Source organism: Canis lupus, chromosome 13 (assembly GCF_048164855.1).
Source record: "Canis lupus baileyi chromosome 13, mCanLup2.hap1, whole genome shotgun sequence".
NCBI lineage: Eukaryota > Metazoa > Chordata > Mammalia > Carnivora > Canidae > Canis > Canis lupus.
Window position 1 is genome coordinate 17,969,840 of NC_132850.1, and position 135,522 is coordinate 18,105,361.

General features: G+C 52.3%; 7 protein-coding genes and 1 long non-coding RNA gene across 29 annotated transcripts in view; 3 read left to right on the forward strand and 5 right to left on the reverse strand.

The window, feature by feature from the left end:
- Positions 1-4,032: 4,032 nt before the first annotated feature.
- SZT2 (SZT2 subunit of KICSTOR complex) lies at positions 4,033-59,950 on the reverse strand. Of its 7 annotated transcripts, XR_012005591.1 has the most exons (73): positions 59,850-59,950; positions 49,052-49,177; positions 48,568-48,741; positions 48,093-48,263; positions 43,689-43,820; positions 42,790-42,931; positions 42,268-42,374; positions 39,026-39,236; positions 38,659-38,829; positions 38,008-38,242; positions 37,688-37,817; positions 36,786-36,928; positions 36,412-36,564; positions 36,151-36,265; positions 35,718-35,935; positions 35,417-35,632; positions 34,956-35,034; positions 34,618-34,712; positions 34,203-34,371; positions 33,888-34,002; positions 33,676-33,786; positions 33,299-33,469; positions 33,033-33,127; positions 32,672-32,795; positions 32,404-32,568; positions 32,109-32,313; positions 31,705-31,820; positions 31,339-31,585; positions 30,309-30,450; positions 30,066-30,158; positions 29,820-29,898; positions 29,414-29,707; positions 29,093-29,234; positions 28,808-28,915; positions 28,657-28,720; positions 28,248-28,433; positions 27,720-27,887; positions 27,553-27,631; positions 27,347-27,418; positions 26,961-27,162; positions 25,860-25,959; positions 24,828-24,957; positions 23,458-23,610; positions 23,274-23,376; positions 23,075-23,180; positions 22,870-22,981; positions 22,127-22,245; positions 21,853-22,017; positions 21,490-21,574; positions 21,180-21,344; positions 20,920-21,087; positions 20,391-20,536; positions 19,839-20,005; positions 19,618-19,715; positions 19,401-19,533; positions 19,166-19,296; positions 18,962-19,062; positions 18,713-18,889; positions 18,271-18,538; positions 18,100-18,179; positions 17,888-18,013; positions 17,568-17,767; positions 15,583-15,673; positions 15,341-15,421; positions 15,185-15,259; positions 12,563-12,776; positions 12,005-12,158; positions 11,729-11,851; positions 11,214-11,619; positions 10,971-11,087; positions 9,574-9,642; positions 8,779-9,440; positions 4,033-4,513 (listed from the first exon to the last, which is right to left on the reverse strand). XR_012005591.1 is itself a non-coding variant. In XM_072772595.1 (72 exons), exons 1-72 carry the CDS (start codon positions 59,874-59,876, stop codon positions 9,297-9,299), a joined length of 10,284 nt encoding a protein of 3,427 aa, XP_072628696.1. In that variant the 5' UTR covers positions 59,877-59,950; the 3' UTR covers positions 8,602-9,296. The 7 variants fall into 7 exon arrangements, 3 of the variants coding, with proteins under 3 accessions (XP_072628696.1, XP_072628695.1, XP_072628697.1); XM_072772595.1 differs by lacking the exon at positions 4,033-4,513 and having other exon boundaries at positions 8,602-9,440; positions 18,728-18,889; XM_072772594.1 differs by lacking the exon at positions 4,033-4,513 and having other exon boundaries at positions 8,602-9,440.
- On the forward strand, positions 5,996-8,609 carry HYI (hydroxypyruvate isomerase (putative)). Of its 4 annotated transcripts, none has more exons than XM_072772610.1 (8): positions 5,998-6,242; positions 6,322-6,433; positions 7,369-7,549; positions 7,703-7,781; positions 7,873-7,922; positions 8,018-8,087; positions 8,210-8,344; positions 8,456-8,609. In XM_072772610.1, exons 1-8 carry the CDS (start codon positions 6,044-6,046, stop codon positions 8,527-8,529), a joined length of 900 nt encoding a protein of 299 aa, XP_072628711.1. In that variant the 5' UTR covers positions 5,998-6,043; the 3' UTR covers positions 8,530-8,609. The 4 variants fall into 4 exon arrangements, with proteins under 4 accessions (XP_072628710.1, XP_072628711.1, XP_072628708.1 ...); XM_072772607.1 differs by having other exon boundaries at positions 7,435-7,549; positions 8,036-8,087; XM_072772606.1 differs by having other exon boundaries at positions 6,002-6,242; positions 7,435-7,549.
- Positions 59,951-60,040: 90 nt separating the features above from the next.
- MED8 (mediator complex subunit 8) lies at positions 60,041-65,560 on the forward strand. 6 transcript variants are annotated; one of them, XM_072772613.1, is made up of 8 exons: positions 60,052-60,146; positions 60,667-60,782; positions 61,660-61,778; positions 62,702-62,846; positions 63,369-63,509; positions 63,706-63,787; positions 64,150-64,398; positions 65,235-65,560. In XM_072772613.1, the coding sequence occupies exons 4-8, from the start codon at positions 62,844-62,846 to the stop codon at positions 65,297-65,299; spliced, it is 540 nt and encodes a 179-aa protein (XP_072628714.1). In that variant the 5' UTR covers positions 60,052-60,146; positions 60,667-60,782; positions 61,660-61,778; positions 62,702-62,843; the 3' UTR covers positions 65,300-65,560. The 6 variants fall into 6 exon arrangements, with proteins under 6 accessions (XP_072628717.1, XP_072628714.1, XP_072628716.1 ...); XM_072772616.1 differs by lacking the exon at positions 60,667-60,782 and having other exon boundaries at positions 60,041-60,146; XM_072772615.1 differs by lacking the exon at positions 60,667-60,782 and having other exon boundaries at positions 60,074-60,146; positions 61,944-62,846.
- An 8,200-nt stretch (positions 65,561-73,760) lies between these two features.
- Positions 73,761-77,682, reverse strand: LOC140602693 (uncharacterized). Its single transcript, XR_012005596.1, has 2 exons — positions 77,168-77,682; positions 73,761-75,078 (listed from the first exon to the last, which is right to left on the reverse strand). It is a non-coding gene; the product is annotated as an uncharacterized lncRNA (long non-coding RNA).
- Positions 77,683-77,710: 28 nt separating this feature from the next.
- On the forward strand, positions 77,711-82,532 carry ELOVL1 (ELOVL fatty acid elongase 1). 5 transcript variants are annotated; one of them, XM_072772601.1, is made up of 8 exons: positions 77,711-77,915; positions 80,343-80,403; positions 80,575-80,765; positions 80,945-81,025; positions 81,188-81,244; positions 81,329-81,434; positions 81,525-81,661; positions 81,790-82,532. In XM_072772601.1, exons 2-8 carry the CDS (start codon positions 80,358-80,360, stop codon positions 82,006-82,008), a joined length of 837 nt encoding a protein of 278 aa, XP_072628702.1. In that variant the 5' UTR covers positions 77,711-77,915; positions 80,343-80,357; the 3' UTR covers positions 82,009-82,532. The 5 variants fall into 5 exon arrangements, with proteins under 5 accessions (XP_072628702.1, XP_072628706.1, XP_072628704.1 ...); XM_072772603.1 differs by lacking the exon at positions 77,711-77,915 and adding an exon at positions 78,079-78,473; XM_072772602.1 differs by lacking the exon at positions 77,711-77,915 and adding an exon at positions 79,705-79,884.
- A 135-nt stretch (positions 82,533-82,667) lies between these two features.
- On the reverse strand, positions 82,668-86,379 carry CDC20 (cell division cycle 20). Its single transcript, XM_072772600.1, has 11 exons — positions 86,252-86,379; positions 85,963-86,164; positions 85,716-85,864; positions 85,532-85,628; positions 85,237-85,365; positions 84,927-85,123; positions 84,688-84,782; positions 84,315-84,543; positions 84,042-84,167; positions 83,297-83,414; positions 82,668-82,919 (listed from the first exon to the last, which is right to left on the reverse strand). The coding sequence occupies exons 2-11, from the start codon at positions 86,141-86,143 to the stop codon at positions 82,741-82,743; spliced, it is 1,500 nt and encodes a 499-aa protein (XP_072628701.1). The 5' UTR covers positions 86,144-86,164; positions 86,252-86,379; the 3' UTR covers positions 82,668-82,740.
- A 568-nt stretch (positions 86,380-86,947) lies between these two features.
- MPL (MPL proto-oncogene, thrombopoietin receptor) lies at positions 86,948-105,775 on the reverse strand. Of its 2 annotated transcripts, none has more exons than XM_072772598.1 (12): positions 105,663-105,775; positions 105,382-105,514; positions 104,909-105,087; positions 104,107-104,405; positions 103,552-103,714; positions 103,179-103,305; positions 96,967-97,145; positions 96,670-96,812; positions 94,422-94,581; positions 94,119-94,215; positions 92,006-92,093; positions 86,948-91,295 (listed from the first exon to the last, which is right to left on the reverse strand). In XM_072772598.1, exons 1-12 carry the CDS (start codon positions 105,739-105,741, stop codon positions 91,200-91,202), a joined length of 1,743 nt encoding a protein of 580 aa, XP_072628699.1. In that variant the 5' UTR covers positions 105,742-105,775; the 3' UTR covers positions 86,948-91,199. The 2 variants fall into 2 exon arrangements, with proteins under 2 accessions (XP_072628699.1, XP_072628698.1); XM_072772597.1 differs by having other exon boundaries at positions 86,948-91,798.
- Positions 105,776-118,730: 12,955 nt separating this feature from the next.
- Positions 118,731-135,522, reverse strand: part of TIE1 (tyrosine kinase with immunoglobulin like and EGF like domains 1) — a 19,229-nt gene continuing 2,437 nt past the window's right edge. Inside the window, exons 2-23 of one of the 3 annotated variants that reach the window (XR_012005597.1) lie at positions 135,037-135,351; positions 134,818-134,928; positions 133,312-133,467; positions 133,034-133,165; positions 132,732-132,872; positions 132,417-132,545; positions 131,589-131,734; positions 131,259-131,403; positions 128,888-129,046; positions 128,611-128,748; positions 128,118-128,414; positions 127,283-127,573; positions 126,802-126,992; positions 124,571-124,781; positions 124,298-124,408; positions 123,963-124,153; positions 122,909-123,011; positions 122,737-122,807; positions 121,651-121,691; positions 121,468-121,564; positions 121,285-121,384; positions 118,731-119,203 (exon numbers count right to left, since the gene is read on the reverse strand). Coding sequence is in view for 2 of the 3 variants with exons in the window: in XM_072772618.1 (XP_072628719.1) it covers positions 119,132-119,203; positions 121,285-121,384; positions 121,468-121,564; positions 121,651-121,691; positions 122,737-122,807; positions 122,909-123,022; positions 123,963-124,153; positions 124,298-124,408; positions 124,571-124,781; positions 126,802-126,992; positions 127,283-127,573; positions 128,118-128,414; positions 128,611-128,748; positions 128,888-129,046; positions 131,259-131,403; positions 131,589-131,734; positions 132,417-132,545; positions 132,732-132,872; positions 133,034-133,165; positions 133,312-133,467; positions 134,818-134,928; positions 135,037-135,351 (3,359 nt within the window). In the remaining variant the exon portion in view is untranslated. Of the gene's footprint in view, positions 119,204-121,284; positions 121,385-121,467; positions 121,565-121,650; positions 121,692-122,736; positions 122,808-122,908; positions 123,023-123,962; positions 124,154-124,297; positions 124,409-124,570; positions 124,782-126,801; positions 126,993-127,282; positions 127,574-128,117; positions 128,415-128,610; positions 128,749-128,887; positions 129,047-131,258; positions 131,404-131,588; positions 131,735-132,416; positions 132,546-132,731; positions 132,873-133,033; positions 133,166-133,311; positions 133,468-134,817; positions 134,929-135,036; positions 135,352-135,522 lie in introns of all 3 variants that reach the window. The other 2 variants (XM_072772618.1, XM_072772619.1) reach the window with 2 other exon arrangements.

The following is a 135,522-nucleotide window of genomic DNA, read 5'->3' on the forward strand; positions in this document are numbered from 1 at the left end:
CCACCAGTAATAGAATAAAAACGGAAGGGCCAGTTATAGGAATCTCCTTTGCAAGACAAGGGCGTATAACATGAAACAGCAAATATGATAATACTCTTCTAAGAATATTATATGATCATTCATGCAAACAAATTTCATAAAATGATTCCATGCTGTTTGGTATAATGATGTTATTCAATATACTGTGTGTGCAAGATGATTCTGTTTAAATTTCTGCTGAAATTTTAGTGGGAGAGTCCTAATGTAGATGCACCATGGATATTTCTCTAGGACGTGCTTGGATACAAGAGAAGACTATGAAAGAAAACTTTACTGAAGACTTAGCTTCCTTTCTGATACAGTTCAAAATGAATCCATGTGATATGGACTATTGCTGGCATACTGAGTAAAGCAGGGAAGATCACTTCTGAAGTCTTAGCAATGCAGCTTCAATGGCTCAAAAAAAAAAAATAGAGTAACACTTGAATGTTGATATTCTTACATCCAGGCACCTGTAATTGAACACATGGCTGGATGTCAAAATATAGAACATGATATATCGAATCCGATTTGAGCACTGCTGTAGAGAAGTGGTATAAAGACCAGTGGTTGAAAAAAGAAAGTTAGGTAGAAAAGATGATACTCTTCTATTAGAACAAGGGTAGGAGAGTTTAATGAAGTTTGGGTGAAATGGAAAACATCAGTATAAACTCATGACTTGGAAAGATAAAGACTCTGCTACGGGCTATATGAAATTATATAAATTCAGAAAATGACATCAATACATAGCCCCAGTGCCCAGGATTCAGGTCTTTAAATGGAAGCATTTACATTTTACCAAGAAAACCAAGTGTTTCCCGAAAGGCGCACCATGCTGGATCTCGGGATGACAAAAGCAAGTTAGTTCTAGGACATCTGGTTTTTAAGGAGCAAAGATGAAGTAAGAGGGCCAGTGCTTTATTCTCTCTGGCTGACTGTCCCCATGAGCTATGGTTCTGTTAGGAAGGAAAAGAGAGGGAACAGATGTTGGGTAGGTGACCTACAATGTCTGTAACAGGTTATATGGTTGGTCCAGCTTGGGTCAGGTGCCCACTCATTGACCAATCACTGGGACTTGGACGAGAGAATCATATGAGAAAATGGCAGCACCCATTTACACCTTAAGGTGAAGGAGTGGTAGAAGTGACATTGCTTCCTCAAACCAGGGAGCTTATCCCAGAAGAAGAAAGAGATCCTTTATTAGTAACCTACTGCTGCCAAAAAATTACCTCAAAACTTTGTGGCTTAAAACAACAAACATTTACTATCAAAGAGTTTCTGTAGGTCAGGAATTCAGGGGTGGCTTAGCTGGTATCTCTGATTCTAACCTGATAAGGCTGCAATTAAGATGTTCGAGGTACAGTCTTGAGGCTTAATGGCAGCAGATCTGCTTCTAAGCTCACTCACGTGACTGTTGGCAGGCCTCAGGTCCTTGCTGGCTGTTAGCCAGAGATATCAGTCCCTTGACGTGTGTCTTTCCATAAGGCAGCTCACAATATGGCAGTTGGTTTTCCTCAGAGCAAGTGAGTAAAAGAGTGAGAGAGGGGCACCTAAGACAGAAGCCACAGCCTTTTTGTTACCTAATTTCTGAGGTTCTATTCTATTTGTTAGAAGGAAGTTGCCAGATCCAGCCTGCATTTGAGGGGAGAGGGTGTGAAGACCAGGAGGTGGACATCACTGGGGGACCAGTCGACAGGCTGCCTACCATAGCTTCTAGGCAGGCAATATAAGAAAAGACCCCTACACGGCACAGCGACACCCTAAATCCAAAACGTGGTGATTATGAGTCTGTTACAAATAGGCTGTCTGTAGAGAAATCCTTTTTTTTTTTCTGTAGAGAAATCCTTGCAGTTATGATGACACTACTAGAAGGACGTTAATGCAAAGTGGGCTAACAGGTGCCGATAATGCTTACAAGGTTTTAAAGACTCATTTTTATTAAATACGAAAGATATAAAATGGTATTTCTAAAATATATGCAAGATATAAAGGGTAGTGATAAAATGGAGGTGCACACATACATGAGCATCTCAGCCAGTGTAAGAGAAAGGGGATGGCCACTACTTTTGAAGCCTCCGACGCCCCTCTTTTCCCTCCCCATCTGGAGCTCACCACCATTCTGAATTTTGCCATCATTATTCACTTGCTCTTCACAGTCCTACTACAGATGCTCCCATCCTTACACAAGATATTGTCTGGTTTTCCCTGCTTTGGACTTTATATAAATGGGGCCACACTCTATGTGTTTCTCTGTGATTTGCTTCTTTCACTCAAGATTATGTTTCTGAGATTTATCCAGTTGATGTGTTCACACTAATGTTTCCAATTTGACCCAAACTTCACTAAGCTCTTCATGTATCACTTGAATACAAGAGCAAACTCAATTCTATTATTTGAGCCACCAGCTTTCTCTTCACTTTTCTATACAACACTGGATGACTAGCCTGCCACTCATCTCCATACGTAGTAGTTGGGGTTAGATTCCTATTTTTGCTACATAAACAGTGCTGCTATGAACATCCCTGGACTCCTGGTACACCTGTGCAGACTTTCTGAAGGGATATACCTGGGAAAGGAACTGCAGGATCAAACGTATATGGGTGTTCAGCCTTAAGAGATACTGCAAGATTGTTTTCCAAAGTGATTGTAGGGATTCACACACTTCTCCTGGCAGTGAATAAATGTTCTAGCTGTTTCAAATCCAATCCACTATTAGATAATGTCTGACTTAAAATTTTTTGCCAGTCTGGAAGGTATAAAATGAATTTCATTGAGGTTTTGATTTGCATTTCACATGAGATGTGCGTGTGTGTGCATGTGTGTGTGTATATATATATATATATATATATTTTTTTTTTATCACACTGGCAAGTGCAATCCAGTGATCAAATAAGACTCTAAACTCTGCAGTCAAGTCTTAGCCATCATCCATGTAACTATTTATAAGTTATTGTTATCTTAACTCATTGTTATGTCAAATTCTTTGGTTAAAAGTTAAATGCAAAGAATCAAGATTTGCAATAATAATTTAGTATAAGGACTATGTTGCAAAGTAGTATATGGTAGGAAGTCAAACAGTGAATAATAAAGAAAATAATTTTCGGGGCACCTGGCTGGCTCCGTTGGCGGAGCATGTGACTCTTGATCTTGGGGTGGTGAGTCTGAGCCCCACAGTGGGTAAAGAGTTCACTTAAAATCTTGAAAAAAAAAAAGAAATAATTTTCGTGGGCATTGTATTCCTTTGGGATTTATTTTGATATATTATGTGAAGGTGTTGAAGAGAATTAGGGGGGGATGAGTCATGCACCTCTAATTTATGTGTACACATCATCTCTGCTGTCCTAAAGGGTATACACACAAAGGGGTGGGCCCTAGCACGTAGTGGTGCTTTTAAAGTCTTAAGTAGAATTTACACTCTCAGAGATTTACAGTGAGGTGATAAAGAGGAATTACTTTCCTTAGGTGTTATTCTGCATGGTCAACATTGGACTATAAACATGCTGAAGTTGGGATCGATTAAAATGTTAAACTTACTGAGGTCAGGTCCTGACTGGACTGTACCCAAGTAACACGTTTCAGGACAAGTCAAAGTTCCAAGTATAACACGAGCTACAAATGGGCGAGAAGTCAGGTGATCGGTAATAGCTGGTGGCAGTCTGTTCTTAGAGCTGAAGAAATGGAATGTGCTAACCACTCCGATGAACAATGGTGCGGGGCGGGGGGAGGGGGGGACCCCAGGGGTCTGAGGGAGCCTGCCTTGGGGGAGAGGGCCAAGCAGTTACAGAACAGACAATGGAGATTGGGTGCTCCTAACGTTGCACTTGGAGCTTCCTTCTGTCAAAGCTAGCGCAGAAAACAGACCAACGTGACTTCCACTCACGTGTTGGTGGATTTTTGAAAAGCAATTTTGCAGAGCATCAAGACCTTAAATGTGTTCCTATTTGTTATGTAATTTCGGCCTTAGGAACCGGCCCAGTCATTCGGGTTACCGAGGATGAAATACACTCACTCCAATTCTCTCAAGAAACATTATTAAGAGGCTACAGACACAGAAATCCAGGAAGGTCTAGACATCCCAGCCTGGGAAGTGCAGACCCAGGCAGCTGTGGGTTTCACAGAGGTTTCTCCACGTGCCACCCTTACCCCTAGTACCTGGTTACCCCCGGGTCTGCGCCAGCCTTCCTCTACCATCCGACTCCGGCTTACTTCGCTCCCACAGCCACAGCCATCCGGCAAGACCACCTCTTAGTTGACTTTCTCAGCACTTCCTTGGTTGAACTGTGAGAACGAGAATCTGATTGGCCAGATCATCTTTCCAAACGAGGCAAAGTAATGGGTGGGCTGCCCTAGGATCAGATGTCCTCCTGCGGCCCAATCAGCTGGGGGAAGAGGGAACAGCCCGCTCCTAGCCGCTGGGCGCAGAGAGGGATGGGGGGCAGTTTTCCGCATAAAGGACTTGGGCTGGCAAATGCCGTACTGGACATCTCCAAGGAACCTAGGGAAAAAATTCAGAGGTGAAGCCAAGAGGTGCATTAAAGTGTTTTCACAGCGCGCACACACGAATTTTGAAAAGCCCTAGAGACCACCAACGGTGAGCAGTAGGATAAATCCTAGGCTGCCTGGGTATGGGACTTTGAAGGGTACTGAAGAACACGGGGAAATGCCCACAAGAGAGCATCACATGAAAGAGCAAACCATACAGCTGCATGTACAGTGTGATAAGAATTCTAAGAAAACAGACCTGCTTATGTTTATTTTTTAATCTGTAAGGGAAAGCTAACGGTTAGTGGTGCGATGACTGTAGTGAGTTAAATGTTCTTGATTTCGTCTCTTAGCTTTCAAACGTCGCAACACGAACTGATACTATTTTTACAGTGAGGGGGAAATACTAAGTGTTAAAGCTCACGTTCCTCAACTGGGTCTCTAGGGGCTGGTCAGCTGGCGCGGGCCCTTCCCTCCCGGCTCTCCGCCCAGGGGGCCCGGGGCCACGTCTGCCCTCCCGCGGTCGGAGCGGGCGGGGGCGGCGCCTCTCCCCGCGTTTCCCCTGCTTCAGCCTCGAAGAATGTCACTTTTCTGGACCAGCCGCAGTCTTCACCCCACACTTTTCTAACCAAAAAAGTCTGGCTTTTGGCGCCCTACCTCGGGTCGGGCTCCCCAGATGCACTTTTCCCCGGGATCCGCGCAACCCTGTCCAGCCTGCCTCCGCCCGGGATCCGCGCTCCCCGCCCGGTCCGCAGCGCCCTCTCCGGGATCCGCGCTCCCCGCCCGCCCCGCTGCACCCTCCCCTCCCGGGATCCGCGCTCCCCGCCCGCCCCGCTGCACCCTCCCCTCCGGGGATCGGCGCTCCCCGCCCGCCCCGCTGCACCCTCCCCTCCCGGGATCCGCGCTCCCCGCCCCCGCCCGGTCCGCAGCGCCCTCTCTCGGGCGGCTCCGCGCTCCCCGCCCGCCCCGCTGCACCCTCCCCTCCCGGGATCCGCGCTCCCCGCCCGCCCCGCTGCACCCTCCCCTCCGGGGATCCGCGCTCCCCGCCCGCCCCGCTGCACCCTCCCCTCCCGGGATCCGCGCTCCCCGCCCGCCCCGCTGCACCCTCCCCTCCCGGGATCCGCGCTCCCCGCCCGCCCCGCTGCACCCTCCCCTCCCGGGATCTGCGCTCCCCGCCCGCCCCGCTGCACCCTCCCCTCCGGGGATCCGCGCTCCCCGCCCGCCCCGCTGCACCCTCCCCTCCCGGGATCCGCGCTCCCCGCCCGCCCCGCTGCACCCTCCCCTCCGGGGATCGGCGCTCCCCGCCCGCCCCGCTGCACCCTCCCCTCCCGGGATCCGCGCTCCCCGCCCGCCCCGCTGCACCCTCCCCTCCGGGGATCGGCGCTCCCCGCCCGCCCCGCTGCACCCTCCCCTCCCGGGATCTGCGCTCCCCGCCCGCCCCGCTGCACCCTCCCCTCCGGGGATCCGCGCTCCCCGCCCGCCCCGCCTACTTCCGCTCCCCGAGCGGCCCGGACTCTGCCCTGCTGCAGGGCCCCCGCCGGCCATGGCTCCGCTCCGTTTCTCGGCCAACGTGTCGTGGCTGTTCCCCGAGCTCCCCGGGCTCCCCGCGCGGCTGCGGGCGGCCGGCAGCTCGGGCTTCGAGGCGGCCGAGGTGGCCTGGCCGTACGCGGAGCCGCCCGAGGCAGTGGCTCGCGCCGCGCGGGAAGCGGGGCTGCGGCTGGTGCTCATCAACACGCCCCCCGGTGCGCCGCGGGGCTGGGGCGGGGGCGGTGGTGAGGCCGGGGCGGCGGGCCGGGGCTGAGGCCCGTTCTCTCTCCGCAGGGGACCGAGAGAAAGGGGAGATGGGGCTGGGGGCCGTCCCGGGGAGGCAGGCGGCCTTCCGCGAGGGGCTGGAGCAGGCAGTGCTGTACGCCCGGGCCCTGGGCTGCCCCAGGTACCCTCCCGTCCTCCCTCCTCCTCCCCCTCTCGCCCGGCCTCCTCCAACACCCTGCCCCGCGGTTGGGGTCTGGGAGAGAGCACCCAGGTTGCAGAGGGTCCGGAGTCAGTGCCCGGGCCCTTCACTCCTCTAGCCCCGAGCCTTTGTAAATCGCCTTTTGTGTCTTATTGGCCCGTGTCCTCAATTTGCTCCTCTTTCACGCTGGGACCCCATGCCCGGAGCTGGCCTGCCAGGGAGAGAGCAAAGCCAACCACCGAGTGGTCCACTTGAGTAAGGGTCAGTTTATGGTAGCTGTGGGAGCCAGCAGACACCTGTCGGGGAGCAGAGCCGGATACAGGTAGTGATGTTAAACTGGGTCTCAAAGGAATGAACAGGTGAGGGGCACTGGGGCAAGGATGCAGTGGCCAGAGACCGGCGCGCGTGCTCAGCAGAGTTCCCGAGGCTCAGACATTGCCTTTGGACTTGGGTGTGGCCAGGAGGGAGGAGGTGATGGCAGGAGGAGGCGCGGGGCTGATCAAATAAATGTCAAATCCCGCTGAAATGGGCTGAGCTGGAACTGGCAACGGGGGTCCTCACTGGTGAGTGGTGGGGGCAGAAAGCAGATGGGAAGGACGGAAGGAACAGATGCCGGAGGTGGAGACAGGCAGCTCGGAATATTTAAGGGAACGGGTCAAAGTACTTGTTAGCAAGTGAGGCCGACACACGTTTATAGCCCAAGGAGAGGGCGACTGGGAAGGAGAGGTGGAGAGGACAGTGAGGGGTCTCTGACGCAGGAGGATGGTGTGACCCTCAAAGGTGTCTGGAAAAGGGTTTGGCCTCAGGCTGACACAGGAGGATCAGTCAGGCCACTGAGCATGGCGGCCAGGTGACCAGCTATTGGGGTGCGGGCGGGTAGAGGTGGGAGCACAGCTGGAAGGGGCGCACCCAGGGAGCCAAGGAGCAAGGGCCCTGTTTTCAGGATGGACTCCCCAGCCCCCTCCAGTGCCATCTTCCCCCAGGATTCACCTGATGGCTGGCCGAGTACCCCAGGGGGCTGACCGAGCAGCAGTCAGGAGTGAAATGGAGACCGTGTTTCTGGAGAACCTGAGGCACGCTGCTGGGGTTTTGGCTCAGGTGAGGCCAAGGCCATAGAGCCACACACATATGCATGTGAACGCCTGTGTGTGCAGAGGGAGGGGGGCGCTGGCCCAGCTCAGAGGGAATGGTGAGGCGCTTCAGTGGCTGGCTGACAGCGGAGCTCTGCTCACTGGTCCACCGTGGTGCTAGGAGAACCTCGTGGGACTGCTGGAGCCCATCAACACCCGCATCACAGACCCCCAGTACTTCCTGGACATGCCCCAGCAGGGTAGGACTTGCAGCCCCGTGCCCCCTCCAGGCCCCTTTGATTCTTGGGTTCCCCCTGGGGCTCACGGCCCCCTCCCCGGGCTCTCTCCCAGCGGCAGCCATCTTACAGAAGGTCGGAAGACCCAACCTCCAGCTGCAGATGGTAAGTGGAACAAAGGGAGTGCTGCTCAGGAGGCCCGTGTGCTCCATGTCTGGGGAGGACGGGCCGCAGGGTGTGATCCAGTATTCTCTACCCAGGACTTGTTCCACTGGCAGATCATGGATGGGAACCTGACAGGAAACATCCGGGAGTTCCTGCCCCTCGTGGGTGAGAGGGGTCTCTGATCTCCTTCTGGTCTGCTGTGCTACTCCTGTCCTCCCCCCAAAATGTGTCCATCGGGCCTCAGCTGGAGCCTGGGTCCCACACCTGCCACATCTGTCTGTCTCCAGGGCACGTGCAGGTGGCACAGGTCCCGGGCCGAGGGGAGCCTGACAGCCCTGGAGAGCTGAACTTCCCCTATCTATTCCAACTGCTGGAGGACGAAGGCTACAAGGGCTTTGTGGGCTGCGAGTACCGGCCTCTAGGTGAGGGGGTGCTGGGGCTCCGGGCCTGGCCCTGGGGAGGGAGCTCTGGAGGGACAGCTGCTCTACTGCTCTTCTCCTGGGGTGAATGCCACCGCCTCCCCCTCTCCTCAGGAGACACCGCAGAGGGCTTGAACTGGCTTCGTTCCTACTGGGAGAGGCGGGGCCGCCCACAGGCTGGCCAGTGAGGTCCTGCCCCACGCGCACTTGTAGGACAGTGCACCCAGCATCCTCAATCTCTAGAATTAAAGAGCTGCTGCTGAACGTCTCTCCACGCGTGTGTTATTGGGTGGGCGGGGGCGCAGTGTCTAACCCTGCAGGCTCCGGCTCAGGTACCCCAGTCTCTGGCACCAGTGCTGCAGTGCACGTGGGGGGGTTTGAGCCCACCTCCTCATTTACACACCAGAAACCAGAGGTCCGAGAGCAAAGGGACTTGCCTGTGGTCACAGGGGCTTCAGAGGCAGCGCTGGGGTTGGAACCAAGGTGTCGTATCGCAACAGCAGCATCCCGCAATGATGTTCCAGTGGGAAATGAAGACCAGGGGGCTCACAATGGGGGCGGAGGGGCTGACAGCAATCCAAGACTTGGAGGCAGCATTCAGGCAGAGGGGCTCTCAGGGGTGAGTGCTCGCCACCTGGTGTGAACTCCTGGGACTTCACCAGGTGAGCAGGAAGGTGGAGTCCCTTTCTGGAAGGGTCCAGGGGCCTGAGGGGAGATGGGTACCTCAGGGAGCTGACCTGACCCTCTGGAGCCCCAGGCCGGCCAGCAGTGGCAAGTGCTCAGGAGGGCAGCTCCCACTGAGGGGCTGGGGCTGCAGACCCCGGAGATCTAGTCACAAAGCTTTGGCTGTCTGTCCTTTAGTGTCCGGGCCTGGAAGGGCTGGTCAGTCCTGCTTCAAGTGGGCCATCTTACAGACCCCCATGGCTTGAGGAACGGACATTCACTGGTCTGGCCCTCAGAGGAGGCGGGTCCAGAGGGTGAAGCAAGCTGTGTTGATGACGGACTCGAGGTGGTGGTAGGTGGAGACCAGCTGGGCCGGAGGGCTCTCGCTGTCCTGGGGCTGTACCGGGAAGGGCTCTCGGAAAACCACTGTCAGAGACTGTGGGGAACATGGCAAGGGTGCGGTGGTGAGAGGAGGGAGGGTAGGCACAGGGAGCAGGGCTCCCAGCCTCAGCAGGTTCTGGAGGAGCCTCCCACGAGGCAGACAGAAAGCCCTTCCCTGCTGTCCTCACCGTCTTTCCCAAGTGGGAATCCAGAAACACCAGCACGAAACAGTCCGTGAACTTCTGATTCAATACAACCTGCAGTGAAACACAAAGTGACATGGGGAGTGAGGTCACCTGAGGCAGCCTCCACCTTCCTTCCTTGAGGCCATGCTGGAAGCGCGACCAGTGTGAGGAAGGCCTGCTTCCATAGCCACACCTGAGCCCGTCTGCAAGCCACTGGCCTGGGCCCCTGCCTCTAAACTGAACCTCAGTCCACATCCTGGCTGGCTCCCCGTCAGCCCGACCAGCCTCAGCAGAGGGAGGGGGAGGCGCCTGACTGGAAGGCTTCACAGCTGGTCCACCGAGAGGCCCTGCACAAAGCTGGCACGCCAAAGCCCATCAGTGACAGAGAGCTCTCTACCCTTGGCACAACCCCTTGCCTCCTGTCGGGGGTCTTGTCTCTGACCCCCTGCGACTGTCCCTTTGCTTGGCTCTGTGATCTCTTCCAGGTGATTCTTTCTGCTCCCAGGCTTCAGTGACCACCTGTTCTTGTAGATGCTACCCAGGTCTCTCTCTCCTGGGCCCAGGTCCCCAGCGTGCATATACCTTCTAGAATGTGGTCCCAGGAGGGCCCCATGGGCCTCCGATTCAACTTGTCACCCTTCTCTCAAAGCCGCCCCTGCTTCAGCACGCCCACCACCCACAGGAGCACCCCATCTGCTCCCACTGCCCTGCACAGCCGCAGCCTCACCAGCTCACCTCAGCGTCCCAGGATGCCCCTTTGCACCCTGAAACTAGCCTACTCACGAGCAGGTGTCGCGGGACCCCACCCCACGGACCAGCTCCTACTTTTTTTGAAGTCGTCTTCCGAACATCTCCCCACAACCACTGTTCTCATCAGGTCCACCTCTTCGAGTCTCTTAATCCCCAGGCCCTGGCCACTGGAGCCCCTCCCTCTCCACCTGGCTCAGGCAGTGATCTCAGCCTCTCATGTGCACCTGGGGAATGGGCTAGAAGGCACGTGCTGAGGCAGCAGATTGGGGCTGGGGCCTGAGAATCTGCATCTTGGCAAGCTCCCAAGTGCTTGCCGTTGCTGCTGGTATAAACACCACACCTGGGGTAACAAAGCTCTAAAGCCCCAAAGCCTAGGGGCTTCTGGGCCCTAAGACCAACCACTGATGAGCTTCCCAGAGCTTGGCCCTCAGGATCTCTAGCCAAAGGCTTGTGTCTGAGTTTTTAAGGTCAGAGGTCTAGGTCGTTCTCACAGATCTTGTGTCGAGGGTCAGTGCTCAGTGCGTGAAGAGGAGTACCTGGATCCTGTTCTATTTAGGCCTCCCGCCAAAGCAGTCCTTGTTTAGAGGGGCTGGGGTTCCTTTTGGGGGACACCTGTTGTCTACCCTTTGAGAGGTGGCTCAGAGACTTACCAGGTATTGAGTTCCCAAGTCTGGGCTCTGGAAATGGCGACAGCTCTGAGGAAAGCGGCTTAGGAGAACCTTGATCAGGCTCTGGTACCAGGAGACCGTCATAGACAGGAAGCAGTCCTAGGGGAAGTCAGGGGCTGGATCTGCTGTCCCAGAGCCACCTGAGACCTCCACACCCTCTACCCCGGCTGCTGCTAGGATCCCTAGAATCCAAACCAGCCCCTTCTAGAACCCACAGCTGCTTACCAGCTGGGGGTCAATGTCCCCAATGGATTTGGCATGGACTGCCTCCAGGAGCTCCTCCAGCTCAGCCAGGGCCAGGCGCCCCCCTAGCCGTAGCCGGTCAGGCCCCGGAGGCTCCAGCAAGAAGAGGCGCTTCCAGAGGGTGTCCCGCCGGCAGTGCCCACCGGCCAGCCGGACCAGCTGGGCCAGCCGTGCCCGTGCCACGCCCACCTCTGCAGCCAGTGGGGGGAACAGCGGAGCCGGTCCAGAGGGCAGGCCAAGCCCGGAGGCCTCCCCAGGACTAGCAGCTGAGCTCCCAGGAGCTTCTGGCTCAGGGGGCAGTGTGGGTGGCTTCCGGAACCGTCGCACGTCAGCCGTGAGTCTGGGGAAGAGTTCCCGTTGGCTGGTGAGCACCACGAAGAACTGCAGCCTGGGGCAGGGAGAGGGTGGGAATGTGCTGACCAGGGCAGGGGACACACAGAACAAGGGCACAGGGGACGCTGGGCAACGAGCGCATTGAAGGTGGGGGATCTGCTGACCGCAGGACATGCCGCTCGGCTTCTCCTTGCTCTTCAAAGGGCACGGCACAATGACACACCAGCAGAGACACATCAAAGTCATCCTGGTGACGAAGTCCCTCAGAGTCCAGGTAGGAGCCAGAGCTGCACAGTGGGGATGGGGAGATGCCAACCCTGAGGTTCTAGTGAGGGCAACCCCAGCCCTCTGGCTCCCGAAAATGCCAGTCTCCCTACTGCCCGGACAGCCTTGACCTGGGCTCCACCCGAGCAGGTGCTGATGCTCCCCTGCCGCTTCACCTGTGCCACGCTGATACCAGGGCATATTCATTATGTTCTGGGCCTCCTGGCCGGGCCATCCGCAATGGCTTCATGTGGTAGGAGCTGGCATGGTCAGCTACGTAGTTGTACAGCTGGTGGGCAGCAATGAGTGGTGTGGAAAGCTCCAGTGTTCCTGAGGGGCAAGTTGTCGGAAATGCTGAGGCTAGGACAGACAGACTAATAATTGCTGGGATGGGGGACAGAAGCCCCTAAGGCTCCAACAGGTGGATTGGCTCTACTTTTCTGGGGGCTCCTAGGTCCTGGAGGACATCAGGATGGGCCCAATGTGGCTCAGGACAGATAGAGGACAGGGTACACATGGCAAATGATCTAAACTTTGATATGAAACAGTATGAAGAACGTAAGCGGAAGACAACCCAGAGACAAGGGGACACGGTTCAAGTGACATGAGGTGAGTAACAGTATGGGACAGGAGGGGCAGGGTCTGGCCTAGGAAGTGGTCCCATTGGCCCTGGTTTGGAGATCCCTTGGGGTCTGTCCCATTTCTGGTTCACCAGCTTGCCCTTGGGCACCAACCTTGATAAATGTGATTGCGGCCAAAGTGGGGCCCGTCGGGGTGGTGGGCCAGGAAGTGCCGCAGGAAGGTGGTCAGGTGGTAGCCGTGCCGCAGCACCAGGTGGGCGCCCAGCACGTGCTGGTGCACGAGGCGCAGGTGGAAGTCATAGCTGAACGAGTGCACGTGCATCAGGTCGCGCACCTTGTCGCATTCCTCAGTGAACAGCATGGACAGCTGGGGAGTGGGCAGCAGGGGACCGGGTCAGGAGGTGGCAGGCTGCCCAGCACACTCCCCCCACTCTCCCTTCCATGGGAAGCGAAATTCAAGATTGCCTCTGTTGCTGTGGGCCCAGGGGAGCCCCTCTGCTGGGATGACTTCTACAGGAAGCCCTCCTCGGTATATTCCCTTCTTCACCCAGTACTATGATTTGGTTTACGTTGCAACGATGACTATTTTGATAGAAGGGCCTTTTCACTGGATCCCAGATTCCGCTGCAGTCTGGCCCAGATTCACTGATGCAAAAAATACTCATTTAGTGCCCACCAGGTACTGTTCGAGGCGCTGGGGATACACTGGGAAGTGAGCAAACCCTGCCCTTGAGAGCTTACATCCTAGCGGTGGGCAGTAAGACAACCAATGCCAGGCCGCAGAGATGAGTACGTAGCATGTTAGAAGACGGTGGTATGGGAAACCTAGTGAGGCACTGTGGTTTTACAAAGGTGGCCAGGCAGGTGATGTACTAGTAGGAAGTCTTTCCTGGCTCCTCTCATCTCTCCAGCCTGACCTTCCCACCGAACTACCTGCTCTTCCCAGTACATCGTCTGTTCTCTTCACATTTTTGTACCTGCTTGTTCTCTCTGCCTGGAATGTTGCTCTCTGTTCCCCAAATCTAGCTCCTACGTGGTTGTAAAGCGTCTTCTGGGACGTCCTGCCAAGGCGAGGCCAGGGTGGGCCTCCTCTAACTGATCTGTGAATGAATGCATGAACCACAGACGGAGGAAGAAAGGAAGACAGAGATGGAGCTGGTGCTTCTCCTGGTGGACGTCACCGTCACTGAGAACGTGTTAGCAGCTGGATCTGTGCTGCTGGGCTAGCAGAATCTACACGCCTGTGCCCTCGGAAGCATGGTGCACATGAGTTCCGAGGAAAGGACAGAGCTGGCTCTGGGAGATGGGACAGCCCAGGGGTCAGGGTAGCTGTGTGGTCCTGGCTGAGTCACATCTCGGCTTCACCTCCCTCAACCACACACAGATAAAGCAGAGGTCTTCATAAACTAGAGAACACGGGATAAGCTGAACTGCCCACGGATTATGATTATTAGAAGTGCTAGAGCGGTGCCTGGGCAAGGGGCTCGGGATGCTCACGGAGGAGGGGAAGAGGAAGAGAGGAAGACCGGGGCCAGTGGGGGGTTGGGGGGAGGGCTAATTCAGGCTCAGAGACATGGCTGACTTCACTGTCAGGGAAGATGCATGAAGACGTGTCACCTGAGGGTTCCTGGCCCACAGCCCCAGTCCCGCCACCGACGGGCATGTGCCCAGAGCACGCACTTTACCTCTGTGCACGTTGGTCTCCTTATGTGTACAGCAGGAGGAAAACTCTCCTCTCCGCTGAGTATACACACTCTGTGCTTAATAACAATAGCAATGGTACCGAATTTAGAAATCCAAGTAGGGTCAGAGAGAGCCAAGCTGGATGGAAATCAGGGGCAGGAAACCACAAGGACTTCAAGAGGCTCGAGAGTCTCACAGTGGGTCCTTCCCGCCAGCACAAGAGTAAAGTGTGAAAGCATACCTGCCCGTCCAGAGCTCCCTTCGGAGCACTCTGGCCCAGGTAGGTTCCTGCACGTAGAGTCACCATGCCTTTCTGGGTCACCTTATCCCGTGAGGACTGGACTAGGTATCCATACTCAAGTCAAAGACAACCATCCACGGGTTGGATGTGAGCTCTCCAGATATGAGGAGGCCCAGGCAGACCAGGCCCAGTCAGACCCTCATTTCAAGAGCTAAGTGAGAGGCAAAAAGAAGGCACAGGCCCCCACATGACCTGCCTGGTGACTGATGGAGCTGAAGGAACTCAAGTACCAAGGGCTTTACGTTCCTGACCTCACTCAGTCCTGACTCATTCTGAGCACTCCTGGGTGCTGGGCTCTTGTGAGTACAGAGGCCCTGCCCTGAGGCCGACAGACAGGGACGTAAATAACCACTAAGTGTCAGGGGTGCGCTGGGTGGCTGGCGACTCTGGTCCTCATTCTAAGTGTTTGTGGCGATGCTGACAAAGCCTGGCTGTCTTCAGCTCTAAGACCAGGACTTCCTGCAGCACAGATTACCTACCATGTTCAAAAGTCCTCACTGACCAGCTATGGGTATGGATTGATCACGCTACCGGGCTCCTGTCAGTGCCATAATGACCAAAGGACCAGACCAGCCTCCAGTGCTGAGGTTGAATACAGCTCTGGCCCACTGAGAGAGTGAGGCTGATGGGTAGATGACTAGTCATGGCACCAGAATGACCACTGACCTATCCAGCCCATAGCAACAAATCACCCCAGCCCAGACCACCCGTGCTTTCCTCTTTCTGGCCACAGCACACTGGGGAAGCCCTATGCCTGAGATCCCCTTATTTTCTCTGTCCCCACCACATACCTGAGAGTTGACAGCTTGTCCCATGGGGATTCGGGAACATTCTAGGGCAAACTGTTTGACACAGAAGTAACAGCCCTGGAGAGAGGTGAAGATGAGGTCAGGAGGGCAACAGACCGGTGGACCTACCTCTCCCCACTCACTGTTCCTCATGCTCACCTGAAAAGCCAGCTCCATGAGGATGATGCCCCCGGGTAGTGCCCGCTGCAGGTGGTAGGTGGTGACCGGAGAGCCAGTGCTCTAAAGAAAGGATAAAGATAAGGGTTCAGGGGCAAAGTTTGGGGGTTCACCAGCCTCGAACCAGTAGGGGAGTCCTTGGGTCGATGATTCTGGCTCAGAGACACTTGGGTCTGGGGCATCATTGATTGCACTATCAGGGAAGGTACGCAATGATACACTACCTTGGGGCTCCCATCACTCTTGGTTTTAGGACAGGAAAAGGAGCCACGACCCTCCGTTCCAAGGATAGCCATGGCTCTCAGCCGGCTGGTGCTGCAGAAAAAGAAGAGGGAAGAGGATGAAGCAGCCCAGCGGGCGAGGCGGTACAGCCAGCAGACCCACAATTGATTTCATTGGCAAGGCGTCTTGCAGAAGTGGAAATGGGGCCAGAGAAGGGAAGGACCTGCTTGGGGTACTGTGTTAGGTAAGTGGCTGGGACTAGAGTCTAGGTATAGAGTCTAGGCAGCGGGGCTCTCTCCTGAGTGCTCCGTGGAGAGGTGGAAAGCAGGCCCTTCTCCCTGCAGGTTAGGGCATAAGAGGCTGCTGAGACTACGGGGAGACATGGTGATGGGATGGAGATGTCCCCATACTGGGGGCTGTGGGATGGGAGAAAGAAGAGGCTGATGCATGTCTAAGATTTCAGAAGAAAAAATTCAAGGACATGCTCAATGCCCTTGTTACCTACTTTTCTCTGAGCAGGAAAAGAGGTTCTCTTTTGACTGAGGAATGGCAGTGTCAGGGTCCCATGGGCCTACTCAACTCAGGCAGATGGAGAAGAGAAGCAGGGAAGGAACCATGAGCAAGGAAAACAGCAAGGGCCAATAGGAGGTGCTCATTACCCCAGAGCTCTAAACCGCCAGAGCTCTCGCTGGCAGGCTGGGGTGGGGTGTGTCAAAGCCTCAGGGGAAAAGAAATGTTAAGTCCTCAAAGAAATTGGAACAAGACTTAAGCAATGACTGGTGATGCTTCACGAATGGTGAGAAAGGAAGGCTTGACTAAAAATTTGGTTCTAGAAATATGTTTTTCATCCCAGTGTTTTTTTTGTAAAATTGCTTTATTTTACTTTTTAAAGTAGGCTCCGCAACCAGCATGGAGCCCCACGTGGGGCTTGAACTCATGAGATCAAGACCTGAGCTGAGATCAAGAGTTGGACACCGAACAAACTGAGCCACCCAGGTGCCCCCAGAATCTTTGGTTTTAAAAAGGAACCCAGAGTTTTGGGAAGAGCTTCAAACTGAATGGAAAGTATGGAAACTAAAGTCTCTCAGAGATGCTGCTTTAGGGAGACCTGTCAAGGCAGCAAGCAGAACTCCTGCTCAGGTCCTGTTGCCCAGAATGAGAGGGGTGGGGTCCCAGAGGAGCAGGCCTGGGAGCTGGAGAGCTGGTTTCAGAAAACATTAAGGAGTTGGAATTGACTTTCTGGGCCAAATGGTGTCCTGAGTAAGGAAGTACAACTTACACACAAAGGTTAACTGTGTGCAACATGAACAGGTACGTTCCCACAGCCACTGGGAAGGGGCTGAGAACAGAATCTGGAGGCCCAGAGGTTGTGAGGAGCACAAAGCAGGGGCCACAGAAACGGGTGAGATTTGACACAGGACAGGAAAGGTGGTTGTGGATGTGTCACTGTGCTCCAGGAACCTGAAAAGTGGTGACAGAGAAGCTACTTACTTCCCTAGACTCAGACCTGTCACTACTGCCCAAGAACGGGCGGGAGGATGGTGATACAGGTAGGCCACAGGGGTCGCTGGTGAGAGAGACAACTCAGTGAGGACAGGGCTTTCTGGGCCACGAGCCATGTGAAATACCCAGAGAGGCCCGTGCGGCGACTGGGCCAGGCATCACTAAGCCCCAGATCCAGAGGCCTGGCAGTTTCTAGTGCATGAATGCACGCCAGCACGTCGGCATACAAGACATCCATGGGCCTGAGCCTGTGAGGATGTAACGGCTGTGCGTACAAATGTGTAGGTCATCCTCTGAGATTCAGAGGGTGTGCCTGAACCCACAAGAAGGTTCTCCAGACCCTCGTGTATGCGTTCGGCCTGGTGAGATGGACAGGCACGAGGTCCACGTTGTTTAAATGTGGCCCAAGGCAAAGGAAAGAGGGTGTGTGGGGCCTCATCTGCAGTGAAGGACCGGGGGTTGGGGGGGGATGGAGGGGGCTCACCTGCGGGCAGGTGAGGGAGGCCGCAGTGGCACCAGCACAAAGCCCATGCTCTGCAGATACTGCACGTACTGCTGCAGGAAAGCCAGGCTCAGCTCCTTCAGCCAAGGTTCCTCACGGGCACCTGGTGGAGGCGCATCTGAGGATTCGCAGCTTGCGGGGGCCTCCCGGCTCCCAGCCCCTGCCTCGGGGCGATGGCGCCGCTGTGGGGGTGGAGATCAGGAAGGCTCCAGCCGCTGGCACCCACATCACAGGGTGGAGAAATGGAAGGCACGAGGTAAAGGGAGGTCCCACGGGAGAAACCCAGGAATCTGGAGCCTCACCTGGCCGTCCAGGGGTCCGGAGGTCTCTGGGGGCCCATGCAGCCAGGCAGCTGGGTCGAAGAGCAGGGCCGTTGCGCAGTAATGCACCAGGCGGGATGACTGCTTTAGGGTCTCCAGCTCCGTGGCCTGGGGAGATGAGGCGGTGAGGACTGGGAGGGTAGCCAGGAAAGGGTCACGGGTGCTCACGCAGGACACGGGCTTGGGCCACTCACACTGATAGGCATGCTGGCTGGGGCGGAACGCTGCTGCCAGGTCACAAACAGGTTCTCCATCTTCATCTGGCGCTCCAGCTCTGGGGGTTGCAGGCATTAGTCATGGCCCCCAGGAACTGTCCCCCTCCCTCTCACACTCCATAGATGCCCCTGCCCGGCCCAGGACCTCACCCCTGCGCTCTGCCATCTTGATCTCCAGGAACTGCTGGCCGTGGTAGGTGACAGGATCAGGGGGTCTGGGCACAGGACCGAGTGAGGAGCTGGGGCGGGCAGCTGTGATATCCCTCAAGGCCTCATCGAAGGGGAACGTGTCCAGGGGAAGGGGGCCCCCACCCCGAGAGGACGCACTCAGCCGGCCCTGCTCGCGGCTCAGCGGTGGGCTTGCACTCCGGATGAGGGTCTCCGCTTCCATGGTTGGCAGGAGGAATGGGTTTGGCTCCTGAGCAGACAGAGTGCCACGATGGGTTCATGGCCGTTGCCTCCAGAGCCTCTCTCACCTCCCCCGACTCCTCTGCCTGCAGCCCGTCCCCTCTCCCCTACTGCCATACTGGCACTTCCCGGAACTGATCCCTGCAGAACCAGAACTAGAGGGGGGTGCCCGAGGCACGGGCACCTTTTCATCCCGCACCGGGAAGTCCAACTGGCCGTAATGATGGAAGAGCCCGAGCTTCTGGCTGAGGAGGCAGAAGGTGAGGTGGGCGCGCGAGTTCTGCCACTGTACGAGGCGGACGAGCGCTCGGCCTAGGGCTGCTCCCAGGTCCGGAGCCCAGTTGTAGGTCAGCAGCTGCAGCTGGGAGTCGGGGTCGGGGTCAGCGAGGTCACTGAACCACCTCGCCTGCCCAGCCCCTGGCCCCATGTCTACCTTCTTGTCCACGACCTCCAGCAGCAAGAACCTCTGCCGGGGAGCGCTTCGTCCGGAGCTCCCGTCACCCCCTGGCTCAAAGCGCTGCACGGCTTTGGCAGCTACAGGGGAGAGCAGCTCGATAGGGGTCTGGAGGCAGAGCCCCTTGAGCCCACCCTGCCTCTGCAGGACTCGAAACTCACCCCCTCTAGGCCATGCCCTCACCCTGCTGGGTCGGTCTCCTCCACTGCAAGAAGTTCCTGCCCAGAAGGAGCAGATGCCGCTCGGCTGCTGGGCGTGGAGTCGGGCCCAGTTGTCCAAGGGAGCAAGGACTGAAGATCTCTGGTTCTGAACTCCTAGAAAGCAGACCATCTATGTGTGGCCCCATTCCCTGGCCACCACTGCCCAGGCCTAGCCCCTGCCTGTCCTAGCTCAGGCTCCACGAGACCCCCAAACTCACAAATGCTGCTCAAAGATGCGGACGCTGGTGTCTCCGGCCATTGAGGTGACCAGAGTAGTAAATTCAGAGAGGACAGATGGGAGGAGGAATCGGGACACCATGTGGGTGGAGCTCCTTGACACTGAGGCACAACCTGGAGCCAGGGCAGAGAAGTCAGGCTGGGGCCATAGCACGGGGACCAGGCCACGAGGGTGAGTGCGTGGGAGGGGGCCCTCACCAATCTGAACCATGAACTCCATCCAGCGCTGAGTCACACGAGCAAACACCGGCTGCAAGGTCCCCACCTCACCCTCTTCTAGCTGTGTGGTCCGGCGTCTGAAGACACAGCAGGTGTAAGACCCTCGCCTCCACATGTGACACGTGTGTGTTCACACAAACCCCAAACCCAGCTGTGACTTCACATCCTCCTCCACCCTGACGCACCACCACACAACACACCTTTGTCTCTGGGCTCCAGAATCTGGGCCTGGTGCCCGCTCAGTTCCACCTGGAGTCCGAACACTTTCTGTTTTGTGACGCCTCCGGCCCCGGGTGTCTTCTGGCCGGTCCAGGACAATGTCATCAGTTGTTTTGGGAGAACCCAAGTCCCCACATTCTGTTTTACTCTAGGGGCAAGGCAGTGAATGAGGAAGTGCTGTTGGGAAGGGTGATGGCGTGGAGGATGGGGGCATTGTGGAATGGTAAGGAGAGCCTAGGGGCTCAGAGGTGCCGGCCGCAGCCTTGGGCAGGCCACTTGGCTTTTCCGAGCCCCAGCACCTGCACTGGTAAGAGCCCTACTTCTCCTGTGGGTGGCTGTGAGGGCCCCACGAGAGAAAGGGAAGTGAAGGCTTTTGCTAAGCTGGGCTCTCTTCATCCGAGAGAACCTGCCACACTCGGCAACCCCCCAAGGGACAGGCCATCTGGGGCAGTCTGCAGGGGAATGGAGGGGAGCTAGGAGGCAGGCAAGAAGGTAGACACCAAGTCCACCACCTCTTCCCATCCCCTTGTTACCAGCATATCCCAGAAGCTACGCCGGCCAGCTTTGCTGGGGGGAGTCACAGGCTCGCCAGGGCCAGGGCTAGGGCCAGGCCCAGGAGGAAAGGTGCTAGCTCGGCCCGCAGGGCTCTTGGTTTCCAACGACCCGCTCCTGAGACTTCCTGTGGACATCAGACATTACAGACTCCCGTCACTAACCATCAGTCCGTGTGTCAGACAGCCTAGCCCCGAGACAGGTGAGAGTGACTTGCCACTTTGCTCCTTATCCCGCCTATCAGTGAATGGCAGCGTACACAACTGACAGCTACCATGTACGTATGAAGGAGCTTCCTGAGGAGGAATCTCTCTCTTGAAGTGGGTGACCAGCTGCATGTATGTACTTCTGCTGGCATGTGGCCTTGCTGACGTGGAGAATAAAAGGATAACTGTGAGTGTGTACTTTGGAGAGAGCCTTTGCAATGCCTTCCCGAACCCCCATCCTTGGCAACCTCACCAGAGACGCTGTCTTGCCCTGGGCCTGGGATGTTCTCCGGATCCCATGTACCTGGAGATGTGTCCTCTGTGCACAGTGAGGCTGGCAGCAGCCGCAGCTCCATGATGGCATCAGCCAGGGCTTGGCGGGCTGCTCCTCGGAGCTTCTCCTCCAGCTGCACAATACTGATGTTGCCCTTCTCCCACACATCCAGTCGGAGCCATGGGGCCCCATTCTGAGCTGGAACAAAGAATGGGTGTAACATGAGGGTGCCTCTGGTTCCCACCCAGAGTGTTAACTGAATACCCCCTCCATTGACCAAGCTGCCCCACCTGAAGAACTGTCCGACACGAATGGGCAGCGAGTGACCTGGGTCAGTTGCTCAAATTCCTCCTCCTGCAGTGGGTCATGGGGCCCCGGAGAGGAAGGGGGCCATGATGCCAGTGAGATGGGGCTGCCCCCTTCATCCACGAAGGCTAGAGTGATGCAGGCGACCCCTGGGTAGAAATCCACAGGAAGACCCAGGTCTGAGACTTCTAGATGGCCCTGAGCTGCAAGGCTGGGAAAGGCCCTGTTGGCCATAAGGCAGGAAAAGGCTCTCCCACAGTCGGCAGGGGCCCAGGCTGGCGCCCTGCAGCGTACCTTTGCCACCGGTGCCCTGCCCACCAGGCTTGTTATACAAGTAGATGTCCAAGTCAGGGAGGCCACCTTGCGGTGGGAGCGGGTGCTGGGGAGAGAAGCACCACAGAGCACTAAGCCCCAGTGGGTAGACAGAAACCATCAGGGGATGGTGTCCACTGTGGGGCACGGCAGACAGGTATTCCTAGGAGCACAGGAAGATGCAGGCAGGCAATAAAGGTGTAGGAGGTGGGGGGAGGCATGGGTGTGTGTATACAGGTCCTTAGGCAGGGGGACACCACCTGTGGCACCCGCAGAGAACGGTCACACAGTGAGGGGGGTGTGGGGGCATCGGGGCACGCAGTGTGAGAGGGATTGAAACCTCACCTGGAAGTGGTTCCGGCTGTTGCTGTCCGTGTACTTGGGAGAGTGCAGGAAGATGAGCAGGTTCTGGCGCAGGTACCAGGCCAGGGCAGGAAGCCAGGGCCTGCAGGCGACAGGGAGGGCCAGGTGCAGCACTTCTGAGGGGAGGCTTCCGGGGGGCTGGATGAACTGTAGGGAGTGTGAAGGAAGGGGGGTCAGAGCTATATGGAGAGGGTGAAGCAGACACTGTCCCCGCACCCGAGCCTTGGAGGGAGGCTGAGGTTGGGAGAGAGCTGACCTCCACATCAGCGGGTGTCAGCTTGCAGTTCCGAACAAGCATGACAGTGATGACGTCCAGTGTAGCCTCGTCCAGGCGCCGACGCAGGACCCGTACTAGCTCATCTGTAATCTCAGGACCTTGACGCAGCCACAGAGTCACTGGCAGAGGATCCAGCAACCCCCAGACCAGCCCTTGACCCCCACACCTGAACAGTCCCCCACACACTGCAGGCGGCTGGCACCATGTTCTAGCTCTGCCAAGTTCTAGTTCACTATGTAACTGTGGACAGTGGAGTGTCACCTGTCAAAGCCTCAGTGTCCTCATCCATATGATGGGAATAATACCAACGTCTACCTCATACGTAATGGTCTGAGCCCAAGGCCAAGTACACATTAAGTCAGCCATAAGTATGAGTTGCAACATCCAGTTGCCGACTGGGTCCCTCGTGCTCACCATCTCCCAATCTGAACCCAGCACCTTCACCCCAAACCTGCCCTCGGTTTCCACCCACTGGAGCCACCATCCTCCCAGTCAGCCAGGCTAGACAGCTAGTGTTGGCTTTAATGGGTCCTCTCTCCAAGCTGCATTTCAATGAGCTGCAGTGCCTACCCTCTAAACATCACGGGGGTCTATTCTGCCTGGTTCCTGCTTGAGGGAAACCGGGAGCACAGCATGAGCTAGAGCGGGCAGGTGCCAGAAGTCTCAGGAGGATTCTGGAACCTCCTCTGGTTACTCCCCTGCCCCCTCCTCGTGGCGCTTACCTGCCTGTCCTACGCCGTGCACCAGCAGCTGGATATGCCTGTCCACTTGGCCCACAGGACGAGCAGCATCTGAACTGCGGCTAGAAGCCATGTCCAGGGGAGAACGAGGACCCTGCAGAGAAACATGGGTCAGGGCCCGGCTCCAGGGGGCCAAGTATGAGGGGAGCACAGAGGCCTTGGGGGGTGGGGAGGGGGTGATACGTGCCGATGTTTCCTCAGAGTAGATGGGCTCCTGGCTTCGTGACAGAGCCAGGGAGGGGGGCAGCGCGTCACCCTCCCATGATCGCTCGCTGCATGACGTCTCCAGGAGCCTGGGAGAGAGTGGCACAGTCTTTGGACATACGTCCTCTGCCCCTATCCTTGACCCCTGCTTTACCCCCTCTTCCCAGGGCCCACCCACATACCGCAGGTAGTACACAGCCTTCGTAGCTCGTTCCTGATAGACAAACATGTTCTTCCGGTTCACCACAGAGAAGGCATTGAGCACGGAGCGCAGGGCCTGGATGGCTGTGGAGGGACACGGGCTCAGGACGCCCCTTTCTCCAGATTCCCTCCCACTCTACCTGCCCTCTCTTGCCCGTCACACACCCCGAGAGACTCCCATGCTGGGACCCATTTTCAGGCGTGAATGGACGCGAATCACGGTTCCCCACACAACGTCACAGGAGAAATGGCCAGGGACAAACTGCATTGTGGCTGCTAGGTACCCTCGGGGTGCACAGCTCTCATCAGCAGCGTAATCTGGGGAGAAGGGAGACAGGGGGTCAGAAGCGGGACACAGCCTTCTGCTCTCGCTACTTCTCACTTATGAAACTGGTCTACTTGTCCTCACTCCTCAGGACTCCTTGGCCCTGTCTGTTACTCTGCAGGGGAGGAATGGCCATTCTGGGTAAGGCGGCAGGACCGTGCTCTTAGGAAGCCAGGTCACAGTACGAAGGCTCTCAGGGAGATGTGGAGAAGGAGCTAAGAAGAAGTGGCAGGTAAGACATGAGAAAATCCTTAAGATAACGTCGAGACGTTGCCTGTGTCATAATACATAACATAAACCCCCAGCTGTGTACTCACAGGGAGTAGCAATAGGATAGGAGAATAGGAGTTAGAACTGATAGGAGTGCTGATACACACCCGCAGAGTCAGGGAAAACACTGTGCACCGGAGGACAGCTACCCCAAAGAACCTACAGGGCAGTAGGGCAGAAAGCAAGAGCTCAGGGACACAGTCCAGCACCCTGTCTGACCCTTTCCAGGTTGCCAGGTTGCCAGGTTGATGAGCCTCCTGATGGCAGAGGGGGCCACCTGGTTTCCCAGAGAAGCCACTGCTGGATGTGAGCAGTGTTTAGAGCACACAGGGGGCTGCAGTTTGGAACAGAATGCTGGTTGTCCAGCAAAAACACGTGGACAGACTCTAATGAGGAAGGGCTGTCTCAGGGCTTCGACCAGTCTCCCATCGCATGCTGTCAGAAGGCATTTGAAGCAAAGGTGTGTGGCTGTCCTAGCACATGCTCCATGTGCGGAAGACACCATCAAAACCCTGGGAAGCCTGCTAATTAGGGGAATGGTGCTTTGATATAGAGCACATCTCAGGATGTGCTGAGAGACGCAGTGTCCGGAACTGTTAGGAACATTCACCTACAGACTTGGTGAGAATATTAAATATAGAAGTAGTCTGATTTTACTTTTAAACCGGATGGGAGAATTGCAAAGGAATGACATCATCATTTGGCTTTCCCCCCTGAGCTGGGGTGAGGGGTCATCAGGAGTAACAGAAGAGACAGGAGTGTCAAGACTTCATTAGCATCTCGAGTAGATTGTTAGGCTTCCTAACCATGACCAGAAGTCTCAGGAAGCCCAAAGGGGTCCTGTGCCTGCCCGTCAGGAGGGACAGCAGATTGGAAGGCAAATCCTCCTACTGGAAGGGCAGCAGCAGCCCATGAGGGAGGCTTCTGGGTGGGGTCTCACCATCGGTAGGCAGCGGTGCCCGCTGACGGGAGTGGAAGGGGGTCTCGCTGCGCCACAGATCTTCTTCGCTCTCGGCCACCAGAAGAGAGTTACACACGTGACTGTCATGGAGGTCCTGCAGAAGCAGCCGCTGGAAGGAGGAGCTGAGTATCAGGGAACTGAAACATTCCTCAATTCCTCATACATTGGTGGCAGTGGTCAGGGGTGATCAGAGGCCAGAGAGGATGCCCATTATCTTGGGGAGGGGGCGGGGTCAGCGATCAAGAAAGTATCAGTAATCACTGGGGAATCAGAGATGTGTCCCACAGTCACTGGGCTCAGGGCTCTGAACCCCAGGTTATGAACACTCGTCCCTCCTCTTTGCCAGAATCTGTTACCCAGCCTTCAGACCTCAGTTTAAAAATTCAATTTTCCCCGACACTGCAGAAGATCAGACCCCGTCATTTGCTCTTGTAGCAAGCAGTCTCTACTCTTCCTTTGTATGATTCTTCACAATTGTAATGGAAATAATTTGTGTAATTTAGTTGTTCAATGTCTATCTCCCCCATGCGACATAAGCTCCCAGAGTCAGGGTTTCCCTGTCTTGTTCACCATTATATCCTTAATGCTAGCACGGAGCCACAAGATGGAACAGCTAGCTCTAGTCAGGGTCTGGGAGAGTAACCTGCCTTACTGGGCGAGGGGAGGGAGCATTCCCCAGCTTGTAGAGCCCAGGGAGTAACAGTATCTCAGTAGGAAATGTCCAAGGCAGATTAAGAGCCTCTGAAGGTCAAGTCCTGGAAACTCCTGCCTCATCTGAGCAGTGTCCCATGCCAGAAAGCCCTGTCCCCAGGGACACCTGGGTGGCTCAGTGGTTGAGCATCTGCCTTTGGCTCTTGTCGTGATCCCGGGGTCCTGGGATCAAGTCCCACACTGGGCTCCCTGCAAGGAGCCTGCTTCTCCCTCTGCCTGTGTCTCTGCCTTTTTCTCTGTGTCTCTCATGAATAAATAAAATCTTTAAAAAAGAAAGCTCTGTCCCTAGCTATCCCTTACCTGGTTGACCTCCCTGCAGATCTCCCCAACTTGTCTCACCAGGAGCTGCTGCAGGTGACGGCACTCGGTGCCTGGACCCCCATCCTCCCGAATCAGGCTCCTATAGGGGAGGGATGGATCAGACACAATTGTTGTTGTTGTTGGGGTCTTGAGAGCCGGGGCCAAGAGAAACCATGAAAAGGGAGTAGGATTGGCCAAAGGGAAGCAAACATGGTGGGAAATGGGAAAAGCAGAACTCTTCGTAGCAATTATAGAAACACAGATCCCATGCTTGCTTTATCAGCTTCCTCGTGGGCAGCACGCTGAAGCTTCCTTCACGTAGCTCATCTGCTCTCCATTCTCAGATCTTGTGCAGAATGGTGGTCTTCCCTTCTCAAACCCACCCCATCCCAAGATGGGAGTCATATTTAAAGAGGCTCTGCTGGGCAGCCTGGGTGGCTCAGTGGTTTAGTGCCAACTTCGACCCAGGGTGTGATCCTGGAGACCCAGGATCGAGGCCCATGTGGGGCTCCCTGCATGGAGCCTGCTTCTCCCTCTGCCTGTGTCTCTGCCTCTCTGTGTCTCTTATGAATAAATAAATAAATAAAACATTTGAAAAATAAAATAAAATAAAGAGGCTCTGCTGGGAATCCTGGCTCTGCCCTTTCCTCTGCTCTGACCTTGGGCAAGTACTGAACTTACCTGTGCTTGAGTATCCTCCCCCTGCCATAAGGAGAGTAATACTGTCTAGCACTGCTGCATAGATGAAAGGAGCTGATCCAGGTGGAGCACTCAGAACAGTGTCTGCCACACAGTAAGCGCTTGTTAAGTATCACCTGTTATTCCCATGTCAACCTCTGAAGCTGCTCTGAACTGCGGCAGCTCTTAATGCCTGGCCAGGAGCCAAAATCCTACCAGCTTTTAACTCCATTAGGAAAGCAGAGAGTGACCTGCTTTGCTCCAGGCTGCAGGAAGTAGTCAGGACCACCCAGCCCCAGAATGCAGTCAGATCCCTGCCCAAAGCCTAGTCCCAAGTCTTACTTTTGAACAACCCCGGAGAGGAGTATTGTGGGACCAGGGAAAAGCAGCAGACATCAGAGTCAGGTGCAGGGCGCTACTTACCGTGCATGAGCATATACTTCTACGCGGTCCTGCAGTACCCGAACGATGAGCCAGAAGTCAGGCAGGCAGGGCCCAGGGAGGCCTGAGAGTGAAGGCTGGGGAGGTGCTGGCCCAGGTGGGGTCCGCAACGTGAAGGGAGCCTTCTCCCCCAGGGTCTCATTGGGACCCTCACTGTCTGAACCACTGCTGCCACCATCGTAACCTGTGTCAAACGTGCTTAAGTTCAGTCCCATCCTTTGGCTCATCTGATCCTGTGAGCATCATCAGGTTTGCTGGGCCTGGCCCCTTCACGTCAGTCCATTCTGAGGCCCCCTGCCTGGTCCTGCCGCACAGCCCTGAGTCTGCCTCCCATCAGCCTAGAGGCCTCCCCCATTGTCCCAGCTTACCTAGGTGGTCAGAGTCCACACTGCCCTGACTGGACATAAGGCTCAGCCCCCGGCTGGGCCCAGGCTGGCTCCCTGGGAAGAGAAGGGAAAGGCCTGGAACCTCTATTGATCTGGCTGAGGACCGCCCTCTGAAAATGGAAGCTGGGCCAGGGACCTACAAGTCCCTGGTCCTAGCCCCCAGACTTTTTACCCGAGTCCTCTCTTACCTCCCTGTGGCAGGCTGAGGAGGGGGGTGCCCTCAGAACCCTCTGGGGAGCCAGGGGCTTGGGGGCTGGCTGTCAGGGCCTGAGGGGAAGAAAGTTAGAAGTGAATATAGGCTCCACACACCTACCTCTACCCCCTCCATTCCCAAGGCATCCCGGGAAAGGCTCACCTCCCCTTCGATGCCTTCAGCCCTGTCCTCGTGGCTGTGCCAAGACCAGGCAGTCGAAGGGGGCTCCCTTTGGGACCCACCTGGCTGTTGGCCAACTGCTACAAAGAAGAAGCCACTTTCGGAATCCTCAAGAAGAACATGGCCAGGGAGGTGAAGGCGGCGGAACTCCTGGGGAGCAGGAGCCAAGGTCACAGTTTAGGCAAGAGCAGCCTTCCCTGTATGTGGCACCCCACACTTCCTCATCAGATCCTCAAAACTACCTGGTGAAGCAGACTCTGGCACCCCCATTACTGAGGTGTGCAAAGGTTCAGTGGCTTGCCTAAAGTTTAACAGGCATAGTGGCAAGGAGGGGAGCAGGGTCTCTTCCCACTGAGTTGGGCTGCCAGGCACGGGGTGAGGGACAATGTGGTGAGGCGGCCGTCCAGAGGGTAATGCTATGGAATCAAACCAGGACTTCTACTTCTGTATCTGAAGTCCAGGGAAGAATGGGCTCCAGGATGACCAGGGGGGTTTCTGAGGGCAGCATACCTCCTTGAATTGTGTAAGGGAACGTTCTGGTCCAAACACAAAACTCAGTGGTAGGGTTTGGCGAAGGCAGGTAGAGCGTCCAGGAGAGCTATGGATGTGGGCAGCTGCACGGTGCAGAGTAGGGCCCTGGGGGATGCCCCCTCTTCGGAGGGCTCCCACCATCTCATCCTCCAGCAACCAGCGGATCTACAGTCAGAGAACAATCCGGCAAGTAGTGAAGGGTACCTTCCTTGCCAGTTGGGGCATCCCCTCACTTGCAGACCAGAAGACACTTGGCCTCACAGATTGAGGGCGGCCTTACTTTGATCTTAGAATAAAGGAGCCCTTTAACCTTACTCACACGATGGAAAGGGTATCAGTTACAGTGTTGAGGGGTCGCCACTTAGGTTGGAGGAGGGAAGGCCCTCACCTCACTCATGGTGGTCTCAATAGCCAATCTGTGGGGTGTGGCCAAATTGGACAGTCCAGGGTGCCTAGGTGGAAGAAAAGTTTAGATGTTGGTTTCCAAAAAACAAAACTGACAGGGAGCAAGGAACCCTGAGAGACAGAAAGGGAAGTACCTGTCTTCTTCTGGGGGTGGCAGTGGGGGTCCTAGGCCATCATCCGACCTTAAAGATGATGGCTGCCCTGGAGATCGTGGGAATGAAGCACTGCTTTCAGAGGTGGATCTGAATAGGGTGGGAGCAAAGGTCAAAGAGCAGCAGCTACTCTCTTCCTTGGGCCTCTTCAGAACTCCTTTCTTGGAATCCTCAAGGGGTCCTGAGTCCCCAAGTGTCTCTAGATTCTTTAATGGGCCCCTACCCCCATCAAGGCCCTAGATCCACCCACCAAACTTGCTGCCACACCTGTGGTGCTGAGGGTCCGAGGTTGGGGGAAGCTCCACTTCCAGAGGCAAGGTTAACACGAAGACGTCCAGGGTAACACTGAGGTCCCTCAGGGGCACTCGGCCTCCAAGGGGGGGGCCCTCCAGACTGGAAAGCACCTGGCCTGGGAGAGGGGAAAAGTCAAGAGGGCTGCCGGAGCCCAGGGACAAGCACAGACTTCAAGTCCTCAGCGCTCATGAGTTACAGCCATGGGCTCTCCCCCTGCCAGGTGTGCTCTCCAGCCTGCCAGGCAGGCAGGCTGTCCTGGCACCTGGGGCCCTCCCTCGGGTACCCTGGACTCACCCAGGCAGGTGGGCAGGCTGCACACGGGTACTGAGCTGTGCTGCCCATGCAGCCGCACAGAGCACGTGAGGTGCAGGAAGAGAGGCGGCAGGTCACGCACCAGGCTCTCAGGCCCCGTCGGTGAGTCGCCCCCCAGTATACTGAAGGAGTCTTCATCAGGGTTCACGGTGTCTGCATCTGACAGCGAGGCGGAGTCAAGCCCCACGGGCCCCAGGTCTGCCTCACGGCTCTCTCGGTATTCTACTTCCAGCTCTGGGTCACTCTCAGTGACCACGCAGCAGGCTGACGTGTCTCCTAGACAAGGAGCATGTCATGTGGTGGCTGGGAGAGGCTGGCGGTGGAGGGCCCCGAAGCAGCTTCCGTGGCCTGAAGCAGCCTTCCCACCTCTACCCACTTGCCCACACACCTTCTTCTCCTAGGAGTTCAGCCTCTGAAAACTCCAGATCACTGACTTTTCTGTCTACTATGTCCCGGGGGCCCTCATCCTGAGCAAAAGAAAGAGAGAGCTTTATCTGAGGCAGGACAAGAGTCACATCCAGGCCTCAGGGAGCCAAGAGTCAAGAGGATCTAGACTCAGGGGGCTCAGTGAGGCTATGGCTCAGGGGGTACCAGGGAGGAAGGGAGGAAGGGAGGAAGGGAAGAAGCCACTCGCCTCTCGCCGGCTGGATGGAGGGCAATAGAAGAAGTAGTGCGGATTGGAGGGCACCGTGCGGAAGTGGAGACCACTGATCTCCAGGAACTTCTCCTGTTTGGGAGTTATTATGTCAGCCGGCCCTTGGCAGGACACTGCCCCCTACCCTAGAGTAGATGCCTACACAGCCCCCCCACCCCCACCCCTAAGAGAGGACAGCACAGGCAGGCCTCCACCCTCCTCTGCCCTCAGCACGCGTCCCACCTGGATGAGGCTATGAAGGGCATCATGGGCCTCTCCTCTGAGCTGGCAAATGTCTGTCAGAGAGATCTCCAGGCTAGGGTCTGGGTTGCCAGGGACACGGCTGCTCTGAGACTCAGGCTCGCTGAGGTCCTCGGTCTCTATGCTGAGAAGGCAGGATGGGGGTGAGGGGTGTCGAGGCACTAAGGACCGCCAAGTCCTGGAGGAGCCTGCTTCCCTACTGGGAGTGGCACACACCCATCTTCGGCTCTAGCAAGGGTGCCTGGCACAATGGCACGGGTGGTGCGAGGGGCAAGGGGAACCGACCCACCCATTTTGGCTCGAACCCCCACGTTTCTTAACGACCGGACATTTCTGTGACATGAAGCAATGAGTAAGGAGGACTCCCAGTTTTCTGACTTGGGCTGCAGGGTGGAGGGTGATCTCATTCACCCATGGGAGAACGCAGATAGAGAAGTTAGTTTTGGTGAGAAGAAAATGCATGGATTTCAGGGCATGAAAGGTGGGGGGTGCGTCTAGAGCTCTAGATGGGGAAAAGGGCTGGAGTTCGGGGCCTGGGCATCGTCAGCACACTCCTCCCTCCGCTTCTTCTGCTTCCTCGAGGCTAATACACTGTGGGAGGCAGACACACAGATGTCTGCTCACTTGCCTTTCTCCCTCCCTCCATCAGGGTCCTGCTGGACCTCTTAGGTGAGCCGGGGACTCAGCAGTGAGGGACATGCTCTTGGGAAATGCACAAGTGGTTCCAGAGGTTACTACTATTGCACAAATGTCCTCAGAACAAGCTTCCTACTTTCACTGATGGCAGCTGGCAACTCTACATACCTCTCACCCAGCTCAACACTCCAGGCCAGAACAGAAGACAGAGACTATAGGTGGGAGAAAGAAGCCTGGGAAGCAGCAAGAAGCTGGCGACAAAGCAACTGCCTCCGTGGTGTGTGGGCACCACCTTGCACAGCCCTCACCCTGGCTCAGAAGCTCTCTTTCCAGGGACTTTGTGCAGCCTCACACACCACTCAGGGCCAATCCTAACCTGGACTCGGAAGCCAGAATGGCTCGTTCTCGAGGCTCAGGGGCCTCCTCGATGCTGCTGCTGAAGGGCCCAGGGCTGAGAGGCCCAGGGCTTGGGGGTGCCTGGGGCAGACTCCGAGTGTGGCCACACAGTGCAAGAAGGAAAGGGGTGATGTCTACTTCTTGCAGCAGCTCCTCACAGGCATCGACTGCTATCAGCAAGTCCTGTGAGCTGACACTCTGTGCTTGCTGCAAACTCCGGAACAGCCCTGGAAAGTGGAAGGGGCCATGACAGTTGAGCTCTGGCATGGCCTCTCCAGTGCCCATGCCCATAATCCCGAGAAGCCTCGCTCCTCCCTGATGCTCTCTCGCATGGCCTCCTGCTCACCACGGACATAGCATCGCTGAGCATGCTCCTGCAGCAAGGCACAATGGTTGGCTGCCTCCTTGTACCTGGGCTCCATCCAGACTGAGGATGGGGAGGGCTGGTCGAGGAACGGAGTCCTAGCAATAGGAGGGAGGCGCAAGCTTGGCCAACTCTCCTAAAGGACATCTCAGACTCCCCATCCACCCACGCTCCCACGGACTGTCCATATGTCTCTACTGAACGTATTCATGGCCCAGCAAGTTCAACTGATTTGCTGAAGGAAGCTAAACCAGGAGTAGGCAGGACATGGACTGAGTCCTTGCCTTGATCATCAGCCTGTCTGTCCGTACCCATGAGTGTGTTCATGAGCCCTGGCTGGGGGCCGTGGCTGGGGGAGGACCGAGGTCAACACTGAGGGTACTCACCGAAAGATGAGGTCTCGGGGTGCCTGAGGGGGCTGCAGGCCAACCATTTGCTCCCTCAGCGCTTCCAGGGCACAGCTATAGATGTAAACAGGACACCGGGTCCGGGGGCCATCGGCACCCTCTGTCTGTGGAGCCTGACGCCCAGCATAAGCCTGTAAGTCCCGACGGAAAGGTGGGCTTAGGTCCCCTGGGTCCTGGGCAGTGTCTGTGGGAAGAGATGTCACATGGTCTCCAAGCTTTCTCTTTGCTCCCATTCCTGCTCCTGCTTAACTGACCAAAGAGGGAGCAGCCTTACCGCCGGCTGGCGTAACACTGAGCATGGGGACTTGGGCCTTTGGAGCCCTCATTCCAGGTCCTCCCAGATCTTTCGGGCTGGCGGCCCCACTCCAATCCCCGAACTTTGGCTTTGTCTCCTCTTGAGAGGGTCCCTCCAGGCCACAGGCAGCCAGATGTTGGACGTCTGAAGGAGAGAAGAGAGATAGAAGTCAGAGCTGCCTGGTGGGCCAGTGAGGGTGCCCAGGGGTTTGTATCTGGGGCTGGTGATGAAGGTAAGCAGGTGGTACCTGGGAAGGTAGCTGGGAGGAAAGTCAGAAACACATGCTGGGGAGTCACAAGCCTTGCATAGCAGCGCCACTGTGGGGGCTGGGCACAGATGAGAGGCTTGAGAGTCTCAGGAGGGCCTCCAGCCTGTAAGAGAGAAACAGAGTGATCTGCAAGGGACCACCCAACCCCTGCTCCCTTCCTCTACCCTGGAGTGCTGCCCTCGGTACAGCTTGTGAGATCCAGGACAAAGGGGAGTGATAGTATCCTGTCGCTGGCAGGAGGCGCTTAGTATCCTCGGCGATACAAAATCGGGGCATGAATACGTGCTAACAGAAGGAGGTCAGTGGGAAAACCGGCTCAAGGAGACAAATCAGTGCTGACCAGGGGAGGAAGTGCTGAGTCTCCAGTGGCTTGGGTGCTGCTGACTGCTTGATCCTTTAGGATCCCGTGGCCCCCTGCCGGTGGCTCCTCTGGACCTACAATAGGGGTAGAGGTGGGTGGACGAGGGCAGGGCTAGCAGAGGCAGGGCACTGAGGTGAAGAGACAGGGAGGCCCAAACCCAAAGACAGAACTCCCCCACCCCTCATGGGGTGGGGCAAAGGGGGCTGGGCCAGAGTGTGCTCTTTAGGAAAGAGGTGAGAGCTCACCTGGACTGTGGCAGGTCCGTCGTAGCACCTCACTCAAGAAGGTGGCTTGCTCAGCCGTGGTCAGCGGGATCTCCCGGTCACTCAGCTCCTGCCCCAGGCAGCTGTGCAGCAGGCACAGCACCATGTCGTTGGCGGGACAGGGCCCCTCGGCGAGAGGGACGCCCTCTGGCTCTGCCCGACACACACTCCACTCAGCACCAAGAGCCTCCTGTGGCCTAGCACCCTGGCTCAGCCCTGACCACGGCAGCCCTCGGGTGGCCTCCAAGCCTCCTCTTGCCCCAGCACTCATCTGCTTGTTTGCAGACTCATCTGCTCTCTATCATTCCCATGCCCGCTGGCCCTCTAGGTGTGGGTCAGTAAGTATGAAGTTCACCCACCTCTGGAAAGCAGAAGGAAGAACATCTGGAGCTGTTGACACTGAGACAACAGTCCCATTAAGTCAAAATGGAAAGGGATCTCGTGGACACAGGTATCTCCCTGTTCCAATCCTAAGGAAGATAAGACCCATAGTGAGACCCAGATGCCCCAACTAGGGCTGCCGCCCACCCCCTACACCACGGTCCACCCCAGGGGTCCCTTCTCCACTGACCATCAGAGACCCTTGGCTCTGGGGGCAGAGGACTCCATTCCTTGCTCTGGCACAGCTGTATCAGGTATTCGAAGCTCAGCATGGAGCCTATGCAGGCTGCATCCCGAGGGTGGAGCTGGGGCACAAACAGCAGAGGTCAGGGGTCAGCCTGTCCCTAGGCCACAGTATTCTGGGGTCCAGCTCTCAAGGAAGCCCACACGGTCACAGACAGGCAGACCACAGAGACAGAGGGGCCAGGAAGGCCGCGGGCTGTGGTACTCTAGAGGGGACGGCACCTCACCCGCTAAGGCGTGGGGGTACTTCGAGGCCACTCACAGCTCGAGGGATCTCAGAGTAAGTCAGGTCCTGGAGGTGCTTCCAGCTCTCGGGGCCGGGTCCCACCCGCCCATACTGAGGCTCCACCCACACCTCGGTGACCAGGTTGAGCTCTGAGTCTCCTTCCAGGGCCTCCACCTCCACATCATTGTCATCATCTGTTGAGAAGCTAAAGGAGGAGGAGGAGGCCTGAGCCTGGCAGGGAGGAGAGTCTGATCCACAACCAATGGCAGGGGATCAGCCCATGGAGGGGGCACAGGACAAACATAATTCCCATGTGACTTTCCGGACAGGCATCTGCCTGACGAAGCACCCCTACCCCGACTCTCTAACAGCCCAGAGACAGAACTCCAGGGGCAGTAGGAGAAGTGGGAATATGGAGATAGGCAGCTCCCAGAGAGAGCCTGGGTCTCACCTGTCCTTGGTGGACGTAGAGTGTGGGGGGAAGAGGATGTACTGCACAACGCACGTGTGCCTCTCTTCACCTGCAGCCTGCCCCAGGGGCTCGCTCTAGGGGCAAAACGGGAGATGGTGGGCAAACCTCGGCCAAGTCAGAGATCCAGCCTGGCCCAGCTCTAGCCCTCAGAACCCTAGGCCCTGTCACATTGTCCTGGGATGGGCCTCAGTCTTCAGGTCCTCTGGTCACAGGGTCCCCATGAGGCCAAGTTTATAGCAGTCCCAACGCAGCTTGGAGGCAAGTGTCCCTCTGATGATGGACCCTGGTGGGGAAGTGTCATGAGGGATGGCACATACCTGAATTGGAAGCTCCAGGACCATGTTGATGATTCCTTCCCCACTGCAGGCGAAGTGGAAGCCTTCAGAGAGTCGGACTCTAAAGCCCCATAAAGGTGGGGGTGGGGAGAGGATAAGACTGGGGAAAGACACTCAGAGTCTATCCTACTGCCCCCCATCCCCGTATGTGGCCACTTCTGGCAGCCACCCAGGCAGACCTGTCTGCTGGCAGCCCTCCTCAGATCATGGGTGCCTTGGGTACAACAAATTCTAGTTGCACAGGCCGACTGTGGAGTGTGGGAGTGAAGGCAGGGCAGGGCAGGGACAGGCGCTGCTCTGAGCTAAATATTGTGTGTAACGGCGATGGCACAGGGGCTGAGAGAGGGCAGGGTCTCACTTCACTTTCTGCCTGTGGCTCAACCCAGAATCTACACTTGCTCTCTCCCCATCCCGAGCTGCCCGGTCATGCTGAGGTGACGTACTCAGTGAGGATGGACAGAAGCTGCGCAATGGCACTGAGTGGCAGTGCGGGAGCCAGGCCTGATGGGACGCTCCAGAGCCAGCGCTGATGGTAGAGGTAGCGGGACAGAGATGCTAGGCTGGAAGAGGCTGAGCGGCCGGACACCAATGGCAGTGGCCCTGGTGGCTCCAGTGTCAGTAAGAAGGGCGCCCGGTAGTCCAAGGGTAGCTTCTCATACCTGGGCAACAGAGGCCACACCTCGACCTCCACTCAAGACCCAGCTAAGCCCCAGCCCTCCTGTACGGTCCAGCCTCTACACCAACCTGATGAGTAGCTTGTCGAGGGGCTTATGTAGGACCACAAGGCAGGGCCGGTCAGATAGGGCCTGCTGTGGGCCCAGCATGGGGGGGGACTTGGAGGGAGAGCTGCCCCCACCAATGCCCCCCAGCCCTTTTCGTTTGACCTTGGGTGTTGGCTCCTTGCTTTGTACCCGGTGAGGGAAACGCAGCCGAAGGATCTCTTCCCGTAAGCCAGACACAATCTGGAGGAGAAAAGTGATCAGATCCTCCTAACCCTGTCTCTTATAGGTCTGGGAGAAGGGGCCCCCAGACAAAGTGGGAGAGCCCTCTACTCTAAGCCTTTCTTGGTCTGGGGTCTCCCATCTCTACTGGCCCTGGCCCTGTATGAGTTGAGGAGAAAGACTGAGTCTACTCTCCAGGGTTCCCAGGTCTGGGAGGCAGTCAGGGCTCAGCTCACCTTGTGTCGGGCCTGGGCTGGTGTGCCGATGGGAAAACCCAGGCGAAGGACCATGCACGGGGCCTTGGAAATGATGCGGACCATGTAGAAGGAAGAGGGTGGCTGGTCTGGGGCACTAGGGAGAAACGGGGGTCAGTGAGCAGACTCTAGACTGGGAGTCAGTGGGTTGAGGAGAAGGAGTGGTGAGGTCTGGGGTTAGAAGAAGAGGCATGGGGTGTGGTGACGGGGGGGCGGGGAGCGAGGGGACATGACTTTGCCCACCTGGAGAGCAGCTTCACATATGAGTAGCCCTCAACCAGCACGAAGCTGCTCCAGTCCCGAAGCAGAGAGGTCAGCGAGGAGTGTGAGATCCTGCATTGCACGGTGCTGTAGCGCCCATTACTGCCGGGGGTGTGCAAGTGCTTGGGGATCGGTCTGCAAGATGGGTGCGTGCCTAGGTCAGATCTTATAGGCTTGGGGGCAAAGAACAGACTGCTCCCTGTCTCTTCCAGGTCCTGTCTGAGGAGGTGGGGGTGGGTAACCCAGAAGGCTAGGGAAGGGTTATAGTTTATCCTTGGCTGAAGGTGGGTGAGAGTTCATCAGTTGCTCCCCTTCCCCATCACTCCTTGTCCACTTGGCCTGCAGAGGGTACTCACGTGTCGTGCTCCAGGATTAGCACCAGGCGATGCATGTGCAGCCAGCGCTGCCATGAGTTGGCATCCATGGACAGCACTGGCTTCCAGTAGGCTGCAAACTGGGCGTGGGATGAGTCGGACCCACTGTGCTGAAGGGAGAGCACCTGGGGACAGGAAGGACCGCCCTATAGGAGCATTCACAAAGAAACATGGCACAAGAGCCACACAGCAAACAGGACTATGGGGTCCAGGGCTCAGAGAGGGCAATGGTTTATGGCTAAAGGAACTCAGAGCTCAGCCTGGGAGAGAAGCAAAACACAGAGGCCTCTAGGATGAAGGTCAGATTGGGATGAGCCCAGAGACAGACTGTGTAGCCCTTTAGAGCTAAATTCAGACCAAGGATGCGGTTTGCCACATCTCCATCACTGACTGAAGAGGAAAGCAGTTGAATGATGGCAGGAACTCAGGGTGAGGCGGCTTCATGCCAGCATAAGCCCCCGCCTGGCAGCATCAGGCCGATGTCTGTGGCCGAGTGTGAAATTATTAGCACAAAGGAAGCTACGGTCTTTGCAAAATACACAGTCCACGGTAGTTGGTGCTGGTGGGAAATGGGTGAAGATGCCGGGGGAGGCCAGAATACACCATGTGGAGAAGGGTCTCACGGGCATCTAGATGTTCTCCAAGTCTTTACCTCGGACCCCCGCGGTCTGCTGAGGACAGCCTCTCTCTATAGATCTTTCTCTGCCAGGAACTTGGAAGGAGGGAGGAGAATGCTCTCAAGGCTAAAGCTTAGGATTCTGGTTTAAGTGCCTCAGACTTGAGAGGGAAAGAAAAAGAAGGTGGCTCTGGGCTCTAGAAGCTGTGCCAATCCAAGTCTGGGTGGACATGGCATTAATGGGATAATAAGCATCAGAGCCACTTACCGGGGTGGTGGAGCCAGGAGGGATATAGAAGAGTGGCACTCCACTCTTGGTGCTATCAGGAAGCGTGAAATGTTCTGGGACTGAAGAGAAGGACTGAAGGTGGGCTAGCATCTGGTCCGTCTGGTTAATGCTGCAGAATAAGGGCCGACCCTGAGCCACACCTGACTCCGGTGGGCACAGAGGAAGGGAGCCTCAGGAGGACGAGTGACCCTGGACACAAGCCTGGTGCTCAGGGGGACTCTCACCAGCTCCCAGTTCCACACCTCTGTCCCTCCACACAACAAACGGGGCATCATTCACTGAGTGGTGACCTCATTCACCTCTGCAGTGTGTTCCAGAACCGTCGGATAACGTGGGTACGATACAGTGAGCGAATGGGTTGCCTTAGTGCACAGGACACATCGTGCAGAATGTCATAGCCACCTTCCATTGTCACTTCCACCCTTGTTCCTCGAGGGCCCTCAGGCTCCAGGGGCCAGGGTGCCACAGCCACATATTCAATGCGCATGTTGTGTTTCCATAACAGCACGAGCTTTACCTCCAGCTGAGACCCTCCTATGGGGGAAGTGGGAGGCCAGTTGGGGGAAGAAGACGCAGGACTCCAGCAGGGGACCAAGTTCTACCCGAAACCCCCACCCACCTCCTGGAACTCTAGCTTAACTAAAGGTTCCAAGCATGGTTCCAGAGATTTCAGGCCTAGAGCCTGCCAACTGCCACAAATGGGAGTTTGCAGGAGTGATGCGAGAACAGAGCCAAATTCAGGACACCATACCACCCTCATTTGACTCACCTCTGGCAAAGGAGAGGGAACCGGGAAGCTAAATCCTAAGAGAACTAAGTCCTGAAGGCAGATCATAACCCACTTGTTTCCAATGACAAGCAGAATCTCCTGTGTGATCCCTAGGTGCCTGCTGCTCCATCTGGCAGGTCTGAGACTTGCGTGACACGGCAGGGCCTAGAGACCCTTTTACCTTTGGCCAGCGTGACCTCTCGGACACTGTATCCCTCCCGAAGCCGTACGGACACAGTGCTGACCAAGTCAGCGGGCACCTCCTTCTCAGTGTGCTTTTTCCGGCGCAGAGCCAGGGCAGGGTTGCTGCTTGCGGACACCAGGTGCTCATTAAACAGGCGGTGCTGGGAGCCTAGAAGACCAGCAGGGTGGGAGAGGGGTGGGTGGCTATCAGAGAGCTACAGGGAGGGGCTATGCGGCCATCCCCGGGGAGAGAGCCGAGCCAGAACAGTTGGCCCCAGGCCTGTGCTCAGGTCCCCCAGGGCATTACCTCCGGGTCTGTGCTATGCACCCTTGCCCCCCGCCCCTTGCCCCAGTCTGCCCCTCACCGCAGTAATACTCGGGGTTCAGGGCTTCCCCACTGCGCAGAAAGGAGTAGAGGAGAAATGCCCGGTGATAGACAGTCAGACCCGGGCTGCCTGGTTCCGGCTCAGGACACGTGGACAGATAAGAGCCAAATGTGGCCATTGCGATGAACTTCATCAATTCCACGTTGGGCACGTGGCCAAAACTGCAGTCATAAGAGTAAACTCCTCCCACCTAGAGAAAATGAACAATTAGAGGCCTAGCTCCAAAAGAGGCAGCCAAGAAGGAAGTACAAAAAGAGTGGAAGAGACTAGGCTGGTGGCTGCTCTCACCCCCGGAGACCACAGAGCTGGGAGTGGGTCAATGTTCTCCCGGGACAGACTGCTGCTCTGCAGCTGTCCTTCCCTGGGCCCCTGTCTGAAGCCCATGCCATGTCGCTACACCCTTCTTTAGAACATCAAACGCTAGACTGCATCACTCACTAAAGATTTTGAGAACTGCTTTTTGTTACTATTGGAGAGACTTCAATGTCTCTAACAAAGTGCTTCTCAAACCTTAGGATATATATAAAACACCTGGAGATTTTGTTAAGATGCATTATGTGTGGGGTGGGCCCAAGATTTTCCATTTCTAACAAGCTCCCTGGTGATGCCAATGCTGCTGGTCCATGGACCATAATTTGAATACTAGGCCCATAGATCAGTTTGCCAAAGGTTATGTGGCAAACTACACACAACCTTTGGGCCAAATCTAGCACATCACTTGTTTTTGTAAATAAAGTTTTATTGGAACACAGCCATGCCCATTCATCTTGTCTGTGAGTGCTCTGACGCTACAAGAGCAGAGCTGAATAGTTGTGCCAACTGTATATAGGCCAACAAAGCTTAAAATATTTACTAGCTGGTCCTTCACAGAAAAACTTGAGTTGTTTCAATTCCTTGATCTCTCAGTTCCTGAACCCTCATCTCCAGGAACTCTCTGTATTCCACTGCCGCCTGTTGCCTACATGCTGGCCCTTGGCTTCGTTTGGAACCACTTCATTTTTGCAATTTCAATTGCCACATCCTACTGATTACACACCATTGTATCCCTCTGGATTCTTTCCATTCTCCTTCTCCTGCTGCTCTTTGACCTCATTAAGACTGCAAGCCCTTGAACCTCTGCTCTCTAAGTCTATCCCTGGCCCTCTTGACCTCACTCTGCTTCGACCTCCAAACCCCAACAAGGATCACCACTTCTCTACTGGATCCCAAATGGAGAGAGGTACACATGTGACACCCAACCCAGCAAGTCCTTTGGGGCTGTCCTCAACACTTCTCCCCCACTCTGGCTGCCCCTCCTCATAGTACTCACCCTCACCTTTTCCTTCAGAGAGGGACCCGAGGCCCCTAAACGAATTTATCCCTATCATCACTTTATCCTTCTCCTTTCAAAGGAAGAAGCGCTACTCTCTAGCAAAGAGTAGCAGAGTTCCTTGATCTACTTCTTTGAGCCAGTGTTCTCTCGTCCACGGAAACACTTTACTCCATCAGGCTTCCTTTTTCTTTCCCTATTTTCAAACTCCGCTTCCTCATGGATCCTTAGAAACATGCTTAAAGTCTCTAGCTTGGAAAACAAACCGGCAGAACAAAGCACCTGCCTCTTCCACCCTGCACTTCCCTCTGGCTTCCCTTCTCTCCTGCTCCCCACTCAATTGAAACAAGCCCAGTCCTCATGTCCACTTGTCTCTACTTCCTTCTCTTCCATCCACTCTTCCACCCACTGCAATCCTCTCCCTTGCCATCTCTTTGCTGAAATGGCCTAGAAAAGATCCTCATGACCCCTTAATCATCAAATTCAAAGGGTATGTCTCATTCTTCATTTTACCTGATCTCTCTGCTGCATCTCACAGTTAACCGCTCCTTTCTTCCCCAAACTTGGGACTTCCCTGCTATCAGAATCCTCTGGTTCTTGTCTGATTATTTCCCTTCATTCTTTGCTGGGCCCGCTTCTTATGAAAGACCTTTAAACACTGGTATTCCCCAAGGCTCTTCAGGGGCCCTCCTCTCTGCCCAATTACCATCTGTAGGCTGACAAATCCTAACTCTCTCAACTCGTGCTGTCTCCTGAGTATCAGATCTGCATATCCAACTGCTAGCTGCTATGAATAGCAGCTGCCTATGACATAATTATGCACTCTGCTGAGCACTTTAAATGCATTGTCTCACCCAACGAGGTAGGCACTGTTATAATCTTCATTTACAAATGAATCTGACCAAGAATTAAACGATGTGCCCAGTGTCCCACAGCTCATAAGTGGAGCCAGGATTCGGGCCAAGCATGCCTAACTCCAAAGGTGATGCTTTCAACTGCTATCCTGTTGACCCACAGACACCTCAAATGCAACATGCACAAACCTGGGCTCATCATCTTGTCCTCACTCTACCTCAGCTGCTTCTTTTCCTATTTGCTCTGCCAGTCAGCTATCCAGTTACCACTGAGGTCACAAACTTGGAGACACCCTCGACCTCTCTTGCTCACCCCTCATACTCTGCTAATCATAAGTCATGTTGACCCTACCTCTCCATTTTCTCAATTCTATCCCCTGGTCTCTTAACCATTATTCCCAGCCCTATTCCTCTCTTACCTTGAGCACTCCATTTAATAATCCCCCTGCCTCTACTCCTGCCTTCATGCAGCACCAAGAGTGACCTTTATAAAACATAAATGCAACTAGTGACTTTCCTTGTGCTTACCTGCATCACCCACAGAATTATCCTGAAGTTCTTAACATATCAGAACCAGCTTTTCATGTTCTGGCCAATGCCTACCCTCCAGCCTTGTTTCCCAGAGTGCTTTGCTTCCTACCCTTCCTATTCCATCAATCCAAATTGGCTGCATTATCCTATTCCTTCCTTTGCTCAAGCTAGTTTGAGTTGGGTTTTCCAATCTTTGCAATCAAAACAGTGATAACTAACCTAATGCAGGAGATGAGGCTGGAAATGACCATGAGATTTCAAATTCAGCACTCTTATTATTACAACATGCTGTCTCCCCATACCCTAAGGATGAAGATGAGAGTCCTCTCCCACCACTGTTGCGTACCCTGTTCTAGACAACTATTCCCCCCAATAACACACATGTAACTATGTTATTGGCTTTCTGTAGGAAATCATCACCTGTAAGAAAGTAACCAGTCCCCGCCCCCCCAAAAAGAAAGTAACCAGCCATGTCCAACTTTGTGATATATCATACTTCCCTCTCCTCCTTCCTAGAAAGTCCTCACCTGCACAAAGGAACAAGCCACGGTGCCACTGCGAAGCTGGTTCAGCAACGTCTCACAGACGGCAACATCAGGGACACTGGTCACCCCATCTGTGATCACAATGATACCTGGAGCAGGAAACATCGGACAGACCTGGGGACACTGACCAGATCAAAGTCACAGGGGGGCATTCAACTGATGGGGCCCATAAGGCCTTAGTGCCCACCAACCAATATGTTTTATATCCGCAAACACCCTTTCTTCTTCCCGTCCATCCTGCTTCTCCCTCCTGAGTGCTGGATCCTGGTGTCCTAAGTGATGTCCTTAGAGCTCTACTCCTTCCCACTAGGGTCCCAGATGGCTGTCAGAGCTGAGGGTACTTGAGAGACACACTTGTGCACATTGACCTTCCTCAAACAAGGAGACAGATCAGATCCTCTTCCCTGGGACCCACTGGTACCCGGGAACCTCAATCTGTACTGATAATGCCCCCTTCCTACACCCTCCTATTTCCCCAACCTCACCACCATTCCTTATACTGACCTGCGCTAGAGTTTGAAGGGAGCAACTGCAGTGCCAAGATGCCCTGACGAATCATACTGACCAGCCCCAAGTCAGCTGTCACCATGGAGACTCCCACCTTCCGGCCCGGGGGCTCCCCTGAGTCTGGGGACTGGTCCTCTGCCTGGCCCAAATCACAGAGGAGACCGAATTCAACAGATGGTACGACTGTCCCTTCCACAGCAACGCTGGAATCTATAGCCCCGCACTGCCTGGGCCAACAGGCCTACCCTGTGAAGACCCCAATGCCCTGCTGTGCAGCCGAGTCCTGACTATGCTTGCTCGCCCAGGTGTGCTCAGATGCTGACCCGTAGATGGACAGGCAGCCTGGCAACGCATGGTGCACCAGATTACAGGGGAGCAGGCTTCCTCACCTTTTGTCAATAAGACCCCTTTCCTGTAGTTTCCCATTGCTATTAGAAAATATTTTATACATCAATCAAATTAAGTCTTCAGACATGTAGGACTTCAGATATGTGGGCTACTTCTAGGATACCCAAAGGAATGAGCAAGTGCATTCAACTGAGTCCAAGCAGCTTTATCCCTGACTGTACAAAGTCCTAGAGAACAAAGCCACCCACAATCACCTTCTCAGATCCAGTGAAGGACATCTAGGACTGAAATCACACAGGCAAACAGCTTTCACATTTTCTCCTGGCAAGAGTGCATGTCTTGGGGAATGTAGCTGACCCTTTCCCTCCTCTAGCAGGGAAGGAACCTGTTGTGTGCACTCACCAGCAATTCTATCCTTGGCTCACTCTGGCTCTTAGACCCTTTTTCTGCCCTCTCTTCCCTCCATATTGGGGCTTATCCCTCTTCTCTCCCTTCTGTCTCTTAATAGTTTCTTTAAATGGCCTCCACCTGCTTTCTCTCCCACATACCTGACTCTGGGGGTCATACTGCTGCTGCAGCATGGTGGCCACCTTATCCTCAAACAGACAGAGCTGTTCGTATACCTGCTGCAGGAATGCCTCTCGCTGAGAAGGGTCCAAAAGGCAGCCCTGCACCAGCACCTGAAAAGCACAACGGAAAGACCAAGATATGAAGGTTGGGGGGACACTGGCAAGCCCCCATCTGGCCTCCCTATTTATTCTCCACAGCTCCCTCTATGCGATCCTGACTTCTCACCCAGGATCTAAAGTTGGCTAAATTCACAGCCAGCTCCTCTCTTATCAGATCATCTCCTCCATCAGGGTATCAGGCTATTAATGACCTTAAACTGGGTTCACAACCTCCCTCTGCTTACAGTCCTGCACACTGGGTTTCCCCAAGCTCCCGCATGGGGGTGCCATAAGATTTTCCATCTCAGGTCACCAGACTGCCCCACCTCAGCCTGGCAAAGCCTTTCTCATTCTGACTCATACTCTTATTCTTGTTGATTTCTAAACACTGCACAGGTAGGTTTTCTCTTAGGTTCAAAATCATCTTCCCAGTTGAGCGTTCCTTTCTTCCTTTTAACCTCAGCAGGTAACTCCTACTTGTCTCTCTCTTTTTTAAAAAAAGATTTTATTTATTTATTTATTCATGAGAGAGAGAGAGAGAGAGAGAGAGAGGCAGAGACACAGGCAGAGGGAGAAGCAGGCTCCATGCAGGGAGCCCGATGTGAGACTCGATCCTGGGTCTCCAGGATCACACCCTGGGCTGAAGATGGTGTTAAACCACTGAGCCACCAGGGCTGCCCCTTACTTGTCTCTTCACAGAGAAAGGAAACCAGTCAACAGGAACTCCTGGCTTACTTTCACCCCAACGGTGTACTACTCTCCAACCCATAGAAAATACCTACAATGTTTGCTCCGTGTTTACATTATCTGGGTTTTTGGTTTTCTTTCAAGGCTCTGAAGAAAAGATTCCTTGCTTTTTCTTCCCCCCAAAGCTAATCTCTCCAACTCATCTTGGATCTCTTGTCTAATACCTTCATTCTCTCTCCATGGGATTCCTTTCCTCCTCCTTTCAACATAAATAAGTACGCCCATCCTAGAAGTTTCACACAGGCCTGGTGGCCCCTGTGATCTCTTCTCTCTCTCAGACTCCTAACACCTTCTCATATGCCTGCTGTTCCCCTGCCCCTGCCCTCCCGGGCAATAACTACATCTTCACTCCCTACTTGGGACTGGGAAGGGGATGGTCCCAGCCAGAAGAGGGGAGAAGGGGACTCTAAGAAGAAAACCAGAATCAGAGCAATAGTAGGAACTGGGGCTCTAAAGTGGGAAAGCTGTTCACAGCTGTACCATTTATAGGAGTAAAAAGTGGATCAACCCAAGAGCCCAACAGTGGAGTCTGGCTAAATATGTAATGATAAAATGCGATAAAATATTAAGCTGGGCAGCAATTAAAAATCATATTTTCAAAGAAAAATTACTGACAAGGAAAAATGCCCAGATTATACACTGAAAAAGCAGGATGTCAAACTACATGTCTGGAATTCGCCTGATGTTTCTCCTCTCTTTGGACGGTGGGGTGGTAGTGAAGAAGGATAAACAAGTACTCAAAGACAAGAAGGAAATTCCATAAAATGTTCATAGTAGTGGTTCATTCTGGGTGAGTTTTGTTTTTCTTTGTATTTTATGTATTTTTCAAATTTCTTTGAACGGACATACGCTATACACGTGATCTAACTTTTTTTTTTTAACTTTTGTTTTGTTTTAAGGAAAAGCAGGATACATCTTGGGGAGCTTTAGAGATAGGGAAGAAGCTAGCCCAGGGCTGAGGCCCCTGGGGGTGAGGTAATCTGAGTAAGCCTGCTCCTTCTCCACAGGGGCTGCCCTGGTTCAGGGCCCACCTCTTCTCTGGGGCTGCATTCATCTTCTTGCCTGCTCTCCCCAACAGGATGCGCCCTCCAATCTATCTTTCCAAAGCACAAATCTGATCCTGTTACCATCCATTGAAAAACCTCCCATTTTTAATAGTTTTAATAATAGTGAACAGTTCTAATAGCTAACGTTTGCATGTTTTCTACATGGCAGGCACTGTTCTAAGTGATATATATGAACTCGATCACCATATGATATTGGTACTGTTAATACCCTTATTTTGGGGAAAAGACAAAGATGTACAGAGTGGTTAAGTAACTTTTACAAGGGGATGCAGCCAGCAAGCAAATACAGGGGTATGTGAATCCACGACTAGCACTTGTCATCACCACACTAAACTCCTCTATAGAACAAAGGGTAAGTTCTTAGCCATGACATTTAAGGCCTCTCTTATTCTGCCTCCACTTATCTCTATTTTTTTATTTTTATTTTTTAAAAGATTTTTATTTATTTATTCATGAGAGACACAGAGAGAGAGAGAGAAGCAGAGAGGGAGCCCGATGTGGGACTTGATCCCGGGTCTCCAGGATCAGGCCCTGGGCTGAAGGCAGGCACTAAACTGCTGAGCCACCGGGGCTGCCCTCTCTTTTTTTATTAAAAAAAATTTTTTTTCTTTTAGATTATTTAATCAGAAAACATTCCCAGAAAGTTCCAATCACAGTGATCATTATTGTTATCCTTACTACATACTAGCAAATTACTTTCCAAAAGGCTATACTGTTCGAATAATATAGAAGCATACCGTATAAGTGTAACCTTGCTTGGTTCTCTCTGCCTAATTTTTAAAAATCCTATTTTTAGGGTGCCTAGGTGGCTCAGTGGTTGAGTGTCTTGGCTCAGGTTGTGATCCCTGAGTCCTGGGATCGAGTCCCACATCAGGCTTCCTCTGCCTGTGTCTCTGCCTCTCTCTGTCTCTCATGAATAAACAAAGTCTTAAAAAAAAAAAAAGATCTTATTTCTAAGTAATCTTTACACCCAATGTGGAGCTCAAACTCACAGCCCCAAGATCGAGTCACATGTTCTGTCAACTAAGCCAGTCAGTTGCCCCTCCATTTATTTGTCTCCTCTTTACTACCAGTCCCCATCCCCACATTCAAACGTTATTTTGTCAAATAGAATTACATGTAGTTCACTAGGACACCTGTGATTGGGAAGCACAGATCCAGAGCTCTGTGGCTTTGCTTTTGGGCCTCTCTGTCTGGAAAGTCCATTTCCCATCTGTCCGGAAAGTCCACCTTCTTTGAAGGGTTAACTTCAATCCTTCCTTCAAGACTCACTTCAAATGCCTCTTTGTGCAAAAGTCTTTCCTGTTGCAGCCCCAGGCTTGGCTGGGTGCTCCCTCTTGGTGCTCCACGGCACCGAGTCATTACTTATCAGTGTCCTTATCACATTCAACTGAAACTACCTCCTTCAATATCTGTCTCCCCCACTAAACTCTCAACTCCTCCCATGAGGACAGGGACAGTGTCTGATTCATCTGTGACTCTGGGACATAGCCCAGGCCTTGCACAGATCAGGTTTCAGAAAGCATCTGCCAAGATGAACCAAGTGTTGAGTGATTACCTACCACCCATGTCTTCCCTATCTTGGCTGTTAGTGCCTGCGAAGCCAGGCTTCTCTCTGGGGATGTAGCCTACAACCAACAGTCCTAACAGCTGTGCTAGGAGAGCACTTAAAACACAACAGAGGGCTGGGATCCAGACCTGCACCAATTGCCTTGTAGATTACAGACCTTCAGGTGTTGTTCCTCGCATCCCTTTCTCACAGCCTGTTTGACAGCTAAGGTGACAACATGGCCATTAAAGATTGTTTCCGGGTAAGCCCCTACCAATGAGTTGAGGGTGGTTAAAAGGTTAAAAGCAGATGAGGGGAAATTGGGCCACTGCTTATCTATGCCCAAAACAGATATCCCAGTAACAGACTTGGCCATTGTCCAAAAGGAGTGTCTCGTGATAGCCTGCTTGGGTGGTGGATAAGCCCTGTAATTATCTGTATGGTCAGCATAACACTCGGCAGTTCACAAGGCCCTCAGAGAAAATGACCCTCCTCTGTCCTTGGAAGAAATTATATTTCTGGGTATTTGTTATATTTCAAAATCATAAAATTCTTCTAAAAGATCATCTCCCAGAGGTAGGGCCATGAGTCAGAATACAAGCAAACCTTCTAATCAAATTAGGAGAGTGGTGGTGGCATAAAACAGACATTCAGGGGCCGGAACCACAGACTTACAGGAATGAGAGAGGCATTTGTCCAATCAAGGCCAAATGACCTAAAGTTCATGAGAAGGCTCTTGAAGAACAGAGGAACAGATTCTTCTTGAGAGGAGAGAGACTCAGAGATGACTAGTAAATAGGTTCAAGAAGCCAGCAGAGCTAGGGACTCTGGGCATAGACCGCAGAGATGAGACAAGGGCTTGATCAATGGACTCTCAGAAATGAGGTCTGGGGGTATGGACTTCAGGAGAGGAAGCAATACCTGGTGGGCCTGCAGGCCAATGATTGAGGAGTAGGCCTGGATAGTTATGTAGATCTCAGGCTGGAAGTCGATGCACGATCCGGGCACGCGGAAGGGTCGAAGCAGCCCACCCAGGCAGCGGGAGAGGGCATGGAAAACTTCATCAAACAATATCTCTCCTGTGGAATCATCCTGAGGGCAATGCAGAGAAAGATCTCTCAAGTGTGACCAAAGCAGCCCTGAGCAGAGGGCAGGAAGGAGCAAGCAGCTTCCATGGTTCAGTGGAACTCTTATCTGAAGGTTGGTCACACCCCCACACACACATAATACAGTGCCACGGATGGAAGGGGATCTCTTTAAACACTCACCATGTACAAGCCTGTTTCCTTCCTCCAATGGTAGGCTGGGATCACTTTCCACTTCTCTCATGCCTCTCCCTCTCTCCCTCACCCTCTTCTCCCTCCTTCCCTCCCACTGTCTCCCCTCAATCCCTTACCACAATGCCAGTGGACGGGCTAAGGTCGAGTTCAATGACAAATCGATACTGCCAAGCCAGGAAGGTGACCCGGGTGGAAGGTACAAGGAGAAATGGCCTTGGGACCACTGGTTCATCTGGCTGCCACCCAGGGGGCAGGACACTGAGGACTTCCAACTCCTGCTCAGACTGGAGCTGACAATTAGGATAGAGACCAGAAAAGTGTCAGGGAAGAGTCACCCCTTTATTTCCAGGACCTGAACTTCTATATCCAATGGCAAACCACTGGCTCCAGCTCCCACAGCCCAACCATATATTCTTCCTGTATAGAAAATTAAACATTTCCCCTGTGAAACCATCTTGCTGGCAAAGTCACTTGCCCATTCTAGAATCAGACCCCCCCCCCCCCCCAGGATAAATCTCCCCTCCCGTTTCTAGGACTCTCTTTAAAAAATCAGATCCTTCTGGGCCAGCCTAGCGTATCCTGTATGTTTCTGGGCCTCACCAGCATCTCCTGGGGTGTGGCCTGCACAGTTTGATGCAGGTGATTGAGGAACCAGGCCAGGCGGACATTTCGGGAGATTCGATAATCCTTTTTCATCAACAGGAACACCTGCCCAGCTTCTTCTACCTGGACACAAAGAGACATTAAAAAAAAAAAATGTAAAAATTCACTAAGTTCCTAGCATTCGTAGATCAACACGGAAATAACTTGTCTAAGGAGTTCATAATACCTAAGTGAGAGACAAGGCAGCAGAGGCAAAAAGTTAACTCTCACCTCAGTGCAAAGTGCTCCCAAGGACTTGATTCTCTGCTCCCATTCCCCTTATGCGGACTTCTATGTTGATGAAGTGACCTTTCACATTAGGTGTCTCTCCTATAAGCTACGAACTTGTTGAGGGCAGGAACTGTATCTTGTTCTAGTCTTGTGTCCCTATGCACGGCAAATTGCTTACAACAGAGCAGATAATCAATAATGCCAATGCTTCCTCCAAAGAAGCCTTGACAACAATGGCCACTAAAGGACTCTTTGCTGGGTGACTAGCAAGCCTGCTGAGTGCCTCCAGATTCAACTTCTGTGGATCACAACCCACTTTTCCCACCCTCCACACTTCATTGCGGTCAGCACTCTAGATCCTTCCCACCACTGCCTCACAGGCAGTTGACTCAACAGTGTCCTGACAAGCATCAGTTCCCTTATCCGCATCCTTGTCCTTCCTCCACTCACAAGCCTTGCCAAGTCTTGACTCAGGATGGATTTGACATTCTCTTTTATCCACACATATACCATGCCAGCTGCACTTTGACACAAAGAAATCTTGCCAGGAGTGCCACCTCCAGCAGGCCTTTAGCAATCCTTTTACTTCTCCCCGGTGAGCAACCTCTCCTATTCCCCTAGAAGTTTCCTGATCTCTCAACTCCTGGGATCCCAACAGATAAACTCACCTACTGTTTCATGCAGAAAACCTGGGTCCACTGGTCTGAACTCCCTCAATGTTTCTTCCTGAACAAGGTTATCTGAAATTCCTTTATTCCCTTACTCTAGCCTCCAGTGAAAAGATTACTCTCCTCCCATTTAGGCAAATTGCAAACTGCTCCTCCAGGGTCCCTGAAGGGTGAGGGGGAAATGCCAGGCTGCAAGCACTGGAGAGGGGTAGAAGAGAAATGAAGAGGCCAATGACCACCTATTAAGAAATGTAGTATTGAAAGTTTTCTCCCCTAAATGGGGGAAATGTGGAAGAGAAACTGAAAAAGCCCTGGAAAAGCACTAAGGAAGGGTGCCTGGGAGCAAAGAGGAGCATGGAGAACAGAGATGTGATGACTAAAGGTGAAGAAAGTCTTTCTTTTCCAAGACAGGAGGCACGTGGCAAAAGATGCAGAAACAGACCCTGGGATGTGGCACAGTGAAAGCAGAAGGCAAGAAGGTTAATGTTCTTTGAACATCTATAATATATCCAACAGTGCCCTGGACAGACTAAATACAAGAACTTCGGACTCAGATAGCCTGGCATGAATCCCAACTCAGCCTCTTAGTAGCCTGTGAGGTCAGGGAAAGCATTCTTAACCTTCCTAAGCCTCAGTGCTCTCATCTGTAAAATGGATATAATTCTTAAAAAAAAAACTTTTTTTTAAAAGATTTTATTTAGGGACACCTGGGTGGCTCAGCAGTTGAGTGTCTGCCTTTGGCTCAGGGCATGATCCCAGGATCTGGGATCAAGTTCCACATTGGGCTCCCTGCATGGAGCCTGCTTCTCCCTCTGCCTATGTCTCTGCGGCTCTCTCTCTCTCTCATGAATAAATAAATAAATATTTTTTAAAAAATAAAGATTTTATTTATTGGAGAATGAGTGAGCACAAGGGGTGTGTGTGTGTCCTATAAATGGATATAATCCTAATCTTGATCTAGTGTTGTTAAGTAGGTAAAGTGAAATCAGGCATATGAAGTGTTCTGCACAATGCCTGACACTTATAAAGAATATTATAAAAATCAACTATTAGAGGTTATTACCAGGCACAATACAAGGCTCTTCACACAAGTACACTCATTCAGTCTGCACATAAAACACTGAACAGGGGATCCCTGGGTGGCGCAGCGGTTTGGCGCCTGCCTTTGGCCCAGGGCGTGATCCTGGAGACCCAGGATCAAATCCCACGTCGGGCTCCCGGTGCATGGAGCCTGCTTCTCCCTCTGCCTGTGTCTCTGCCTCTCTCTCTCTCTCTCTCTCTCTGTGTGTGTGTGTGTGTGTGTGTGTGTGACTATCATAAATAAAAAAAAAATAAAAAAAAAAAATAAAACACTGAACAGAAAAATTCCGAGGTCCAAAATATTGAAAAAAATTTAACATAATTAGTAGGTAGAGGATCAGAAGTCAAACCCAGGCCTCATAAGCCACAGAGCCCAATGACTGAGAGTGACAAATGGATAGAACTAGGGACTTAATTAAGAGCAGAAAAGAGGCACCTGGATGGCCCAGTGGTTGAGCATCTGCCTTCTGGCTCAGGTCGTGACCCCCAGGGTCCTAGGATTGAGTTCCACATTGGGGTCCCTGCAGGGAGCCTGCTTCTCCCTCTGCCTATGTCTGTCTCTCTGTGTGTGTCTCTCATGAATAAATAAATATAATCTTAAAAAAAAAAAAAAAGATGAGCAGAAAAGATTTGGGGCACCTGGGTGGCTCAGTTGGTTGAACCTCTGCCTTGGGCTCAGGTCATGATCTTGGGATCCTGGGATTGAGACCTACATTGGGCTCTGGACTCAGTGGGGAGTCTGCTTCTTCCTCTCCCTCTGCTCTCTCCCCCGCCCACTCATTCTCTCTCAAACAAATCTAGAAAGAAAGAAAGAAAGAAAGAAAGAAAGAAAGAAAGAAAGAAAGAAAGAAAGAAAGAAAGAAAGAACGAACATGACAGATCTCTAGGAGGCAGAAAGGATGCTCTGGCATCATCAGAAAGATAAGATACTTGAAACACTGATATGATATGATTCAGTATTATTTTGTATTAGGTCTCTAAGATAACCTAAAATCACCCTACTCTCTATTATTACACTTCTTTCCCTACACTGGGCTCAGGTAGGTACTGGGCAGGATTTTGGATTTTATCCCGAGTTAGGACAAGCTACTGAACTTTTTTTTCAGCAGAGCAGTAACATTATATCTGTGTAAAAAAAAAAAATTCCCTCTGGCTACCCTGTGATTCAGAAAGATCCCCTAACAACCAGGGGAAATGACAGTGGCCTAGACCAGAGCTACTCAAAGCAGCCATTCTGGGAACTGTTTGAGACTGGTCCCCCATGAGACACCAGTTGTGCCAGAATGTAAAGCCAGCACTGACTTTCATTGAGAAAGTCTGGTTTTATACACACACACACACACACACACACACACACACAGGTAAAGACAGTTGAACTAGACTTCAAGACAAGTGAGCTTAGCTACCATTTTAAGGAATCTTTAGAATAAGACAAAAACTGGTGATTAATTAGAAAGTAACAGAAAGGTGTCAGGATGGCTAAGATAGCACTGGAAACCAGTTAGTTGTGGAATGATTTCCGAGTTAGCTAGAAAAATCAGATATAGGTATTTACCATCACTTCTAACCACCATTCCCCCAAAAGGTCCCATCAGATTGCATATCCTTATCGCCAAGATGCTAAAAACAGAACAGGGATCTACTTTGCAAAGAAGGAAACTGCAGCAGTTACTTGCCCTCTTCCTGGCCCTTGGTCTCAGGGTGGGATGCTCTCATGAGCCAGTCAAGTTCTCCCTCAGGACAAGTGGTGTGGGTGTAAGATGGGTGCCCACTCTTATCTAATTGCTGATGCTGGGCCCCTGCCAAGGTTTTTTATTTGTTTGTTTGTTTGAGAATTTATTTATGAGAGAGAGAGAGAGAGAGAGAGAGAGAGAGAGAAGAGGAGGGAGGAGCAAAGGGAGGAGAAGCAGCCTTCCCACTGAGCAGGGAGCCAGACACGGGGCTAGGACCCTGGGATCATGACCTGAAGGCAGACATTTAATGGTCTGGGCCACTCAAGCACCCCTGGGGCTTGGAATATTTTTTTTTCTTTGTTTCTTTTTTTTTTTTTTTATGATAGTCACACACAGAGAGAGAGAGAGAGAGAGAGGCAGAGACATAGGCAGAGGGAGAAGCAGGCTCCATGCACCGGGAATGGGGCTTGGAATATTATGAGAATAAGAAGGATACTTGAATTCAGCATCCTGTTCATCATTCTATTCTTTGAGCCTAAGCAGTACCCAGGACATCAGATGCTCTATATGATTTTGCTGAATAAGTGAATTCACCATATTGTTCTAAGCAAAGCAAAGTGATGTTTAAAACTAATAATCAGGGGATGCCTGGGTGGCCCAGTTGGTTAAGCATCCAACCGGGTTGATCTCAACTCAGGTCTTGATCTCAGGGTCATGAGTTCTAGTCCCACACTGGGCTCCACACTGGGCGTGGAGCCTACTTAAAAAAAAAATTAAAACTAATAATCAGTACAACTCTTCTCAAGGTGAGGTAATCTTTTTTTTTTTTTTTTTTTTTAATGATAGTCACAGAGAGAGAGAGAGGCAGAGACATAGGCAGAGGGAGAAGGAGGCTCCATGCACTGGGAGCCCAACGTGGGATTCAAACCCGGGTCTCCAGGATCGTGCCCTGGGCCAAAGGCAGGCGCCAAACCGCTGCGCCACCCAGGGATCCCAGGTGAGATCATCTTAACACTAATCTCGGTTACTATTTTCCTCTTTGGTACTTAGTAAAGACTTTGTTTTCCAAATGCCAGCCTGTTTCAGCTATGCAAGGAAACAACAAAGGGAGTTTGGGCCCAAACTGAGCCAGGTTAAATCAGCACCGTGGGAACAACTGGGAACACTTGGGTCACTCCATCTTCTAGGACTAAAATCTTGGCAATTCTGGGTTTAATGAATGAATCTTTCTATGATCCCCTAAACTAAATCAGGTACCTCATGTCAAGCATTCATAAAACAATCTACAATTCTTCTTCATAGCCCCTACTACAGTTTATAATGAAGAATTTCTGTATTTCGTAATGTTTGTTTCACCTACAAGTCTAGAAGCTCCAGGGAGGTAGAAGCTGTGTCTATATATTGTTCTTTGCTGTATCCTTGGCAACTAGCACAGTGCCAAGACACACTAGGTATTCAAATATTTGTTGAATGAAATGTATAAATAAGGGAAATTGCTCTCATAAGCTTAATTTATTCTCTTCTCTGTTTCAAGCTCTGTTCTGAATTTCTTACCAGTGATTCCAAATTTTTCATTTTTGTCAACATCTGCTCTTTGTTATTCAAGTGTTCCTTCCTCATGTACTTTACAGAAAAAACTAGCCTATTTTATTGTGTGGATTTTTCCTTTGCTTCCGTATAAGTTTTTACCAGATTTTCACTAATATGTGCTTTTCTAATATTCTTTTTCTACTATTCTTGGAATCTGGGGAGGGAATGCTGGTGTGGGTTCAACAGATTTGTTTTGAAAGACAGTGTGTTTCTATAGTGGAGCCGCTGGGCTTGAGCTTTAGTTTCCTCCTCTATAAATATAATCACCTTCTCCAACAGCATATTAGTGTAACAAGTAATAACAAGTACTTCAACCATCAGGTTCTCCTTTAAGTCTGGAAGGAGTCCGGACAGCCATTCACCAGTTTTGCTCTTCCCCAGTTATCTGCGCCAAAATATGTTCTTGATATAATCTTCACCCAACCTTGAGATCTGTTCTCTTGAAAACATCTAACCCACTTTTGGTTTTACTTCCTCAGGCCCCACAGGGAAAGCCTGACCCTCTGCCAAAGGAGAATCTAGCAAACATCTGAGGGGAGTCTGGAGTCTACTTCTCCATTGTAAACATCTCCCAAGCTGTTGGGAGCTTTTTTTTAAAAATTAAAAAAAAATTTTTTTTAAAAAAAATATCTTATTTATTTATTCATGAGACAGAGAGAGAGGCAGAGACACAGGCAGAGGAAGAAGCAGGCTCCATGCAGGGAGCCCGATGTGGGACTTGATCTTGGGACTCCAGGATTATATCCTGGGCCAAAGGCAGGCGCTCAACAGCTGAGCCACCCAGGCGTCCAATCCCAAATTCTTTAGGTATATCTCAAATGGCATGGTTTTTAGTTTCCTCATTATTTTATATCTTAGATCATATGCCTATGAGCTTTGGTTGGTCTCTTTTTCAACTTAAAATGTGGGGGCCAGAATGGAATACAATATCCAGGTGCAGTCACAGATTCAGTCTCCTAAGTTCTATTTGGAAGATTGACTGTACTGTTGGTGCAGGGAAACTTCATGACTTTTTCACTTATGTTGCTGTTAAGACACATCCTCCATTCTGTCCTCATGCAGCTGGCTTTTTGGGACACATACAATTATTCAATTAGTCTTGTTACATTGGATAAATTCAGTCTGTTTTTCTATTGTGAAGCTCGGAGTGCTGTTTTGCCTTCTAGCAAATCTCTTTCCAGCTTAATTTCCCTGCTAATTCGATCAGGATGCCATCAATTCCTCATCGCAGTCCAAAGAGGACAGAGACAAGGAGAGTATGTACTCATTCATTGGTCGACAAATTTATGGAGAGCCAGCTACATGATAGCACTGGGCTGGATCCTAAGGATACCTTGGAAAGCAAAAACTGGCATTCTCTGCTCTCAAAAAATTTACCCCATAATGGAGAAAAAATTTAATCAAATAATTTCTCTAATTACTATATTATTACAAACTGAGTAAGTGCACCAAAGGAGAATGCAGTTCTGTGGCAGCATATAATAAAGTAACCTAACCTAGACTAGGGTCTCGGGAGAAAGTGGCCCTGAAGGTTGAGCAGGGTTTGCTAGGTAAGGAGGGAAAGGGGGGACAAACCAGGTGGGACACAGATGGGTGCTGTGCTATTAGACAACATTTAGATTAGTGGTTATTAGGCCGCCTATTTCCACTACAGTACTCTTCCATTTCTCCACCTTGTCTTGAAAGTTGTTTTGAATGATGGAATGACTGTCCAAGGCCAAGCTGAAACCCACCTAGTTCATCAACCAGTTCTTACAGAATCCATCCTCTTAAAACCAGGGACATCTCCTCAATTTGAGCTTTCTTGCAACATTCTGCCTCATCCATGACCTCTTCAAAGTCAACAGCTAGGTGTTCAAATCACCATCTCGAAGATGCAAGATGTAATTGATCAGATCCAGAAAACTTAATAATTAATTTAAGCAGATAGAAGAGTAGTTTTTTGAGGTGTGACCCAAGGACCAGGTGCATCAGAATGGCCTCAGGTGCTTATTAAAATGCAGATTCCTGGGCACCACCCAAACCAACTGAATTTGAATTGATAGGACTCCAGAACAGAAATTTAACAGGGGGATTCCTCTACTTTAACATCTGACAATCCCTGAATTAGCTGTGTTCTCCCTGCATCCAGACTCCCATGGAGCTTTGATTCCCTGATATTTAATACCCGAGTCCGAAGCGCATTCCTCTTGGAGTAGTCTGGCAGAGAAAGCGTGGTTCTGGAGTCAGAGATTTCAATTCAAATCTGGTTCTACTACTATCTGTGTGAGCTCGGACAAGTTACTTAATTTTTCTAGGCCTCAGTTTCTTCATTGATAACATGTAGGTAAGAATATCTACTTCATAAAGATGTTGTTGCAATTCAATAAGAATCTGAATAATGGTAGAAGCAGCCTATCATTCTTTGGAACATTTATTGAGACCTACATACCATGTATGTATAACAAGATGAATAATAATTAGGCACTGTGCTGCATACCATGTATATCAGCATGAAGAAAACATCGCCCTTCTCAATTTATTGGGTTTTGTTTGCTCTTTGCACCTGTCCCTTTGCGGTTAAAGTATCATCTTTGAAACCTTTTCTAACCCTCATGCTGTTTTCTGTTCATAGAATCCCATGAAACAATTTAGACAATTTTCCCCCTTGAATTGTCTGAAGACTCCTTACTACTGTGCTTATGCCAAAGTCCTGAACCTCTAGCGTGGGCTCAACCTGAATCTGCTCATCTCTCCCCAATCTCCCACTGCATCAACACACCTGGGATCTTTTAAACACTGGTTCTGTTGCCACTTGCTAGTACAAGGCCTTGCTGAAGTTACTTAAACTCTCTGTGCCTTTGTTTCCTCATCTGTGACATTGGGAAAATAACAGTGCCTATTTCATGGAGGTTTTACAAGGATTAGGCAATACTCGATAAACACTCCAGAAGTGTTAGCTATTCCCACTGCCACACTGGCCACTGCTTCCTCTGTCCTCTGAAGGCTCTAAGCTCCTTCTCTCTCAGGATTTTCACAATCGCCTCTGCCTCTGCTCATGGCCAACCTCTACTCAGTTTTCAGGCTGAAATGTCATTTCTCTGAGAAGGCATTCTCAACCCAGCCCTCCCTTCTCACACTTCCTAACAGAGTCAGTTAAGAATCCCTTTCAAACATTAATTCAGTCTGTAGTTTTCCTTTGCAGCCCTCATTATAATTCAGTGTTTGTTTACTCCATTAAAATAGGGGACATGTCTGTCTTACACTGCTCCACATCCACCCTGATACTTAGCATGATTCTGAGTCCATAGTAGCACTCATAAAATATTTTAGGTATTTGATGAATGAATGATTTCTGACTATGCCCAATTTTTTTTCTCTTGGGATTTTAACAACCTCTAAAAGTCAGTCACTTTTCTGACCAGGGGCAGAACTCTTCACTCCCCTTACCTTCTGAGTTAAAATTTTCAGAAATTCAGATCAAGAACTTGACACATGCTTAGCTTTTGGCTGAATGAGACTCCAACTTTGTCTTGACTCCAAGTTACTACAGATCTGCACCGATCAATATGGAAGCTATTACCAAACGGGGCTACTGAGAACCTGGAATGTTGCTAGTTCAATAGTCCAAAATGAGAAGTGCTATTAAGTATAAAATACATGCTGGATTTTTAAAATCTAGTACAAAAAAGAATGATAAATATCTCATAATTTTAAATATCGCATGTTGAAACGGTAATATTTTGTAAATGTAGAGTTAAATAAAATACACTACTAAAACTGGTTTCATTTGTTTCTTTTTACCATTTTAAATGGGGTTACTAGAAAATTTACGTATGTGATTTGCATTAGATTTCTACTGGACAGTGCTGTTTTATTTATTTATTTATTTATTTGAGGTGGGGGAGCAAGAATGGGGGGGGGGGGAACGACAGTGCTGTTTTAGACTACCTGCCTAAAAGGTATACTGTATTTTCCCAGAACATCCCCCCAATTCCTCTCATCTTAATCCTTAAAGAGATGTATTCCAAATTCTTTCAGGCTTTCTCAATATTGATATTTACGATGCATAGGCTATTCCGCTATCCCTGAATATGTCTGATTCTTTTGTTTTTTTCTAAAGATTTATTTTTTTATTTGAGGGAGGAAGGGGAAGAAGGAGACTCTCAAGCAGATTTCCCCATTGAGCCCAGAGCCCAACATGGGACTCGGGTCTCTCCACCGGGAGATCATGACCTAAGCTGAAACCAAGAGCTCAATTGACTGAGCCACCAGGTTTCCCTATCTGATTCTTTAAAATAGGGCAACATTTCTTAATCTCGGGTCTCATCACACCAAATCCCCACAAACTGGAGATTTACCATCCTGTGGTTATGTTGTTATACTATAATCACGAAGTTTAAGAACATAAGACCTGGAGCCAGGCCCCCTGTTTGGGATTCCTAGCTCTACTACTTACTAGCTGTGTTACTATGTTGCTTGGTGAGCTCTGTGCCTCAATTTCCCCCAAATGAAAGATGGAGATGATAAAAAGCATCTAGGGATGAGAGCACTAACTGATATTTGCAGTGTCGAGAATGGTGCCTGGCATGCAGTAAGCATTCACTAAGTAATAACTACTATTTATGTCACTATACACATCCTTCACCCTTCCCACCTACTCATATATTCTCTTAGAATACTGGGCACTTCCTTTAGTGATGTTCTTTCCAAATCTGATTTTATGCTCAGATCTTCTAATTTCAAAACTCTGCTACTCCCCAGCTCAGCAGCACTTGGGTAAGGTACTTAACCTTCACTTTTGGGTTTCCTTATCTGCAAATGAGAAATGGATATTGCCACCTCCCTGGCACAAGTTTGAGTAACATCATGTACGTACAAGTTCCTTTCATTAGCACCTAATGGGTGCTCATATGCATTTTCTGGTTTAATGCAGAAGGTCCTCACAACACACCGTAAGGCAGGTATCTTAATGAAGAAGGAAACAGGATCGGGATAGTCAAGACTTGCCCAAAGTTGCACAGACAGCTAAATGGCGACACCAATACTGGGACGAAACTTCACTCTGAGCCAAATGTTTTTTCTTTTCTTTTTTTTCCCACGAAACCAAAGCTGCTCCCTAAGTGCATAAGCGCTACAACTAAGTTAACTCACGCTGTTCACGGCATTCCAATGCCTGCAGAAATGCAAAAACCATCAACGTACTAGTGCCATGTTGCCCACGGAAACTGCGGTAGAAAAATCAAACCTCAGGTTTTGTTAACATCGATATTAAAGACCGAAGAATCCGAGAGCCCTGGAGCCGGGGACGTGTCTGAAATTTCAATAAACAAAACAAAGCGACGGGTTTCTGCTCTAGCCGCCCCCACGACGACACTGCGGGCCGCGGGGAGGAGGCTCAGTCAGTGGTCGGGCCTTTGGGGCCGGGCCGGTCCCTGCGCAGGCTACGCGGCCCGGCCGCCCCCAAACCGGGAGGAGGCCTCCTCCTCGGGGCCCGGGGTCCAGCGCCCTGCGTTGCGCCCGCCCGCCCCTCACCTCCGGCTCCGGGCGCTCCGAGGCCATCACACAGCCCTCCCGCGCCGGCCCGGGCCAGAGAAGATGCTCCACTCTTGACCCTTGACCCGGCTCCCGGAGACCCGCCGGAACCGGAAGTGAGTGGGCGGGCCGCGCTCTCCCTGAGTTTTCTGATTGGGGGACGAGGCCTCTCAGAGTGGATCGCCGACTAGGAAACCGGAAGCGGAAGCCGCCGCCGCCGCCGCCGCCGCCGCCGCCATCGCCGCCTTCGCCATCGCCGCCGCCGCTATAGCCGCCATCGCCGCCATCGCCATGCAGGTGAGAGCGGGCTTGGGGCTGTTAACCGCTAGCTAGCTTCAGGTGACAGGACTGAGAATGGGCTGGCCGAGGAGAGAGTGAGGAGTCGGGGCCGACTGGAGGGGCAGAGCGCGTAGCTGACGGGTAAGGGCCCGCGGGGGCGCGGACGACTGGAGCGGTGGGGGTGGGGCCCACCTGGCAAGAGATGGGAGGTTGGGGCCTTGTCGTGGGGAAGGAGGCTGCGTGGACTAGCTGGCGTGCACGGAGGGATCAGGCTACGGTAACTGGGACGGTTGATATGCAATGCAAGGAAGGCAGCTCAAGAAAATGCAAGTTGGCTCCGGCCCCTGCCCAAGCTGTTGGATGTAGACGTGAGGGATCTGGATGGAATTGCAGAGGAGCCCGAGGGATTGGGGGAAGGGGAGGGAGGCCCAGAGCCGAGCTACTTAAAATCTGAGGCTCTGTGAGTGGAGCCCCGGATCCAGGCCCTCCTCATGCCCCTTGGTGAGTTTGCAAGACAGCTCTGCATCATTTCTCCCAGCCTGAGCCTGTTAGTTGTTGAGGATGAAGAAATGGAGTAAAACTGGAGACCACAGACGGGAGGAAACTGCAGACACCCCAGCATTTTAAAATTGTGTCTCTGGCGCCTAGGAGCATGTGCGTTTTGTCTTTGTTTTTCACTTGCCACTTACTTTCTTGCACCTGGTTGGCTGTCAGTAAATGTCTTCAGGCTGAGTGAGCTTGTGGAAGGGACGCAGGAATACGGGCACAGAGATAAAGCGAAGGGCACAGAGATAAAGCGAATGCCGACTAATCCAGCAAGAAGAAGCTTGAAAACTTCAAATGCTGACGCAGATGAGGAGTGGGGGAGGGGCCGTGGGGTACAAGTTTCAGGGAAACCTTAGTTTCCTTCGTTTCCACAAGCATGAGTATGTTTTCCGGAGATTATGTGACTGGCAAGAACTTCCAGGCTCACAAGGCAAGTTCTAGGACAAGAGAAAGACAAAATACTGCAGAGGCACACAAAAGTTAATAAAGCCCAGGGATTATGTCTGAAAAAAATGCCTCAGTGAGAGTGTTTCTATTTTTTTTTTAATTTTATTTATTTATTCATGACAGACACAGAGAGGGAGAGACACAGGCAGAGGGAGAAGCAGGCTCCATGCAGGGAGCCCGACATGGGACTCAATCCTGAGGCCCCAGGATCACGGCCCCTGGGCCAAAGGCAGCACTAAACCGCTGAGCCACGCGGGCTTCCCTGAGAGAGTGTCTAATACAGAGGAAAGCCAGACATGAATTAGCAGACAATGAGGGAAAGGAGGAATTGAGGTCAGGCAAATGGATTGAAAGGTCTAAGAATTGATGCTGTCTGTAACCCAAATACCAAAGATAGAGAACAGCCTGGCTTTCCTGCACCAGTGAGATCCTGGGTTACTTGACTAGTTTTGCATACTGTCATCCCGGCTTTTCAGCCTTCCCTGTATACGACATAGCCACACCTATCTGGGTAACCAACCTGTTCCTATTGGTGCAGAGGGAGGAGAAGCAGCTGGAGGCATCATTAGATGCACTGCTGAGTCAAGTGGCTGATCTGAAGAACTCACTGGGGAGTTTCATATACAAGTTGGAGAACGAGTATGACCGGCTGACCTGGTAAGGGTTGCCAGGGCAAGCTGAGGAGGGCTCCATGGGGTGGGGGTTGAGGGGGCAGGCCTCCTGATTGATAGGACATCTCCAGGGATGTCACAATTTATCACTTTGCAAACATTTTTTTTTCTTTTAAATTTCCAAGTTTGTTTTTTTGTTTTTTGTTTTTAGATTTCATTTATTTATTCATGAGAGACACAGAATGAGAGAGAGGCAGAGACACAGGCAGAGGCAGAAGCAGGCTCCCTGCAGGGAGCCCGACGTGGAACTCGATCTCGGGTCTCCAGGATTACGCCCTGGGCTGAAGGCGGTGCTAAACCACCGAGCTACCCGTGCTGTCCTGCAAACATCTTTTAATTTGAAAAGATCTATGTTTCCCAACATTTAACAAGTGAAGTTTGTCTTAGGGCCACTGTGGCACGGAAATAGAGAAATGCCCAGTTTTCCAACCCAAGTTTTTTCTAGCTTTTGATTGTCACCCTTGACTTCTTTGGGAGGAGGTACTCCGTCAGTGGGTCCTCCCACTATAGTAAGAGTACAGCGTTCATCTCGGGTCTCTTACGATAGATATTGCTGAGTCTTTTAGGTCCAACCTACTCTGGAAGTGTGGATCCTGTTTTCAGGCCTGAAAGATCTCTTTTTGCTCAGTTTATAAATTTTTAATGATAAGCATAGCCATGGTTCTTACTTTGCCACTGGTCTTTTACCCCATTCAAATAATGAGCTGCCTTATTTCTCCATCCATGTTAGAAACTAAAAGCGTGTCCCGTTTTCATAACCCCACAATCCCTGGGATCCAGTCTGGTTCCTGCCCAGTCCAGCTGTAGTGCTCTGAGTCTTTTTCGAGTGAGCCTGGGTATTCCTAGTCTGAAAGACCCCTTCGAGGCTACTTTACTGAGAACATTGTGACACCTTCTTACCACTACCAGGCCGTCTGTCCTGGACAGCTTCGCCTTGCTCTCTGGACAGTTGAACACTTTGAACAAGGTCTTGAAGCATGAAAAGACACCGCTGTTCCGCAACCAGGTCATCATCCCCCTGGTGCTGTCTCCAGACCGTGATGAAGATCTCATGGTAAGAAGAGAAGAAGGGCATAACATGGGAAATTAAATTCTTAGATGAGGGCTTAGGGCACAATTGTTGCTTGGTAATTTTAGAAGTTCTGAATGTGTAGTGTGTGGTAATAGAAAGCAAGGGCTGCTTTATTGAGGCCTTTTTTTCCTTCTGGAATTGGGGAGCTACTTCCAAGTAGTGCCAAATAAACCTGAGGCCTCTGTGCCCAAGGCAAAGACCTTTCTCCTCCAATATCTATCTTGAGGAAAAAGTGTGTTCTTTTGTGATTTTTGTCTGTTTTGGTATTTTATTAAAATGTAGCAAAGAGAAACTTGCCTCTAGGTCTGGTAGAAATAGAGGTGTGAGCAGATAGAAATGAAGCAGGGAGTAAGAGCAACAGTGTTCTAGGAAGCCAGATACTGTAAGTGTCAGGCTGTGTTTTCCCCAAAAATGTACCATTTGCCAGTGGAAGGAGCTGTGTAGCAAGCCAGATTGAATTGTCTTGGATTGCATGGGAGGATCAGTAACATCTGTGTGTTACAGCGGCAGACTGAAGGACGAGTGCCTGTTTTCAGCCACGAGGTGGTCCCTGACCACCTGAGAACCAAGCCTGACCCTGAGGTCGAAGAGCAAGAGAAGCAGCTCACAACAGATGCTGCTCGCATCGGTGCCGACGCAGCTCAGGTTGGACCAAGTCACTGCCCTGCTGCTCCCCCCTCCCCTGGGGCCCTTCATGAGAAGCTGGGCAGTACTGTTGGTGTCTGGTAGGGGTGCGCAGTTGATTATATAAAAGTTGCCCCTGGAAGAGCACAAGGAACAGCCCTCATCACAAGTATTTCCTGTCTGCTCTGATCTCTGCACAAATGTATGTGTGTTACAGAAGCAGATCCAGAGCTTGAATAAAATGTGCTCAAACCTTCTGGAGAAAATCAGCAAAGAGGAACGGGAATCTGAGAGTGGAGGTATGGAAGGATTGGTGGCAAAAATGGAAGAGGGAAAGGAGGAGAAGATGACTGGACTAAGACTGGTGGTTTGGGTGGTGGTGAAGTGAGGATAGAAGACAACTGCTTAGGAGAGGGATGTGTCCATTCTGTTTGCCGTTTATACTGAAGGCCAGCCCTGGAGCAGGCAGAGGAAAGGGGCAAAATGAGAAGGGATAATTCTGAGATAGTTGTGGGGGTCTCTTGGGGTCTCTTTCTCTGGGCTGCTGGTGAGTGTGGATGCTGCTGAAGCCCTGAGGCTCCTGGGGCTGGTCTTCCTGCTGCCAGGTTTAGTCCAGGGTCAGAGGCGCATCGCAAGCTCCTCACTTCCCCTTTTTCTTCAGGTCTCCGGCCAAACAAGCAGACCTTTAACCCCGCAGACACCAATGCCTTAGTAGCAGCTGTGGCCTTTGGGAAGGGGCTGTCTAATTGGAGGCCTTCCGGTAGTAGTGGTCCTGGCCAGCCCGGCCAGCCAGGAGCTGGGCCGATCCTTGCTGGAGCCTCAGGATTACAGCAAGTACAGATGGCAGGAGCTCCGAGCCAACAGCAACCACTGCTCAGTGGGGTGCAGATGGCCCAGGCAGGTCAAACAGGTAAGGTGGCGGAGGATGACATGGTAGCAGACTCAAAGCAAGGAAATAGGGATAAGCTGGATTGTCTGGGCCCCCAGTATCCCAGAGTTGGAGATTTTCTCCTATCCTCCTTGGACTGTGACCCAGAAATCAATTTTTAAGAGTAAAAAAACTCTTTTGAGACTCTGTAGCAGGTACCAGCGAAAGGAAGAACTTCGAGCAGCAGGAACTGCACCTCCCAGCCCCATCTTAGAGCTCTGTGTCAACTACCTTCTTGTCCCATTTACTCTGGACACTGAGTGTGCTGTTGGGGTCTTAGACCAGTGGGTGGGCCTCAGTTAAGACCACTCAGTAGGGATGCTGGGATTGAAAGACAAGCAAGTTATGTGTACTCTTTTCTTTGTATTCAATCTCTCTGATCTACTGTTAATAGTTATGAGAACAGTCTGGAGGAGTTCAGATGTGCGTAGCTAGAAGAGGTGTTTTGTGTTTTGTTTTGGTTTTTTTGTTTTTATCCAAAGCCCTCCAGGAAATGGAGCAGTTACAGTAAGAGAGAACAGTCTTTCGCCTGTGACAGTAAATGGGGTCTAGCTGTCTTTTCCGGAAGTAGCTGAGCACGAGACTTGCTGGGGTGTGTTCTGACCCCTCCTACTATCAGTCCTTTTTTTCCAGATACCTTCCGGGAGAGGGCTGGTCAGGACCCACACCTCTAATCTTTGCTACCCGGGGTCAGAGGCCACAGAGGTTCTGAGCTGAAAGAGCGAAAGGGTGGCAGAAGGGAGCCTGGGAGACCACCTCTCTGATTTATCATGAAAGTCTTAAGGTGCTTCAGGTGTCTTTCTTCATATTCCTTTTAGGGAAAATGCCAAGTGGAATAAAAACCAACATCAAGTCTGCTTCAATGCATCCCTACCAGCGGTGAGTGTGGCCGGCAACTTTTCCCAAAGCTGGACTAGATGGGTACAATAAAGAGAACATGGGCTTTCAGCGCCAGACAGGTTCCAGCTGCACCACAGACGAGCTGAGTGACCTTGGGCAAGTGACCTGATTTTTCCGAGCCTGTTTTCTTTGTAAATGGTGATACCTACCTCATAGGGTTGTTGTGAGGACTGAAATGAGAAAATGAATGTAAAACAGTACAGCCTATGAAATAATGAGCATTCAATAAATGATAGTTTCTACAGCCACTTCTCCCACTGCCCTCCTCAGTCCTGGATCCAGAACCCAGCGGGATCTGATACTCCTTCGTGTCAGCGGTGAGCTGACGGACACAAGATCATGGACCACTCTGTTCTGTTTGGAAGCCTGTCCATATTTTATGGTGCCGGAAACTGTCACAGCCTGTGTATGTCTTTAGAGGCATGTCGGCTCCACAGGCCCCCCCTGCCCAGGTTCCATCAGGGCCATCTCTCCAGGCTGCCGGCAACGGGGCTTCTGGGCTGGGTCAGAGGGTCCACCCACAGCTCTGGTGAAGCGTGGGCCTGCCCTCCCCTCTCCTTCACCCTATCTTATACACATCCAAGAAGATGCTGAAGGTCTAGTAGGTGTGGGGTTCCCAGGAAGTGGCTCTACCAGGTAGGACTGTGTGAGAAAGGGGCTTTGTTAGCACATGAAGCCCCTTCTCCCTGGACTCATTTTTCTTATTTTAGAGGGAGAGGGGAATCACGCTTCACACCGTCTTTCTTCTGGGTTTCATTGCTCTCATAATAGCTCCTGGTTCCTGGACTCGGGCCAGGATGGCTTTCCTCCAGTCCACTAAAACTGTGGCTCAAATGAGAGAGCCAGATTGCTGGTGGGTGGGGACAGCCCTCAGGACCTCTGCATGCTTTACATAAAGCTGAAGAGCAGAGTGAGTTGGGTCTGCAACCTAATCCCCCTTTCTTGGTGCTCCTTTGCAGGCAGGGGCAGGGTTTGAGTCCGGAGAAGACCAAAGGGTTTCTCTGAAGTCCTTTAAATTGATGGCCACGGGGTCCATGTTAGCCGACAGTGATTTACGAGGGAGCTCTCTAGGGGTCAGAGGCCCTGTGTCAGAACTTTCAGAGTTGCTGCAAGGTGGTTCCAATTTGTTCCCCATAAAATGTCTTCTTAGCTTTGATTAGCTTTGATCTAAAAATCCCAAGAGGTATGCAGAGAGCCTGCCCATACCTTCCAGCTGCCTTTTTCTGTTCTCTTCTGTCACACACCAGTCCTTTGGCTTTTGTTTGGTGCCGGTCAGAATTGTGCCAGGCTGTGGCAGCAAAGGACTGGAAAAGTGGTCCGCGATGTGTCAGATCCACTCCTGCTCCATCAAGACAAGAAACGGTATCCGTAGAGTTTACTGGTCCTAGCACACCGCCACACGAGGAGTCCTGTTATCAGCTCTGAGGCCATGCCAGACCTTTCCTCCATGTCAGCAGTACTGCTCTATTGCTCTGTCAGCCCACTCAGGTGTTCCTTCTGTTCTTATCTTTTCCGTCTCTGCTGGAAGTGTCAGAGCTAAACGTCATACTGGGTAGGGTTCAAGCTGTGCTGCTCTAAAACCCCTGAAGCAGCTTTGTGCTAGGTCCTTAATTCCCTCAGAAGATTCTCTCCTCTTGCGAGGCACCAACCCCAAGTTTCTTTGTTGTCCCAGGCTCATACCACCTTCATTGCCACCATAATATTTGAAACGGGTTCCTTGTCCTTCCAGAGTGGAAATGCCGTCCTGCCCCAACAGGAGCATGTGCAGGACCTCACCCACCTCTTGGGCCCCATTCTTTACTCTGGAGGCGCTCACATCTATATTCTTTACTCTGGAAACACATGTTCTCATTTCCAACCCCCCACCCACACCCCCACCCCCTCTGGAGTGCATACACCTATGTAGCATTGCCAGTTTTGGGACTCAGACAACCCAGTAAATGCCTCAACGGAAAGCATCTCCCTTCCCTCACACACTCATTCCCCCCATTTCCGCGGGAGCGAGTATATATGGAGCTTCCTTTGAAGAAGAGGACATGGTGGGCTTACTTGTTCAGATTTAAAATTTGTAAACAGTGTCGCTTCCCTTTGATGGTATTCCTCTGTTTCCGACTCCCCTGTTTTGCTTGGGGACTGTGCTTTCTCCTACTCTCAGGGCCCCTGGAGAATGAGATGAGGCCATTGTCTCCTGGGATTATGTCCAGGGTGGAGAAAGAAGCGCTGCGAAACCATGAGCTCTTACTTAGTGTGGCCTTCATCCCGCTGATGGCAGAGGCTTACTTAATCCGTATCAGCATGACAGCCATTGCCTAGGACAGCATCTCCGGCTCTGGCCTGTGGCTGGAATTCCGTCATTGAAGCTCCCTTTTACTCACTGCCCCAGTCACCCCGTTCTCTACCCCTTCTGAGGTCGTCTGCTGCCCCACCTACCTAGCTAGCCTTACATAACCTTGTACTTTTGTGAAATGGCCAAAATAGATGGGCTGTAGCTGAGTGCTCCTTCCAGCTCCACGATGGGCTCTGGCCTGAGGACTGAGCTGGAGGGGTGGATTGCCCACGTCCTGTCCTGCTGTCAGGGAGGAAGCTGCACTCTGCAGGAATGCCCTAGTGCAAGGCTGGTCCCACTTCCCACCCCATGCTCACCTCCCCCAGGCAGCTGGGAACAACCTCTCCCTTTGTCTGAGCTTCTTGTACAGAATAATCCTCCTTACGGACAATGTATTCTCTGTGCCCCGTGGACACAGGAGCCGTGTGAGCTGATCCCAGCACCAGGCGGGACGGAGGCTGAATCCTTCCAAACGCCCACCCTGGGTCAACGCCTGATTACTGTCCAGAGAAATTACTAAGAGCTGTACGTTTTCTTCCATCTTCCAGATGTGGGGGGATCGCTTATTGAAGTTTAGTGGTGGGCCAGGAATAGGGCCAGGGGCTGTGGTCTGTTTTTGGTTTAGTCCTGAGAGTTATTCATGCCAACCTGTGGAGGCTCTGATGTGGCTCTGGCCTGATGGCCTCAAACACACAGGAGTAACACTTGGAAAGCATTTGCTGCTCTGCGGACGGGGCTTTCTAGTTGAAGCAGAAGGCAAACTCTCCAGCCCATCTGACAAGGCCGTGGCACCCCATCACTTCAACGTGTGTGTCCCACAGAACAATCTCCCTCTTTTCTTCTCTTCTTCCCTTTAACTTCTCCCTTGTTCTTGTGCCTCTTAGGGTCACAGGCAGATCTGGATCTCTGTTATGGTCTCTGGATGAGTTTACATGGCCGCTTCCCCACGTGCTTTGTGGACAAGGCACCTGACTTCCCTGGGTCTCCGTCTTGTCAACTGGCTGATCCCAGGGATCCTTCCTAGCTTTAAAGTCTCTGGCAGTGATTCACAAGCCTATTTATTCCCATGCATTTTGCTTGTTTCCCTCATTGCGTGACTATGTTATATAAAATAGGCCAGAATTTTCCTAGATCAGCCCTCAAACCTGTACAAACTATTACTGAAGTTCCCTCTCTGTCACCTGCAAGTTATCATACCCATATCCTGCCAGAGTACTTCCCTATGATTGTTTTCTAGCTTGCACTAGTTCTGTAGTGAAAACTCATCAAAGACGTGGTAAGTTACCCCAGAGATGCATGTAGTATGTATGTCAGAAGTTACCTTCCACCTCTCTGGCATCCCTCTATCCCGTGGGCAAGATCTGTGACCAGAGAGACTTGCAATGAAAGCAGTAAATGACATTTTCCATGGGATGATAACCTGTCCTACTGAACGATCAGAGGCCTGGGCTGCTCCGCTCCCTGCTTGCCCTCTGCCACTCCACTGCCTTCTCTGGTTCTCACCCATATTTCCCATCTGTGGTCTTCTCTTGCCCACACCCCTGCTTGTATACCACCTCTGTTCTTTCTACTACTTTCTCTGGGCTGCTTCCATTTTCATGGAAGTGTCCTTTTAGTGTCTCTTCCATGGTACTCCTTGACCCCACATCCCTGCTCACTGACTCACAGCCACACTCGTGAAATACAGGGACCACACAACATTACCTCTTCTTTCACACCTGCCATTCCTTTTACCATTCTTCTGGAACTACTCTGTCAAACATCACTAGTTTGTTTAAGAATTTTTGTATTTATTGGAGATAGCACAAGCAGGGGGAGTGGGGAGGGGCAGAGGGGAGGGAGAAGCAGACTCCCGCCGGGCAGGGAGCCCAGGACCCCAGCGTTATGACCTGAGCCGAAGGCAGACGTTTAACTTACTGCACTACCCAGGCACCCCTCAAACATCACTGTTGACCTACTGGCTAAATCCAGGATTTTTTTAGTGCTCATCTGACTTGATCTCCATGGCATTTGATAGTGCTCACCGCTTCCTTCTCATCTCTTTCTCCCCACTTGGCCTCTACATCTCTGACCGTTCCTGTTCTGTAGCTCTTGGCCTCTCTCTCTGCCTGCTGTCTCTGTGACCACCACTTTTATTTTCAGCTCAGAGCTCTCTGCCCCTAGGATCCATAGGTACCTCAGATTCTGAACGTTCAAGTCCAATCATCCTTCCCTCTAAGCCTGTCTTTTTTTTTTTTTTTTTTTTTTTCCAGTTTCTTGGGTGTGCCCTGAGCTAGGTCTATGGAAGCCACCCTAAATCCTTCCCTCTCTGGGTCCCAGCCCCTGTTACCGAGGCAGGTACCAAATCTTGTCTCTGTGACTTTCTAATATCTCTCCATCCTGCCCTGCAGTTTAAGCCCTAGGCCTCTTTCCCTAAGAGTGGTGTTCAGACTCCCTCTCCCACTCCAACGCATCTTTGATATGGCTGCCAGGTCTTTCTAAACTGATCGGATCACATTGCTCCCTTGATTAAAATCCTCTGGTAGTTAGTTCCCTCCCCATGTTTCTCAAATGGGAGTCCAAGTACCTGGCAGGGTGGTGGGGCAGTGTGCCACACATACTAAAAGTCCTAGGATCAAATCACCCTAGAACACTCATTTTCTTGAGGGTAATTTAGAGAACGAAAAATGATCACATATGCATTCTTAAGAGAAAATAGAGTTCAAGGAATTCCTACTAGTCCAAAGGGGTTCAGAGTAAGCCACCAGATTCCTTGGGGAATACTTCTTTCTGTCTTTTTTGCCATTACATGTACTTTATTGAAAAAGTGAAAAACAGCTCAAATTTCCTGGGAAGGCAAGTAAAAGATTCTGTGTGATCTGGCCCCCTGACTTCTCCTGACTTAGTTTCTCTGTTGTCCTGCCACCCACTTTATTCCCAAGCCAGAGAAGCTGCTTAAAGTTTCCTGAAAGTCACAAACTGTTTCTGGTCTCCATTCCTTTAGTCCCATGGTTCCCTCTGCAAGGAACATTTCGCCCCATCGTTCTGTCTGCAGATACCCAGTCATCTTTAAAAGTTGAGCCATGAACTCTGTGAAGCTCGCTGACACCCCAGTGTGGGCACAACTTGGTGCCACTCAAAATAAGGTCACTTACTTCCTCTTTTATGCTCTTTATTGTTCTCCAAGTTCAAGCACTCTGAGCTGTCAGGGCTTGAATCGCAGTCCATCTACATGAGAGCAGTGTGATCTTTGGCATGAAATGTGTGTGTCTGGCACACTGTATAGCACTCAGCGGGGCATAAACACTCTGAAGTGCTAGCTGCTGCTATTACCAGTAGTGGTGTGATTTAGTTGATGTTGGAGAGAGAGTACCGTGTAGCGTTTAGGTTAAAAGAGCAGGTTCAGACTGCCTAGGTTCAAATCCTAGCTGCGCCACTTACTAGCTGTGTGGCTTGGGCTAATTAGTTTACCTCTGTTCCTCAGTTTCCTTATACCTGCGGATGATGGTATTAGTGGCTGTATTGTAGGATTGCTGTGATGTTTAACTAGGTTAATACATAGGAAGTGCTCAGAATAGTGCTTAACGATAGATGTTCAATAAACGTTCGCTGTCCTCAGGTAGTGTCTAGAACTGCCGTCAGCAATTGTTGCTTAAACCAACGATCGATCAGTCCCTTTATGAGGACAGAACTTCTTCCTCCCTCTGCACCTCGTCTATGGGGATGTCATGCTCAGCAGCCTCTTGAGAGATCCTTTGCGTGCATCTCAGCCCCCATGGTATCACCTCAGCACCGAGTGCAGAGCATTTTTACACTGATTTATCTGGCGTGAGAAGTCATTTTTGCATCTAGTTTTGTACATTTTCTTTCTCCCATTTAGTTGACACCCACCCTCTTCCAATAAAGCCCAGTTTGGTCTCTTCAATTGTGTCATTTTGCTTTGAGACCAAACGACAGGCTCCCTCACCCAAAATGTTCTTTATCCTCCCTCCTAAACCGTATCTCCTATCCCAACCAGGTAAAGACTCAGTTCCATAGTCGGCCTCCATCTTGTCCCTAAAGGGGGCCCTACACCATGCAGAAGTCTCTTTCTGTGTGTACTTGTGATGAGTTCCCTTCTCATTTGTCCACGCTTATTAGGCCTGCGCTCATGTGTCCGTGGGCTGCTGTTGTAATTCCCCAGGTGTGGCAGACCAGAGCTCGTGCTTGCCTCTTCACATTCCCCACCTGCCCCGTAGGCCTCGTTGTATCATGGCAGCTCCCCTATTCTTGCCCTTAAGCTGTGAGCCCTCTCACCTGGAGCCAGGACCTGGGAGTCTGGTGCCGTCTCACACCTCCACTGCTTGCACAGGCTCTGCCCTCTTTATCCTGCTCCGAGCCCCCCGCCTCGTTGATCTAGTGAATAACTCATCCTTCCAGGGTTACCTGCCTTTGCCATCTCCTTCCCTGTACGTTCCACCATTCTTAAATTATATCTGATCTGGACACATTCATTGTGTGACCTTAGAAGAGTTGTCTCACTTCCAAGAACCTCAGTTTCCACCTCTGTGAAATGGGGTGATAGCCCAGTCCTCAACTGAACATGTTCAGTCCTCCACTGAACATACTTAAAATGAAAGCTAAACCTTTAAGTGGCTCATAATTTTCTACAGGGTAAAGTCCAAGCTTCTTGGAACGGCATGAAAGGTCCTTGAGGTCAAGAGTCAGCCCTCAAATACTAACTACTGTTCTCTTCCCTTACTCTCTCCTGAGCAATTTCATCGTTATTGCATCATGGTGTGTTGGACTGCTTTGGTTACAACACAGTACAGTTAAACTAGCCCTAGCCAAACACAAAGAAAGGGGGACCCCGGTGTGTTTGGGTTATGGGGATGGGGGGTTGAAGGGTAACTGGCTGCAGGTGGGCTCCAGGGCTCCAATGGCCAAGGCCCCCGACTCTGTATTTCTCCACTCTGCGGCAGCAGGGCTCGTCTCGTATACGAACTCCTATTGTTCTTGCTTGGATTCTGTGTCACTAGGAGCCTGGACTGAGGGAAATGGGGAGACCACCGTGGTTATCAGGCTAGCGGGGTGGGGGCAGGAGTTCCTAAAGGAAATGAAAGCAAGGGGTGGGAAAGTGTCTGAGCCCCCACAGCCCACTTTGTGGGATTTCAGGGAATCCTCGGACTTTTTTTTTTTTTTCCTCAAGCCCTCAAGTCCTTTTTTTCCTCAAGTCCATTCTTTAAGCCTACAGAACCGTGTTTAAGATTGCCTGTGGAATGTGCCATCTTACTTCAAACTCCAGATGTCCCCGAAGGCATTAGTTTCCTCCACTCCGCTCCCACCTGAGTTATCCAGCATGACCACCTTCCTGTCAATCCTGTGTCCTCTCTGCTCTGTCCTGCCTTCCTGCTTACTCCCATTGCTCTAAGGCAGGCCTTCCGTGGGTCACACCTCCCAGCTGGATCCCCTTCCTCTCCTTTCCTGCTGGTTATACATCATACTGTCCCCAGGTTTGTCTTTGTAACAGATAATGGGGGTCATACCAACATCTTTCTTAAAAATTCTTAGGGACACCCCCAATACAAACAAAACTCCTCATTCTTTCATTCAGACTACTTCAGGATTTGGGGCCAGCCTATGTTTTCACCTTCTTGCACATGAAGGCCCCTTATTCCGCGTACCCTTTGGCCAAGCAGAATCAGATGTACCAGTTCCCTACACCTGTGCTGTGCTGGTCTCCTTCCATCCCTTTGTCCACACTTTTTCCTCAGCCTGGAACACCTGTGTTCCTGCTGCCTTACTTGCCACGTGACCTTGAGAGAATTCATCACCTTTTTTTTTAAAAAAAGACTTTATTTATTCATGACAGAGACAGAGACACAGGCAGAGGGAGAAGCAGGCTCCCTGCTGGCAGCCCGATGTAGAATTCAATCCCAGGACCCCAGGATCACAACCTGAGCTGAAGGCAGACACTCAACCACTGAGCCACCCAGGCGTCCCTCCATCACCGTTTCTGATTCCACTCTTTACGTCCACGAAGCAGTGCTAATAGTAGTTAACCGTACAGAACCGAACCTGAGGAGTGTGTGGAAAGCAGCTGGCCCCTTTCTTGCCAGAGAAAGTATTGAACAATAAGCTACGCTTTCTCTTTTTCCCCTTTTGGCCCTTCTCAACACACCCTCTGGATCTGGCTCTCTTTCCCTCATCTTGACCTCCCCTGGTTTGTCCCGAACCCAAAATCTTCCCTTTTCTCTCTCCACAGCTTTTTCTGCAGGGCCTCTCAGAGCCCTCTCCCCATACCGGAGTTTCTTTCGTTCTGTTCAGTGAACACTGACTGCTGCCCACAGCATGTAGGCATTGGCTGCCCACGGACAAACATGATGGGTGTTTGCACACAGTCTCTCCCTCCTGCCCTCTGGATATCTTTCCAGCTCGGGTTCCTTCAGCAAAGGTCTCAGCTTCAGGCGGAGGACACCCTCTAGCTGGCAAAGGCCCAGGGATATGCAGAGTGATTAACTGACAGACCCTTCATCCTCTCTTCACTCCCCTGTCCTCACAGACTCAGCCCTCCCCCCAACTCCTGTGTGATGACTGGGTAGAAAGTGCCCTTAGTCCTTTACAGGATGGGGAAGGGAGAAGCCTGACACAGCCCCTGGAGACTGCTTCCATCTCTACCTGCCACTCTGGTGTCCGCTAGCCTAGACCCTCAGTTCCTGTCATTTGTAGCCAACTCCCCGCGTCTCCCATGCCGCAGCCCCTCCACTGCTCCCCATTTGCCCACCTGCTCATGCAGGCCTGCCTTTTCCCACTTGTTCCTCATTGCTATGCCTGCTTCTTTGATCCCATTTCCTTTAAATGTTTCTGCTGAAACATGTCAAGCCTCCGATCATTATGGGAATGGAGTTGTTGGCCTTCACATGGATGGTGGTTTTCAGACCAAACCCTTGCAGAAAGTACATCAGTGATTTATCTTCCGGGGAATGAGGATAGAGCAGGGCCCCTGAGAGAGTAGTGAACAAGTTGGGCGTCAGACAGGGTGGGACCCTAGGGGAGAGTCACCTCCCTTTCAGCTGGTCAGGAAGGTTCCATGAAGGAGGGGGAATTTTAGCTGTTGGACTGGGCATTCTTCCCTTAACCCCCACTCTCCAGCTTATCAGGACTGAGTTCCTGGACCCCTTCAGTCTCTCTAGTTGATCAACCTGTCCCTTCCACCCAGCTTCTCTGCAGGCCCCAAATGACCTCCTCTCCCAGTCACCTGACAGATTTACCCTTTCCCATACAAGTCAGTCTGAGAGGTCTCCTTAGTCAGAAGCCAATCCCTCCCTCTGTATGCTGGATCCCATTGTCTCCTTCCGCACAGCCCGTAAACATGTTCAAGCCTCTTCCCGTTAAAAACAGCCATTAGAGTCCATCTGAAGGTGAGAGCCAGACATCGATATTTTAAAAGCTCCCCAGGTGATTGCATGCAGCCATGGCTGAAAAACATAAACAGAACAAAATCCAAACTTTTTACCGTGGCATGTAAGGCTCTGTATAAACTGATTCCTGCCTGTGTCTCCTGCCCTGACCTCTCTGCCCTCTGAGCTGGAGCTGCACTGAACTACCTAGAGCTCCCCAAACCCACCACATCTCTTGCTTCTGTGCCTTCACACATGTGCCTGCCTCTGCCCCTGTGTTTCCCTGCTTTCTAGAAAGTGCCCTTCAATGTTCACCTTAGGTGTCCTTTCTACAAAGCCGTCAAGAACCCACCCCCACCCTGGGGTAAGGTGCTCCTCCTCAGCGCTTTCATAACCCTCTGTTTATCTCTGTGGGAACACTCGCCACCTGCTACTATGATTGGTCATCTAGACGTCTGTCTTCTCCTCTAGACTGCAAGTGTTTTGCAGGAAACTGAGGGCCCTGGAGATGCCATTTGTAGGACTTGGGGCCACGTGACATCTATCAGATGTTGGAAGACGGTGTCTCCTGGGAACTGAGCGAAGGGAGTCTTGGCGCCTGTTCATTCATGTAGTCAACATTGACCACCATGGCCCAAGTGAATAAATGGGTAGTTGAAGTCTGCCTCTACTGTACTTGACCCGTGGGACTGCACACACATCATCTCCAGTAGTCTGCTTCGTTCGTGTCTGACTTGTCTCTAGATGGATGCTGAATCCAGAACCTCTTGGCAGTACTCTCGGGGCACTGTGCGTACACAGTAAGCACTTAGGAAATATTTGTTAAACCGATGTTCATGAATCCACACACAAGACTGGTACATTGGTTATCACGAGTGGTGTACGGGCTGCTTCCCACCGTGTCTGTGAAGTGTCGAGCACAGAAGCAGTGCTAAGCACTGTGTGGGGGCTAGCTCCTCCACTCTTGACGATGAGGGAGGCACAGTTCCTGTTTTATAGAGATTCAGCGACTTGCAGAAGGTCATGCAGGTCCTCAGTAGAAGACTTAAAACTCAGGCCTCTGGAGGCAGGGGTGACCCCAAAGCCACCAAAGTATACTTGGACCACATTAGGCTTTCAACAAATATTTATTGACTCAAGGGAGACTGCCACTCCCAGGGGGAGTAAAAAGCCTTCTGAATTCTCACTGTCCTCCCCACCTGACTCTGGGTCCCACGACCTCTCTTGGCTTTCTCACAGTCTCACTTATTCTAATATTCACTCCACAAATATTACGAAGGATCAAATGAACCAGACAGTGGGCCCGGTGCAAGAGATATGGAGACCACTAACACAGGACTGAGTGGAACTTAGTGGAGGAGGTTGCAGATTATTGCTTTGCTGTAGGATTGCGGGAGCGGAGGGAGGTGATTTACTACCTGGGAGAGCTGTACCTTGTATTGAGCCAGGGGACAAGGCTTAGAGGGGTGGAGGTGTGTGAAAGATGCAGACATCCTTGGGCAACAGGATGTGGCCCAGGAGAATAACGCAGGCTCAAGGCGAGATCAGGGAAGGGTTAGTGTTATAAAACGCCATGAAATTTGAGCCTTTGAATTCTTCCGCCCTTTCCTTTCAAGGGTAGCTACTGATGGGCTGGATCATAGCTCTACCTTGGCTCTGGCCTCTTACCTCTAAGATTGAACTCCCACATGGCTCCAGCCCACCATTTATGAACATATGTTTTTCCCAAACCACTGTCTCTTCTGAATTCCCTTCCCGTCCACATTTACACCATCCAGTCTGACAAGCAGTTATTGGGTCACTTATATGCACAGCACCACCCCAGGAGCTCCTGGAGATAGAGATTTCATTCCGCTAAAACGGGGTCCTCACCCCAGTTCAGTCTTGTGGGTGAGTGTGTGGAGCTGAGAGGGGAGAGCGCAGGAAGCCGGGTAGACAGCTAAGTATATGTAGAGAGAACGAGTCCACCTGTGTTGGGGACGTCTCTGGTTCCGCCACTCTCATCCCATCAGTCTCCAAACCTCCGTAGGTCAGGCTGTTAGCTCTCACCTGGCCTGCCTCAATAACCTCATCACCCTGGCTGCCAGAGTGAAGTGACTCAGCTGGGTGGTAAACCCCATGCTGGGACAGCATCTGCCTCACTCACCGATGTGTCACTAGCACTTACCACACTCTTGCACACGGTAGGTGGTCAATAAATATTTGATGACACACGCCTGACTGTGTAGCCTCCTCGGAAACCTTCGCTGTTTCTCCTGTGCTTCCAGAATAAAACCGAACTGCCCGGCTTGGCCTTCAAGCCCTCCCTCCCGCATTCAGCCACAGTTGGCTCCACTTGCCTTTTTTTCCTTTCACTGCCTTCAAGGCCAGTTTAGCCAGTGACTCACTGTTCCTGCCTCGGGCCACTCGGACTCTCCCACTGCGGAGCCCTCCTAGCAGTTCCTAATGCTAGGGCTCAGCAGGGAAGGCTTCCCGGCCCAGCTGCTCCCCCAGCCCAGCCCCGGCACACACGTGCTGCCTCCGCCCCCCACCCCCTGGAGGGGGCGCCCCGGAGGGCAGGGCCCATCAGGGCGCGTGGGGCGCGTTGGTGGACTGTCCCCGGAGGGCCCGGCGCGAGCAAGGTGCACCTCGGGCGGGCGGGGGGCGGGCCGCGGGATGCCGAGGGAAGGGGTGGGGAGCCCCGCTGGGCGTGCTTCCTGCCCCGGAATCTGGCGGCCCGCCCCTGCGCCCGCCCCTCGGGCCGAGCCGAGTCGGGGCCAATCAGCAGGCGCCCCCCGCCCGGCCCGCCCCGTCCCCCTCTGGTGACAGAAAGTCGGCCCAGCAGATGAGGAAGTGGCAGGCAGGCCGGCCCTGGGGACTTCTGTGTTGCCCTGCTCCCTCCGAGCCCGCCGCTGCTGCCCGCCCGGCCCCCGCTGGTGAGTGCGGCCCTTCCACGCGCGGGCCGTCCACGTGCCCGGGCGCCCTGCCCGCCCTGCCCGCCCTGCCCTGCCCTGCCCGTGGGCGAGGCGGTTCCAGGGACCGTGGGTGGGAGGTCCCAGCTCTCCGGGGCGGGCCTGGCCGGCCGCCTCCCTCCGCTCCCGGCCCCTATTTGCTCAAACCTAGGCCTTCTCTCACCACCTCCCGACCCTCCCTCTGCGCCTCCTACCCTCCTTCTCCCCCTCCCTCTCCTCGCTCGGGCTCTTCTCCTCCTCTTTCCCCTCCCCCGGCCCCTGCCTGTCTCCTTTTCCCCTTCCATCCGTCTTCAAGGGAGCACCCGCCTGGTTCCCCTCCTGGGACACACCCGGCGCTCCTCAAGCTTGGGGACAGGTCATTTCCAGAGCCTCGAGCCGCTCCTGACCTCCAGGGTGCATGAGTGTCTGTGGAGGGCGAACTCGAGGAGGTGGTTGAGAGAGCGGGAGAGATAACCAGCTGGCAGGCTCCCGGGTCGGGGAGGAGGAACTGTGTGTGCGTGTGCGAGCACAGGCCTGTGCCAGGTAGGCCCCGCCACGGAAGAGGCGACCCGTGAGATCGGATGGTGAATGAATGAATGGGGATTGTCATCCGTGGGAGAGATCTGCGTGCATGACCGAAGGCAGGTGTGTCTCAATGTGGTGTGGGTGATTTTATGTTCACTCACTTCTAAGTGCGGTGTTTGAGTTTATGTCTGTGACCACACCGATCTGTGACTCACGTACGTGTGAGTAAATCTGCATGTAGGCCCGAGGGTGTGAGCATGAACACTTGCACATGGTAACGCAGGACCAGCGAAGGAGGCCGTGTGAGTGTTTGGGGCATGTTGCCCGCGTGAGTGGAATCAGGAGTGGGTCTGAGCATCAGAAACTGTGCGTGTCAGAGTCCACGGAGGCTTGTTTGGGTGGTGTGTCAGAGGACGGTGTGTGGGCTCCGCGTGACCGTGAACACCTGTGTGCTCCTGCTCACCGCGGGTCAGCCTGTCGGTGGTGGTGGAGAGAGCTGTGTGGGAGGGAGGGCTCAGAGACCGACCGTGGCGGGGTGTGGTTGGGGGTCAACCCAGAGGCTGGGGGAGTACCTGAGATGTGTGCCCAGCTGAGTGTGCGAGGGGCACGCCGATGGCCTGGGTGGATGTGTCAGGAGGTGAAACGGACATTCTTCACTAAGCGCCTGCACGGCTTGTTCTCTTGATAGAGGGAACCGGGCACACCTGGGTCAGGCGGCTCGCCGCCGAGCATCTCCTGCCCTGGCCGTGAGGGGAGTGCCTTGTCCCTCTGGGACAGCCTCGGCATCCCTGGCCCTCCTGGGTCTGGGCCCAGGCTTTCGTGTCCCAGTGTGCCCTCCCCCGACATTCCTTCGGGTTCTGAGGGGGAGAGGGCCTAGTTCATTAGGACCCTCCCTAAGGGAGGGGAAGATTCCTGAGACCTCCTCCACTCACCCACCTCCTCACATGCCACTGGCTTCCCTGCCCCTCCCAGGGAGAGAAGGGCGACCGTACCCATTCCGAAGCAGGGCAAACCGAGAATTTATGGCTAGATCAGGAGAGGATGCTGGGTATGGGTTTTCAACAGCTCTCTTTGGGCCAAGGCTAGGGCTGGGCTGGAGGTTTCTGGCTCAAAACTAAGCTAGAGCCTTAGCTCATCTGGCCGTCCGGGGTGGGTGGGTGGGTGGTGAGTCCCATGCTTTCCTCTTGGCTTTCCCAATCCTGGTGGGTCCTGCTCCTCCAGGCCCTGACCTGTGGCCTGGACCCACCCTCCACCCCATGCGCAGTGCAGCGGGGGCGGGTGGAGGGCGGGGCGCTCCCAGATCTAGTCAGACAGGTGGAGCCGCCGGGGCAGGAGTCTCAAAGGGCCAGGCTCCGGAGAGGAAGGGCTGGAGGGGAGTGCCGGAGAGGAGGGGAGCAGGGAGCGGAGAGCGGAGACGGAGTCGCGGGAGGTGAGGGACCAGGAGGGCCAAGGAGAGGAGGGAGTATGGGGGGGGGGGATCGTCCCGGGAGCCGAGCATCCCGAAAGTGGATTGGGAGGATCCCCGGGGAGAAAAAAGACCCAGAGCTGGAGAAGTGGGAGACTGGCGGGCAAGGCACAGGCAGTCACTCTGGAGAGGAAAGGTGAGCTTCTCCGGAGAGCGCGGCAACGGAGAGCTCCTGTGGAGGGAGAGGGGGAGTGAGGTCGGTGGGAAGAATCTCGGTGGTGGAGCCGAGAGGGAGGGAGGGGAGGTGTGGAGGGGCGGGAAGCTGCCTCCTACCCCCGACCCCCAGCAATTCCTTCCCTCACCCTTCTGGCCTTTCTGCACGGAGGTGTCAGGAGTTGTCTGGTCTGGTCTGTGTCCTGTCGGGGGATCAGGGGTGGGATGGAGGCACCCAGCCCTGATACCCACCGCCCTCACCTCCCCAGAGTTCCATAGCCAGGATGGAGGCGGTCGTGAACTTGTACCAGGAGATGATGAAGTATGCAGGTAAGCTGCTGTCCTCCCTCCTGCCCCAGGATCCCTGGATCTGGGGCTGTCTCCTAGTGGAGAGTCCCTAGGGACTCCCTGACCCTCTGTGACCCGACCCCACCCCTGTCCACCTGGTGGGGCCCCTTCGGACCCCGTGACTCCTCCTGACTCCTGGACCCTTATTCACAGATCCTCGGCTCCAGGGCTACCCTCTGATGGGGTCCCCCCTGCTAATGACCTCCATCCTCCTGACCTACGTGTACTTCGTTCTCTCACTTGGGCCTCGCATCATGGCCAATCGGAAGCCCTTCCAGCTCCGGGGCTTCATGATTGTCTACAACTTCTCACTGGTGGCGCTCTCCCTCTACATTGTCTATGAGGTGGGCCCCTGGGATGCCCAGGTTTTAATTCCTGCTGGCAAGATGAGGGGCAGGCTTTGAGGTCAGGTCAGAGCATGACATCTCCTTTCCAGAGAGGCTCAGATCCATTGCTTTAGCTAGATAGCTGGAGGGACTGGGCGGGGTGGGCCTCTGGTGGTCTAATCCACACCCCTTCCTAGTTCTTGATGTCTGGCTGGTTGAGTACCTACACCTGGCGCTGCGATCCTGTAGACTATTCCAACAGCCCGGAGGCACTAAGGGTAAGCAGGGGCGGCCGGGGTGGGGGGGGGGGGCGGGGGGTACTGGTGCTAGGTTATAAGCACCCTGGGGATAGCAGTTTGGGTGTGACCTGGGCTCATGGGCCAGTTCTGAGACGTTTCTGGAGTAGTGTGGGGGTCCTAAGGCTGTCTGACCTCTTGCAGATGGTTCGAGTGGCCTGGCTCTTCCTCTTCTCCAAGTTCATCGAGCTGATGGACACGGTGAGTGGTTACAGGAGATACGAGGACCTGGTGGGGAGAAAGCAGAGACCCTGGCTCTGAAACCCATTTCCCTACTCTTCTTAGGTGATCTTTATTCTCCGGAAAAAAGATGGACAGGTGACCTTCCTCCATGTCTTCCACCACTCCGTGCTTCCCTGGAGCTGGTGGTGGGGGGTAAAGATTGCCCCGGGTGAGTGCTGAAGGCCACGGTGGAGGGGAGAGGGGCAGGCACTGAGGACCAGCTGCTGGCCTCTCCTGACCCTGCTCCTTGTCCCGACAGGAGGAATGGGCTCTTTCCACGCCATGATCAACTCCTCGGTGCATGTCGTCATGTACCTGTACTACGGGTTGTCCGCCCTGGGCCCTGTGGCTCAGCCCTACCTGTGGTGGAAAAAGCACATGACAGCCATCCAGCTGGTGAGGGGCCGAGCTGGAGCCACCCTCCCCCCTTTATTCATCCTGCCTCCCCTTTGACCCCAGGCCTCCGCATTCAGCCTTTCCCTATCCTGCCCCTGTTCATCTGACCCTGGCCTTCTCCCTTCTAGATCCAGTTCGTGCTGGTGTCGCTGCACATCTCCCAGTACTACTTCATGCCTAGCTGTGACTACCAGTACCCAGTCATCATCCACCTCATCTGGATGTACGGCACCATCTTCTTTGTGCTCTTCTCCAACTTCTGGTATCACTCCTATACCAAAGGCAAACGGCTGCCCCGTGTACTTCAAAACGGAGCTCCAGGTACCGCCAAAGTCAAGGCCAACTGAGAAACGTGGCCTAGCTAGGTGCCCACCTAAGTGCCTCAGGACTGCACCTTGGGCAGCATCTGACGTCCTCCCCGCCTACACCGGTGACCTGTGACCAGGGCCCTGTGTGGTCCGGACTGAGCAGGGGGCAGGCCCTCCCCTCCCCACAGCTGGCACACAGGGACCACGGCTTCCGTCGCTCACCCGCTTCTCCCAGCCAGCTCCGAGGACACGGCCGCACCACCCTCTGCCACTCCAGAGCCGGGGGCTCAAGGGTTGGGACACTCATCTTCCCCTCCCGGCCTTAAACTTGGGAGGGGAGCACTCAGGACTGGCCCCCACCAGGGTCTTGTGGCCTTTTTCCTCACACTGAAGAGGTCAGCAATAATCTGTCACTCTGGACCCATGACCCCTCCTCCTTCTCTAGCCCACACTGAAGCAGAAGCTTCTTGACCAAAGGTCAGAGTGGGTGGGGGGCCTGGGACTACAGCCTGTGGAGGCTGTTCACTCACTTAGGTCTTCATTAAAAGTGACAGAGGAAACCACCCAGGCTGCGTGTGTACATGTGTGAATGAAGAGGTGCCAGCCCTGTCTGCAAACAGGAGGGATGGTTCTGGCTCTGAGGACAGTGGACAGGAGCTCTGGGGAAGGCTGCTTGGACAGAGCTCATGCGAGGAGAAGAGAGGGAGACATGACTTTATTAGAAAAATAAAAAAGAAACAAAAACAAAAAACTGGGATAATGAGTTGGTCCTCAACGGATGCCTTGGTGGATGAGGCTGCTCTTGGCCGCGCTGGCCTTCTCCCGTTCCCGCCGCCGCGCAGGATCCAACTCAAAGCAGCGCCATAGCCGCAGGGTCTCATCTGCGGCTGCTGAGGCCACAGTGGCCCCGTCCGGGCTCATGGTCAGGCTGAGTACCCGGGCAGTGTGACCTGAGGCACGAGGAGGGAACAAATGAGTGCATGGGAGTATAGACACACCTCCAGCCGCCAGTGTGGAGGGCCACATTCCTTTTGTTTTTTAGAACACCTCTGAGACCATTCACATACCACAGAATTCTTCCCTTTAGAGTACACAATTGGTTGGTTTTTAGTATATTCACAAAGTTGTGCAACCCCATCACGACACTAATTGCACAATGTTTTCATCACTCCCTAAATAAAGTCTCTCCTCACCTCTCCCCTCCCCCCCAGCCCCCAGCAACCATCAATCTGTTTTCTTTCTTTGCATTTGCCTCTTTGGACATTTCATGTGATCAGCCACATGCAACATGTAGCCTTCTGTGTCTGGCTTGTCGCTTAGCACCTACCTTTAAGCTCAGCCACCTTGGCCATGGTTGGGTATTTCCAAATAACCAACTGGTTCTGGGCAAAGCCATGGCCAGAGATGAGCTCCTTGTAGTGGGGAGACCAGAGGATGGAGCACACCTGTGGAGAGGGGTTGAGGTGAGGGCACAACATAGAGCAACACTATCCAAATGAGACCTAAGTCCACTGGAGTATCAGGGGCCCCGCCAGGTGCCAGACTCGGACCCGAACCACCACAGTTCTTGAAATGGGCCTCCGCTGGGAAGAAGAGTGACCTCGAGGGGAGGGGACACATGTGAATGATCCTGAGGTAAAAATGCTATGTTTCGGGGGAGGGGGCGTCCTGCAGGACAGGGTGCGCCTTTGAGCCCAGGAAAAAAAAAAAAAGAAAAAGAAATGCTATGTTTCGGTGACTAGATGAAGAGACGATGAAAGATTCTAGGAAGTCTTGCAGATTCCTGAGTAGGTTCTAGCCCTCTCAAACAATATAAGAGGAACACATTTCAGAGAGACAAGAAGCGACAAACTTAATTTAGGACATATTAGGGCGTTGCCACCTACAGGACTGAGGTTGGAGTTAAGCCGCACATATCAGTGTGGTCCTGACCTCTTGAGCGAGAGTGAAGTCACAATTCTGGAAATCATCAGGGTATAGAATCGGCGAAGCCACTAGTGGGGACAGTTGCCCAAGGAAGACTAAACAGAGTAAGACTGCTTCTGGGAGGGAGAGGCTAGGTAAAAGACTACCTGGGATTGAGCATCCACGGCACTCAGGCAGGCCCCAGAGCAGACATTCCAGATGCGAATGTGTCGGTCACTGGTGCCCCCTCCAGTTGCCAGGACATTGGACTGCCACGGACACCAAGCTACAGCCTAGGTAGGATAAACGTGGAATCAGCAGGTACAGGGGCTAGACAAGGAGCTACTGGGGTCACAGGGTAATTCTGTCCAAAACTACCATCCCGTCTCCCAGGTTCCGGGTGAGGGTCTGCAGAGGACCCAACCCAGCCCCACTCTCACCTTGACTGCCCCTTGGTGCTGGGTGAATGTCTGCAGGGGCACCCAGCCACCCTCTCCAGGAGCACTAGGCCACACATTGACCAAGTTGTCGTTGCCACCGCTGGCCAAATGTCGTCCATCTGGGGCCCAGCGCAGTCCACACACCTCCTGGCTGTGGCCACTCAGTGTGGCCACATGGTGTTCTGCGACCCGAACATCATGGTGATGGATGTGGCCAGAACGTGAGCCACTGAGGGAAGGGAACGGAACGAGGGTCAGCGGCAGTGCCACACACTGCCAGCAGGACTGAGTTGCTTCAGTTCACAGGTGCATCTCTGGGGAGAGCTGGCAAAAATCAGACAGGTTTTGCAACAGACCAGCTAAAACCACACACCTGGACAAGATATAGCTGTTCCAGCACAGGGAGCTCACTCGGGCAGAATGACCGGTCATGTTTCGAAGCCGCTTCTGCTGCTGCACGTCCCACAGCTGGAGAGAGAAGGCTGCTAGGATCAGACACTGCGACGTGCCACTGGTGCCCACAGGGGCACTGCTGGTGTCCCACCCCGCTCCTGCCAGACAAGCCCCCTGGGTCTGTGCACCACAGGCCTGCGGCAGAGGGACGGGTCTCACCTGCACCTCAGCACTGCTGGTGCCCACAGCCAGGTAGTTGCCCTCCTTGATCCAGGCCACAGAAGATATGTACTCCCCAGGCTGCTCCATCTGCAGCAGCTGCAAGATGTCACCGGAGCTAGCACTCCACAAGTACACACTGTTGTCCAACGCCACAGCCAGCACATTCCCAGAGCTCCAGTCCACAAGGTTCAGGTCTGACAGAGCAGGGAAGGGGGACGGGGAGGGGGAGCATGAGCTTCCCCGTGTGCCCGGTGCCCAGGCCCTCTCCCTCCATCCAATGAATGGACAAGGGGAAGGCTGCACTCACAGTAGTCATTCCGGATTTCAGGGGCGTCCAGGATTCGGTCTGGCAGGGAGGGAATGTAACGGCAGGTCTTCCGGGTGGAGCCAGGCGTGGCCTTCTGGCTGTACAGCACTTTCAGTCTGTTCTGGTAACCTGTGGCAACCCAGCGGGCCCACACAGTGGGACAACGGGGTCCTCCCACGGCCCCTAGCCTGGAAGGTCAGATCAACACCTGCCCTCACCACAGTCTTAGGTGGGAGGAGCAGACTAAGGGTCGTGCTGACACCTCCCTCCCGGAAACAAGAACTTCAGGTCTTACCCTCTGGGGCATTCTGTGGTTTTCCACTGAGCCGCAGGATCTTGGCTTCCTCCACGTCAAAACCGTTCAGGTTCAGAGCCCAGGCTTTCTGATGTTCCTGGCACACAGGGTGGGCGTGAGGCAGGATGCATGGTCCAGGGTGCACGGGCTGGTGTTGGGCTCCAAATCCCTCTGGATCACGTACCTTCTTGGTGGGCGTGTGGCTCTCTTCAGGCTGGTTTTCCTTGCTCAGGAGGAAACTGGCCACCTCCATCTGGGAAGCACTGCGATGGGGGATGTAGCGGTCCCCGCCGGGTTTGCTGGGAGTGGTCTGAGCCTTGGAGCTGGACTTGCCTGGCGCGGGGAGAGGGAGGCCGAGAGTGGGAGCAGGCTCCTGGGGCGCTGTCGGCCGGCCCGCCTCCCTCCCCCGCGGCCCGCCGCACCCCACTGACCCGGAGTCCGGCCGGGGGTCCTGCCGGCGCTGTGGGACCGGTTGGCCGCCCGCATGGGCGAAGGCGCCGGGCCTGCGGCCTCCCTGGCCTTGCGCTGCCAGCGCGCGGGGGGCGCATTGGGGATGGGCGCGTCCAGCTGCAGCAGCGAGTGCAGGTCGCTCTCGAACACGAACTGCGCCATGGACGCGGTGCCCGCCGAGTCCTGGGGGAAGACGCGACCGCGCTCAGCCCGGGCCACCCCGGCCGCGCCCCGCCCGCGCCCCGCCCGCGCCCCGCGACGGCCTCCCACCTGCAGCTCCCAGCGGGCTCCAATCGCCGACCGGCCTCCGCCGCGCCGGCCTGCGCTCCTTAAACTCTCCGCTCCGAGCACTCATTGGCTCCTTCAAAACCCAACCGTCGCAACCGTCGCCTTCGCCCATTGGCCTTTGACGGCACGGGAGGCGGGGCTTCCGGTGCGAGCCGCAGATCTCACGAGAATCCAGCCGCGGAGCGTGATTCGAAGGGCGAGAGGGTTAAGGCTGGTCCCCGGAGGCCCGGAGTCTGAAGGCGAGAGGGGCGGGGCCTAGGGGCCTGGGGGCGGGGCCGGGGCGGGGCCTGCGCCCTCCCGAGCCGCTTCCATTCATTCCTTCCCCGCGTCCGCCCTTCGCTCTTGAGGCCGGCCCGTGGGTGGTATTGATGCTACGGAAGTGCCGGAACTCGGTGGAGGGCCCCACAGCCCCGAGCCGTTCAGAGGAGGGAGAGGCGGCAGGTGGGCAGGGGCGGGGAAGTGGTTGGGCAGCTTAGGAGCGGAAAGAAGCCAGAGCTATTAGCTTGTTAGCTTGGTGCCTGCGGGAGCACTGCTAGGAAGGAGCAGCACGCGTGAAACGTGGTTTTGTGGGGCGCCCGGGTGGCTCAGTCGGTGGGGTTGAGCGGCTGCCTTGGGCTCAGGTCATGACCCCAGGGTCCTGGGATGGAGCCCCTCCGTCCCCCCCGCCCCCCCCCCCCATCGGGCTCCCTGCTCAGTGGGGAATCTGCCTCTCCTACCCTTCTACGTCTCCCCTGCTTGTCCTCTCTCTGTGTCCAATAAATAAATAAAATTTTTTTAAAAAATTGTTTTGTTGTTGTTTTGCAAATGGGGGAAAATGAGGGTGGGAAAGGCATGAATTCCTTAAGGTCAAGAAGAAAGATCAGGACCCAGACCTGCCTTTCTGGAGATATAAGATTGGGACTGCCTTCTGAGAGCCATTGTGGCTTACCTCCATCCATGGGGCTTTAGAGGTGGCAAGAATTGTAAAGATGCACTAGTCTAATCTGAGCACGGTGCATCCTCCCCATCCTGGCAACATACCCATATTTTACAGATGAGAAAGCCAAGGCCCAGGGGAAGGGATTGCCTGAGCCACACAGTTGGTGGGAAGCCAGGTCTGACTCCCATTCAATCCAGCGCTCTCATAAGGACCTGAATGAATTGTGTGAATATGCTTAGAGGTGAAGCAGCAGTAATAAAGATAATAATGGGTACCATTTATTGGCCATCCACTAACTACCGTGTTTAAAAAGTTTACATACATTATTGACTTTAATCCTTGGTCCCATAAGGCAGATACTCTATTCCCTTTTTATGGAAAAAGAAACTGGGTTAGAAAAAGGTTAGAAACATGTCCAAAGGCACACAGCCAAAAATAAATAGCGGAGCCAAACTATCCGGCTAACACCTTCACTCCTAATCATATGCTGTTTACTGTCCCAGAGAGAGGCTGGAAAAATCATGTTTCTAATAATTACCTTAGATCACTCATGATGACAGAGAAAAATATGGGGCTCTTATCCCAAACTTAATATTGTTATTAATTTTGATTTTGAAGTATTCATGTTTTTTCTTTTTAATTTCCAATTACATGGACGAATTGCAGCTGGAGACAGGGAGACCCTGAACCTCAGAGAATGTAGAAGTTGTTTAGAGTCAAGCTGGTGAAGCTTGGAATTCAATGTGAAGCTAAGGAATTGGGATTTTATCTGCTAGACATTGTGGAATCAGTAAGTTTCTGCATAGAGAGGAGCCAAACAAAACATATCTAAATGCAAGACGTAGCCAACAAACCTCTGGAGTAAGGGTAACTATAGAGAAAAAGAAGGATAGGGGGAAAACCTCAGGGATTTCATACATTTTAAAATAAAGGAATGAAAGGAGTCAGTGGAAATTATACTGACATGGACCGTAAAGAGGGAGGCATTCTAAGATATGCAAAATGGTTAAGAAGAATGATGACAGAAAAGGTCAGGTCTGGCCATTGACGATAAATCATCAGCAACATTGGAGAGAGCTGGATCAGAAGAGTGTGTGCTCAAGGAAAGGGCTGGAGAAAGAAGGCTGGGGATGGGGAACGTGTAGAGGCAGCAAGCATGGGATACTTGCGTGAGAAATTTGAGATTGAGACAGGGACAGTGCATGGGAGCTTGAGGGAACCAGTACCAAGAGCCTATACATGTCTGAAGGTGGAGGCAAAAGAGCCGAGGGAAATGGAAGAAGCCAGGCAAGGGCCAGCTGAGAGAGCAAGGTGCTTGGGTTACCTTACTCAGGAAGAAATGGGATAGAAAACACAGGGAGCTTTCCAGTTAGGAAAGAAAGATCACTGCTTCTCATGTGGAGGGGATGGAGAACAAGGCTTTAGAGAAGGATAATTAGAGCCAAAGAGCTGGTTAGATGGGAGGACTCCTACTAGAACTCAAGTCTAGGAAAGCAAAGGGCATGAAAGGAATAAAATACAGGTGACATCCAAGTGGTGGAACAGCCCAGTTGGGATGATAATAAAAATAGCTCAATAAACATCGAGTGTTTACTATGTGCTTGGTATTATGTTAACATTTTTAATCCTAAGGTAGGAAAACACTAGACGAGGAAGAGATCAGGTTCTGAAGAGTGAAGCTAAAGATTTAGGGGTATGGAGTGGGATGGATAGGAAGATCAATCAGCAGACAGGTTGGGTTTAAGGAGAGATACTGGAGGCAGAGATATTAGTTAGCAGGCTGTAGCAATAGCTCAGTGGAGATGGAGCAGATGGACTTAGGAAGTAAAAGTGGTCAGGATATGATGGCTAAGTGTGAGTGTAAAGGTGAGAAGTTCAGTGCTGTGGATCTCAATCCTAGTCTTGAGTCCCTAGGACCAGAGTTGGAACCTTGACCATGGCTAGGGGAAGGAAAATGAGTATACTGGATGTCATCCATTTGTCCCATTCAGACATATTCTTATATCCGTCTCTACCATGCCCTGTGCCTTGTGAGGGTGATTTATATGGCCTATATCAATGGATTCCCTTGGGCTTTGGTTCCCGTTTGGGTTCTACTAATTGGAGGATACTATGGATTAAACTTTGTCCACCCCACTCCCTCTAAGTTCATATGTTGAATTACTAAGCCCCAATACCCCAGAGTGGAACCTTATTTGGAAATAAGATCACTGCAGATGTAATTAGTGAAGATGAGGTCATTTGGGTGAGGTCATTTTGGTCATTCAATCCAGGGAGACTGGTGTCCTTATGCAATGGGGAAGCATGGACACAGATACACACAAGGAGAATGTCAATAATGTGAAGATAAATGCAGAGATGGGGGTGATGCTTCTACAAGCCAAGGAATGCCACGTTTGCCAGGGAACCCCTAGAAGCTAGGGGAGAGGCATGAACACAGCTCTCAGAAGGAGCCAACCCTAATGATGCCTTGAACTTCTAGCCTCCAGAACTGTGAGACAGTACATTTCTGTTCTTGAAGCCACCAACTTTGTGGTAGTCTGTTCGGCAGTTTTAGCAAACTAATACAGGGGAGAACAATGGGTGGAGGGAGAGTGAGCCAGAGCTATTTATTCCCCTGGCTCTCTCTCTGCCATGGCGTCACAGGTTGGCTCTCTACCAAAGGTCACACTCCAGTCAGGCAGCCCTCTCTTAGAGTGGCTCTCTCCAGATCTAGTAACCACACTCCCCCCTTGCCCCTTGCCCCCTACGGGTGGTACAGTTCCCAGCTGTTGTTAGCCCTGGGGTACGGCACTATTCCTTGACGGTTTTCCTAAGTCCTGCCTCATCTTTATAAATACACCCTTTATTAGACTCTCATCAAGATGCTCAGTTTGAGTGTGCCATCTATTTCTGCCAAGACCCTGATTAACATAGTGGGTATGCTTAGTAGCCCATAAAAAAAAAATACCATTTATTTTCGAGTTTGAATGAATCGGGAGAATCCATAACCAGAATGGCCTAAGCACATTTTTAATAAAGATTTTATTTATTTATCTGAAAGAGAGAGAGAGAGAGAGAGAACATGGCGGGGGGATGGGGGAGTGAGGAGCAGAGGGAGAAGGAGAAGCAGACTGCCCGCTGAGCAGGAAGCCTGATCCCAGGACCCTGAGATCATGACCTGAGCCAGAGGCAGACACTTAACTGACTGAGCCACCCAGGTGCCCCTGGCCTAAGCACATTTACTGCTGCGAATGAATGGCTTAGAGAATGAGGGAGCTTAGCATGGGATCAAGGTGGCACTGTCCAGGAAGATTTCCTTCACTTAAGAAACATTTATAAAAAAAAGAAAAGAAAAAAGAAACATTTATGGAAGGCCTACTCTCCTGCACCAAGCACTGCTCTAGGTGCTGGGGGGAAAGAGACAAATAAATCATGGCGCTGTGGCCCTCAAGGAGCTCACATCTAGTAGTAGGAGGCAGACACATAAACAATTCCTTGCAGAAAGCATCACAGGTACGGTAGTAGAAGTCAAGGCTGGAGATAAGAACTTTGGAATGGCCAGCTTACAGGAAAGGCAATGGACTCTTGAGGAGCTATGATAATTAAGGGGTGGGAGAGATGCCAGGATAAGAGAACAGGAAGGAATAATTACAATAGTTCAGATATAAACATACTATGTCCTAGGCACTGTGCTCTACTTAGATCAGCTCATTGTCCTCTTCACAACTCTGCGGGGCTCTGTCATTATCTCTGTGTTATAGATGAGAAAATCAAGGCTCAAAGGCTTTAAATTACATGCCCAAGGTTACACAGCTAGCAAGTAGGTAAAAGAGGAATTGAACCTAGCTCTGACTCAAGAGTTTGTGCTTTTAACTACTCGTATACTCAGAGCCAGGAGAGATGGTGATATTATGGAAGCCAAGGTAGGAGAGAATTTAAAGGAGAAATGAGCCGTCACCATGACATGCCCAGAGAGACCAAATAAATTGAGGATTGACAAGACCCTACCAGACATGGCAATTACAGGGTTTAGAGTGAACTGGGCCTGAGTAGTTTCCTTAGCAAAGCAGAAGAACTAACCGAAATGGTCTGAAGAGCAAATGGGAAGTGAGGATGTGGAGATGTCTTCTCAAGGAGTCGAGCATTAGGGAGGAGAGAGAAAACAGGCGAGTTAGAGGAGCTTAGTCAAATACATGAACCCGGCTTTATGTCAGCAGCAGTACCAAACGTTGTCAGTGTCAGGGAGCCCAACTATGAGGACAGACAGAGGGGGATGGACGTGAGGTCTGAGATGTTTGTGTTGTGGGGTTGGGGTGGGTAGGGAGGTTGAAAAAAGAAGTCTGGTGGGTTTGGATCTGTCCAGGGTATGGGGAGAGAGGGGCCTGCCATCAGCTTAGAGGTAAGTAGGAATGGTTGGCGATGTGAGTGGTGCAGTAGGACCCTGACTCCGCCATGGGTGGGCACACACACAGAGGCATGGTCCCCAGGCAAGAAGGGGGCAAGCCTCGGTAGTCCATCTGGGCCTGGGAGGAACACAGGGCCACTGGAGTCTTCTCTGAGGACTTGGGTAGAATTTCAAGGGGGCTGGGTTCTACTTCCTCAAAGGCATCTGAGACTGCAGCCTTGGGCTGGGAGAGATGGTGGGGAAAGGAGTCTGGATTAGAGCAGGTGTGGTGGGGGCAAGACCTGGACTGTGCAGGAAGGAGGGTTAGCTGGGGGCAGGGCCCAGGGATGGTATGCTGGTGGGGCAAGGACCTTGGAAAAGTGGGCAGTGGGGCAAGGATCCAACTCTAGGCAGGGCTGGGAGTGGGGAGTAGCAAAGGGAACACACTCACCGGACTCAGCGCTGCAGCATCCCTAAGGTACTGGCCTAGGACCCGGTGCAGGTCTGGAAGTGAGGGCCACAGGGCGTGCTTCAGGCTCCTTGGGGAGAAGGAAGAGGAGACTGAGTCACAGGGGTGAATTGAGAGGGAAGGGGAGACCACTGAGCTGGGGGTGAGTGAGGCCGAGGTCAGGGAGTAAGGCTTGAAGAAGCAAGAGTCAAGGCAATAAGTGAGATAAGATAGAGGGGCGCTGGTGAGAGGGAGGGGAAGGGGGGGTCAGTGGTGGGAACATGCAAAAAATAGCCCTGCTTCAGGGCCTTTGCACTTGCAAAGGAGCACTCTGCTCCTCTTGATTTGTCATCCCATGTCATTTAGGTCTTTGCTCAACTGCCATCCTGAGGGAGAAGCCTTCCCTGACTGCCATGTCTAAAACAGTACCACCTCCCTTCCCTGTCACTATTTCCTGCTCTGCTTTATTTTTCTTTTTCAGCACTTATTGACTCGTATGCTTATTGTATACACATTAGATTATCATACATGTTTGTGTTTGTCTGTCTCACTCCACGAGCATATAAACTCCATGAGAACACAGAGTTTGTTTGCTGAGTCCTATATCTCTAGGGGATAGATAGCACACTTGTCTGGCTCATAGTAGGTGCTCAAGAAATTAGTTGAATGGGTGAATGAAGAGAACCGGGGGGGCGGTGCTTATTACTAAGTTACTGGGGTAGGTGGTCTCTCTGGGAAGAGGATAGATTAAGGTAAATTGGAGAACCTGCATTGGAAAGACTCGCTGAATAACATTTCAGGTTTCTTTTGCGACCTCACTCACACTTTCCAGGGGAGGAGTGATTTATCTGGCAAGTTGGGGACAGGAAGCTGAGTTTGCCTGATTCAGCAGCATCCCCCAACTGTTTTGTTGGATCTGACTACCTGCACAGAGGCGACAATCCGGTCTGCTCATACAGATGAGTGAATTAAAAATTCAAAGAAAGACACATTCAAGGAGAGATGAGAGCATAGAGGAGGGACATCTGACCTAGTCTAGGGTTACCGAGAGAGGCTGCCTGAAGGAGCTCCCTTCTGAGATGAGTCTTCAAGAACCAAAAGATGTTACCAGCAGAAGGACTGAGGTGGTGTGGATTCCATCATCATATTTGTTTGTTATATTTTGCTTTTCTATCCTTCTGTTTATAACTTCCCATGACATTTCTCTTCAGCTTTTGTCTTCCCACATAAGCAAGTCATTAGCAACATTTATTTAAGGGTGTGCTATTTGGCAGGCACTGGGCTGAAGATCTAAAGATGACCAAGTAAGGTATAGAGAAGATACATAAAGAAATAAACACTGTAAAATGCTACTGGTACTGTGACAGATGTCTGTACTGGGGCACAAAGAGGGTAGCCAACAGGGAAGGTTTAGGAAAGGTTTCTAGGAGCTGGTGGAGAAAGTTATTTAAAGATAAAGGGGTATTAGTCATCCAGGGAGCATGTCCCTGGCAGTGAGAAGCAAAACCATTTGACTTATGGAGGAAATCACCAACAGTTTGGCAAGGCTGATGCACAGGGTGGGAGGATGTAGAAAGGCTGGCAAGGGTCAGATTTTACAGAGCCTTGCTTGTCATTCCAGAGCCTGGATTCTATCCTAGGGAGCAAGTAATGAGGCTTAAGGAGGGGAGTGACAAGTTAATGTGGATTTGAGATTATTTGGGTGGCTGTGGGAGGCTAGATTGGAGGCAGAAGAGGGTCTGTTTCTGTAGCCTGACAGTGTCTGTAGGGCTGGAAAAAGAGGACCACTGTTTGAGGGAGGTTTAGGAGGTGGGATGACCAGCCAGCCAGGCCAGACTGGATAAAGGGGAGGGAGGTGCCTAGTGTTCGGGTTTGCGTGATGCGTGGGCAGCAGCCCTGTTACTGAGATGGGGAGTCAGGAGGTGGGGTTGCTGGAGGTGTCCCGTATAGCGGCACGTTAGAGAGTAAGGAGGCGTGCGACCCCCAGGGGAGGCGTGCACGAAGTGGCTGAAGCCACAGGTGTGGACATGTGGTCCTCGGTCCTTGGCAGAGTGTAACCCTGGGATGCTCGTTTAGAGGCCTCCCACCCCTGTCCCCTGAGTGACCGGGGCGGTACCTGTAGAGCGCAGGGAACTGCCACCTCAGCAGCAGCAGGCCCAGGAGGGCGCTGACGCCCAGCACCACGAGCAGAGCGGTCACCAAGGTGATCCAGGCTAAGGGACAAAACCAGTCAGATCTCTGCGGCCCTGGGCCGGAGCCCCGGCCCGGCCCCTCAGACCCCGCCCCGGCCCCTCAGGCCCCGCCCCCGGCATCACAGGCCCCGCCCCGGCCCCTCCGACTCCGCCCCAGCCCAGCCCAGGCCCGCAGGTCCCGCCCCTCGCGCAGCCGCAGAGCGCCCGGCGCCCCGCGCGGCCCTCACCGGTCTCGGAGGTGGTGTCCACCCTCACCGGGTCTGACCAGGCGCTCCAGGGGCCTTGGTAGGTGGGGCCGTGGAGCCTGGCGCGCAGCTGTAAGCGGTAGCGGGAGCGCGGGCGCAGCTCCAGGGTGTCTCCCCGGGCCCCGAGAGGCGGCTCCAGCACCTGCGCGGGGGTGGGGGGTGGGGGGCGGGGAGCGAGGCGATGGGCAGGCTCGGGCGGCGGGGCCTCGGCAGCCTGGCATCTTTGGGCCAAAGCCCTACCGCCCTGAATCTCCGGGGATCCCCGCCCCGCAAAGGGCCTCCCAGGCAAAATACATGCATCCCGGCGGAAACTTGCGAGACGGAGCCGCCTCGCCCTCCCGAGCCCCGAGAGGAACGCGCCCGACACACCGACCTCACCTGCACCGAGAACTAACTACTCCTCCTGACACAAGTGCACCCAGCACTGACCAGGTCCCGCGGGCATCCCGCCAGAAGTGCTCCCTAGGATCCGGGTCAGGCGACGGGAAACCCCGGGCACATTTAGATGCTCAGGGCCACATAGACTGTTCACATGCATCACATACAAGTAACATGCATCCAGCGGCGGATGCCAGGTGCTCAGGATACAGGGACAGATTCGTGTGGACAAGCAGGGAGGCGAGCAAACATAACTGCGGGGGATGTCAAGCCCTGTGCTAGGCATCGGGACAGAGGATAAATGAAACATGGTTTCTCACAAGTCTAATGAGGAAGACATGCAAACCCGTAAATAATTACGAGTAATTAGTGCAATAATGGTGATGCAAGTAAGGGAGAATGGGAGCATGAAGAGGCATGTCATGCTGCCTGAGTTGCTTGCTTGGGGGTTACAGAGTAGTTCAGGAACCCGCTAAGCAGGTGGATGGGCAGGCTGGGTGCTCAAAGATGAGCTAGGACAGTGGGGGTAGGGATCTGAGGACTGTTAGTACAATAACCTCAACTTCCGTGTTAATAAATGGAGGGAAGGGACAAGGGAAAAGAAGGAAGAGCCAAGGGTGATTCCAGGGTAAGTGGTAGTGCCACTGTCAGGGAACAAGTAAGTTTGAGGAAGACATACTATATGGTTCCATTTTATTAAGTTCAACAACAGTCAAAACTTATCAATGATACAGTGAGACTAATGGTTACCTTGGGGTATGTGTGTGGCCGAAAGGGGCAGGAGGAGCTTCTGGGGTGCTAGAAATAACCTATATCTTGATCTGGGCAATGGTTAAATGGGTGTATACATGTACCAATTGATCAATCGTATATTTAAGATATATGTATTTTACTGAATGTAACTTATACCCCTATAAAAAGGTAAAATAGAGCAGCCCAGGTGGCTCAGCGGTTTAGCACCGCCTTTGGCCTGGGGTGTGATCCTGGGAACCTGAGATCGAGTCCCATGTTGGGCTTCCTCTGTGGAGCCTGTTTCTCCCTCTGCCTGTGTCTCTCCCTCTCTGTGTCTCTCATGAATAAATAAATAAATAAAATATTTTTAAAAAAAAAGGTAAAATAAACTTAGGGAGGAGCAGGAGTTTAGTTTTGGATATACTGGATTGCAATGTCCCAGGGGCCTTTTGTGCAGAGCTGTCTGGTAAGAAGTTATAATACATGCGGTTAGTGAGAATAAAAGCAGAGAAAGTAATATTTAACTAAGTTATATTGAGTACCTTCTATCTGCCAGGCAGTATGCTAAATATTTATACATTTAATTTTTACTAATAACTCTGGAAGATAGGTAGTTGTATCTCCATTTCACCAATGACAAAAGTGAGACTTCCAAAGTTCAGGTAATTTACTTAGGGCATAGAAGTTCCTTTCCATACGGGTGTTGGAATGGTAAGTTTGTGATGGTTAATGCATAGTCATTAAAACTATAAGCAGTTACATAGGGTGAGCATATATATTTATCTAGAAAAAAGTCTAGAATGGGGCTATAGGAAGCATAACATATTCAGGAAGGGTGGAAAAGGAGGAGCCAGGAAAGAGTGAGGAGGTTCAGCCAGAGAAGTAGTTGAGAATCAGGAGACTGATATCCCAAAGGCAAAGGGAGCAGAAAACTTTAAATGGGAGTAGTCAGCAGTGTCAAATGCCAAGGACAGGTTAAGATTCCAGCTGAATCAGATAAACATAGACATACAAACCCAGACACAGGTACATGGATGCCCTCACTCTTGATAACAGATCCAATGAAACTCAGGAATACCCTGTATAGTGAGATCTGTGGGCATTTTTTCCTTGGTCATACCTTCCAGTCTTGATGGCCTTCTCCTGTGTATCGGAGCTGATAGCAGGTCTCTTGGGCTCCCCAGGATGATGGGTGTTGCCATTCCAATTCCAGCTGCCCACTGGAGACCTCCCTCCATTGCAAGTTTGGAGTGGGGATGAGCACTACGGGGATGCCAGCAGGGACTGGCCTAAGCCCTTTTGTGCATGAGATATCATGCCACCAGGGCCATGGGTCAGAAGTGGTGATCCTGGGGCATGGGGTCCGGGGCGGTAGGGGCAGAAAGTGTGTGGGAGGAGAAGGGAAGCAAGTTCTTACCAGCCTGGTGGATCCAGAAAGGGGAGCCCAGGTAGCTGTGAACAGCACCCTGGGCTGTGGTCACCTCCACAAGGATGTGAATAATGCTGTCGTTTCGTGACTTGAAGTGGCAGCGGGAGAACCGGGAGGGCTGTAATCCTGGATTTTTCTCCTCTTCACACTTCTCCCAAATGGGATCCCTAAGAATCATCCCCATGGAGTCATTGAGCCAGACCTACCTCCATACTAATCCTGATAAATCCCATCCCACGGGATATGGCCTGTAGGGATTATAATCTAAATCTTCCCTTGGATGAACTTCCAAAGCTTTCTGTCTTCCTGCCATGATGTTTTGTTTTCGGAAGTTGACTTTGGTGTCCAGCCTCTTCCCCTTAAGCAAAGAGCTAAATGATTCATGAAAATAGCCTGGGCCCTAGAGTTCAGGTCTTGGCTTATTGGTGTACTACTCTGGTAAATGATTTCTCTCTGCTCCCATTTCCTCATCTGTAAAATGGGTTAATAATCCTTACTTCACAGGATTGTTTCAAAGAGCCTTCATCTTTCTGGTGGAAAGATCATATTTTTCATCTCGTACAGTAGGCCTGTTAGTCACCTCTCTATGTTCTACTATTAGATGATTACAATAGCCTCCCAACTGGCTCTTCTGCCTTCGTTTTCACCACTCCCTTGTGGAGTTTGTTCTCCACAGAGCCACCTGAATTTGCTTCCAAAACGTTGATTTGAGGATGTCCAGAAGATATCACCAACCTGTCCATTTGTTTGAACCTTTCCCACTACCACATTCAATGAACCACCTCGATCTCTGGCCTGGATTAAGGCAAACGTCTAACTGGTGGCTCTCCTTCTACCTTTACTTCTTCATCATTTCACAGAGAAACATATCTTTTTAAAAGGAAAGTCATATTACATCACTCTTCTGCTTGAAATCCTTCAGTGGCTCCCTGTCCCCCCTTGAATGAAAGCCAAACTCCATGCCAGGGCCCACAGGACTCCATATGATTTAGTTCCTCCCTGCCTGGCCATTCATATCTCCTATAATGCTTCTTTTTTTTTGTTTGTTTGTTTAATGCTTCTTTTTTTAAAAAATTTAATTCAAATGGCAAACATATAGTATAACATCCAGTTCATCTCCTATAATTCTTTTTTTTTTTAAGATTTTATTTATTCATCAGAGACAGAGAGAGAGAGGCAGAGACACAGGCAGAGGGAGAAGCAGGCTCCATGCAGGAAACCCGATGCGGGACTCGATTCCGGGACCTGGGATCACCCCCTGAGCCGAAGGCAGACACTCCAGTGCTGAGCCACCCAGGCGTCCCCATCTCCTATAATTCTTAACACCAGTGTGCCACCCTTCATCTACATGGGCTGCCTTGCTGTTCTACAGATGTGCCCCGTACACCGCGTTTGCACTTCACCTTGCCCTGGATTACTCTGACTCTAGATCTCCATGTGACTCATTCTTTTTTTTGCCATTTAGGCCTCCACTCCCTGTCTGCTCCTTGGTGAGGCTTTCTCTGACCACACAATCTAAATTAGCACCCATCCCCCATGCTCTCACTTAGTCTCTGTCATATAACCTGTTCCGTGGTCTCTTCTTTTTCAGCCCTCCCTTCCTCTTCCGCCAACTACAATGGAAGCCCCAACAATATGGAAACTTTTCTGTTTTATTTGGCACTCTACAGTGTGGCACATAGCCACCCTCAATAATTATTTATTGAACAAATGAATCATGTCTCCTTCCTGATTATAATTCCTAAATGGCTAGCTATTACTAAAATTATTTACTAATGAATTTATGTATTTACTTCTTTATTCAACAGATAGTTGATCCATGTGCCAGGCACTGTCCTAGGCCCTATGAATATATAGAGGAATAATCAAGGAGCTCTCATTCCAGTGGGAATGGTAGAAAAACAGACAGATGGTATTTTTCTATGGTGTGTACAGCCTGGTTTGAGGGGTATCAAGGAGGAAAAAAAAACCCCTTTTTTAAAAAAAAGACTATTTATTCATTCATGAGAGACATAGAGAGAGGCAGAGACATAGGCAGAGGGAGAAGCAGATTTCTCAGAGGAAGCCTGATGCAGGACTCAGTCCCAGGATGCTGGGATCACGCCCTGAGCCAAAGGCAGATGCTCAACCACTGAGCCACCCAGGCGTCCCATCAAGGAGGACAATCTAACCCAGATGGGGAGGGTCAGAGAATACTTCCTGGACAAGGCAGTGCTTGGACTGAGTTTTGGACTATAAATAGGATAGGCAAAGGGGATAAACAGGCATCCCAGGCATATGCTTGTGCACAGATAAGAGATATGGTGCTTTGGGGGAAATTCTAAGTGGTACAGAATGCTCTTAGCTTAGAGGGCCTAGTGGTGAGTGGTAAGTGGCAGAGGGCAGACTAGGTCGTGGATAGCCTTATGACTTTTTTTTTTAAGATTTTATTTATTTATTAGAGAGAGAGAGAGAGAGAGGAGAGAGAGAGAGGCAGAGGGAGAAGCAGGCTTCATCATGCAGGGAACCTGACATGGGACTTGATCCCGGGCCTCCAGGATCACGCCCTGGGCTGAAAGCGGCGCTAAACCGCTAAGCCACCGGGGCTGACCCCTTATGACTTTTTTAAGGAGCTTGAACTTAGTCTTGGAGTAATTATGGATTGTAGTAATGTAGTAATATGTAGCAATTTAAGGATTTTAAACAGAAACTTGTCAAAATTAGCATTGTACTTTGGGAAGGTCACTGTCACCACACTTTGTAGGAAAGAATGTGTGAGGGCAGACTAGAAGCAGGGAAATCCAATAGGACACTTTTATGGTCTCCACGTATGAAGTGATGAGGACCAGAAACAGGGTGGTGGCAAGTAGGGTGGAGGAAAAGAGATGGATTCAGGGGATACTGAAGAGGTAGAGATGACAAGACTGTTTCTGATTGGACCTGGAGGGTGGGGAAAAAGCAGAAGTCCAGGGTGACTTTCATGTTTCAGGCCCAGAAAACTGAGTTGATGGAGGACAAAAGGAAGAGGAGCAGGTTTGGGTAAAAAAAATGGTGATGTCAGTTTTGCTTCCCTTTAATCCATTCATGACACCTCTAGACTGTGGAAATCTGTGCAGTTATTAAAAAGAATCAGTTACATCTTTTTGCAATGGGCTCCAAGACACATTTTTAAGGAAAAAAAGTAAGTTGGCAAACCATATATATAATGTGATCCAATTTATACTGAAAATTAAATGTTATCTATAGATATGTGTAAGTACATAGAAAAACTGCAAGAATACATTAAAACTGTTAATGGCGGTTTCTTCATGATTTATTAATTTAGCAATTTTTGCTGAGTAACTGCTAAGTTCCAGGCACTGTGGTAGGTGAGAATACATTAATGAGTAAAAGCAGACATTGACTTTGCCCTTAGGGATCATGTATAGTCAAGATGAGCTTTTCTCAGGGCGCCTGGGTGGCTCAGTCGGTTAAACGGTTAGACGTCTGCCTTTGGCTCAGGTCATGATCCTGGAGTCCTGGGATCGAGCCCCACTTTGGGCTCCGTGCTCAGCGGGGAGCCTACTGCTCCCTCTGCCCTTCACCCCACCTGTGCTCTCTCTCTCTCGCTCATTCTCTTTCTCTCTCAAATAAATGAGTGAAATCTTAAAAAATTAAAAAAAAGATCATCCTTTTTCAACTGGAGTCCTGAGACAGAATGATATTATCAGTTAAATAATCACATACAGTATAAATGTAAAATTGTAACTATGATAAGTACTTAGGAAGGAGAGGTATGTGGTACAATCAGGTGCTATTGGACCTGATGAAGAAGACCAGGAGCCAGTTCCCTGAGGAGGTGACATTTGAGTTGAGACATGAAGGATAAGTAGAAGTTAGGACAGGAGGGCTGGGTAGACAGCATGTATAAAGACCTGGAGGTGGGAGACAATGTGGCAGGTAGAAGAAATAAAGACTTGTAGAGAAGAAAAGGCAGCATGGTGTAAGAGGAAGCTGAAGGCATTTGTAGGGGCTGAGTCTTTTAAGTACTCTGTGAGGCCACAATAGGGTTCTTCTTCTTCTTTTTTTAAATTCCAAGATCAGTGGGGAGTTGTTGAAGATTTTTAAGCAGAGACTGTTGTGTTCATTTTTACACTTTAAAAGATAACTCTGGCTTCTAAGTGGAGAATGATTTGAAGGATTTAAGAGGTGATCAGTTAATAAGTCTTCTCAGTAGCTCAAGTGAGACATCACGATGGCTCCTACTAGGGGAATGGCAATGATGAACAAAAGTGGACAGATTCTGGAGATATTTAGTAGGTAAAGCCAACAAGATTTGGTTTTAACTTTCTTACACCACACACAAAAATAAATTCAAAATGGATGACAGACAGTACTCCATCAAAATCCTAGAGGAGGACACAGGCAGCAACCTCTTTGACCTTGGCTGTAGCAACTTCTTACTAGACATGTGGCTGTAGGCAGGGAAAGAAAAACAAAAATGAACTATTGGGACTTCATCAAGATGAAAAGCTTCTGCGCAGTGATGGAAACAATCAACAAAACTAAAAGGGAACCTAATTGGGGGGGGTGCTGGGTGGCTCAGTGGTTGAGCATCTGCCTTCACCCCAGAAGGAATCCTGGGATCCTGGGATGAGTTCCACATCCGGCCCCCCACAGGGAGCCTGCTTCTCCATCTGCCTATGTCTCTGCCTCTCTCTCTGTGTCTCATGCATAAATAAATAAAGTCTAAAAAAATAAATAAAAGGCAGCTTCCAAAATGGGAGAAAATATTTGCAAATGACATATCTGATAAAGGGTTAGAATCCAAAATCTATAAAGAACTTAACAAATTCAACACCCAAAGAACAAATAGGCCAGTTAAGAAATGGACAGAAGACATAAACATTTTTCCAAAGGAGACATACAGATGGCTAACAGGCATATGAAAAGATGCTCAAAATCACTCATCATCAGGGAAATACAAATCAAAACCACAATGAGAGAAAAAAAAAAAAAACACCACAGTGAGCTACCACCTCACACTTGTCAGAATGGCTAAAATTATCAACACAAGAAACAACAGGTGTTGGTGAGGATGCAGGGGAGAGGGGAACCCTCACACTGTTGACAGGAGTGCAAACTGGTGCAGCCACTCTAGAAAACAGTACGGAGGTTCCTTGAAAAGTTAAAAATAGAACCACCCTATGACCCAGCAATTGCACTACTAGGTATTTACCCAAAGGATACAAAAATACAGATTCGAAGGGGTACATGTACCCGATGTTCATAGCAGCATTATCAATAGTAGCCAAACTATGCAAAGAACTCAAATGTCCATTGACTGATGAATGGATAAAGAAGATGTGGGATATATATATATATATATATATATATATATATATATATATATATATATATATTATATAATGCAGCCATCAGAAAGAACAAAATCTTGCCATTGGCAATGACATAGATGGAGCTAGAGTGTATTATGCTAAGTGAAATAAGTAAGTCAGAGAAAGACAAATACCATATGATTTCATTCATGTGGAATTTAAGAAATAAAACAGATGAACATATGGGAAGAAGAAAAGAGAGGGAAACAAACCATATGAATCTCTTAATGAGAGAGTACAAACTAAGGGTTGATGGAGGGAGGTTGGCAGGGGATGAGCTAGATGGGTGATGAGCATCAAGGAGGGTATTGTGATGAACATCGGGTGTTGTAAGTGATGAATCACTAAATTCTACTTCTGAACCCAATAGTACACTATAGGTTAACTATCTAGAATTTAAATAAAAATCTGAAAAACACAAACTTGGTTTTAGATTGGGTGTGGGGGGAGTGACAGATCAGTGAGGTGCTTGGTGGTAATTCTTGAAGGTGAAATCTTAATTGGATTTGCTGGTGGAGGGGTTCAGTATGCATTTGAGTATGGGAAGGCCATTCAAAGTTTAACAAAGGTCACTCTGTCAGCAGCATGAGGGATAAACTGCAGGTGAATGAGAATGTAGGTTGTTGCAGTGGTTCAGGTGCTATGATTAAATCTGGGCTAAACCCAGGCCAATGGGGATGGAGAGAGGCTGAGAAGGTAAAATACCTATTGGAGGATGAGAGCATGGAGGCCAGTTGGTCTGGGGACAAGGGAGGGGAGTGAAGAGGACCAAGAGCAATCTCTCCCCTTCTGCATGATCGTGCCTCTCTCCCGTGACGTCCCAATCAGCAGTTCAGCTCTCACCTGTGTCCGGGGCAGCACCGTGCCCTGCTGTGATAGAAGAAGCCTCGGGAGCTAGCGTGGTCCCGTTGCTGCCACTGACAGGTAACATTCTTCAGGTTCAAGGTAAAGCACTGCAGTCCGATTTCCACTGAGTTAACAGAAGGAAGTCCCATTAGGGCCAACACGTTCCCACTCTCCAGATCATCTTTAGCCACATAACTGGGAATATTTACCCCCCTTCTTTGTTCTCTCCCCAAATATGGTTCACTCTGTCCAGTGGCAAGTTTGAAGTCATCAGGAAGCACCACAGTTCCTAGAGCTTCCATATCCATTCCACACCTCCTAGAGATCTTTTCTATCGCCTCCCCATCTTCCCACTCTTGTGTTGACTCACCTGCATCTCCAGGCAGGTCCACGGTTGCAGGGAGGGACCAGGATCCCCAGGAGCCATGGAGGGAGACCCCATCGGGTTGGCTGCGCAGCTGGAGCCAGTAGGATTTACCCGGCTGGAGCCCCGAGATGAGACAACTTCCACTCCTCACTGTTAGAGATGAAGCCTTGGGAGAAGAATCCCAGCCTCAGAATCTAGGTCTGCCTCAACTGAGACAGCCTCCATCTCTTATATTTGAAGCCCCATAGCATACCTGTGGAGAGATGCCCAGTTCCTCACTGGATAGATATGCACACAGACTAGGGGCCAGGTGAGTGGGTTTCAGGTGGTGTTCAGAGCTTTCTAGGGAAATCACCATTAACTCAAAGGCCTGAAACACTCAATTCTGTTGGTGTGAATGACCCAATGTGGGAGATTCCTAAATTGATATGGCTCCCAAGCCCATACTAACTCCCCAAGCACCAGCCCAGTCTGGAATCCCCAAAGTATGGCCTTCCCTTTCTTGGGGCAAAATCTGGGGGAGGATGTAGAAGGTGGGGTAGAAGAAGGCTAGGATACTTCTCTAGTTGGGAAGGTCTGCTCTGGTCCGTCCTGTTGGAGCATCATGGGCTGAACACATGGAGGCTGGTGCAGAGCTGGGTCTGGGTTCAGTCTCTGCAGAACTGGACAGCAGGTTTCTTTGGGCAGCAGCTGCATGACTGTGGGACCAATGGAACTCCTGGGATCCTTGGGGCCATAGCGGAGTTCATGCCTCAGGAAATCACTGATTTCGGGAGCTGGGGCCTCCCAGCTGATCTGAAGTTCCCCTGGCTGGCTCCCGCCAGAAGCCTTAATGATATCTGGGGGAGCTGGCAGGCCTGAGGGGCAAGACAGGGTACGTGAGAACTCTCTGAGTGCCACAGTTGATAGTTCAACCCATGGACTGTAGGGAGGGGAGCTGGAAGCTGGCTGGGACAGCCCGTGGATTCTAGATCACAGGCCATTGCTCTTGGAGGCCAGGGCAAGGAGGTTCCTTGGCCTGTTCTCCTTTCCTCATCAGAACAGTGACTCCACTGCAGGTTTGTTAGCCTCAGTGCCCTCATCTCTGTGTCCTTGTCACCTAGCACAGTAGGTGTTCTGTAACCGTTGAATGAGGAAATGAACAGGTTAACGATGGGGGGTGGGGCACAGGTTGTCTCTGGTATGAAATGAAGTCCAGCTCTGGTTGCCAAGAATGATACGGGGGTCCTGAAGGAGCTCTGGCGGTCTGCTAATGAAGGGCATCCGCATTGCCCTCAAAGGGCACAAACCAGGCTGATCCTAGGAGCTGGACTGAGGGCAGCAGAGAGAGGGGCCAGGGTGACAGGAGGGTGGCCCTTACCCACACTGTCCACATAGAGTACCCGCTGGGTCAGAGTCTGGTTCAGAAACACGTTCTTCACCCACAGGTGCAGGGGGAAGAAGAGGCGAACTTCCTCCTGGGCTGGAAACTGACACACGTATCGGGTTCCAAAGGGGAGCACGCTCTGGGAGCTCAGAGGGCAGGCGCGGGGCTTCTCCCTGTGGGCGTAGGAGGAGTCTGCTCTGCCTCCATGGCCACCTTGACAGGCTCCAGCGACCCAGGTCTGGGCCCAAGCCCAACTTCTATTTCCATTACTGCCACTTTTCTACTCAGTGCCTGGGACAGGTGGGGTTGGGGGGTATGGGGGGTTGGGGCTGGGGCTGGCCAAAGCACTCTGTTCAGTGGCTACTGAGGGCATGTGGTCCTCTGATAGGGCCAGAGGCGGGGGAGCTACAGGAGCCGGGGTAAATGCAGGGCGGATCCAGGGGCCTGTGGCACAGCCCAGCACGTACTCTGGGTAAGCATACAGCAGCTGGTATGTTCCATTGGGCGCTGCCTCTTCCTCATCCCAGAAGCAAGTGAGGTCCTCAAATGTTCGAGAGAAACAGTTCAGAGGCTCTGAATCCAAGGCCAGCAAGGAGGCACCTGAGGAACAGCTGGGGAGTTGGGCTCTGGTCCTCCCAGGCGTGTTTATGGACAAGAATAAGGGACTGCTGGGCACCTCCTACCTTGCACCCCTCCCAGGGCTCCCTCTTCCTGGGTATAGGTGATCTCCACCCTCCATACACCTCACCTTGGCTGGTGACTTGTGCCAGGTTTTGGGGGGCCAGGAGGAGGCAGGAGGTGACCACCAAGAGGGCCCAGGAGGGCATCTTCTCCGGCGCTGTATGCCTGCCTTAGCCCATCCTCCCCTCAGGAAGCCGGGCCCCAATCCCCTCCCAGGCCAGCCCCTCAGGTTCCTGTCAGATACAGCCCCACGTCCTGTCCCTGTCCCTGCCCCTGTGGGGCCCGTCCAGACCACACTGGGGCCAGGGGCCAGGGGAGGGGGAGTGGGAGTGGGCAGGAGCGTAGGAGGAATTCAAAAGAGAAGATATAGGCCTTTGAGTGCCGGAGGGAGATGGGGGTTACATTTCTGACCATGTCCCAGAAGGAGACGGAGCCTCTGGGTGCGTCTCTGTCAACTATTCCAGAAGAGTGTAGTATCCACAAGAAGAGCAACATTTACTGAGCATTTACTATGCTGCTCTGTGTCCAGGACTTTATTGCCTCAGCTCATCCTCACACTAGTCATATTTCCATTATGGAGACGAGGAAACTGAGATGCAGAGCAGAGAAGTTGAAAGATTTGCCCAAGATCACAGACCTTTATCACTGACAGGTAAAGCGCAGGAGGTCAAGCTTCAGAACCCAAGTGCTCACCAGCGACGCCTTAGCCGCTGGAAGGTGTAGTCCTTCGAGAAACAAGGGCCTCACAACCATGACAAGATGGTGGCTACTTCCAGTTTAATGAGTTTGATAACTTGGTGTACAAACACGTTCTCCCCGGAACCGGATGTGCACCATCCCGGTGGGTAGCCTCCGGAGCTGCCTCTGGTCCTTTGCTCACTCAAAGTGTGGCCGGTGGATGGGCAGCAGCAGCATTCCCCGGGCATGTGTTAGGAATGCAGAATCGTGGGCCCCACCCCAGACCTACTAAAACAGAATCTGCCCTTGACCAAACGCCCCCCAGATGATTCGAACACACGTGTAAGTCTGCAAAGACTGGTCTCAGGGGCTCAGCTGTGCTCATCTTCTTCACATTAGTAGCAATCGAGTGGGGGTGATCCCTTGTCTGAGGCCCAGGCCGCCTCCTGGGAGTGCTGGAACTACAGGTGGCTTTGTGCCCCCAGTCAGGAGCTTTGACTCCTGCAGGGATAGAGAGGAGCACATGCCACATGAACTCCCCCATTTAGCCCCTCTGGCCTCAGCTGGTGCTACCTTTGCTGGCTCTACAGGCTAAGCGGCCTCAACGGCAACCTTGCTCTCCTCCTCCTGAATGAATGCTGCTTACAGAGAGACTGGGGGCCGGGAAGAGGGAGTAAGTGGGAATCCTCCTGCCCTCCAGTGAGGTCTTAGTTTCTCCGGCACCATTTCTCTGCAGACATTCCCGAGGCCAGGCTTGTCCTGATTCTGTCCAGCTCTCAGGTTACAAGAACCAGCTTCCTTTGGCCAATGGGGATGACTTCGGAGGCCTCCCCCAGTCCCCAATCCAGGGCCTCCCAACCTCCCGGTCTAGTGCATCTTTAATGTCCACACACTCCCAATGCTTTGACGCTATGTATACGCTAATGACTTCAAAATTATTATCTCCAGCTGTGGCTTCCCCTGGGCTCCAGATTTAAATCCCCAACTGCCTACTTGGCATCTCCACTTGCACGTCTAATGGGTATCTTATACTTAAGATGGCCAAAATGAGACTCTTGATTCTTGTTCTGACCCCGAAGCTTGTGATTTTGTTTCTTTTTCCTCTAGTCTTACCCACTCTGTAAATGGCACCACCGTCTACTCACTTGATCAAACCCGAAACCTCAGTACTCCTTGATTCCTATCTTTCTCTTACCCTACATTCAATTCACTAGGAAGTCCTATTCGATATTCTTTCAAAATGTACCCCGAATCTAAATACTTTTTTCCACGTCCCACCATCTAGATCAAGTCTGGGCTAATGCAGTAGCTTCCTACCTGCCTGCACTCTTGGGGGTGGGGGTAGGGGATAAGGGGTGAGGGTGGAGAACGTGGGGGGGGCATCTCTCCTTCAGGCCTCCACAGGACAGAATGAGCTGGGTTGTTGTTGGTGGGTTTTTTTTGGGGGGGGGGATTTTATTTATTTATCCATGAGAGACCCAGAGAGAGGGGCAGAGACACAGGCAGAGGGAGAAGCAGGCTCCTCCAGGGGGAACCTGATGCGAGGCTCCATCACAGGACTCCCCCTCCCCCAAATCACGCCCTGAGCCAAAGGTTGATGCTCAAGTACTGAGCCACCCAGGTGTCCCCAGAGTGAGCTGTTTTAAAATGCAAATCAGACTTCTTTCCTCCTCTGCTTAAAACCCACTAATGATTTCCTACTGAACTTAGAATAACATCCAAATACTTCCCAGGGCACACAGGCCCTGCCTGGGGATACAAGGTCTTGTGTGGGGTGGCCCCTACTTCTTTCAATCTGACCTCCTACCGCTGTCTTCACTCTCAACCAGCCACAGTAACCTCATTGTGTCTCTCATCTCAATCTTTATCAAGGTCAACCTTTCTGCAACATTTGATATTTCTCCTCCTTCCTTGGCTTCTACAATGTATCACATTCTCCTGGTTTCCTCCTGCCTCCTGGAACATTCCCTCCCAGTTTCTTTCTTTCTTTCCTCTTTCTCTGACATGTTCTCGCTTCCCAGGTGTCCTTGCTTTGCCCTTCATATTCCCCAAGTGATCTCATGGCTTCAGTTCCATCCGTAGACCAGTAACTCCCAAGATGGTACCACTCTCTTGAACTTCAAATTTGCATTTCCTTGATTGGAGGTCTCTGTTGTTCCAGAGGCACTTCGCCAAGTCCCCAGATCACTAACCCACACACCCTTGCGGATTTTTCTCTTCCTATGTTCTGCATCGCACCCTAGGTTCCTGGGCATCTAAGCCTGGAACCTGAAAGTTATCCATGAATCTTCATTCTCCGTCTGCTCTTGCATCCAAGCCTGAGAAGAGGTGCCTTCCCCAGGCCTTTGCTTCTTTAGAATATCAAGGGGAACTAGAAGAGACTTAGGGGAAAGGAGGCCTCTCAGGTATGCCCATTCTTTGGCTAAAGAGTCCAGTAGGCCCCTTGAGGTCCAGCCTAGGTCAGCAGGCCTAGGCTTTTCTCAGGATATAAGGTCAAAGCCCTGACTTGGAAAAGCCTGTATTTGATCTCTCTGCAGCTATTGCTTGGGGAATGTAAGGGGATGCTGGATGAAACCTGGCTCAGGGAGTAAGGGTACCGTTAAACTATCTCCGAGGGCAAGAGGGAGCCCTGTTTTGTAGCATTTGCAGCTTTTGGGGTGCAAATACTCCACCACAGCCAATTTTAAGCTGCTAACATGATGTCACTGAACAGTGAGTCAGGAGAAGTGGCTCTCGTGAGCCCGTGCCTGTCTCCCCATTTTCCCCAGATCTCCACCCAGTCGGACAGCCTGGAATAGGTAACTCTAGGCCCCTGGATCCTCCATCTCCCCATCACTTACTTCCCCAGCCTTGCCAAACTCCTCTCCAAACGTCCCACTTGTTCAATTGCTCCAGCAGTGTGTCAGAGCACCATATTTCCCCAAGCCTTTGTCAATGTTTTAAGTTTGCTGAGAGTTGACAAATGGTCCAATGTCCTCACTCGGTGCTTTTTCTGAAGCTCAAATTTGCTTTTATTCTTTCCCTGCTTAAAATCCTTTTGTGGCTCCATATGATCCTTTGGACCAAGACTCCTCTCTGGATGCTGGAACAAAAGACCTCTATGCCTTTCATCTTCCCCTTCTGGGATCTCTTCCCCCCAGGACACTCCCCTCGCTATTCCCAGACCCAATCCCCTTTCTGCCACAGGGCTTTGGTCCCTTGCCTCCCCAGGCACAGAACCCTCCAGCTTCTCAACCTGTTGGAACTTTCTTTGTGATTCAAGATCTGACCCCAACTTTTCTTATCCCCCAACTATATGTAACAGGGGAGAGAGGCTAATTTAAAATTAGAAAGGCAGTGTTACGTTCCTTCCAGAAGCCTTTAGCTCTTTTGTGATTATGAACAACTTGGTGAGCCTTTGGGCATGGCCTCGGTAAGAAGGAGGCAGAGAGTTAAATTTGCAGAATAAGAAATTGGTGGGAATTTTGGGCTCTATTGTGGTAACTCCAGAGAAAAAGGAAGAGGGGTAGTAAAGTGAAAGACAGCAGCTGGAGGAGAAGAAAACCTCACCAGTGAGAACTTCCAGTAGGACTGTAGGAGGAAAGTTGCAACACAGTGATGCGCCCGCCGAATACCCAGACTCAGTTTTCCTCCCTGCTCTGTGCATGCTCAGCCCCAGAACACCCCCAGATGCATTCACTGAAAGTGTCCTCTACACACAGCCTTAATTCGTGGTGTTTTAGGAACAAAGGGAGAAAAGTGATGATACTTGCAGAGTCAAGAGAGAACAGCAGCCAGAGAATTCAGGTTGAGAGGTGATCCTGAGGGTGTGCACCCTGGGAGAGTCAGGCAGCAACAGAGGAGGGTGTGGACTTCCCGAGGATGTGGAATAGGGGGGACTGGGCTGTTCTAACTGGATATAAATGGAAATGGTGGTCCCAAAGGGCTGCCCTGAGGGCATCTGGGTTGCAAACACCCAATCTTTCCTTACTCTCAGTGCCCACCCCCAAATTTTGTGCCTCTTTGGGGTGCTTTTATATGTAAACAGCTATGCTAGCCTTGGCCTGAGCTTGAGGAGACGAGAACTCTCCCAGAGGGGAGCTGTCATCCTAAGTCACTCCTCCTTGGTAAAAACTGGGTGGGAGCAGGCCTGCTGCCTCCTCCTGGAGCCCTGTCCTAGGAGCCCTGTCCTAGCATCGCACCTGCTATACCATCAAGGGACACTGGCTATTTGTCCATGATGCTAACGCACGGTCTCATTTCTTCACACCAATGACTCTCTCAAGGTGCCCTGTCCTCACTTGAGGGAAGCGAAAATGCAGGCTGAGATGGATAATTGAGTAATCCAAAATCACCAGAAAGGGGCCCAGCTGAGACTTGAATTCAGGTGTGTTTGATCCCAAAGCCTGTTCTTTGAACCTCTACATAGACACCTGTCACCGTTTCATCTGTCCTTGTTCACTTATTTACAGTTATGTGCCTGGCACAGGGCCTGCTGGAGTCTCTTCCACGGGAGGAGGCTGAGTTCAAAGCAGGCATCAAGAGAGGCGTAGGTCAAGTCAATGGGAAAAGGAGCCCCAGTCCTCGTCCAGCAGTGACCCCCAGCGAGGGAGCTGCATGGGACCCCATCCGGTGAGCCCTTCTGCTCTCCATCCTCTGCAACACAGCCTGGCCCCTGAGCTGCTCTTAGCTGCTGGGTTCTCTTTGACTCCTGAATCCATATTTCCTGCAGAGGAAGCAGGAGGACCAGCCCAGACGGTCAGCAACTGGTTGGCCTGCCCTGCCTTGGAAGAGGGCATGGGGTGAGATAAGAGGATGCATAGACCATGGGAGGAGCCTGGGCTGGCTGAGGGCCAGGCAGGAAATCACCGGTTCCTTGGGGGGCCAACAGGGAATGACTCAGGGCTGACGGGCCCGGAGTTCCGTTTTTGTGGCCTGGACAGGCTGCAGGGAGGCCCCTCTGGATAACGTGGTCGCCTTCCCCAGTCATCTCTTCCCCAGCCGGCTGCCTTCCTGGGGCTTGGAGAGCTGTACCTTTGCCACCATTTCTCTGGCAAGGGTCTGGGCTGGTCTCTTGCTCTGTACCCCCTGCCCAATCCAGGCCGTCCTGGGGGCCTAGAGACCATAGCCCTAGAGAGAAGTGGCGAGAACTGCAGCTAGACAGGCTGAGACTGGGTGCTGCTGTGCTGCATAGTCTGTAGCGGGCTCTGACTGCTATGAGGCCACAGTGCAAATGTGGGCATCTTCTGGAGGGTGCCCTGGGGGCCTGCCCTTAGCCCAGGACCTGGCCAGTACGTGACCAGTGCGTTTAAGCTGCATCTGGAAGTTGGGGCCCCTGGGAGGCTCGGTCACTTAAGTGTCTGCCTTCGGCTCAGGACATATCTCTTGGGGTCCTAGGATCAAGCCTGGAGTCGGGCTCCCTGCTCAGTGGGGAGTCTGCTTCTCCTTCTCCCTCTGCCCCCCTCCCCTGCTCGTGCTCACTTGCACTCTCTGTCAAATAAATAAAGAGAACCCTTTTTAAAAACCTGGGAGTTGTATTATACCCCAATCTGGCCCCTCTCCACTGTGCCTGAGAAGCAGCATAGCATTGGGGCTTCAAGAAGGACCCTGAAGTCAGCATAGCTAGGTTTGGATCCCAGCTCTGCCATTTACTAGCTGTCAGATTTCCTGGAAGTTTCTCACTCTCTCTAAGCTGGTTTTCCCTCCTGTCAGATGGGGATGACAATAATAATCCCTAATAAGCCCTAAGAGGGCTGTTGAAGATCGAAGGAATTCATACGTAGAAAGTGCCTGGAACAGGGCCTGGCAAGTAAGTTCCATGCAACAATCAGCTGCCGTACTTTCAGTGACTGCTAACACCATCACCCCAGCCCCCTGCACAGAGCTGGCGGTGATCTAGACTCTTCCCTTGCCTTCCACTGCCATGGTCAACCCTCACCCATTCCTCCACCCGCGGAGTTCCTCTGGCTCACCGCGTCCCTCCTGCACCCCCAGAACAGTCATTGACCTCGCTGCATTCAGGCATTCTTTCTCTGAACACTTTTATGTTCAATAAAGGTACAATTCCCATGCCAAACAAGCCACCCATGAAGTTGTGAATTTAGTATTCACAGATAGGTGCAGTCACAGTCGAGTTTAGATCTTTTTTTTATTGCTCCATAAAGAAATCTGAAACTTGTAGCTCTTGCCCTCCTGTCCCCCCACCTTCCTCCCAGCCAGCCCTAAGCAACCACTGAGAACTAAAAATGAGCTCAGCAAGGCTGCAGGACACAAGATCAACACACAAAACACAGTTTCCTTCTACAGGCACGCCATCTACTTTCTATCTCTATAGACTTGTCTCTTCTGGACATTTCATATAAATGAAATACAAGCAAAAGCAATAGGTGGTCTTTTGTTTTTTGGGTTTTTTTTTTTTTAAAGATTTTATTTATTTATTTGAGAGATAGAGAGAGAGAGAGAGAGAGAGAGGCAGAGGGAGAAGCAGGCCCCCTGCAGGGAGCCCGATGTGGGACTTGATCCCAGGATTCCAGGATCATGACCTGGGCCAAAGGTAGGTGCTAAACCACTGAGCCACCCGGGAATCCCAAGAGGTGGTCTTTTGTGATTAGCTTCTTTGGCTTAGCATGGCGTCAAGGTCCATGCATGTTGTAGCACAGATCAATACTTTATTCTCTTTTATTCTCTTTTAATGGCTGAATAATACTCCGTTGTGTGGATGGACAGACCACATTTTATTTATCCTTTCATCAGTCGATGGACATTTGATTTTCTTTTTCCGATGGACATTTGAGTTCTTTCCACATTTTGGCACTATGGATAGCATTTCTATAAACATCTGTGTATAAATTTTTGCGTGGACATATTTTTTTATTTCTCTTAGATAGATACCTAGGAGTGGAACTGTTGGGTCTTATGGGAACACAAATGGAAACTTACATTTCATTAAGGAACTGACAGACTGTTTTCCAAACAGGTTACACAATTTCACATTCCTGCCTGCGGTGTATGAGGGTCCTGATTTCTCCTTGTCAACACTTGCTATTATCTGATTTGTTGATTATAGCCAATCCTGTGGGTGTGAATTTGTATCTCTTTGTGGTTTTCATTGGCATTTCCCTGACAATTGATCATATCAAACATCTTTTCATGAGCTTATTGACTATCTGTAGGTCTTCTCTAGAGAACGAGCTATTCGAATTCTTTGCTTGTTTAAAAATTGGATTGTTTTTATTTATTTATTTTATTTATTTATTTATTGGATTGTTTTTATTATTGAGTTGTCTTTTTTTTTTGAGTTGTAGTCTTAATATATTCTAGATAAAAGTCTCTGATCAGATACATGATTTGCAAACATTTTCCACATTCTGTAGGTTGTCTTTTCTCCTTTTTTTTTTTTTAAGATTTTATTTATTTATTCATGAGAGACACAGAGAGAGAGAGAGGCAGAGACACAGGCAGGGGGAGAAGCAGGCTCCATGCAGGGAGCCTGATGTGGGGCTCCATCCTGGGACTCCAGGATCACGCTTTGGGCTGAAGGCAGGTGCTAAACCTCTGAGCCACCCAGGGATCCCGTCTTTTCTCCTTGATAGTGTCCTTGGATGTATAAATTTTCTCTTCTGATGATGTCTAATTTATCAGTTTTTTTATTTTGCCACTTGTACTTTTGTTGTCCCGAGTCCATTACCAAATCTGAGGTCATGAAGATTTACTATTATGTTTTCTCTTAAGAGTTATAGGCTCTTACATTTAGGCCTTTGATCCATATTGAGTTAATTCTGTGTATAGTGTTTGGCAAGAGGTCCAACTTCATTCTTTTGTGTGTGGCTACTCAGTTGACCCAGCACCATTTGTTGAAGACCATTCTTTCCCCATCGAATGGTCCTGATGTCTTTGTTAAAAATCAGTTGACCTTAGACACATGAGTTTATTTCTGGACTCTTGAATTCTATTCTATTCTATTCTATTCTATTCTATTCTATTCTATTCTAATTTGTTTGGTATTTGTTGCTTTGTAGTTAATTTTGAAATTCGAAAGTGTGAGTCCTGGAACTTTGCTATTCTTTTTCAAGATGATTTTGTTTATTCTGGGTCCCTTGCAATTCTATATGGATTTTATTTTATTTTATTTTATTTTATTTTATTTTATTTTAATTATTTTTATTGGAGTTCATTTGCCAACATTTAGCATAACACCCAGTGCTCATCCTACCAAATGCCTCCCTCAGTGCCCATCACCCAGTCACCCCAAGCTCCCGCCCACCTCCCTTTCCACTCCCCCTTGTTCATTTCCCAGAGTTAGGTGTCTCTCATGTTTTGTCACCCTCACTGATATTTTCACTCATTCTCTCTCCTTTCTCTTTATTCCCTTTCACTAATTTTTATATTCCCCAAATGAATGAGACCACATAATGTTTGTCCTTTTCTGATTGACTTATTTCACTCAGCATAATCCCCTCCAGTTCCATCCACGTCGAAGCAAAGGTGGGTATTTGTCCTTTCTAATGGCTGAGGAATATTCTCTATATGGCTTTTAGAACTGGCTTGTCAATTTCTACTAAGAAGTTGGCCAAGATTCTGATAAGGATTTAATTGAGTCTGTGGATCAATTTGGGAAGTATTATCATCTTAATAATATGAAGTTTTCCAAATCATGAACATAAGAGGCTTGTCAATTTATTTAATCCTGCTTTAATTTTTTTCAATGAAGTCTTATAGTCTTCGGAGTACAAGTTTTGCACTCTTTGTTAAATTTATTCCTAGGGCAGCCCGGGTGGCTCAGCAGTTTAGCGCCGCTTTCAGCCCAGGGTGTGATCCTGGAGAACCAGGATCAAACCCCACGTCGGGCTCCCTGCATGGAGCCTGCCTCTCCCTCTGCCTGTGTCTCTGACTCTCTCTCTCTGTATGTCTCTCATGAATAAATAAATAAAATCTTTTAAAAATTTATTCTTAAGCATTTTACCCACTGCTTTTTTAATAAATGGTATTTTTTGTTTTGTTTTTTAGACTTATTTATTTACTTGGGTAGGGGGAGGAGCAGAGCGAGAGGGACAAGCAGACTCCGAGCTGCTCAGGCGTCCCTGTATTTTACTTTTTAAAATGCTATTGTAAGTGGAATTGTTTTCTTCTTTTCATTTTTGGATTATCCATTGCAAGCGTGTAGAAGAAAACTGTGTTTTATCTGCTGATCTTGTGTCTTACAACCTTGCTGAACTCATTTACTAGCTCTTATAGTTTTTTAGTGGATTCCTTAGGATTTCTGATATACACAATCATTTATCTACAAGTAGAAATAGTTTTACTCCTTCCTTTCCAGCCTGCATGTTGTTTATTTTTTTTTCTTGCTCAGGTGCCCTGGCTTGAACTTCCAGGACAATATTGAACAGAAGTAGGGAGAGATATCCTTGTTGTTCAGATATCCTTGTTGTGTTGCTGATCTTAGAGGGAAAGCATTCAGGTTTCTCCTATTAAATCGGATGTTAGCTGTGGGGTTTTGTAAATGCTCTATACCAGGTTGATGAAGTTTCCTTTGATACCTAGCTTCTTTGTTTTAAATCATGAAAGGGTGTTGGATTTTGTCAAGTGCTTTTTCTGCATTGAGATGATCATGTAGGTTGTATTTTTTTATTCTATTGATATATTACATTAATAGGTTTTTGAATGTTAAACCAACCTTGCATTCCTGGGCTAAATCCCACTTGGTGTTGGTACATAATCTTTTTACATGTTGCTGGATTCGGTTTGCTAGTACAGTTGACCCTTAAACAATGTGGGGGTTAGGGCACTAAATTTGCATATATCTTTTGGCTCACCAAAAACTTAACTATTAATCACTTATTTTTGACCAGAAGTTTTACTAATAGCAGTTGATTAACATGGGTATTATACACAGTATTATTACAGCAAAGTAGGCTAGAGAAAAGGAAATGTTAGTAAGGAAACCATAAGGAAGAAAAAATACATTTAGAGTACTGTTAATTATTTTAAAAAATCTGCATATGAGTGGACCCCATGCAATTCAAACCCACACTGTTCAAGAGTCAACTGTATTTTCTTGAGAAATTTCATGTCCTCATTCATAAGATCTATCAAACTGAGGTTTTCTTATGATGTCTATGCTCTAAGTTTCAGGGTAATGATACTGGTTTCACAGATTGAATTGAGAACTATTTTCTCCCATTTTTTAGGAGAGTTTGTGAAGAATTAATATATTTATTCTCCCTGGAATGTACAGTTGAATTCACCAGTGAAGCCATCTGGACATGAGTCTTTCTTTGTGAGTAGTTTTAAAATTACTAACTTAAATCTCTTCACTTGTTATCAGTCTCTTCAGATGGCCTATTTTGGGGTTTAGTCCATTTAAGTAGTTCTTTCCTTTCTAGGAATGTGTTCATTTCATCAAAGTGAGTCTACATTTATGGGCATACTCTTCCCCTTCACTCTTGCTCCTCTACAATCCATTCTTCACACAGTAGCCAGAGTGATCTGTTAAAAGATGCAGATCTGATCGTGGCACACTCCTGCATTCAGCTCTCCCAAAGCTACTCTCTGCCCTTAGGATAAAGTCCCATCTCCATAATGCTGCCTCCACGGCCCAGCGCAGGCTGGACCGTTATCTCTCTGGACTCACTCCCTGCACAGAGCTGATTTCTCCTTTTGCTCCAGGCACACAGAACTCTTTGCAGCTCCTGAACATACCGCATCACAGGTGCTATTTTCCTCTGCCAGGATCCTATCCTCTGGCAAGCTCCTTTTTCTTCGCAGCTAAATTAAAATGTCACTTTCTCTGGAAGTCTTCCTGACTCTACTTTCTGTCTGTTTCCCAGGTCCCCTCCCTCTCCCACAGTATGCTGTATTTATACAGCTATGTTTCATTGTTTGTTACATACCTGTCACCCCACAGGGGCACTTTTGTTTATATATTCGTCTCCATCAAGGACTTTTTGAAAAATTTAAGTGCTTCATGCCCAACATTGGGCTCCCTGCATGGAGCCTGCTTCTCCCTCTGCCTGTGTCTCTGCCTCTCTCTCTCTCTCTCTCTCTCTCTGTCTCTAATGAATAAATAAATAAATCTTTTTAAAAAAAGATTTATTTATTTGAGAGAGAGAGAGAGAGAGAGAGAGAGAGCATGAGCAGGGGGAGGGGCAGAGGGAGATGATTCCCAAGCAGATTCCTCACTGAGCGTGGAGCCTGATGTAGGGCTTGATCTCACGATCCTGAGATCATGACCTGAACTGAAATCAAGAGTCGGATGCTTAACCAACTGAGCCACCCAAGTGTTCCCTGAACCCCAAGGACAACTTTGTATTCTGGACCTTGAAATATCCCTGCAGTAGATTTGAAATTTCATTCTAGCAAATCCTACCTCCCCGTCCTGCATAGCCTCCCAATTACTCCAGTGCACTTCTTCTTAAATTCAGCCCCTCACTCCAACCACTCAAGTCTTTTTGGAATACAGGTTCTGATAATGACCACCGCCTCTTCCAAACTCCTTACATTTGTATATTATATCAACTGACACTTACTGAGCATGTACTATGTACCAGACCCAATGCAGTCCATGCTGGTGTGATCTCATTTAGTGCTACCAACAGTGAGGTAGCTATTACTAAACCCATTTTGTAGAGGAGAAAACTGAAGCTCAGAGAGGTTAAGTGACTTGCTTAAGGTCACACAGACAGTAAGTGATATAGTAGGAACCTGCACATGAATCCATGTGATTCTAGAATCCATGTTATTACAATGCCATACTGTGTTATGCTTTCTTTGATTTCATCTGATTCACTGAAAACACATGTGAAGCAAGACAAATCTTGTTTCTTAAGGACTGGGGGAAGAGAAATCTGAGGACAGCAGTGGCAAATCCAAAGCATGGGCAAACCTGAAGGCCACACAACCTGAGATTGTGATATGGGCCTAGCTTTCAGGGCACAAGCACCTCCCAGCACACAATAAGACCCTGTGGAAGGTGAAGGAATCCTGCCGTGACTGGCTCAAATTGGAAGTGACCTCTGCCTTCCTCCTCTGGGGCCTACAGGCGGGTCAGTAAGGTGGCTACCAAGCCAGGGAAGGCCACCAAGAGACATAAGCAGAGGTGGGAGCTCAAGACAAGCCAGCATCTGTCTGGTACTGAGGTGTCAGTCTGAGCTGAGGTGGAGCTGATCCTGGCTCGGACTGTTTGGACGAGCAGTTACATAGAGACATCAGGAGGCCTGCTGCTGATGGGGGCTGGAGACAGGGAGGAGACCAGGAGACCAGGGGAAACTGGACTTCTCATAGGACAGAGACGTGGGTGGTGGTGTCTGTGTAAAATGAATCTTCAAGAACATTCCCGAGCACGGAGAGACAACCCCCAGTACAGGGCTTGGGCCTATGGTTGTCTAACTAGGGACCATGTTTTTTTTCTTGGAAAGTCCGAGTTTCTCTTTGGTTTAACTTTTCCTTGGGATTGGCCAGCAAGTAAAAGAAAGACATTGGATGGAGCTTCTCAGAGCATTTATTTTTTTCTGATTATAAAGCCAGACGTGGGGGAGTAGCCGAATGGGAAATGTTAGTGGTGTGGGTGCTGGCTTGGGTGCAGGAGCTGAAGGAAGGGCTGAGTGAGGGCAGTTGCAGAAGAGGAGATATATGTGGAGCGGCTGAACGAGAAGGAGAAATGGGAGGAGTCACTATAAGAGTAGCTGCAGAAGGCATGGGAGCAACTCTAAAGGATGAGGACCCGCATCCCCTAAGCCCACCCCACCCCTGAATCCCCTCTTTTCTTAAGTTAAAAAAAATTCCTTGAGGCAGCTCAGATCAGAGGCTGCAAGGATCAGAAGTCACAGGTCGGAGAGCGGATTTGCTCTGGCCAGCAGAGCCCGGTTCTGGCTTGACAGCAGCTCAGGCCTCCTCGGCTGTGGCGTCGATGCCCGCGTAAGTGAAGTTCTCAAACAGCGACATGTTCACGTAGGCCTGGGAAGCAGAGAAAGCTTTAGTGTGGGCTGGGGATGCGGGTGACTCTAGCCTGGGGCCCCCTGGCTTCCATGCGGTAGGGCCACTTGAAGAGACCTTGATTTAGACTCAAGCAACATGGCCCCATGGGCGAGGGTGGCCCTCCAGAGCCAGAACGGACAACAGTTGGGGGTTCAGCTGAGAGCCCCTTACACATCGTTCAACAAGAGGGTTTTTTTTTTTATTGCTTTTAAAAATTTTTCATTAAAAGTGTAGTTGACATACAATATTATATTAGTTTCAGGCATACAACACAGCAACTTGACACTCACCATCTGCCACCACACAAAGTTATTACAGTATCAGTGACCATATTCCTTAGGCTGTGCTTTCATTCCTGGGACTTATTCATTGTGTAACTGGAAGTTTCTACCTCTTGTACCTCTTAATCTTCACCGATTTTGTCCAAAATCGGTGGGTCTTAGCAACCACTAGTTTGTTCTCTGGTTTTATGAGTTTCTGTTTTTTGTTCGTTCATTTGTTTTTGTTGTTGTTGTTGTTGTTTAATTCCACATATAATTGAGATCGTATGGTATTTATCTCTCTCTGGTGTATTTCACCTCCTTAGCACAGTACCCTCTCGATCTACCCATGTTGCTGTGAATGGCAAGATTTCATTCTTTTTGATGGCTGAGTAATATTCCATCATACACACAACTGACCCTGAACAATATGGATTTGAACTGCATGGGTCTGCTTACACCAGATTTTTTTTTCAATAAATGCCATACAGTACGGTAAATGTATTTGCTCCTCCTTATAACTTTCTTACTAACATTTTCTTTTCTCTAGCTTATTTTAGTCTAAGAATACAGTATATAATACATATACAAAATATGTGTTAGTTGACTGTTTATGTTAGCTGTAAGACTTCCAGTCAATAGTAGGCTATTAGTAATTAAGTTTTGGGGCAGGCACAAGTTATATGCAGGTTTTCGACTACCCGGGGATTGGTGCCTCCAACCTATCCATTGTTCAGAAGTCAACTGTATATACCATATCTTCTTTATCCACTCATCTCCGTTTTTATGGACCCATCAAATGAATTGTTTACTCATGAATTCATTCATTTATTCATCTATTCATAAAGCTATTTTTTAATCATTTACCAATTTATGTAGTTATTTGATCATTTATTCATTCTTGTTTGTGTGTTTGTTTAAAGATTTTAAATAATCTGGGCAGCCCGGGTGGCTCAGCGGTTTAGAGCCACCTTCAGCCCAGGGCCTGATCCTGGAGACCCGGGATCGAGTCCCACATCAGGCTCCCTGCAGGGAGCCTGCTTCTCCCTCTGCCTGTGTCTCTGCCTCTCTCTGTGTGTCTCTCATGAATAAATAAAGAAAATCTTAAAAAAAAAAACGATTTTAAATAATCTCTACACCCAATATGGGGCTCAAACTCACCACCTGGAGATAAAGAGTCATCTGCTCCACTGACTGGGCCAGCCAGGCCACCCCACACCGATCATTCCTTCATTCCTTAAGACAGCTTGTTGATTCCTACAGCTACTTAGTCATTAATTCATATGAAGAACTCTTTTTGCATTTGCTCATTTTGATATATTTCTTCACTTATATTTACCTGATAATTCATTTATTCACATGATTATTAGATTTGGTTATTTAATTGTGTGTTTACTTATATGTTTATTATATCATCCAACCACTAATTCTATTCCTTCATTCACGCATCCATCCATTCCGTTAGTTGACCATTCATGCATTGTTACTCTGGCTCTGTGCCCAGTGAGGAGAGGTGGCCCGGTGATGAGAGCCAGCTGATGGCGCCAGCAGAGGAAGACAGGTAAGCAGTCTAGGACTGGGACCTGGGGAAGGGAGTTGCTGCCGAGGCCTTGGAAGAGTTAGGAGGACCTAGTGTCCAACCCATGGAGAGCTGGAAAGGAGGGTGGCATCCTGAGGCCCAGCCATCCTGGCAGCTAGCAGTGGGGACAAGGACACAGAAGCTGCCGCTCTCTGGTTCCTATGAGAGGGGATCCCTGGAGCCTGGTGAGCCCTAGTCTCCATCACCCCCAGTCTCCTCACCTTCCTGGCTTCCAGCATCCGGCCCAGCTGCAGCGCAATCTGGGCAAAGGGGGGTCGCTCGTACGGACGGTCCCGCCAGCACTGACGCATCAGCTCGTACCTGCAGAGGGGGCATTGCTGAGAGGAGGGGTAAGGGCCGATTGAGGTGACAGGGTCACGGGGCTCTAGGCTGAGGAGACTCACACTTCATCATCACAGTTTCGAGGCTGTTCCATGCGGTAGCCCTGAGGCAGCTTCTCATAGAGCTCAGCACAGGTCATGCCACAGTAAGGTGTGCCCCCTGCAAGAAGGGACAGAGCTTTCTGAGCCCAGGGAATGGGGTGGGGGGGTAAGGAGAGAGCTGGGGTCTGAGGCTCTGGAACTCACCAAGGCTCACGATCTCCCAGAGGAGGACCCCAAAGGACCAACTAAAATGAGAAGGATGTACTTAGTTACCTTCTAGGCCGAGGGGCCAGCAGTCTAGCGTCTGTGGACCCCAGGGGGCAGCCCCACCCTGCCTCTGCGTGGGGCTACTCTGCAAGTGTCCACCTTGGCCAGCTGCTGTCTGCTCCACGGGAACTCCTTCACAGCCGCCCCCAGGCTCAACATCATCACAGCTAACATTTAAATCACACACCGTGGGCCACACTGATCTAACATACACGTTCATGCATTTAACCCTCACACCAGCCTTGTGATACAGGTGCTATTGTTACGCCCATTCTACAGATGGAGACACGGAGGTCCTGACGGATTAGATAGCTTGCCCAAGGTCACCCTGCTAGTAAGTGGTAGACCTGAAATCCAACCCTGACAATTCGACTCCAGAGCCCTTCTTCTTCACTGCCTCTTATATTATAGCAACCTCCATGCAGGGGAGACCAGGGTGGGACTTCTAATAGGGCAGGAAATCTAGAGGGTTTGGGGGCAGAAGCAGGAAGTAGCTGAGTGGTGGTCAGAGGGGCAGTCACTGTGGTGGACAGTGAGCAAGGCAGGCCAGGCCAAAGGGGGAGGGGCTGATGGCCAGAGCCAGTTCCCTGGAAAGAGGAGCAGAAGGGCAGCCAAAATGGTCATCTGGGGGTGAGGAGCATAAAGAAAGGGTTTTGGGGCCATGCTCTGCTTAGGTTCTCAGGTGGGGTTGACCCTGCCCTTCAGAGAAGAAGGTGAGAACATTCCATGAGTGGTCATTCCCGAACCTCTCCAGTGTATCTCCCAGCATCAGATGAACACAGCCCTGAACTTCCCTACCCCAGTCCTACCACCGAAACACCTTCCAAGACAATGCCTCCTTCCAGCTAGCACCCAACCCCCTTCCCACTAAGATGCTGGGCATCGCCAAGGTATACCTGAGACTCTGGGTATACCCAAATCGTGCTTATACTACCTGAGACGTGTCTAAAATGTGTTTAGGTTATGTCTATATGCATCTTGAGGGGACCCATCCCTCCTGCCCCTTCTGAGCCCCACACTCACACATCACTCTTGGTGGTATAGACGCTGTAATTCAGAGACTCAATGGCCATCCAGCGCACGGGGAGACGCCCCTGGGAGAGAGTGGGTTTGAGGGGTCAGGTGAGGAGGAGGGGCCTGTGTCGGGGGCTCCGGGGGCAGGCATTGGAACCTGAGAGGGGGGACTGAGACTTACCATTGTCTTCTTCACATAAACCTCCTCCCCCCGAGAAAGGCCGAAGTCAGCAATCTTGGAGGCCAGGTTCTCTCCGACCAGCACATTCCGGGCAGCCAGGTCTCTGTGGATGAACTGCAGGCATGGTCAGAGTCAGGAAAGACTAGGGATGAAAAGCCCGGGACTCCTGGGCCAGTGACAGGTCTGGCCTCACAGCTGGTCTCTGCGGGCACCCTCCGTCTCTAGGACAGCACCTCAGCCTTCTTCCCAGCCAGCAGGGTGGGGTCGGCGCCTCCTGCCTCAGCAGAGTCACGCTGCTGGCTATCCTTCCCATGATCTGGCCATGGCCAGGCTCAGGGTGCACCTCTCTTCCTGGGGCAAGAGTGGGCTTGTCTCTGGTGACCACACTGCACCCTCCCCTCTTCACCAGCTCCCTCTTCCCTTCCTTCTCCCTTCCTGGATGAAAGTGGAGAAGGCCTTCCTCTTGCCCAAAGTGACCTTTCCCTGAGTCTCAAATCCTCCCCACAAGACCCTCCACTTTCCTCAGGGACCTCTCTCCATCAACCCCTCCCTCCACACTGGCCTCTACTCCTCTGCCTCAAACACACTCAAAACTTCACTAACTTTAAAATGTCTTCCCTCGTGTCACGCTCCCCTCCTGCTACTGTCCTTTCCTTCCTTCCGTTCAGGCAGGGTGTCCTCAGACTTGGGTTCAGGCCTCCACTCCCCACCCCACCCTCTACCCTGTCCTGGTGGATCTCTCCCCTCTACCTCTCATGGGGTCCACTCCTTCACCCTTTGTGGGGTGATGACTCCCAGATTGTGGTCTCTGGACTAGGCCTTTCTCCTGAGTTCTAGGCTGGCATCTCTAACTGTCAATTCAACACCCCAACCAAGGTGTCCCTGGGGTGCTTACAACGCAACACCTCCCTGCAGATGCACCCGCCCGGGGCCAGCAGCTCAGGGTCTTGTCCTCCTCCTGTCTTCTTACCCCCCACATCCAAGACTGCAGGCTGACTCTCCCTCCCGCAGTCGTCCCCGTGGCACACCTGCCCGCGCACGCTCACACACACACCTGCTTCTCACTCAGGTACTGCATGCCGTTGGCGGCATCGCTGGCAAAACGCAGCAGCTGCCGGGAGCTGAGGGTGGAGGCCGTGCCATGCTCTCGGGCGAAAGCTGGGTCCGTCTCCAAGACCCGGCTCTTCCGCAGAAAGTCTAGCAGGTTCCCGTAGGGGGCGTATTCAATAGCGATATACAGGTAACCTGGGAGGGAAGGACCAGGTACGGGGTGGGGGCTCACGCCAGCAGCCGCTGGAGGCAGGCCCCAACTGTAGGAGACAGGGAGCCTCAAACCACTGCAGCGATGGGGCTTGGGAGGACAGGGCAGGTGAGGAGCTGGGGCCTCACCTCGGTTCTCACAAGCCCCCAAGAGGTTGATGATATTGGGGTGATGCCCCAGTTTGCACAGAACTTCCAGTTCTCCTGCGAAGTCACGATGGTCATTTTCAGAGGCGTACTCTGTGGAAAGAATCCAGTATCACTTTCGCCAGAAATAATTCTAGAGAAAAGGCATGCTAGTGAGGGCTGGGGGCCAGTTGCTGGAAGGAGCCAGGGAAGGCCTGGCAGGTGTGGGACAAAGGAGAGGGGTGGGCCTGGGGTCAGGGGTCGCTCCCAGGGGACCTTTCAGCATCTTGATGGCCGCATTCATCTTGAGCCCGTCCTTCTTGATCATGGCCCGGATGACCTGGCCAAAGTTCCCCTCCCCGATGAGGTCCTCAAAGGTGATGTCTTCCCACTCCAGCACGGGATAACTCAGGGGCTCGGGCTGTGGTTTCGGCCGCCGGGTTAGCGTCAAGGTTCCTGAGCTGAACTGCAGGATGGTTTCCTCACCCTGCGGAGGATGGGACAAGTGGGCAGACAGCCCATGCAGTGGACACGGGCCCAGCAAGAGGCACAGGGAAGAGACAGATGGACAGAGACCCCCAGAGAGGACACTCTGGTGGTCGACCAGGAAGAGACATGCAGACAGAGGACACATGCTGACACAGAATCATAGATGAAGCCATCAGGGGGCTGCTGGGTGGACAAATGTCCAAGAAGAGAGTTGAGGCCACAGCCGGGGATCAGGTGTGTGAGGTTCTGGAAGATCAAGGAGTGGGTAAAGCTGCTCGGAGCCACAAGTCGATGGAAAGATGCTATCTCTAACATTTAAAATGGGAAAGGATTGGAATGAGCTGTGATGGGAAGTGGCAAGCTCCCCATTACTGTGCTGATCTCACAGCCGGGCTTTTCTGGCACCAGAAATACTCAGGCTTCCAGCCCTGGGCGGTGAGCTAGGATACATGCATGGAGCACTAAGCCTGAGCTGCCGGGAGTCAGTTGGAGGGGTTTTCTCCACGGAAGCAGAGATGACTACTGTCTACCCACGGGGCATCCATCAATAGCTCTAAAACTACCCGGGAGCTGAAGATGGAAAGACCACCACAAACAGGCACGTCCACTTCCCCCGACCATGTCGGAGCGGGGCCGCCTGGGCAGGCCTAGGGCAGGAAAAGGAAACAGCTGGACAGGACCCAGGGCACGGCCGGCATGACAACTGGAAGAAGGTTAATGCAGACCTGGGTGGGTGGGGGGTCCCTAAGTGAGCTGAAGCCCAGCCCAACAGGTGAGGGCCAAGGGCACGGGCCACCTGGATTCACACGAGGCACGAACAGCCAGGGGCACTGTATGCAGGTGGGCACATGCACACATGCTCACAGAGGGGCACGAGCACACGGACACACGCAGACACACAGGGGGTGCCCACCAGCGGACGCACACGTGCACTCCTCCACGGGCACGCACACACCTTCAGGAGGGCACAGGAGGCAGTGTTCCTCCCGACGACGGATGTTAGGGTTGTCTCTCTGTGCAAGGCTGCTTTCCCACCTCCTGCCCTCAACATTTGTATGCAACACCCCGCCCCCACCTCAGCGCTGACCTCAGAGGGAGCAGCCTGGAACAAAGGGGCCAATTGAATCTCTGAAGGCGGTTTTTACCAAGGCAGAGACAATAGCCTCGGACACTAGGCTTTCTATCACAAGGATCAGCCCTTGAGAGAGAAAAGAGTTTTTTTGTTTTGTTTTGTTTTGTGTTTTGCTTTTGTTCGAAATGCCAAAGCTTGGCTGTAAATATCCAGAGCCCAGGTGTAGAGGACCAAGGGCAGAGTCTGGGACAGACCAGCAGGGAAGATCCCACAGGAGGCAGGACAGGCAGGAGGAGGTGATGCTGGTCCTGGAAGGGGGGCCTGCTCTGCTCCTACCCAAGTGGGGGCCTGGGGGCTGGCCTAAAGCTCAGACAAGTTTACAGTGAGGCCAGGGAGGGTGGAGGCGGTGCTCCCTCTCCCCTCCCTTGCAGCGACAGGTAACCAGGGCTGCGATGAAGAGTGTGGGGGCCGCAGAACACGCCCTCCGCAGGGTACAGGAAGCACCTCGCAGCTCTTAATTCTCCCTGGGGAGGCCCTGGCCTTTGCAGAGATGAGGCTGGGATGAGAGACTCAACAGTACGAGCGAGGGGCCTGTGGGCAGGAGGCTCCCAGGTCCCAGAGGGTCCGCCAGGACAGAGACCAGCATGAAGCCCAGGTATCCCCCTGCCCAGTGAGGAGAGGGAGGGTCCTGGATTAACCGCAGCGGAATAGGGACCTGACAGAGTTATCTTGAACTGGGAGTATTGAATATCTCACCGCCAACATCGACTGACTTAGGAATTGAATTCAATTCTAGGAAAATAAAGAAAATTTACATTTTGCACCCTTGAGCATTGTTGAGTGTAGTCCTACGCCTGCAACAGAGAGACGCGCACACACGCTGCACACACACGGGGTCAGACACAGGGTGTGCACATGTGCAACCCGGGCGCGTCCAGGGACTGACCGAGCCAGACTGGTAGGTGAAGGTGCGTCTGCGGTGCAGGCAGCTTCTGCGGATGCACACGAGGGTTAGCAGGGCAGCCAGGATGGTGAGGCAGGTGGCAGACACAGAGCCTACTACAGCCAGGATCAGCTGCCGGTCCAGGCCCTCCTCAGCCGCCTGGACTTCTTGGACCGGGCCCTCACTCTGCAGACCTGCACACAACGGAGATCACGGGGGCGCCTGGGTCAGGGACAGAGGGGTCAGAGATCCTAGAACCAGTGGGACCAGGGCTGTCAGGCCGATGGTTCGCTGCAGTGACATGATACTCCCAGCACTAAGGCCACGGAAGCAGGGAAGGGTCAGGGTGCCCAGTATCAGGACTCGTGTCACTTGTTGGGAGGGGCCTTGGGTGTCCCAGCTCCAAAGCTGGAGACAGTGTGGAAGGAGAGGGTGCGGGGGGCCGACCCCAGGACCAGGAGCCCCCGGGGCCCCGCTCTCTCACCATTGCCCAGGGTGGACTCCTCCACCACAGTGCTCCAGTCTCCGGGACCCTGGATACTGGCCCGCACACGGAAGAGGTAGCGTGTGCTGGCGTTAAGGCCACGGACAACCGTGCTGGTCTCCTCGGGCCTGTCCACGTCCATCCACAGCGGGTCTCCCGAGCCCCCCGCCACCTGCACCTCCACGATGTACTTGGATATAGGCCCAGCCGGAGCTTCTGGGCGCAGCCACGTCAGCTGGATCTCTGAGTCTGAGAGGGCCTGGGCACGGAGGTAGCGGGGGGCTGGGGGCCCTGGGGAGACGGGGGCGGGAAGGCAGGGCTCACACAGGAGCAGGGCATGTAGCTCTGGGGTCAGACCCGCTCGAGCTGTGTCCCCTGCTCTGTGGACCCCGGAATGGGAGCCATCCCACCAACCTCCACCTTTCCCCCCTGGGCTGGAGTCCTCTCCCTAGATCCCTTCACGAACCCCAAGCTTCTGCTCCCCTTGCTCTCCGTCTGTGCCAGGGTGTCCCCAGGCCCCTGTGCCCTGTGTTCCCCCAAATCCCATGTCCTCCTGCGCATCACCCCCTCCCCTGACGCTGATCTCACATGAGGCCTGGCCTCCCCATCTCTCCCCATCCTGAGGCTCCTGGGGACCCACCTCCCACTGGCCTCCCGTATCAGCCCGTCCCACGTCCTCCCTGTGCTCACGTCCGTCTGCCCTCCTTCCCCCTCATTGCCCACGTGTCCTACATTCTCTCCGCATCCACCTGCCCTCCTGTAACCTCCCGCGTCCTGCGTGTCCTGCGTCCTCCCGTCACCCTGAGCCCGGGAGCCCCCTTCCGAGCATACACACCGCTGGGGGGCAGAAGCACGCGCGCAGGGGGCGAGGCGGGGCCCAGGAGGGTGCAGTGGTACAGCCGCACGTCCAGCTGGTACTGGGTGCCCGGCGCGAGTCCCGTCAGGAGGGCGGTGCGGGCCTGGGGGGACGACACGTTCTCCCGCCGCTCCTGTCCCCGTGCCCCATCCCATAGGCGCAGCAGGAAACCATCGCCCACCAGTGGCCCGGGCACCGAGGGCAAGGACCAGCTCACTCGCAGCCGGTCAGGGCCCTCCACGTGCCAGCCCTCCAGCCACGGCTGCAGTGAGGGCTCTGGGGTCGGAGGTCGGGAGGCAGACTGTTCAGTTGGCCCCTGGGGCTGGCCAGGACAGTGATCCCCAGGGGGCAAGGGGGGACAACCTCCAGTGGGGAAGGCAGGGGCCCCTGGGGTGGGCAAGGCAGGGTGACCCCTGTGTGCACAGGAGGGTATCCCCTGGGCGGACGCGAAGGGATGACTCCCGCCTCTCACCGGGACAGTCCGTGGTCATGAGGGTGGGAGGCCCCCAGGCCCCCTCCCCGCCCTCCCCCGGCCGGCTCAGCTGCACTCGGACGCTGTATCCTGTCTTCGGCCTCAGGTTCATTAAAGTCACATTCTCACTGGGGTCCACTGGGGGCGGCACACACTACTCAGCCCCCGCCTCTTCCAGAAGCTGCCACCCCCCCTTCACTGTGCCCCTTCCCGGCGTTGTCACCCACACCCCTGCGGGGCCCCAGACCCCCCCTCCCCCAGCTGTCGCCCAGCTCACCCACAATCGCCGACCAGGCCATGGTGCTGTCCTGGGGCCGGTAGTGCAGGCGGACGGAGGCGATGGGTCCGTCCCCGGAGAAGGAGACCAGCGGCGAGACCACGAGCTGGCGGCTGTGCTTGGCCAGGAGCCGAGGAGGGGTCAGGGGCACCGGGGGCACTGCCGGGGGACCCGAGGTCAGGCAGGGCCCAGACGGCCTGCCCCGTCCTCAGAAAAGGCAGAGGACTCTGCTCTGGCCAGCAAAGGGGTCTCGGCGGCTTGGTTTAGACCTCGGGCCCCTCTGGGCTGGGGAGCGACCAAGTTCAACAGGTGACCAGCGGCGCCGGCGACCAGTCAGGCCGGTGTCCGGCCCTCTGGGCAGCTCGGAGCTCAGGGACCTGGCCACGAGGACACGAGCGTGTCCCCAAGGATGTGAGGTCTGGTCTGACATGGCTGGATGGACTCGGGGGAGGGCTGGCTGTCCATGCAGTGCGGGACATGCAGGGGGCGGAAACCCAAGGCAGGGACACAGCCTGCTGTCAGCCCGCCCGCCCCCCAACATCTGTCACTCTTTTTGTTGGGGGAAAAAAAAGGTAGCCAGGGATGAAGCACCTGTTCTATCCCAGCTGCTTCACGTGTACAACCTCTCCGGGTCACAGCTACCTTTCTGACAGGGCTGTCACCCCTTGTGACAAGGCTCGGAGAGCTTTCCTGGCCTGTGGACACGCAGCCAGCAGGAGGTACAAGCGCAGTGCGAACCCGGTGTTTGGCCAGGCCACCTGGAACCGGCCACTTCCACCCCAAACAGCTCTTATCTTCCTGCCTGGCTTCCTCACTCTGTGCTTGTTGTCCCTCCGGCCTTAGCTTTTCTTCCCCGATTATTACATCAGGGCCGTAACTGCCCCCCCAAACGTGTATTGGACTGATGGTTCTAAGGAGAGTGGATGGAAGGGTGAATGGGTTGCGAAGAGGGAGCGCAGGAGGCGGGGGTGTGGGCAGGAGCTGTGGTGTCTGACAGGAAGGAAGGGAGAGGAGAGCGGGGTTGGGGTCCCAGAGCTCATGCTGGGGGGTCAGCTGTGCGGGCAGTGTTCAGATGTAAAGCGCGCCCACACTTCCACACTGACTTCAGAACCAGACCCCTACTTCTGGAGTTTCCACCAAATGGGTCTGGAGCTCAGGACAGTGGTCAAAGCTGCGGCTCAGATCTGAGAATTGCCAGAGAACAGCCAACACTACGGGAGAGGGCACTTTAACAGGTGTCACAATCGGGGTGCCTCAGGAGGTTGGGCGCCTGGCTCCTGGTTTCAGCCCAGGTCATGACCTCTGGGGCCCTCTGCCCCACTTGGGGCTCTGTGCTAGGGGCAGGGTCTGCTTGTCCCTCTCCCTCTGCTCCTCCCCCCCACTCTCTCTGGCTCTCTCTCGAATAAATAAAATTCTTTAGAAAATAAACTAACAATAAATGTCAATGTATATGGAGCACCCGCCCTGCGTCAGTCACCACGCTCGGTGCTTAAGTGCAACTTAAATGCATTAAATGCACCATCTGACTTGCTTCACAGCAACCCTCTCTGGTGGGTGCTTATGTCCTTGCTGCTGTGCGGGGAGAGAAAAAGATGTGAGGTGCTAAGCGGCTTGAAGGCATGGAGGCAGGAACTCGTGGTGAGGATCTGAACCCAAATTGCCTGGGTGGAAGCCTGGGGAGAAGAGACAGGGTGGCTGGAGGCGGAGCCCAGGCCACACTGCTAAGTCCTGCGGGTGGGGCAGCTGCGAAGCTGTGGGAGGGGTGAGAGCAAGTGGGGAGGAGAGCCAGAGGAAGAGGAGAGGGGTCTGGGCTTGTGTGGGGGACGTGGCCGTCAGGAGCAGAGGGCAAGGGAGCTAGGGCTCCTGGTGCTGATGAAGGAAGAGGGACGTGGTCGTGCTCGGGGCCATCCTGGGCTCGGGCGGCCTCCTCCCTATTCACCTGGAAACCCCCATGCAGCTCCTCTGGGTGGCAGGTCACCCTCTGAGCTCAGGCACCCCAAGCGCTCCCCAGTCCTGGCACAGGAAGCCCTGGGGTGTGACTCGGAGCAGGAAGCAGCACCCCAGAGGCAGAATTAAAGGAACATGGTGTGCAGGGCTTGTGAGGAGGTGGAGAGAGCCAGCACGGCCAGGCAGGAGGCCGGGCAGGGCCAGAGATGTCCTGTTTCTAGGCACGGGATGTCCTTTGCAGATAGGTCCGAGCTACGCTCCTGCCCTGACCCCGGCCGGCACGGAGCTCTGGTCCATGACAAGCCCTGGTGCTGGGCAGTCACTTGAGGTGCCCCGGCCCTTCCTGCTTCAATGCCCAGTCTGAGCAGCATCAGCCAGGGCCCACCTTGCCCACCGTCCTCCACGGGCGCAGGACATCACTGACCTTTGACGTTGACCCTGAAACGTCGGCTGTCTTGGCCACCAGACGTGGACACGCGGCACTCCCAGAGCCCGCTGTCCCCAAGGGTCAAGCGGGGCACCTCGAACTCGGCTGTGGTCCTGTCTGGCTCCACAATGGCCTTGGTGGACTGAGAGAGACAGGGGAAGGGGGACAGACCGCACACAATGGGCACCCATGTGGCCAACATGGGGACAGAGGGCCAGCGCCAGTTTCTCAACAGTCAGCCTGACCCCATCTGAGCCTGCGGAAAGCCCCGGGGCTCAGGGTCTGGGGGAGCAGATGCAGGGCAGGAGGGGCAGGGTGGGGGCTGACCAGGAGGACCGTGCCGTCGGGCTTCCGGAGCTCCATGCTGCCCCGCACCGGGAAGGGGTTCCCCGCGGCTGCACAGTTGATCCGGGGCATGGTCTCTAAGTTGAACTCCAGTTCCGAGGCCAAGTCCAGGATCTGCGGGATCCGGTCTAGGGAGAGAGAGGACATGTTCTGAAGCCCCCAGCTGCCCTCGTCCCGTGTCCTGAATCCCAGCAGAGGTCCTGCAGCCCCGCGTACCCTGCCTCTGCTGGGCCGCCGGGTCTGCCTCCTGGTCCCCCACCCAAGGTCCTCTCTTGGCCAATGCGGGCCCCTCACCCGCCTCACAGCCCGAACACTGGGTCAGATCTCGTTCATTTCTGGGCTCCGTTACATACACTCTGGGGTCTCCTGCCTCCACTCTCCCACAATTCCCTCCTCCCCGTCACAGTGCACACCTGCTGGCCTGAGTTCAAAGTCGCCAAGGTTCGCCTCTCCCGGCCACTCCCCCCGGCCTCCCCGTACTCCACCGTCCAGGTATCCGACCAAGTCCTCAGCCCCCGGGCCTTTGCGCGTGCTCCTTCCCCAGCCATCTCACTGTCATCCTTCATACCCCATCTCAGACCTTGCCCCTTCCCCAAAGCCCTCCCTGAACCTCTCAGATGGGCCGAGGCCTCCTCTGGGCTCCGTCCCCCTCTCTGGGCTGCTGCCCCTCCCCGTATGGGCGGTGTGGTCTGGGCGGTGAGAAGTCCTCCTGGCCTGCAAGCTCCCCGAGTGCAGGACTTCGAGCCAGGAAGGTGTGTCTGGTGAAGGCTGACTTGTCTTGAGAGATCCCAGAGGCCCTTGTGCTCATACCTGACTTCTCACAGTGCATTCCGTGCCACCCGGAGGGACAGACGCAGCCACTGAAGCGGTCACAAGTACCACCGTTCCGACAGTGGCACTGGAGGCGGCAATCTGCCCCGAAGTGGCCAGGGGCACAGGCTGGGAAGAGAGAGGGGTTGTGGTTAGAGGGACACAGGTCAGGGGCAATGCGGGCACAGCTGGGGCCCGGGTAATGATGGGCTGGGCAGAGAGGGCGCGGGCCAGGTGAGCAGGGGCCTGTGGAGGACCAGAGTGGAGGCTCCAGGTCCAGCTTGTGGCCGGCTGTCTGGGCAGGTCAGTCCGTACCTTCCTGGCACTGGCTTCCTCTCCAGCCAGATCCACAAGAGCAGCCGTAGGGGTCTGGGAGGCAGAAGGTGAGACCCCGGCAGCCTGACGTGCCTGGGCACTGCTCCTGGCAGCTCTGCCCAAAACGGCCCTCCCTGCAGGCTGGAGACGGGCGTGTGGGTGTAGGGTCCACTGTTGGGCCTCAGGGTTCAGGACCCACTTGGCATTCTTGCCACCCACCAGGCTCCATCCTCTCGGTTCAAGAGGCTTCCCCCAGCCAGTCACCCTCTCCTGCCTCGGTCCTAGCTCCCCGTCCCCCTTACCCTGCTCGCAGCGGGTACCAGTGAATCCAGGGGGACACACACACTCGCCATCCTGGTCATGGCAGACACCTCCGTGCAGGCAGCCGGGGCATTCCTTGGTACAGTCTGGTCCCCAGCGCCCTGCCCCACAGCCTGGAGGAACGTGCTTTCAACAGCTGACCCTCACCCACCTACCACGGCTGCTGACCACGGGGGCAGGCCGGGGTGCCCACCACAAATGCTCCCACAGGGCTCCCAGCCTCCCATACCACCCTCCATCTCTGCCCTCTGCTCCTAACCCCGCACAATGAGCCTGAAGAAGGCGCTGCCTAGGGGGCTGGCTTCCAGGTAGGTGGCACTGTAGATGCCACTCGAAGGTGGCTGCACGTTGGGGAGCTGCAGCAGGAAGTGCCCGTCCTGGGCTTCATGCCAGTCCAGGGTATAGAAGTAGGATCCTGGGGGCAGAAATGGGTCAGAGGTCTCAGCACCAAGTGAGAGCTGGTGCCCAGGTCACATCAATGTGTACAGTACAGTTGCCAGAACTGGGGCAAGGCACCAGCCAGGGGCTGTCCCCAAGCCAGAATGCTGGGGTGCATCCTCTGTTCCACGCCCCACCAACACTCAGGAAGTCACCAGGTCCTGCTCCGTCCCGCCCCTCCTCATCTGCTAAAGCAGGCCAGTTCTTTCCACGCCGCTCCTGGCCACCTCCACCGTGGCCCCAGCCTCCCTCAGCCTTCCAGGCAGTCTCCTCTGCCTCTGTCCCCCTCTTTCCCTCTCCAGCCTCCACTCAGCAGCCAGTAGGACTTGCCCCAACAGAAGCCTCCGCAGCATCCCTGCTCAGACGCCTTAGCACATCGCGTTCACCAGTTTGGCCACCGCTGAGCCCTCTGGCCCTACACCTTTCCACACCCTGCCTGATTCCTAACATGCCTGAGTTCTGGAAATGCTGGTTTCTCTTCTAGAAACACCATGGTATTTCAGCACTTCCTGCCTTTGCTCTTAGCCAATCCTCCTCCTGGAATGTCCTTTCCTCCTCCTGTGTGCTGCTAATTCCCATTCCTCTTTCTCGGCACAGTTCAGGGGTTATCTACCTGGAGACTTCTCCCAGAAGCCTCTTCTTCCAAGACCTGCAGACCCAAATACTAGGGTCCCTGTCCTTGTCCTACCCCCTTTATGCCTCTTTGCCTGGGACTGGACTGTAGGGAGCTCAGGTCTACTTGACTCTCCACACCCCTCATCACTTCAGGGGGCCTGGTGCTCAGGAGGCAAACCCTGAGGCCCAAGGGAAGGATCCTCCCTTCAAGAGCCCAGGGATGCAAGAGGCAGCCAGAAGGCTGTGGGTCTGAGAGTAGAGGCAAGGAATATTTGGGGCCACATAGAATAATGGCTCGCTTCTGTGGGGTGGCCAGAAGGTCCATCCAATAGGGCCAAGGTTGGTGCAGGCCTGGGCTGAGTTACCAGTTCTCTTCTTCCCCGACGGTGCTGCCGCTCCCTGCCAGGGGGGCTATGTGACAGCACCTGCTAACTCCCAGGGGGGAGACAAAGGTGAGGGTTCAACACAGGGCTGACTTGAGGGTAACAGGGAAGGAGGTAGCCAACCACGGGGCTGCTGATCCTCTGGGTGCAGTGGGAGGACAGCTGCAGCCGGAGAAGAGTTGGGTGCAGGTGCTTCCTGACAGGTTGGAGTGGAGTGTGCAGGGAGGGTGTCAGGTGTATCAGAGTGGGGGCTGTGTAGGGGGCCAAAGCTGGGGCGCCCCGGCCGGGGGTGCTGTGTGGTGAGGCGCCAGGCCCATGGGTCCTCTCACCGTTGCTTTTCCAGATCACATCCGTCTGCTTCTCCTTGTGCACACGCGCCGCAAGCACGGCCGTGTCGCCCTTGTTCACCGTGTGCGTGACCTTGTCCGGGAGCAGGTGCGCTGCGGGCGGGGAGCCGGGGCGGGGTGAGATGGGTGGAGGCGATGGGGGGTCAGAGGTCCACGGCGGGCTCCCTTCCAGCCCCCACCCCACCTGCGCCCCACACTCACCTCCGGGGCTGTTGTGCACGTAGAGGACGCGGGTGCGCCCCGGGCCCGCGCCGCCCACGCAGGAGAAGACGCCCACGAGGTCGGAGGGCTGCGAGAAGCCCCGCAGCGTGACGCTGTGCGAGCCGTTGCGCAGCAGGTGCGGGGGCTGCCCGGGCGGCGTGCGCACGATGCGGTCGTCCTTCTCCAGCAGCAGCGGCGGCGCCCAGGCCTCGGCGCCCCGGCCCGGCCCGGCCTCCCCGGACACGCAGGTCAGGAAGAAGCGCTGGGGCTCCACGAGCCGCAGGTCGGCCAGCAGCGTCAGGTCCACCGCGGCGCCTGGAGGGGACGCCACCTGCGTGCCACCGGGTCCCCAGGCCGCCGCGCCCTCCCAGGCCTCCTTTCCCTCCCCTCCCTTCCTGTCTCCCCCCCCCCCCCCCCCCCGCAGTCTCTCCGTCCTAAAAACAAAAACAAAGCCCCTCCCCTGGCCTCCTGCCCCCCGCCCCCACC

Excerpts from the sequence above, each read along its gene's own strand:
- MED8 (XM_072772616.1), top strand. Across the intron at positions 61,779-62,701 it reads GAGTATGACCGGCTGACCTG|GCCGTCTGTCCTGGACAGCT; the intron begins GTAAGGGTTGCC and ends TACCACTACCAG. Across the intron at positions 63,510-63,705 it reads TCGGTGCCGACGCAGCTCAG|AAGCAGATCCAGAGCTTGAA; the intron begins GTTGGACCAAGT and ends TGTGTGTTACAG.
- ELOVL1 (XM_072772601.1), top strand. The coding sequence starts at position 80,358 with ATGGAGGCGGTCGTGAACTTGTACCAGGAGATGATGAAGTATGCAG. Across the intron at positions 80,404-80,574 it reads GGAGATGATGAAGTATGCAG|ATCCTCGGCTCCAGGGCTAC; the intron begins GTAAGCTGCTGT and ends CCTTATTCACAG. Across the intron at positions 81,245-81,328 it reads TCATCGAGCTGATGGACACG|GTGATCTTTATTCTCCGGAA; the intron begins GTGAGTGGTTAC and ends TACTCTTCTTAG.
- HYI (XM_072772610.1), top strand. The coding sequence starts at position 6,044 with ATGGCTCCGCTCCGTTTCTCGGCCAACGTGTCGTGGCTGTTCCCCGAG. Across the intron at positions 8,088-8,209 it reads GGAGTTCCTGCCCCTCGTGG|GGCACGTGCAGGTGGCACAG; the intron begins GTGAGAGGGGTC and ends GTCTGTCTCCAG. Across the intron at positions 8,345-8,455 it reads CTGCGAGTACCGGCCTCTAG|GAGACACCGCAGAGGGCTTG; the intron begins GTGAGGGGGTGC and ends CCCTCTCCTCAG.
- MPL (XM_072772597.1), bottom strand. The coding sequence starts at position 105,741 with ATGCCCTCCTGGGCCCTCTTGGTGGTCACCTCCTGCCTCCTCCTGGCC. Across the intron at positions 105,088-105,381 it reads CTGCTGTATGCTTACCCAGA|GGAGAAGCCCCGCGCCTGCC; the intron begins GTACGTGCTGGG and ends CTACGCCCACAG. Across the intron at positions 94,216-94,421 it reads GGACACCACCTCCGAGACCG|CCTGGATCACCTTGGTGACC; the intron begins GTGAGGGCCGCG and ends TTTGTCCCTTAG.
- CDC20 (XM_072772600.1), bottom strand. The coding sequence starts at position 86,143 with ATGGCGCAGTTCGTGTTCGAGAGCGACCTGCACTCGCTGCTGCAGCTG. Across the intron at positions 85,629-85,715 it reads GCCACACGCCCACCAAGAAG|GAACATCAGAAAGCCTGGGC; the intron begins GTACGTGATCCA and ends CCTGTGTGCCAG. Across the intron at positions 82,920-83,296 it reads CAAGGTGGCTGAGCTTAAAG|GTCACACTGCCCGGGTACTC; the intron begins GTAGGTGCTAAG and ends CTCGTGCCTCAG.
- SZT2 (XM_072772594.1), bottom strand. The coding sequence starts at position 59,876 with ATGGCCTCGGAGCGCCCGGAGCCGGAG. Across the intron at positions 48,742-49,051 it reads CCACACCCCAGGAGATGCTG|CTCCAGTCTGAGCAGGAGTT; the intron begins GTGAGGCCCAGA and ends CCTAATTGTCAG. Across the intron at positions 29,899-30,065 it reads CTCCATCCAGCCGGCGAGAG|GATGAGGGCCCCCGGGACAT; the intron begins GCGAGTGGCTTC and ends TCTTTTGCTCAG.